This window comes from Eulemur rufifrons, chromosome 19 (assembly GCF_041146395.1).
Source record: "Eulemur rufifrons isolate Redbay chromosome 19, OSU_ERuf_1, whole genome shotgun sequence".
In the NCBI taxonomy this organism is placed as follows: Eukaryota; Metazoa; Chordata; class Mammalia; order Primates; family Lemuridae; genus Eulemur; species Eulemur rufifrons.
This window is the reverse complement of record NC_091001.1, coordinates 65612151-65734046: the sequence shown is the minus strand read 5'-3', so window position 1 is coordinate 65734046 and position 121896 is coordinate 65612151. Positions and strand designations below refer to the sequence as shown.

Sequence of the window (121896 nt, the reverse complement as noted above, 5' to 3'; positions counted from 1 at the left end):
GGCCCCCTAGCCTTTAAGAAGCAGAGTAAAATCAGATAGTTTCAGTTCCAGTCATACAGGTCCAAATGACATTACTAATTTAAGACACCAAAAAGAGTATTTTGGTGTCTTAAATTACCAGAGAATTTTGCTCTGAACTGTTTTTCTAACCATATTGATCACAATGCATTACACTATCCACACTCTCTTATCCATTTCTAGTACATATTAGGCCTTGGTGCATGTTTACGAGATTGCTGGTCAGAATAGTTTTTCTCCATAACAAATAATTGATCAAGAAAGGAGATCAAATTTTAGATTTATTAACAAAACAACTATCTCCAACTCCACTTGAAAGAGAACTAATGATCTGGAATTCCATTAAAAGCATGGCATTATCCTGTTGGCACCCATATGAGTTTGCTCAGATACAAGAGCAGAAAACAAAAAGCAAATGCTAGCATTTCAGAAACGCTGGGTTAGCTGGAAGTGAACCGTGCAAACAGAAGCACATAAAGAACACTTAGAGTTAATGTGTCCTTTCCAGCCAGGAAGACGATGTTGTCCCTGCATAATTATACCTAGCTCTCTAAGTAAAGACTTCTATCACCTTTCCACATAAAGAGAAACTTTAAAGAAATAAGGAGCACAATGGATTTTTGGGGAAATGTTTTCACTCAAGAAGGTGTGAGTTTCTTGCGTGTAAACCTTCTCTAGTAAATGCTGGGTCATGTGGTTACAGGTGTACTTACAAATCAGACCAAGGGTATTTGGAAATCCAGAAGGTTAACTGGTAGCCCAAAATGTCAGTCATAACAAGCAACAGTAATGACAAAGATCAAATTAGTATTCTCAGAGTGAAAATGTACATTTCTGCATGTCAGTTATTTTGCTCACGTCTCTCCCATTTTGCAGCACATTTCATCAGTTGCAGGGTTAATTTATCATAATGAAGGAATGCACGAAAGGGTTAGGATCAACTTTCTATCTGAATTTCCATTATAACAAAACATTTTTGCAGATCAAAAAGATGTTTAGACTAGTGTCATGGGTCAACATATAATTAAATTCCAGTACAAGCAAATAGGGACAGGTCTTTGGAATTTGCTTTTAGGGAATTTGATATGTTAGGTCCTGGCTCTATACTCTGTCCCCCATATTATACGCTTACAGAAGTGTTTCAGGTACAAATAATTTGGATTATCCTTTCCATTGGCCATTGAATGACTAAAAATTTTCTTAAACTGAAGATAACTTTATACTTCACTTAAGATGCTTTGATTTTGTTGTATTTCAAAGAGGCTACTGAGCTCCCCAGATGGAGAGGTTATAAATTTATTAGTTTAGGACCATTTGTTGTTATGAGTCTAATTCCACACATAGGACCATCACCAAAGACCTACGGAACAAAGATTAGGTAGAACTAGTATTAATTCATTGATGCCAGAGGGTTGAATTATTTTGTCCCCATAGAATAGCAGGTAATAAGATTCATGACCACAGAACCAAGGAGTTAAACATAAAAGTATGTTATAAAATTATAGGAAATGCTGGCTTCAGTATAACTGGGTCCTCTCTGAAGGGCAGACCGCTTATCTTGGTATTTTCTAACTCCTCTCACTCAGTCTCTAGTTTATTTACAATGAATAACTGCCCATTGTTACCTGCTCTGATAAAGGAACATTTAAGTACTGGTATCTGAGGCCAGACTGGATTAAAGCTTGGATTCCTGGCTTGTCTGAAGAATTCCTTGTATTTGTGAAATTCCATCCAGACAACATTTTCAATGGTCCTTTTGTATTCAAAGAGGAATTAAAACACTTTGGTAAATAAATATGGCCACATTTGAAGTCAGTAGCAATAATGAAACCATAAAAGTGCCTTCAAACAAACTCTTGATTGTTAACTCTCAAATTTAAAAAATCCTATAGCATGCACCAAAGCAGTAAAATGGTCTTTTAATGCTTCTCTGCGAAAGGCCACATCCCAAGAGTAATATCTTTGACTTTCATTTCATCATGTGACAAGTATCACCTCACAGTTTTATTACATTACCTCTGGAACAAGATACCAACTTTGCATAGTATACTTGATGCGGGATTCCTGCCATGGTTGAGTCCTTTGAATAAAATCAATGAAAAATAGAATCAACATTTGCATTTGCGTCGGATGGCTATTACAGAAATGACACTAACAAACTTGTTACAATTTACATACTCACGTGAACACTGTTTCTTTCAAACTAGTCATCTTGAGAAGCTATATTTATTCAAAAATTTGGAGCGGGTGTCTGGCGTGTGTGTGTGTGTGTGTGTGTGTGTGTGTGTGGAGAGAGAGAGGGGGAGAGAGAGAGAGAGAGAGACCACTCTCCAGAATACTGCCTGTTCTCCTCTTCCCATTCCCCACGCAGACTCAACTTTGGAAGTAATTACTTCAGGGATCCTAAAATGTTAACCAAGACTCACAGTGGGGAATTCCTCCCACTAGCCCTCCTCAGCTGCCACCTGAGTGCATTCCTGCTTTGGGAGCTGCTGGCTGTAGATAACTGACAGTCCGTGGGAACCTCTCATTCTCTTGTCCTTGTACACCTGGTCCAATTCAACTCCAGCTTCTTAATTTAGGAATCTGCCCCTTATGATTACAGATTTAGACAGCTTACGGGTGCTTGGGGTCCAGGGTACTATTGTTCAACTATACTGTGAACTGAGAAAGTTTTTTGAGTTGCTTGACAATGTAGTAATTTTAACATTTTAATGAGACATTACCATCTCTATTTCAAATAACTCATTTTCCAAAGGTCATTTGACAAAGAAGCCAATTGAAAGTGGAGTATCTGAATACACTGCGTTCCTGCAGAGATGTGGTATGCAAAACAACTGTTCTAACTTCACAGTAAATAGAAAAGTAAATTAAGAGTTTTGTCATTGAGTACTCCTATGTTTGCTGAATGATATTTAATGATTATGCAGAGTACCAAATGGCTGGTAAGTGAAACTACTGGGCAACTCTACTTTTGTCTTTCAATTCCAAACTAGGCAACCTTTTAGTTAAATGAAATCTGAAGCCAACCATCCCCTATATTTGGGAACCATTGTTCACATGAAAACAAGAATTGATATTTTCACTCTACAGACATTTATAATTTAAAAATAAAAACTTAATGCAATGTGCTTATCACAGCTTTAACAAACATAACATGGGAACATATTAATAACTGAGTCTTGGTGACTCAAGTTTATGATAATCAAGAGTATGAGGATAGACATAGCAGACCGAGGTTCTAATGCCAGATCTGTCAATCAATAATCACTTCACCTAGGCCTTCATTCCTTCACATATAACTTGATTGCCAAGATCCCCTCTAATTTATATTTTATTTTTTACTAATAGTTATACAGTAATATGATATAATACATCAGGAATATCTAAGGTAGGTAACCCTGATTTTCCCTTTCAATATTGCCTGCCTTTTGTGCCTTTCCTCACCAATAATAGGTTCTCAAAAACTTGAAAGTCTAGATTATATCCTTTCTGGCTATAACTGGTATTTCTTATCTCCAGGATACTCCTCCCTTCTGTTCTCTTCTGGCATCATCCATGGGTTTTCTTCTTGTTGCCCTGTCCACCTTTCAGTTAATGCCACTTTTTGTAGTATTTCCACCTTTTCCCTTCTTCTCTCTTTTTTAGGCAATAAAGACACATTTTCAGATCATATAAATTTGCTTCTGTAACCTGCATTCTCTTGACTCTTTTTGTGAATGTTCCTATTCAGGGTGTTTTGGTAGCTTAAAGGTTCAGAGTTCTATTTTCTCCCATCATCCAAGAAATAGTTTTTGAGCATCTACCATGTACTATGGACCATGATACTTATTTACCAACTTGCTAAAAAAATTCCTTCAATGTGTTCCCCCATTAAAATGGGGAAGCAGTCAAGTGTGGTGGCTGCGTACACACAAATTGGGTGAGACTTCCAAGTTCAAATTCTAAGTCCTCCAGTTACAAGCCATGCAAACCTTAGGCAAGTTACATTGCTGTGGCTGGTTTCCATTTTAAAGTAGAGATAATAGTTCTCACCTCATGGGGTTGTTTTAATTTTTAAATAATATCAGTAATATTCTTATTATGGTATATTTAAAACAGTTCTTGGCACATAGCAAACACTCAAATGTTAGTTAAGGGGAATTGATTTTATGCTGTGGCTTAACTTTGACACACATAGCTGGGTTTGTAATCTATTGTCAACCTAAAGAACCCAGCATTCCCATCACATCACCTGACACAACGTTTGGACATGATTCTTTATGACGATCACTTGGGAAACTTTTTTGATCTTATTTATTCCAGTTTCTGTTGACAATTATCAAATATATTTCCTTAAAGGAAACTGGATATTAAAATCTGGACTATAAAATAGGTTCAAGAATTCTGTTTTCCATAAGCACTTGAATATTAAAAAAAAAAAAACTTTAGGAACAAAACACAAGTTATACGCTGCCATTGCTAAAAAAAAAAAAAATTGAAGCAGCAAAATATTAAGATTAAAAAAACCCTGAAGACTTTTCTTTAACAAGGCAAGAGTCAAGTAAAAAGGTACATAATGGGTGAGGAGGAAGAAAAATCATATCAGAATACTTTGGCTAAAGGAAGTTACTGTAGTTGAAAACATAACTTCATTTCCTTAGCGGGCAGCCAAAGCTAGGAGAGAAACACGAGAGGCGTCCCAACTCTATTTCAATGAAAGGAAGTTCACCATTAATCAGGAGGAATACTTTTTTGTCTGTTTCTAAGTTGGCATGGGGTATATAGAAAACACTGACAGTGGTTGAGACCTTTGATAGTAGCTAGAAGTAGAAGTGGAGACATCCTAACTTTGGCAAATATCTTGTCTAGTAGGAGCCTCAGTGATTCCACCACCAGTGCACCTCTCCCCCTAAACTGCTCTCCTCATAATCTTCACTTCAATAAGTGGCCATTTCATCCTCCCAGTGGCTGAGCCTGATTGAGCTGTTATCCTTGACTCTTCCCTCTTTCATACCCCATAGCTGATCTGCCAGTAAATGCTGTCACTTCTGCCTTTAAAACATACTCAGAATCGCATCATTTTTCAAACCACCCTCACTGCCACTACCTTGATCCAAGCCACCATCATTTATCTCCAGGATTACTGCAATGGTCTCCCTGATCTCACCTTCAGTCTACTTAGATCCTATTAAAATATGTCACATCATGTCACTCCCGTGCTCAAAACCCAGTAGTGGCCCATCTCATTCAGAATAAAAGCCAAAAGTCCCAGAGGATCCTCCATAATCTAGTTTCATCCCCACCCTTCAGTTAACCTGTCACTTGACTTCTTTGACCTTACCTACTACTTTTCCCCTTTTCATATACCACTTGGCCACACTGGCCCCTTTGCTATTATAGAAATATCTCAGGCATGCTGCTGTTTCAGGGCCCTTGCAATGGCTGTTTCCCTTACCTAAGTGCTCTTCTCCTAAGTAGCCATTCCTTTCTCCTTCTGCTCCTTCAGATCTTTACTCAAATACCACCCTCCCTGTGGGGCTTTCCCTGGCTCTATTTGATATTGCAAACACTACCCCTCCTGCCTCAGCACATGACATGTGTCTCCCTTTTCTGCTTTATTTGTCCCCTCAGCATAGTTCACTATCATGTTTTATTTTTGACTTTTTCTTGCTCATTTCTCTTTCCTACTAGAACACAAACACCATGAAGACATGGATCTTTTTTTCTTCTTGTTTTGTTTCCCATCCCCCTTTTTTTTCTTTCTCTGCTACATCACCCAGTTTAGAACAGGGCTTGGTGCATGGTGGGTATACGAGAATTTGTTGTAAGAATGGGTAGATAAAATTTGAGGGCAAGGCATTAAAGAATATTTATATATAAGAGTAATTCTGAAAATGGGGGTGGGTAATAGAATAATAGAGTTCAGTTATGTAGAGTTTCACTAATCTGATTTGCTTAGCACATAAAGAGGAAAGAATGAATCATAGATCTATTAACCAGTGGTCTCTAAAGTGGGTAGCACAAGATGATCCATTGAGATGAGGGGTCAAAGTGTTAGAATTATGTTTGTCTTATAAACTTAAAGACATAATGGATGGATTTTCACTGGTGCCCTCAGTCTGTGTCAGCAGGTCACGCATCATTCATGGTTCTTGAGGTAGTCCAAGGGGAAGGTGGAGTGGGAGTACTCAAATGTTAGATGTAATTAAATATTTACATCATTATTATTTATTCCTACCCTGCTTTACAGGTACTAGAAGATTGTCATATGAGGGAAGTAAGCAATTATAGCTACAAGAGGATAATCTAGTAAAAGGCCCCTGCAACTGAGTATCTGCCTTCATAGTTTGTTTCATGACCCTAACATTCTAGATGAAAGGAAATTTAATTCCCTGTATACAAATTAAGAAACATTTAAATATAAAAATTGCTTTGATAAAAGAGTTAAGCCACTGAGATTATCTTTCTTGACAGTACATTCAGGAGACCTAAATACAACTTTTTATCTTTCTTGGTCAGACATTCCCCTAAGACAAATGAGTAAGTAAAAGTGTTCCGTTAGGCACTGACAAAATGGAAGAACCAATATTCTAAGTACTTGAATAGAAAACACCTAAGGATTTAAATTGCCTGAGTTTTCAAAACTTAGAAAATGAACCAGGTTTCCCCCCCCCGCCCCCAGCTGCTAGGAGGAAATAAAGGAAGAACATGAAACTTTTATGGTCACCAAGGCACTACATATATAGTCTACTATGCAACTCGCAAAGAGCCAACTCCCTAGCAGGGCTTAACTTAAAAAAGGCCTCAATTATTCAGCCACTAACAAAGTTCCTTTATTAATAAGTAAGAGATGCTTTCCAAACAGAACGAGAGACCTTAAAGTATCACATATGCAAACTCTTCATGTATTTCAAATGAATATTTTTGGAGTGTGGAGTAGATTTGTCTACAATTTTCACTTCTGGTTTCCCATTCTTGGTTGTGCAAAAACGAATTCACAGAGACAAATTCAAATATCTATTTTGAAAAGTATTTACTTAGTTTGAATAAATTAATTGCAAATAAAAATTAAGCTACAATATATAGCCTGAATAGAAATGACTAGAACAAATACAACACAGGACTTGATTTCCTTGCATTAGTCACAAAGCATGTGACAATCTAGAAAACTTCAAAATCAATTATATTTCTTTGATTTTGGGGTAACAGCAGTTACTGATACATCACAACTAATAAACTTATAATACAAGTTTCCTGACATGCATTTCCTGAGTGAACCCAAATGATCATTTTTAAAAACAAGGAAATTATGACAGTTGAAGTAAAATAAAACAGTTCATGGCTTCTAAGCAACAAGTTTTGCTTTTTTAAAACCAAAACAAAATTCAGAACAGCATTGTAATAGGATAAATTAAAGCTATGCTACCACATACAAAAATTTGCTACAATCAATTAAGTATTATACAACTTTTCAAACTAAAACAAAACAAATCAAAATGTGAAAAAAAAGATTCTGTTTAATCTAAAAGTGTACTGGTTTCTATAACTGTCAAAAAAGGGTCTGATGTAGTGCAACTGTCTACTTTTCTTGTGGTACATTTTAAAAAAGGGTGGGGGTAGGAGCGGAGAGGAGAAACTTGTTCTTGCTTCAGAAAGCAAAGGATTTATTGAAATTAGAGAATAAATAGACCATGCAAGTGTGTCCCTCCACTCTGCTGTCATCAGTGCTCATCTGCCAACCAGATGTTTACTGGTTCCACTGTGGTAACTGTCCTTAGGATTCAGGCCCACAGTTAAGGCTGGCCTATTAGGTTAAAAAAGAGGGGCACTACTTTCATGTAACCCTTTATATCTCTGCATTTCCTAATGTCTGGATAAAGCCAAATACAGAATGATTAATTAATTAAGCATTTCATTTTCTAAAAGCAAATCAAGTCATTCTCCTTTCTTGTTAATTTATGCTTTTTCTTATAGGAATGATTTTTTTTTTTTCTAGAAACAGTGAACAGATGAACGACAGTTTATATCCAAAAAATAAACTTGCCAAATGTTGCTGATACTAAAAACAGATTAGTTACTGTGGGAGAAAAATAGATAATCTAGATTAATTGCATATTCAAAGGAGCATATAAAATGTTTCTTAGCATTAAGTTTTTGTTATAGTACTACGCTCGAGAGAAACATTAAGGAAAAAATATTTCCTGATTATCTTCAATGTGGTTAAAAACAAACATCTCTTACACAATGGTACTTGATATGAATTTGGTTTTACAAAGTATTCTAATTTACCAAATTCCATATTTAGATGGGGGTGGGGAGGGAGGCTCTCTTGTCCTTCTTCCTAACTTTACAAATCCTTGAGCTATGTGCTCACTAAGCTACCATTCACACTAAGAGTGTGACACCATCATTACCATGCTACTCTATCAAGAACATTCTAAGATATTTTCTATAATAAAGATAAATAGAAAAAAGTTAATATACATGTTGCTGTATTTTACAATGTTTGCAACATATTGTAAACTAACATAGTTTGAACCAACAGTACCCTCAGTTGTACAAAACAATTTTTCAACACTGAGGATGGGTGATTCAAAAACACTAAAATGAAGGCATCAAATTAGACTATGTCTTTTTTTCCTCAAAATATATTTTCAAAACTCAGAATTCAGAAGACTGGTACTTTCAGAAATTCCTTTGAGCTTCCCAGATTTTTGCTCAGAAATTGCTACTATTTGTTATAAATGTTTTAAAAAATTCTTCATCTTAATGCAAATAACCAGAGCAGAAAAACTGTGACGTGGACAACAGGTTTGAAAACCCACTCACTTAGCTTATAAATTTATAATGCAGTCCTGGAGGACAACTGTCTGTTAGTCTAGAGGTCCTTGGAAAATAAGTCTGATGTAGCCTTGTTCACCAGCCAACTGATGTGCACAAAAGGGACAGGCTGCATGAAAAGTATGAGTACCATGAGGAAGTGGGATCTGGGACCAATAGGCAGTTGTCTTTTCTGAACACACATGCCCACACGGGCTGAACGCGTGGGTTGGAGGGCCGGCGTCCACATAAAATCCAGCTTCACATCCAAGCCACAGAGGAACATAGGGACCAACAGACCTACACATAGGACATTCACGATCTTTTCCATCACGTTCTTCTTTGTTTCCCCAGTTATGATAGCCGTGTACATGGCCGCAGTTTAGATACACCCATGGTTGTTTTTCGTCTACAACATCTTTCCTCTTCATACTAGGAAATGCTAGTGTGTTGAAACCTACAGGGCACTGAGGTCGTGCTGCATTGATTTCCTGTCTTAAAGCTTCTAAATGCTTCACCGTGGGAGTGTGGGAAAGGCCTTCTGCAGTACGCCACAGCAATGTTGCACCACAGAGGTCAATTAACGAGCCATCTTGTAACTGATTGGTTTCCATTTCCACCTAGAGGAGATAAGAATAAAAAAACACATTCACCACTCTGTTTTGGATGTTTATCTAAGAGTTTTGGTCTTACCTGCTCCTTATTCAAGAAATGACATTTCCTAGGATTATCACTAAATATTCAAGAAACTCTGATGGCAGCCATGAAAAATATGTGTTTGAAAATCAAGGATAAAAATATCAAATAATAACATATCTCTTTTTAGCCTTACAGTAAAGGCAACTTATGATTAAAATATCTGGCTAGGCTGGGCGCGGTGGCTCACGCCTGTAATCCTGGGAGGCCGAGGTGGGCAGATCGTTTGAGCTCAGGAGTTCGAGACCAGCCTGAGCAAGAGCGAGACCCCACCTCTACTAAAAATAGAAAGAAATTATATGGACAGCTAAAAATATATATAGAAAAAATTAGCCGGGCATGGTGGCGCATGCCTGTAGTCCCAGCTACTCGGGAGGCTGAGACAGGAGGATCGCTTGAGCTCAGGAGTTTGAGGTTGCTGTGAGCTAGGCTGACGCCACGGCACTCACTCTAGCCTGGGCAACAGAGTGAGACTCTGTCTCAAAAAAAAAAAAAAAAAAATCTGGCTAATCAATGTCTAATATTTGTAATTAGGTAGATATGTTCAAAGATATACAGATTTAAGTAGAAAGATCAGAGTGCTATTTAGGAAAGCTTAGGTTTTAAAATACATTAACATTATATGACAGAAGAATAAACTTTTAGAGTTTTCTAAATGAAACACTAAAATACTCTCCTCTAGTATAATATGGTCGTCAGTGTCTGATAGTCACACTTAGTACTCTGTGTCAGCAATAGATTAAAAAGTTTTTTTGGAATGTATATAATACATTCAGTCCAATTCATCCTATGTGTTTACTGTAGCCAAATAAGAAGCTACAATTTAGAGCTTACCATTTTTCCTCTCTGCTGAGCTGATCTGGTTTCACGCAGGCTAAATACATTTCCACACACAGATATTTCTCTCCATATTCCAGGCTTAGAGTCTTCTGTGAACCCATTGCGCGGATGCATCACAAGAACACCATTAGTGGTCAAGCCATCCATCTGCCCATCTGATGTCTTCCATTTGGCAGCCTTTTCCTAGTAGAAATAAGAGTAGTAAGGTTCCATTTATTTGTAATTTAGAAGTAGAAGCTGGTACATAAAAAAGGATCATTCAGGGAAAAAAAGCTTTTTACCCCAAGAAAGATGTTTTTTGATGAGTCGAATCCTGCAGCATAAATCCGTGCTGTAAAGGGGGGATTCCGTTCACATATGATTCTACAGGCAAATCTTGATATAGTGCTTTGTACTGACTGTGTATCAGAATTACTTTGACTTCCAGGAACTGTGTCAGTTACTACAAAATCAATGGGACTTTCAGTTGACCGACCAATCTAAGACAAAAAAAAAATACCAATAGGCTTTTTCAAAGAGCACAGTGGAAAAATCCATTCAAGAAAGGCACAATAAGGAGAAAACACTAAGCCTCTGAAATTTCTAAATCTCAAACTTATCATACTTAACTTTGGGTGCATCTATACCCTTGAAAACTAATCTGTCAGACTTTCTCTGATGTAGTAATCACTTAGAGCACAGACTTAAGTGGGAACTTAAGACGATATATGAAACTCTCAGGGAATGAGGAACTCAGGATGGGTGAGATTTCTAGATGGCTGTAGACTTTAATTTTAACCCTTTTGGATGGAAATATGTCTACCATGTATTACTCTCACTTCTTTAAGAGAATATAGTGAACATGTAAGTAAATCTTTTATGATCACTCCAGGACATTACGAATATCATCTATATGTAGCCAAAATGCAGTGATGACTTCAGCAGCTGTAAGAGGTGTACAAGACCGCTGATCATTACATTAAGGGCTTGCATAGCCTTGTTTTGAAGTCTATGTACACTTCATAGATTTTCCTGTTTCTTCTCTGTCAGATTGCCAGCTATCATTCCTTGCCTTTGGTCACACTTGTTTCCAGCAACAAGCCCCTCCTCTTACTAGCCACTCTTATTCTGCCATGGGTGGAGAAATCAAATAACCAACTTCAAAGAAGAGTATTTTAAAAGATTCTTTTTGAAAGCCTGAGGGATTCTCCAGGGAGCACAGAAAAGGAATTTCAGTGCATGGACTTTGTGGCATTTATTTTACATGCCTAGATGTCCTTTTTATTTTCTTCCTGGTTCTTGGCCATATTTCAAAGAGATAAGGTTCCCAGATAAGAGTTCTGGATGGGTGAGGTGCCAGAGAATTAAAAACATCTTCAGAGGTATTAGCTAGTAAATAAATTAATTTCATCTTGAAAGTTGAAAAAGAAAATCAGTGGAACAGATGACAAAAGTGACAAGTGTCATAGTGTTTTAAAGTAAACTTCAGAAATTATCAGTTTGTTAATTTATTTGTTATAAAGTAGTATCATGAAATTGAAGAATGTGGGTACTGACAAGAAATACTGACCCTCTACAAAGATAATAACTTTTTTTTAAGCATTAACTATGCAGAGTAAAGGATAATGACTCTTAAAAGTTACTCTTCACACAGTTGAGCCTCAAGAGTTCCTCATATCAGCACACTTTTAAATAAAACCCTTCAGTGTTTTTGTCTAATCATCAAGTATAAAGTCCTCATATTTAGTTTGGATAGTTTTAGGGGGAAATTGATTGGTTAACAAATGTAAAATTGGATGTCCCTTTTCTTTATTTTTAAGACAATGATATCCAAAGAAAATGATCTCAGACCTTTGACACTAAAAATGTTTCCAAAAATAAAAAGACCCTTTAAGAGCCAAAAGATGCAGGCCAAGGATTGGATTGAAGATTAATATCCAGAATCAAGCAGAAGCAACACTTATTTGGGAAGAGAAATTGTAACAGAAAGTTGACATTTGATCTGGGTCTTGGAGGAGATTTAAGATATCAAAGAAATACTGGTAATGACAGTGAGAAGGAAGAAAATCTTAATTATCTATAAGGAGGAAAAACCTACATGAATGTGATGAGATGCCAAAATATGACTGTATATTAAGATAAACTTTAGTAATTCTTCCTCTTTCTAACTGCTATTAGTTTAAAAAACATAGGTCTTATCATGTCATTCTCTCCCACCCCATGAGAAATTGCGATGGTTCCTAACAGCTTATCCAAACTTCTTACATTCTACTTTCCAGTAATAGTTAGAAACTGACTCAAGATTTGTCTCCCATCTCCCAGTCCAGCCTAATTTCCTGCTATTTCTGTATACAAAGTATACTGTAGCTATGAGTAGCTTATTCATCAATCTTTCACCACACTGTGTACTTCTTTTCCCAGAACGCTTTTCTACTGGTTGTTCCTTTTCAATCTGATGAAAAGATCCAGATAAAAAGACAATACTGTAAAGTCTTTTCTCCATCCTTATTCAACCCAATCAAAAGTCTACTTCTGTGGACTGCCAGTGCAGCACTTGGGCATTTAATCAACTCTTATCTCCCTTATTTACTTCAAAGTGTCAAGCAAAGCATAGAGTTGGAGTATGAGTATCTGATGGCTTGAACAATAAATGTTCAGTTTAGAGGGTAGACAATCCCAGAATGTTTATAATACAAGTTCCTCAAAGACTGACTAGTTTATTAAAGTAGTTTCTGACATGTCTCAGACTTTTGATGCAGAAATGCTTGGATTTTCCATTGAAATGTTCATAGAAAGGGTATAATCAGTTTATGATACTGGGAAAAATTCTTTATGAAAAGGAGAAAACCAAAAAGGTTGCAACTTATTTAAGGACATTCATTATTAAACAGTGAAGACACTGTTCCAGAATTCAGGATGCCTGGTTTAACCTCAGTTCTGCCCCCCAGTAATTCTATAATGTTTAACTTCTAAGATTCTAGTTAACTTCATCTACGAAAGGGGTAAACAAATAAAAATAAGGTAATTTTTGAAGCTAAAATTCTAGTCTGTGATCAAGTATCTTGGTAGCATCTTGATTTAAAAAAAGCTAAGCCCATTCATTTTAATTGCTTGTTGGTGCAATAAAATGGGAAAAATCATCCTAAAGCTTTGTGTTAGGTTTTTTCGTGAATCTAAACCTTCATCTTCATTAAGGATGTCATTTATTTATTTTTGGTAAAAGCTGGGAAGACATAAACAAATACTCACATTCTAATATTAACTAGAGAAAAAAAATTAGCAGCTCATTAAATGGGTTAGGTGGAGGGAGAGACTTCAAAGAATTATTTTGCTATTGATTAAAACTAAATATATTTATGGACCTTTTCACCTTTATAAAGAATAAAATAAAGAAAAATAGAAAAGTCACTGGGATAATCATTACAAGAACAACATTATCAGGCAATCTATGCACTACTTAAGTGTGTTTTTAAAAAGCTCAAAACTTTAGAGAGCCCAAAATTAAAGGAGAAAACAAAGGATTTTGCTTACATCTTTGGGCTTGACTATCCTAAAATCTATTGGTTTATAAAAACATCAGCCTGGATTGGTTCAGAGAATAAGAGAAAAAAAAATTCTACTGTACCAGTACCTTTGACCAAATATGTGCTGAGAAACAGGCTTGGTTTCACATGTGTGATATGAATAGTTATAAACTGTCTGAACTTTTTGTTGCCCAGCAAGGAAAGTGAGAAATAGTGGCAAAAAACGTCATACATGTGTGCAGAATATTTCTTGGTTTGTTTTTCTGGACAATAATAGCCAACACTTGCTAAGTGTTTACTAGGTGCCTGGCATAGCTCTGAGTACTTTACACGTACTAACTCATTTAAGCCTCCTAAAAGTCATGAGGAAGATTCTATTATCTGCACTTTATATAGAGGAGGAAACTGAGGCATAGAGTAGCTAAGCACTGTCTACTAGGAATTCTGATTCCAGGAGCCTTTCTTAACCATGCTACACAGATTTCTATAGATAAGGTTTAAAAATCAATATATATTTTAGTGAAATACATTATTAAAATATGATAATCCTTTATCTGACCACAGCAAAAGTCACCAACAATAGATTTTTAACTTTTTTGTTTTTTAAGAAAAAACATTTCAGATGTTACAATACCTGAAACATATCAGTGTTGCTGTCATGAGTATATTCAACCACCACTGTCTGGGCCCGAGATAAGGTATATGATATGCTATGCTGGTCCTTGTTGCTTATTGCCTAAGAATGAAAAGGTTAATAGCAAAAATTAGTAGGCAGATCAAACAAATCAGATTATCTTTTGATTAAGAAAAGAGAAATATATTTATCTCATATATTAATGTATTTCCCCCCTGAAATTTAAGGTAGAAGTTAATAACTGTTGTATAACCTCAGATGTGAAAGTAGTTTCTCAGGTTGAGTGGGGTATAAAGGAATATTTAGAAGCAGTTACAGAGTAAGAATATAATTTCACTTACCCAAAACTCTATAAAATTTGGGTCTCCCTTATAAGTATTTTAAATTGTAAAGTAATCAAAACCAAACCCCATGTAAAAACTAAAAACAAAACTCAGTACTGCTCTGGTAAAAATACACAAAATCTTGCAAGAAAAGAGGAATCCTATTTATGTCATTCGAAAAGTTATAAAGTTTACTTATTAATAAGCAGAGTTAATTGGTTTTCTAACAAATTTGTGACTCTACAGACAAAAAATGTTTGCCATATGCTGGGCTACATATAGAAAAATTCATAGAATGATTAAACATTACCAAAGGAAAGGCATATTATGCTTATGACTATACCGCTGACTTATCCCAAACTAAAAACATTGCTAAAAAGAACTTTTCAGTTTTGTTTTCAGGCATTTTCTATGCACATGAGTTGATGATAGTATCAAAGGGGGGAAAAACCTAGTCATCACACAAAGGAAGTAGAAACAGGTTGTGTAAAAGAAAAACAGATACAAAGACACAAGACAGTGATTATACACAGCAAAGCAACTAAATGAAAAAATGTTTCTTAATTAGAAGTTTGGGAGGCCGGGTACCGTGGCTCACGCCTGTAATCCTAGCACTCTGGGAGGCTGAGGCAGGTGGATCGCTTGAGGTTAGGAGTTCGAGACCAGCCTGAGCAAGAGAGAGACTCTGTCTCTACTAAAAATAGAAAGAAATTATCTGGCCAACTAAAAATATATATAGAAAAAAAATTAGCCGGGCATGGTGGTGCATGCCTGTAGTCCCAGCTGCTCGGGAGGCTGAGGCAGTAGGATCGCTCAAGCCCAGGAGTTTGAAGTTGTTGTGAGCTAGGCTGACGCCACAGCACTCTAGCCCGGGAAACAGAGTGAGACTCTGTCTCAAAAAAAAAAAAAAAAAAAGAAGTTTGGCCTTTTAAGCTTTTACTTGGTTTCAAATTGTAACTAACCTGTAATGGATAAAGCCTTAAAAATATGGCTTTAAGATTAAGTTTGTGAAATTTTCAAATATACAAAGAGAATATACAAATACCCAGGTAGTAATTACTCAGCTTTATCAAAGCTTAACAATGCCACTTTTGCTTCTGATTCTTTTTTTTTTTAAGAAATTAAATTACAGATACAATTGAGGCTGCCTACATGTCCCTTCCTATTGCCTTTTCTCCACAGAGGTATCTCACCTCAAGAATGCAATGTAGATCATTTACCTGCATGTTGTTAATATTTTTTCCTATGCACCTATCTATTCATAAACATTATATAATTGTTTTACAGGTTTTAAAACCTACAATTTAACTATAACTTAACTCAGCATTAAACAACTTATTTTTCTTTCTTTCTTTCTTTGTTCTTTTTTTTTTTTAACTTCTTTTTAGAGCCCCGGTCTCACTGTGTTGCCCAGGATGGACGGCAGTGTCTATTCACAGGCACAATCACAGCACATTATAGCTTCAAACTCCTGGGCTGAAGTGATCCTTCTGCCTCAGGCTCCTGAGTAGCTGGCACTATAGGCACCTGCCACCACAGCTGGACAAACTGCCTTTTCAATCAAACAATTACTTAGTATTTTGAAAATCAATTCCTAATGGCTAAACGAATTAAAAACCTATGGTTTTGTGTGCTTTGAGATTGTAATCTTTGTTTTTTAGCTACTAAACCTACTCTTAGATCGAGAATAAGAACTATGTCAAGTTAAGTTTGAGTCTCACTGGACTGGAAGGCAGGATTTTAACCATGCGTCCCGGATGACTGCCAGACTAAACACTTAGTTTTCTTCATGACCTCACTAATATATTCTTTAAAAATTTAAAGAGGAGTCAATCTTTGATCCTTAGGATTCTTGTTGCCTGGTAAAGATGAAAAGGAGATGACAATGAAAACATGAGGGGAATGACACAGTAAAAATGGGAAAAAAGTACAGAATAATATATTATAGAGGTATGGATTAGAAACATTTTCCTGATAGTAGTTTTCAACCAAAGGCAGTACTAACTGTTTAGGGGGCATCTGAAAAAATTTAAGTGCATTGTTTTGGCTTACAAAGACTTGAGGGCTCAAATGGTATTTAGTGGGTAGGAGACTAACATTCTTGGATGTTAAATGTCCTATAATATGTGGGATAGTCCTGCATATTGAAGAATAGGCACACCCAAAGTGCCAGGAGCACTCCTGCGGGGAAATATTGTAAGAAGCTCCTCAGATTGGATCAATAAGCATTCACTTCTACCACTGGCTTACCACATCCATTCTCTGCAAAGGAGCAAAAGAAAACAGCTACAAAGAAACTGTCCCTTTTCTACATTTACTGGCTCCCAAATACTAATAGAAGAGTCCTAGTCAAGGCTTGAGGACTCTGTTTTACACACCAAATTGGATATAAAACAAAGCTGAAAACCCAATTAACTTCAGAGACTAAAGCTGTGACCTAAAACAGGCCATCATATTTTATTATCTCTTGTTTATTTAACTTACAAAGATATACCTCAGATAGTATAATATTAATGTACATCGTAGGGCTACTTAAAGATACAGATATTTCCAGAAGTCAGAGAACTTCTTGTAATTTTCTTATTTGCTCATAACAGTATCAAATTCAGTCTGCTATAATATAAAATTGGAAGCAGAGGAATTCACAGAAAATGCAAAGATCTGAAATTCCCCCTACTTGTCTATCACTCTAGGAAAAGACCGAATGTCTTGAAATGATGGTCCAGTTCTGGAGATTTTGTTATGAAAAGAAAAAGGGGCTAGGCCGGGCGCGGTGGCTCACGCCTGTAATCCTAGCACTCTGGGAGGCCGAGGTGGGCGGATCGTTTGAGCTCAGGAGTTCGAGACCAGCCTGAGCAAGAGCGAGACCCCATCTCTACTAAAAATAGAAAGAAATTATATGGACAGCTAAAAATATATATACAAAAAAAAAATTAGCCGGGCATGGTGGTGCATGCCTGTAGTCCCAGCTACTCGGGAGGCTGAGATAGGAGGATCGCTTGAGCTCAGGAGTTTGAGGTTGCTGTGAGCTAGGCTGATGCCACGGCACTCACTCTAGCCTGGGCAACAGAGTGAGATTCTGTCTCAAAAAAAAAAAAAAGAAAAAGGGGCTAGAAGCACTAAGTAGGCCAGAAGGTTGAAAAGTTATATTGTAGATGCAGCTGGGCATTTGCTTTCATACCTTTGATTCAATTTAATAATTATTGAGGTCTACTTTGTACAAGGCATTATGCTAAAAGCTATGAGAGTCATGAAACAAAAACAAAGACAAGAGAATCCACAGAATCTTGGGTAAAGACCCTTAGTTAAAAAATTACTTCATCCAAACATGTTTCTAATACCCGAATACACATATTATACATCACAATCCTCACCCAGCCCAGGTGAGGCCCCTCTAGTAATAGAGTGGGAACTCCCTACCTCTTAGGGTACACAACTGCACAATTCTGAGTAGTATTTAATAGATAAAGCTCTGGCCCCATCCCCACCTCTTTTAATAAGGAAAGGGAATGTTTCCTTTTAATTTCCACCCACTGATCCTGGTTTGTCATTAAAAAAAAGTCCAATTCCCCTTCCACATGGCTGCCCTTCAAATACCATGTCTTCAAAGTCTCTTCTCCAATCCAAACAAAAGGAAATTTGTGAACAAAAATGTGAAGGGAATGCTAGAATATAAACAACACATAAAAGCATAAAGGTCTTTCAATTTCTCCAAGTTAATTTATTTAGCTTTTTTTTTTTTTTTTTTACCTTTGCAGCCTGAGGAGTACAAGCAATATGCACAGTGCTGGGCTTCACCCCATTTGCCTTAGGTCTTTTAAACAAAGCAAATCTACTTTTCCTCCTTCCTCTATCGCCATTTGGGAGAGACCCATTATACCTGTTGGAGGAAAAAAAAAGTTTAGGTGATCTCCTGTAAGAACCACACAATTATGAAACAAATGTTTTACTTTGCCTTGCAGAATCAATCTCCAATTAATTATCTATTAGCACATTATAATTATCTCAAATTCCTTTTAGCAATTGCTTATCTCCAGACCAGCTGGCTGGGTATAAATAACATGAGATTCTTTCTGGCTATGCCCTAAGTCACAAAGAAGTATCTTTTGGATTATACATAGATTTATCTATATTTTTTTCTTTCCTCTTTTATTGAAAATAATATAGAGATGATTAATGGCATATCTGACTCCTTATGAACTCATTCTATTTTTTTAAGGTGAATGTTTTCAAGTGCTAATACAACCTTTAAAAAGTACAGTATGTATTGTTTAAAACAGAATCTCCTTTAATTATAAACCAAACATTTTAAATAGCTGAACTTTTGAAATAACAGAATTCTTAGACTTGTTTGCTAAGTGTGAATACATGTGCACACTTTCATATTATGTTAGCAGAACCTGTCCAACTGACATGTCTGCTAAGCAGTAGTTAAATATATTTTGTTCAGATTTTATGACATTTCTCCATGATAACGTGTGTGTGTGTGTGTGTGTGTGTGTGTCTTATCAAGCAAGGATTGAACCAATAGGAAAAAAGTAAAAAAAAAAAAAAAAAAAAAAATCTGGGTGTTTACTATATACCAGGCACTATGGGTTTTATCCCATACATCACCTCACTTAATCTATCCTCACAAAAACTCTGCAAGATTGGTATCATTGTCCCCATTTTTACAAACAGGCTCAAAGAAATTATTTTCTGAAGGTCACAAGTGTGACACCGGCAAAGCCAGTATTTGAACCAAGTCTGTTTGTCATGCTATATTATGTCATTCTTTACTGCTTCACTGAGGCATAAACGGTAGTTTAATGATAATCTTTCCTCATTCATTGCCCACACCCCTGACAAAATCTTTGATGATCTCCCATATATAGTTAGTTGGTCAATCTGGGGGGAAATGAGGCAGGGAATAGGAACAATTTTGAGGTTGAAGAGAAAGTGATTATAAAATGGCCTGCAATAGTGGCTGACAAGGAAGAATCATGTTTTAAAGCTGACAGGAGAGTTTACTCAATGTCTGCCATTTGTAGATAGAAATTACAGTGACCCTTTATAAAAAATAAAATACTTTGTATTGGAGAAAGCCCTTGCTAATCTTGCTAGTCTTGCTATAAATACAAAGTACAGCCCCTCAGCTAATACATTAATTTTGCTATTCTAGGCTATGTGTTGCTAACAGGACCACTGTGGATTTCTCATTTCTTTTCACTACTGTCCTCTGAGTTGCATAACTCATCCCTCTTCCAGATTTATGCTCTTTCAGTCCCACATTGTGTTCCTGTAGTTCAAAGGTCTTTTCTGAGTAGCAAAAGCATGAAACTGAGTGAAGTGAAGAGGGTTGGGAAGAAGCATTATTTGCATTTTAAGACAGAAGTGCCAGATACAGAGACAACTGCTGCTGCTAATGATTAACTGAAAAACTTCTAGGCTAAGAGAATTTTAAAACCATATACTAAGTTTTAAACTCTATTCTTCAAATGATTGCCAAATTTCCTGCTAGAAGAATTTAATTTGGAATAATTTTTGGTAGTTAAAAGTTGTTTGTCATTAATACCATTAAAATCCATGTGATTTAAAGTTGTAATATTGTAGTTACTATATTAAGTTTATGATCAAATTTAAGTTTTTGAGAAAAAAAATTTTAAGTCTCAAAGGGCCTTAGATGATCTTATGTAACTGTCATTTTACTGGAGAAAGAAACTAAGGCCTAGAATGGTTAAGTGACTTGCCCAGGGTCATACTTCTAACAGTGTTGGAATAAGCACTGGACTCTAGGATTCCTGACTTCCAGTCAAGCCTGATAACTCCATATTATCTCCCCAGTTTCTCTTACTCTCTGCATCTGAAACAACACATTCTCACTTAAACAAGAACTATACCAACCGGATTCCCAAACATTGCAATTTCTAGAGCTGCTTTTTAGGCAGATGGGGAGAAACAGCAACGGGAAAGCAAATTTTACAATTTCTAGTTTCTGAGATCTCTAGTTAACAAAGGCTAACACTGGCCTCTGTTAGTGTCTCCATTTTGATAGTTATGGCAAGTTTAAATTGAATAAATTGGAATAATGATGGAATTATCTATTCCTCAATCTTCAGATTATGTTTCTGGGAGTTACATGGATAAGATTACTTTTGAAGCAAGCAAGTTGCTAAGTCCTGGGCTTCAGAGTTATTATGCTGCAGCCATATGCCTATATAACTCTTTAAATCAAGAAGTACAACACAAAGCAGTAACTACCTCAAAGGGGACAAAAGAATAAATAAATACTAGCCTGCATGAAATGACCTAAAGCAGAAGGGAAAGGGAATTTTTGGTAAAGTCAATGGAGGCAAATTTTTGTAAAAGATGGGATACAGAAGACAGATGGAATGACTATGTGACATTAGACAAATACAATTTTCATCTCATCTTTAAGAAACTTTGCCCTTTCTGTGGGTGAGGGTCAGACAAAATTTATACAGTGTTTGAGTACTTATAAAAGATGGCATAAATCTGAGAATTAAAAGAGTTTGATTTGGTAACATTACCTTGTAACTTTAAATTCTTTTTGGAAGTAGGTAATATAAATTCTAAAAAATGTACTTTTAACCTACATGCCAAAGTTGGTATATATTATTCAATTTTTATAACTCATCAGATGGAGAAACCTTACCCTAAGACAATGAGTTCACCATATTTTACTGGTGCTTTAGATGGATGATTTTCTTGATCAGGAGAAAACATGAGCTTGGCTGTCTTTCTCAAATCTTTGTTCACTGGTCAGGAGCCTTGGGACACCTTTTGCATTATTTCCTAAAAGAGAAAAGTTTTCATTAATAACGTGAACAATGAATTTCAGTTTCAATAAAGATGTTATTTTCCAGCAGTCCTCCTGAGTACAATATTATACAAAGCATCACACGGTTAACAATGTGTATGACATTTTGCCCAATAACGGTTATACGTTAAAATATATCAAAAATGTAAATTTGGGTACTTTCACTTACAGGAAGATGGAGTAGATATACTTTTCCCTATTATTTCTGCTAAGTACAACTAAAAACTCTGGATATTATATGTAAAACATAAGAAGACTATGCAAAGTGGAGAAAAGGCAGACTAGGTAACAGACCTCAGAATCCAAGGAACAACATGGTGGTATGAGTTCTCTGGGTTTTCTTCTTGCCTAATATAACTCAGACTTGGAGCTAAAGAAGTCAGTAATCTGGAAATGTCAACTGGAACAGACAAAAAAAAAAAAAAGCCACAACAAAAGCTTGCCTCTCTAGCCAAAGCAACAAGAAAGGGACAACCTAGTAAGACAGAACACTTCTGACAATAACATCTCTAAAACCACAGAAAACACTGTGGCCCCACAACCTCCCACACCAACAAGAGCTAAGTGAGAAAACTCAACTTCCACCTTAAAAACCATAATGAGGAGGTCCAATGCCCAACTAGGGTAGTGTCAGGGTAGGCCAAGTAGGGAGCCAGGACTTGCATCCTGATGCCCAGGCATGCCCCCACATCTACCCCAGTGGTATCAGTGGAGACTATGTGGGGAACCTGGACTTTCACTCCCATCCAGCAGTAACAAGAAGAATCCTCTTCCCTCAGTTGTCAATGGAAGCTGAGTAGGGAACATGGACTTCAACATCCACCTGACAGTAACGAGGTGGCAACCCCTATTACCCTGCCAAAGACACATCAGAAAAAGCAAGTGGAAACAGAAGGTTTAGATAATATCCAGAGTTTCTGAATATAATAAGAAAATGTCTAGGTTTTAATAGAAAATCACTCATCATAACAAGAACTAGAAAGAGTTTTTAAAAATGTAAAAAGACAGTCAACAGATGCCAAAACTGAGATGATAGAGATGTTAGAATTACCTGACAAAGTTTTAAAAGTAGCCATAAAAATGCTTCAATAACCAATTACAAAATACACTTGGGACAAGTGAAAAAAATAGCAAAAAAAAAATAGAAGATATAAAGAAGCAGCAAATGACAAAATTAGAACTAAAAACTACATTAACCAAAATAAACCGTTCACTAGATAGGCTCAACAGCAGAATGCAGGAGATACAGTAAAGAATCAATGACCTAGAAGACAGAATAGTAGAAATCACCCAATCTGAACATCAGAGACAAAATAGGGGGAAAAAAACTGAGCCTCATGGACCTGTGGAACTATAGAAAAGATCTAACATTTATGTCACTGGAAACCAAAAAGAGAGAAGAGCAGAGCTGAAAAAGTACTCAAAAAATAATGACTGAAAACCCATCAAATTTGGAAAGACAAATAAAATTATAGATTCAAGAAGCTGAACAAATCCCACAAAGAAAAAACCAAAACAAATCTACACCAAGATACATCATAATTAAACTTCTAAAAAGTAAAGGCAAAGAAAATATCTTGAAAGCAGAGAGAAACACCACCTTATCTATAGGAGGAAAACAATTAAAGTCGACAGCGGATTTCTTACCAGAAACCATGGAAGCCAGAAGACAGCAGCATAGTATTTTTTAGGTGGACAGGAAAACTGGACAGGAAATCAAGACATTCTCACATAAGGGAAAATTAAGAGAATTTGTCACCAGCAGACCTACCATAAAAGAACGGCTAGAGGAAATTCTCTAAATAGAAAAGAAATGATAAAAGAAAAGAACCTTGACATATCAGAAAAGAAGTAAAAACATGACAGTGAAAATATGGGTAAATACAATAAGCTTTCTTTTTCTTGAATGTTCTAAATTATGTCTGATGTCCAAAGTGGAAATTATAACACTGTCTTATATGGCTCTAACATACGAAAAGGAAATATTTAAGACAATTATATTGCACTTCTGAGCATTTATTTCAGGAAAATGACTTATATTCACATAAAAATCTATACACAAATGTTTACAGCAGCTTATTTATAATAAACAAAAACTAGAAACAAGCCAGGTGTTCTTATCAAGTGAATAATTAAACTGGTACATCCATACCATGGAATACTACTCAGCAATAAAAAGAAACAAACTATTGATAAATGTAACCCAGATAAATCTCCACAGAATTATACTGAGTTAAAAAAAAACTAATCTCAAAAAGTTCCACAAATGATTCCATTTATATGACATTCCTGAAATGACAAAATTATAAAACAGAAAGCAGATTAGTGGGTGCCAGGAGTTAAGGAGGGTGTGGGAGTAGGAGGAAAGTAGGTTTGGCTACAAAAGGGCAACAGAAGGGGCCCCTGTGGTGATGAAAATGTTCTGTATCTTTATCAATGTCAATATCCTGTTGTGATATTTTACTACAGTTTTGCAAGATGTTACTACTGGGGGAAACTGGATAAAGGGTATGTGCAATCTATGCATTATTTCTTAAAATTGCATGTGAATGTATAATTACCTCAAAATAAAACTTTAATTTTGCTGGGCATGGTGGCTCATGCCTGTAATCCTACTACTTTTGGAGGCTGAGGCAGGAGGATCACTTGAGGTCAGGAGTTCAAGACCAGCCTGAGCAAGAGCAAGACCCTGTCTCTACAGAAAAACAGAAAAATTAGCCAGACGTGATGGTGCTTGCCTGTAGTCCCAGCTACTTGAGAGGCTGAAGCAGGAGGATTGTTTAAGCCCAGGAATTTCAGTGAGCTATGATGACACCACTAGCCTGGGCAACCAACAGAGCAAGACCCTGTCGCCCTCCCCCCACCTCCACTCCCCCCAAAAAAGTTTAATTAAAAATTATAAATTTTACACAAGTATAAAAAATAAGACTAACACTTCTAATAAGCCAGAAAAATCACTGCAATAAATAATTCCCCATACTATCATGTCTATTTCATCAGTAATTTTCTACATCTATTTCTTTTCCCTGACCTGTTACGAAGGCTTCAGAGCAAAATTCTTACTAGCTAACCCATAAAAGTCTCCTGGTTTTATACCTCCACCAGTAGGTTTCATAGGAAACTCATGAATAAAAAATGTCTAATTGTCTTTTTCTACAGTACAGTGAAATATAACCTATATAGTGTAATTTTTGGAGAGAAGGCAACACAGAATATTTGTAGTCAAATGAATAAGAATAAATTGAAGGAGAAGGCTTGCCATTCTGACCCTATTTAATCTCTTGGAAGTGACATACATATTCAGACTGGCAATTCAGACAAATATGCTAACGTCTATTGTCAGTAAATTCAAAAATAATTAAAGAAATAAAAAGTGCTTCAGAAATATTTCAAGAAAAACATTTCTTCCATTCAAATACACTAAAAATAACCTCTCATCTCCTTAGATAAACTTAAAAGATTACAAAAACCAATACATTGGTATTTTATGCCAATGTACATTGTAATTGTGAGACATTAGAATTATGATGAAATGTTTTACTAAGTAAAAATATACTGATCAAATTCCCTATTTGGGAAAAGACACATGCTAAGCTAACTAAAACCTTCAATGTAAAAATTTAAGAGTTTCAAGAAAAGTTAATCAAAGAACAATATGGGTTCCATGTAACAAGACCTTCTGACATATATGAAATCACACTTTAGCATATGAACATGTATTCATACCCTCTCATATACCCCCTAAGAAGCATTCCATTTAAAAAAGTTATACAGAAGATTAACTAGAGGCTTTAGTTGTGCTTTTCTTTTTAGAGAAAGTACTACCATCAAACATGAAAACACTGCTTCGACACATTTCTGACCAAGAACAGCAACAATTAAATTTTTAATAACATTAACTGATTAAAATTAAATTAATTTTAAATTCAATTAAATTTTAATAACATTGCTTTGCTTTGATTTGGATTCTTGTTTAGAATTACTTTCTATTTAAAGGATATGAGGGCTTTCCATTTATAGTAGCAAAACATTTCCTTTAAACAATAAGGTTATTTAAAGAAGTCAATTTAAATAGTATTAGTAAGTACATGGATATGGCAAAAATCTGAAAGTGTTATGTGACTGCCCATATTTGGCTGACATTAGTATATCACATGGCTAGCAAGTATTAATCTGCGTTCTAGTTCTGGCTCTCTGAACAAAGCAATCTGTTTCCTCATCTCTAAAAATGAAGAGACTAAAGTAGAATGAAGAGAATTTTGGAGTTGGAAAAAATATAAGCCACCATCTGGTCCTGACATAAGAATTTACAAGTAACGTCCATAGAGCATTATAGGTTTAATTTGATTGCCTCTATAGCAGAAGGAACAATTTCTAGCTCAGACAAGGAATTAAAGAATAAGAGTAGGGTTGGCATATACTCTCCATGTACTTTCTAGAACCCTTGGCCAAATTAGCCAAGAAAAACAATATATTTCCAAGCAGACATATTTTTACTCTGCATAGGTCCCTTAGAAAGCCTGATCTTGGGATATTTTACCAGTGACATTAAAGTTTCAATCACAGGACACACTCAAACTTGGCTTCTATTTCTGTATCTAATAATCTAAAACCTAAAGTAAAATACTTCAGTAGTACCAGTTATTTATATACTTAAATGACTCAAAATAAATAGTTTTCTTAAATTTAAAATGGTATGTAATCATCAACATATAACTGGCATTATTAAACTGCAAATAATGTTTTTATTATTGTTTATTAAGCTGCAAATAATGACAGCTATTTTTCATGGAACTCTTCATTGCAATTCTAATGCATGGTGATAGGTGATTGTCGTAAAGAAGTTGTTGGAGTCTTTGTGCGCTCTGAAGAAAGATTCATGATCTTCACAATGGTTTAGAGTCCTTAACAAAGCCTAGTAGCTAGAAAGTGCTTTTGCATTTACTCTCTTTATATATTCTATGTTTTAAAACTGAATAAAATAGAGAATGCTGCATAACGAATTCCTGAAGTTATGCACTTGAGAATTGGAAATGGATATGTAAACAAAGAATATCCTAATGTCTCACTTACTGCTCCACTTGTTGGTCTTCAATTAAGTTAGCTGGTCTGACCCCTGTATTTAGCCCTACCCCAATGTGATCTAGCACCAAGAATATGAAATAGCATCATTAATTTTATCCAAGACTGAAAAAAATGACACAGAAAATCTTTCTAAGCTAATAAGGCTGTTTTCTATAGTATCTATCACTTTGAAACTTACTTGATCCTTGAAAATTAAGCATGCTGATCTCATTGGCAAGAACTAAGCTTACCAAGTTAAAAAAAATTTTAAAAATAAATATATTCTGGAATAGTGTTATTTTTTGTATGGGTTGGGAAAACATGAAAAGTTATAAAATCTGTATTTTTTAGAAATAGTAGTATTAATTTGACTGATAAACATTGTAATCATTTGTTCTTTAGTCCAGTGAAATACAATTATTTTCATATCAAGTCTTCTCACAGGAAGACTTTCTGTAACATGTAACTGTCAGTTTCACCTAAAGAAGAAAAACTGGGAAATCAATCTTTGTCCCTCAACATAACAAAAGTTTTATTGTTTACATTGCACACAGCCTCTTGCTTACTACCTACTAAACACAAGTACAAAATTCCTGCCCTGAAAAATAAAAAGCAAAATACTAAGAGACAAAACATATCCTATGCAGATTGTTTACACAATCTTTTGAGCACTTCTATATTGGTGGGCAAGTGGGTAGGCATAAAGGGGTGCTGAGGGGAAAAAAAGGAAAATGTTTTAAAACACGAAAATGTTATAATGCTTCTTTATGATGAAAAACATAATATGCATTGCATATATTATCTCTGATGAAACAGATTTCCATCTACACCGAGTTCCCCTGTGGTTGATTTCAAAAGGATCACTGAAACAGAAAGACCTGCTTTGGTGTATTTGTGTTGGAACCATTTTATCAAACCAATTCAGCTGATGATTGAATGAAGATAAATTGATAGCAGTTTTCTGATGACAGTTTTCTGATAAGAGTGAAATTTTAATCACCTTCTCCCTTCTTTCACAATCAGCGGGAGTAACAAGCAGCATTTTTACATAAAAAGAGAAACACAATGGTGTCAGCAGTAGTAGTTGGAGTTTACTAACTTTCTGTTAGGATCTTTTAGCTTCTCAACGCAACAGTGAAAGAAGTGAAGTCCATGTTCCCCTTCCCAAGGTAAAGGGCAACACCTGCACACTCAGCCTCTCCTCCTAAGAGCCTAAGAGTAGCCAAATGACATGCTGATGGTCTAACATAGTGATAACTTATTTTCATCCTGATGGGAAAGCAATTAATGTCTTTGCCAAGGACAGTACTTGTTCCTCTAAACTGGGGTTTCTCAACTTGGGCGCTACTCACATTTTGACATTGTGGGGTGCTGGCCTGTGCACTCTAGGGGGTTCAGCAGCATCCCTGGCCTTTATACTCCCTAGATGCCAGCAGCATAGCCTAGTTGTGATAATCAAAAACATCTCACCTTGGTCCCCTATCCCCCACCCCCAACCCTGTGAGAACCACTGTTTTAATCTTGAATTGGGGATAAAAGAATTTGTTTTTAGGAGGGAAATTTCCTCTGTTTTTGGCATACTGCTTGGCACATAGTAAGGTACTTAATAAAAGTCTGCTTACTAACATGATAGTGATACTGATACCTTAAAAGTTTATTTATACTAAGCCTTGTGTCAGTAAAGGCAATAGTTTTGAAGGTAGCTGTAGTTTCAGTATTTTACTAGTATTGATAAAAGTGGCCAAGAGTGAGAATGGGAGAAAATTATCTTGCCTTGGTGGTAATTAATTATTAATGTTTCCGTGCATTTAAAATATTTTAATATTGTAGCTACCTCTCTCAAATGGTTAAAGGAAAGGGACTAGTGCTGGGGTGGTCACAGAAGTGGCTATTAGGCTAACGCTAGGTAGCCTGATGTTTAAAGAAAGGTTAATCTTAGGAGGCCACATAAGCAGCTTCTGAACCTAAGGAGTCTATACCTAGAAAAACTAAAAGCAAGCTTTGGAAAACATGGTGGACTCCTTTTAAGTCAAAAGAGGTGTCAATTTGAATCAATCTTGGGTTAAGGTTTATCTTGTACTTGCATAAAATGTTAATTAGCAAAATGCTTTCCCATAAGATTACTTTATTTGACCCTCACAACAGCCCTGTGAATTGGTAGGAAAGTCTTAAGTCCATTTTCCAGATAAGGGAACTAAGTAGGTCAGAAAGGCCAAGTACCTGGTTCAAGGCCAAAAAGTCCTAGCAGAGCTAGGACAGATCCACGTATTAACTCAACATACATTCACCCATTTAATTTCTATCACAACTATATCAAGTACAATATTTATCCCCATTTTATAAATTGGGAAACTGAGACTATCAGAAGAGAAGGTTTTCTGAGACCACTAATCCACAACCCAGACGAGGCTGAATGGGGCTAATTCCTAAATAGAATAAAAGACCCTATTATGGGACCATTGTAAAATAAAGCCTTAAACAAGTTACACGTCAGCATAGATTAGTAACAACTATGTGACTATGACTAGTGCTTTTTGAGATTATTTCAACCTTTGTCACTTCCTCAGTGCTCATTATGTTTGTCAATCATGTTTCCTGGTAGTGATCAACAATAAAAATGTCAGTAAATGGAGTGGACTTCGAATGCTTGTTTAAAAAATGAGGAGGGGAAGAAAAAGGAACCCAAGGGGGAAAAGCAGGGTATTGCACAAAGGCAAATTCCTGGTACCATCAGGAAGAAAAACATATATTAATACGTTAGAAGTGAGTCCAGGCTGGGAATAATGGCTCACACCTACAATTCTAGCACTGTGGGAGGCCGAGGCAGGAGGATTGCTTGAGCCCAGGAGTTTGAGGTTGCAGTAAGCGATGATGATGCCACTGCACTCTAGCCCAGGCAACAGAGTGAGACCTTGTCTTAAAAAAAAAGAAGATGAGTCTAGACATCTGAGGACAGAAGGCTTCATGTGATCCCTGAATGTGACAGCTAGCAGAAAAAACTACAGGGCAGGGCCGGGCGCGGTGGCTCACGCCTGTAATCCTAGCACTCTGGGAGGCCGAGGTGGGCGGATCGTTTCAGCTCAGGAGTTCGAGACCAGCCTGAGCAAGAGCGAGACCCCATCTCTACTAAAAATAGAAAGAAATTATATGGACAGCTAAAAATATATATAGAAAAAATTAGCCGGGCATGGTGGCGCATGCCTGTAGTCCCAGCTACTCGGGAGGCTGAGACAGGAGGATTGCTTGAGCTCAGGAGTTTGAGGTTGCTGTGAGCTAGGCTGACGCCACGGCACTCACTCTAGCCTGGGCAACAGAGTGAGACTCTGTCTCAAAAAAAAAAAAAAAAACAAAAAAAAAACCACAGGGCAGAATTCCTGATTGGGGAAGGGGGAGTTGTTTAAATACAGTCTTGCCACCCTACCCCAAAATAATCACTTAATTCTTCACACCTAGAAAATGTATTTTAAATGATACCACTAAAAACTCATTTATTATCCCTGCCCATTCTTGGCCTGTATTCAACAATTTTAGATTACCAAAGTTCCTAAAGTGATAATATGCTTCTCAGAAAGCAAGACTAGAAATCCCCTATGGTTTAACCATTGAAATCCCAAATAAAATTCTGCATACAGCAGCAAATTCAGTGGGATTCGACAGTTATTTGGAACAAAAACAGGATAAAGGTATATTCATGGGAAATTCTATCATTTTCTAAAGTCAGCAACCAACACTGGTAGTCCCTTTTGATAATGGCTAACACCAGGTCTGTCTCAGTGCCAAGCACTATTCTCAGTCAGCACTTTACATGTATTAACTGATTTAATCCCAGAACAACCTTATGAGATAGGAACTATTATAACCCTCATTTTATAGATAAGAAAACTAAGATTAAAACTCAAACTCTAACACTCTGAAACTGCTGAAATGATTCAGTTTTAAAGTACAGCCATATTCCATTTTATTGTGCTTTGCTTTATTGTGCTTTGCAGATACTGTGTTTTTTACAAATTGAAGGTTTGTGGCAACCCTGCATCGACAACTTTATCAGTGCCATTTTTCCAATAGCATATGTTCACTTAGTATTTCTGTGTCACATTTTAGTAATTCTCACAGTATTTCAAACTTTTTCATTATTATTTTATATGTTATAGTGATCTGTGATCAGTGATCTATAATGTTACTATTGTAATTGTTTTGAGGCACCACAAACAAACCACAAACAATGCTCACATAAGACAGTGAACTTAATGGATAAGTGTTGTATGTGTTCTGACTGCTCCACCGACTGGCTATTTTCCTCATCTCTCTACCTCTCTTCAGGCTTCGCTATTCCCTGAGATATAATACTATCGAAATTAAGCCAATTAATAACCCTACATTGGCCCCTAAGTGTTCAAGGGAGAGGAAGAGTTGCAAGTCTCTCCCTTTAAATAAAAAGCTAGAAATGATTAAGCTTAGTGAGGAAGGCATGTCACAAGCCAAGATAGGCCAAAAGCTAGGCCTCTTGTGCCACAGTTAGCCCAGTTGTGAATTTTAAGGAAAAATTCTTAAAGAAAATTAAGTGCTACTTCAGTGAACACACATGATAAGAAAGCAAAACAGCATTACTACTGACATGGAGAAAATGTTAGTGGTCGGGATAGAATATCAAACCAGCCATGACATTCCCTTAAGCCAAAACCTAATCCAGAGCAAGGCCCTTTCTTTAATTCTATGGGTGAGAGAAGAAAGCTGCCAAAGAAAAGTTTGAAGCTAGCAGAGGTTGGCTCATGAAGTTTAAGGAAAGAAGCTGTCTCCATAACATAAAAGTGCAAGGTGAAGGAGTACAAGCTTCTGTACTGATACAGAAGCTGTAGCAAGTGATCCAGAAGATCTAGCTAAGATTGATCATTGATGGAGAAGGCTATGCTAAACAACAGATTTCCAATGCAGATGAAATTGCTTTCTATTGGAAGAAGATGCCATGTAGGACTTTCACATAGAGAGGAGAAGTCAATGCCTGGCTTCAAAGCTTCAAAGGACAGGCTGACACTCTTCTTAGGGGCGAATGCAGCTGATGACTTTAAATTCAAGATCTCAGGGCCCTTAAGAGCTCTGATGGAAATGTACAAAGAGATTAATGTTGTTTTCATGCCTGCTAACACACATCCATTCTATAGCCTATGGGTCAAGTAGTAATTTTCACTTTCAAGTCTCATTATTTAAGAAATAATACATTTTGTAAGGCTATAGCTGCCATAGACAGTGATTCCTCAGATGAATCTGGGCAAAGAAAATGGAAAACCTTTTGAAAAGTATTCACCATTCTAGACGCTATTAAGAACATTAGTGATTCATAGGAGGAGGTCAAAATATCAGCCTTAACAGGAGTTTGGAAGAAGTTGATTCTAACTCTCAAGGATGCCTTTGAGGAGTTCAAGACTTCAGTAAAGAAAGTAACTGCAGGTGTAATGAAAATAGCAAGAAAACCAGAGGTGGAGTCTGAAGATGTCACTGAATTGCTACAATCTTATAATCAAACTCAAACGAATAAGGAGTTGCTTCTTCTGGATGAGCAAAGAAAGTGGTTTATAGAGGTGCAATCTACTCCTGATGAAGATGCTGTGAACGTTGTTGAAATGACAACAAAAGATTTAGAACATTACATCAACTTAGTTGATAAAGCAGTGGCAGGGTTTGAGAAGACTCCAATTTTGAAATAAGCCCTACTGTGATTAAATGCTATCAAACAGCATCACATGCACACTACAGAAAAATCATGAAAAGAAGAAACTGATACAGCAAACTTTACTGTTGTCTTCTTTTAAGAAATTGCCACAGCCACCCCAACTTTCAGGAACCACCACCCTGATCAGTCAGCAGCCATCAACATGAAGGCAAGATCCTATACCAGCGGAAAGATGACAACTTGCTGAAGGCTCGGATGATTGTTAGCATTTTTTTAGCAGTAAAGTATTTTTAAATTAAGGTATGTACATTTTTAGACGTAATACTATTGCACACTTAATGGACTACAGTACAGTTATAACTTATATATATATACAGTGGAAAATCAAAAAATTTGTGTGACTTGCTTTACTGCAATATTTGCTTTATTGCAATAGTCTAGAACTGAACCTGCAATGTCTCCAAGATATGCCTCCATGTGTGTGTGTGTGTGGTGGGGTGGGGTGGGGGATGGAAAACAAAACTATATTGGGAAACTAAATTAAATAACAAACAAAAAAACCCCCAACTCCTTTCCTACTTTAAGATACTACAAAGTGAGAGCTTACATAATTGATGCTATTGTCCTAATGGGCTATTCTATTAACAATGATTAACTATTTTGATTTTCTCAGTAATTCTATCAGTTGTTTAACGCTGAGTTTAAAAGGGTTTTGGATAAAATTTAAACTTGGAAAAAAATGAATAAAATGGATTTTCCCCAACCACTTTACACCAATACCAACCTATGAAATAAAAAATGATCATTGTTTGTTTCCAGGAGTATATGATATTAATTTTATGTAGGTTATGAGCTCTCCCCCCAAAAGTATTGTTTAGTGATTATTTTGGACCATTAAATTACTTCTAGAAATAGAATAATCTGAGTTTTCTCTAGTTCTTACTTTTATTAAAATTCTGACCAAGTTACATGAATTTGTAAAAAAAAAGGCAACAATAGTCAAAGTATTAATATCTCCTCCAAGATATTTATTAATTGTACAGGGGAAAATAGTAACTTCACAGTGCAAGAAACCTGGAATACATTATCTTAACCAACTGATTAAGGTTAACATTGTTTATAATAAGACATTTTGATATCATGTATCCCTGATAATGCACTGAAGACATCTAACTTCTGTGGTACCCTGCCAAAAAACGTATGACTTCTAACTAATCACAAGAAAACACTAGACAAAGCCAAACTGATAGACATTCCACAAAGTAGCTATCAGTATTCATTAAAAGTGCCAAGGTCATGAAAGACAAGGAAAGACTAAGAAACTATCACAGATTGGAGATTATGAAGATGCAACAACTAGATGCAACATGGGGATCATGAATTGGATCCTGGAATGGAAAAAGGACATTGTGGAAAAACTGGTGAAATTTGAGTATGGCCTACAGTTAAATTAATAGTATCGTACCGTACCAATGTTAATTTCCTGAGTGTGATAAATATACTCTGGTTATATAAATTAACATTAGAGAAAGCTGAGTAAAAGGTGTATATAATCTTACTGCTTTAGTTTTCCAATTTTTCTGTAAGGCTAACATTATTTCAAAGTAAAAAGTTAAAAAAAAAAGATAAATATAGAAACAAAAAAAGCCCTTTAAATTTAATGCAAGGCATTAAAAAGAAATAAATTCAAGATTCACAGTTTGCCTCCTTTCAGCCTTCTCACAACTTAAAGGAGTCAGAGTTCCATGTTATATTGGGCCTGTCAAGTCACAGTGCCTGTCAGGTCTCATGTCCTTTCTCTGACGTGAAACTGCCCTGTCCATATAGCCCCTGGTCAGGGAAAGTTGTTACTGCACAAGTGTGGCCACTTATTGGACTGAGTGATACCTGAACCAAAGTGACCCATCTCACACTGACCAGAATTTGACAGAACCATGTTTCCCAGTTTCTTCCTAAAAAAAGTTATGACATTTGCTGTTGTTGATGTAGGGGAAAAAGAAAAAAGTTATGACATACGAGGGCAATTGAATTATTATTGAAAGCTCTTGGTGGTTTTATTAAGAAACACTTTGTCAATGCAATTATATCACAGCTTCTGAATTAATTATGTATATCAAAATCTTTAACATTATTTGAACTTATTTCAGTTCTGCCACCTATTCACATGATTCCTTCCTACTCTTAAAAGTTTGTGAAAGGGAATAGAATTGAGGGCTGGGAGGAAGAAGAGTAAAGAACAAGAAGCAGCCCTAGGTAATTTTGATACATTTCATTAAAAAATGCTTTAAAAATATAAATCTTGAAAAGCCAGAAGGTCAGGTATTTTCTTGAATTATCATTAATTATTTCATTATGATAGTGTGTTCTTTAAACTAGAAGAGACACTTGTGAAGGACCAAGCCATGACTGTACTCAAGGCCAACTCTGAGAACTTGGTCCTTTGATAGTCATGAGGGTCCTTCATGAATTCTCAAATTTGCAAACCAGCTCTGTAACACATGATTTTCTCATCCTATAAAATGATGACAATATTTCTTATATCTCATAGGATTTGTTGTGAGGACTGAATAAGAACAACAAAGCTGCACTGAGATTTGGGTGTTGGGCCATCTGCTTGGTTCACTCACTAAATACATTATTTCTTTTATAAACCAATCTCATAGTACACAACTCAAAACTTGTGCCTCAGTAAAATTATGAATGACTACAAGCCATAGACTTTTGAGTATCTTAACATTACTCAAATTGTGAGAGTTAAAGCACTAATTTCTAAGGATCTAATGTAATGTTAAAAAAAAAAAACCCAACAAGCATTTGTTAAATACCAACTATGTCTTAAATATTTTAGTTAGGCATACAAAGTAGGTCTTAATAAACACTTGGTTGATTTATGGTGACGATGCCCCTTAAGATCTAATTATTTTCTCAGAGATTCATCTTTATTTCTCATGTTACAAATGTCTATCATCTGTTCTTTGCAGATAAGTTTGATACCACGTAGAAAGTTCTAGTTTTCTACTGCTCTTAATACATAACAGACCCTGAAATATAATCAAAGACCTCAAAAACCATTGCAATTAAATACAAGGTTGAATGCTGTCTAAATGTTTGATTCTCAGTAGGAGGAAAACAGTTTATCTAAATCAAATGAGATAGAACATATATTTCCTGCTCTTTTAGAGAAGTTAACTTTAAGTCTTTCCGTTTCAAAATTCCACTATATGTTGCATTCAAAAGGAATGGGGAAAAATGTAGCTGAAAATTCAAATCATAAATAAATTTCCAATATTGTTTCTAACAGAAAAGTCAGTTATCAATAGAGAGAAATCATTATTAAAAGATGACAATTATTACTACTCTCACTAATGAACAAAAGTTTCATCTTACGAGAGTTAAATTTTCCCTTTGGTTCATGAAAAGTTCTTAAAAGTAGCAGCTGATCTTTCTTTGACCAAATCATAATGTTTTCCCCATAAATTTTTACAGCAATAATTTAGAGACATTGTGTGTGGGAGGCTAAGAACATTTTTTTTTAAGCAGAGTGAACATTTTAAATCACTCAGTGTGGTATTCCTATTTAACCCTTTTCATAAGGAAAATGATAAATATATAAATACATATAGCTGGGATATTTCTACAAATTTCCTCTTTCTCCACTCTATTATTACATTATCACATTAGTAATATGCCAATTTGACAAATTATTATAATCAATTTTCCCCCGACTTGCAACTTTTCGCTTGTCACTGACTTAACATCCATTTTATAAATACAGAAGAAAATAAATACTTCCTCACAAATAGATTAGAAAATTGGATTCAAAACAATTATACATTACTGGGCAGCATGTTAGTATTCTATAAATCAGAATAAGCTTTTCATGAATTTTCTATATAAAGAAAAAAATTTCAATTATACTTTCGGTGAAAATAAAATGCTTCAGAAAAGAACACTGCTGGGAAACTTATAACTGTTCACTTTTTAGCAGAAAGAGTCTAATGAATCATCAGATCTAAAATTCTTAAATCTCTTCCAACCATATCTGAGGAAGAAAAAACAAATAGATAGAAATATTACTTAAAATCCCTGTAAAGCATGACTGTCAATATTTTAAAAAATTCTTTATAAATTTTCCCCACCTTATAGTAATGTTTAAACACTAAATTATAGTTGTTTCAAAGGCTCAGATCTCTTTCTTGAGAGACTCTTGGGAGAAGATTTATGGCTGAAAAACTAAGATTCTCAATAAGCTGTCAACAGCTAACTAATGTTAAATGACAGCACCATCATTCTGGCTACCAAACAGTTTCCTTTGGAGAACAACATAATTCTCAAATCTGTAATTGAAAAGAAACCAATGGACAACATTAAATTCTAAAACATATTTTAAAAAACCTAAGTTGTGTAGCTTGGATTGAAAAAGTATTAAAAATGAACAGCTTTCAGTTTTCTGTTGACCAATAATTAACAGGCAATAAATACCTGTAGTTATATTTCCTAGGCTTTCTTTAAGACTGATAAAAGATGAGATTAACAGTATAAATCCTCCCTAAGAACACAGAAACCTTGGAGCTTGAGATGTATTCACCCCCTTCCCTAAATTGGAAGGAAATTTAATTCATAGAACATAATCCCTAAAGCTTTATGAAAAAATGTGAAAAATTTAATATATACAATCTGATGAATTCTGCTTCAAATCATTGCTTTTACAAGCTTACTTTAATCTAAAGCATGACAATGTGACACTTAAAATGAAGCCACAGAAAACCTACCTCTCTATTCCATCGCTATCACCACAAGCTACACAGACAACCTTCTCATCAGAGAATAAAATCCAGATAGTACTAAAGCATCTGCCAGTTACACTTGGAAGCACACGCTGAATAGCTAGCTGTCTCCCACTGTTCTTTCACTTAAGCACTTCATAATGTATGTGGGTGGGCCTATGTTACGCACAATAGGTAAACACTACATAATTCTAGATTCTATTGGCTTACTGTGAAAATTCACTTCTCCCTCATCTCCTCCCTAAGGAAGTCTGTGGCCCAAAAGGGAAGAAACGGAAGTTAAGAGGAAGTACAGCAATTTTTAACACAGGCAATATTAAGTTATGGAATAAGGTACTTGAATAGAATAGAAATAGAAAAGTATTCCATTTCTTAAAAAGCTAACTGAATTAACTATATAAATGCTCTATAAAATGTCAGAAGTATGACTAAGATACTGACCTACGTACGTTTTAATGACAGTAAAATAGCCTATTTTAACAGATTTAGTATAATAATCATTAAGCAACACTCCATTTAAAAAAACAGATCAATAACATTCATAAGTAAAGAAAGGGTGCCCTTTTAGCACAATTAAATGAACCTTATTTTATTGGTCTGGTTAAAAAATACTATATTACCCCCGGCATGAAAACAGGTTCAATCACATTTTCAATTGGTCACATCTGTTTATTTCCAGTTTTATACTTTACACTTTAAAATAAATTAGATTCATTTGATGTTCATGAACATGGAGAAACAGCAGCAGTATCCACAGATAAGCTGGGATTGGAAAAACTTCATCAAATAGTTACTGAAGGCATCTACTTAATGACTTTTGCTGTTCTCATATTATCCCACTTATAAATTCCATTCCAGGAGGTACTTACTGCCTGCTACTCCAAATTTCCCCGTACACTTTCTCACGAAAAGAAATGTGTTTTCTTATGGTGAATGGTTGTGCATGGAGCTAGTCTAGTCCTCCACACAGCCACAGGCAAACTTGCTTTATGCTTAATTACATTTAAGATTGTTTAAAAGAATGCTAAAATTAAGTCACAAGAGTAAATGCTGCTCATACTTGTTCAATAAGCTGCATGTGCAAATCATCTACTCTCCACCTATTAAACTGAAGTTCAACTTGAATACAGGTGCCCAATATTCTCTTATTAAAAGTTCTTCAGTAGCCCTTGAGTGTTCAACCCTCTTACAAAAAGTAATCGCCACTATATCAGAGCTCTAAAATTGGTATTGTTATCCATAGTTCACAGCCACCTAAGTAAATGACTATCTAGACAACTTGAGACTGAATTCAATTACACCATACTGAATAGTACATTGCTAATAGTATATGACTGGAAAGTCCATAAGTGATCTTAATTGGAATCATTTAAAGTCCTACCTATAAGTACATTGTGTCTTTTTTTAAAAAAGTTATCTATAAAAATACTTTTGGTGGCCCTAACTTTACCTTCTCCTAACATGTCCACAGGACAACCGCTCTGGTTCACAGTACGGCTATCGTTTTTTAAGAGAACATCACCATGATGATACCTTGCCACTTAATGCCTTGGCACAAAACAAACCATCCTCTATCTTATAGCTGCAAGTTTACATCTGTTGCTTCCCATCATTCCATAATTATGTCACATTCCCTGAAGCTGTTCTTCAGTAAATCTGCATAACATTTCTTTTGCTCATCGTACTGGCAGCAGGCCCATTTAGATTGCTGCGAAATAAGTCTGCTCAGGTATCCTGCTCATGTCCAATGCAGACACATGTTCAGTCCAGGAAACATACCTGCAAAGATGATTTGGGAATATTTTAAGACTTTGCTATTTGGTGATTCTGCCTTGTCACATGATTCTAGACTGATGAAATTACTCAAGAAGCCGGACATGACAGGTTCGATACTCATACCAAATAGAATGTAGTTGTAGTTGACTCCCTTAAGCCTGATTCCATAACAAAACCTGAGGACCTGCCATCATTTGGACCAATATATCAACTCTCTTAACTTTGGAAGTGTATTTCTTGCTCAACCCAAAGGAAACAGAGACATCAACAGTTCATATATCATCATTATTACCTTAAGAGTATAAAAATTTCCTGTGTATTTCAAGTTCTGTGTTTACATCAAATAATCTCCTGAGGAAATATAGGTTTTCTTAAAGAGCTCTAAGAAGACTTTAAAGACAAAATCTCCATATTTTTTAATTGGTTATGATGAGCTATTTTTATAATGGGACAAAGACCTATATCCAAAAGGAAGAAAAGTGTTCGAATTAAATTTCTAAGCTTTTTTTCCTCCAGTCTGAATTCTGACTAGTTACTTTATTTTTTAAAAAAAGAACCTTTTTTTTGCTTCTCACATGTGCTTTGTTTATGATGATGGTTGATTAGTAACATCATGGAGGCTAGTCAAATACAAAAACAAAACCTAACCAGAACTTTAAGTAGCTTTTGGTGGGAATCAAAGTTACCAAACTTTGCCAAATAGATCTGAATCTCAATGACCTTTCCCTTACTCTTCCATATCCTGCTTGGCTCACAGATGTCAAACTTCCTTATCTTCCTCTATGATGTCTGAAACTCTGGCAAATATCTCAGTTGAGCTCAAGGACCAATGATAAACTTTCAGTACCCCGAAGCTTTAAAAAATCACTCCAGGGGAAAACAAAAACAAAAACAAAAACAAACTAAACAAAATGTAGTGTACTTACCTAGGCCTTTTCAGATGTTTCTTTTCTCATGGTCCTATTTTTCTTCTTATTAGTTGTAGTTTAGGTTTTGGTTTCACCTTTAGACACAACTGACCTCTGAGAGCTTGCTGCTTCTTTAATGATCTCTGAATACTTCCAAGGAAGCAATCAAGGACTCATTCCTCATAGTCCCTTTATCTCTAGCCACACCCTCAGCAGGTGCATAAATTATTTCTTCCTTTAGTTCCACCTCACTGGTGACTCTTAGGTCATGTTCCTCTATCCCACAGTGTAAATTCACACAGATGGCATTTGCTATTCTATAGTAAGTCTTCACTGAATATCTACATGTGCCCAGGTTTTTACTTGTCAAATCCATCTAACTCCAATCCTTTTGAGAAATTGTACATCAGGCCTAAGATTTTTCAACAAGGTGTAACTCTTTCTTGTTAAAGAGCAGGAAGAAGAAAAATAAAATCACTTGTGTTACTGTATTATAAAACCACATTTTAAAGCTGGAAAGAACCTTAAACAATATATTTACTGTTCAATCAGTTCAATTCTCCTATCAATTTTTTCATTTCATAGATGAGAAAAATCTATATCCAGAGAGGATAAGTTATTTGAGAAAGGTCATAGGGCTAAGTAGTGGAGCTAGCTAACAGATCTTTTGACTCCTATATTAAAGTTTGTTTCATTAGTTTTGGAGGCAATACCACAAACACTAAAAAACAGAGCAGTCAGCCAACAAGTAAGTCATATCCTGTACTTGTATGGGTATTACTACATGAGATGGCCAAGTGTTCAACTTCAGCTCCACTCTTTCTTGTATGTTGTTATAACTTTATACAATAAAGCAATAGCTGAAAATAAGACAAATAAAAGTTTGATGATGGGCATATCATGGAGAGTTGTTTGTTTTTGCTCACAGATAGAGCCTGCCTCCCTAACATGGCTGTTCACACTTCCATTTTGTGGGTTTTGATCACCCAGAAGTCTCCTTAAACAAAACAAAATCCAAGTATCAAAAGTAATGCCATAGATAATCCACAGAATGGGAAAAAGTATTTGCAAATCATATATCTGATAAGGGACTTGTATTTGGAATATATAAAGAACTCTCACAGCTCAACAAAATATAAGTAACCCAATTAAAAATTGGTAAAGGATCCAAATATTTATTTCTCTAAAGAATATATACAAATAGCCAATAAATACATGAAAAGATGCTCATAGCCATCAGGGAAATACAATTTAAATGCACAATGAACTACCGCTTCACACCCACTAGGATGGCTATAACCAAAAAATCAGATAATGATAAATATTGGTAGGGATGTGGAAATGTTGGATACCTTAATCACTGCTATTGGGAAAGTAAAATGGTGCAGTCACTTTGGAAAACAGTCTGACAGTTCCTCAAGATTAAACACTAAGGCCAGGCGCGGTGGCTCACGCCTGTAATCCTAGCACTCTGGGAGGCCGAGGCAGGTGGATTGCTTGAGGTCAGGAGTTCGAGACCAGCCTGAGCAAGAGCGAGACCCCCATCTCCACTAAAAATAGAAAGAAATTATCTGGCCAACTAAAATATATATAGAAAAAATTAGCTGGGCATGGTGGCACATGCCTGTAGTCCCAGCTACTCAGGAGGCTGAGGCAGTAGGATCGCTTAAGCCCAGGAGTTTGAGGTTGCTGTGAGTTAGGCTGATGCCACGGCACTCACTCTAGCCAGGGCAACAAAGCGACACTCTGTGTCAAAAAAAAAAAAAAAAAAAAAGATTAAACATTAAGTTATCATATGACCCAGAAATTCAATTCCTATGTATATACTAAAGAAAATGAACACCTATGTCCACACAAAGATTATGCAAGAATGTTCACTGCAGCATTATTCTTAACTGCCAAAAAGTGGAAACAACCCAAATGTCCATCAAATGATGAATGGATAAAAAATATCCATACAATGGAATATTATTTTGCAATAAAAAGGAATGAAGTACTGATACTGATACTGATAAACCTTGAAAACATTTTGCTAAGTGAAAGAAGTCAGTCGTAAAGGACATATTGTATGATTCCATTTATATGAAATGCCCCAAACAGGCAAATCTAGAAGCAGAAAGTAGATTAGTGGTTGCCTAGGGAGGGGGAATATACTAAAGGATTGGGGAATGATGGCTATAGGGTATGGGGTTTCTTTTTGGGGTAATAAGAATGTTCTAAAACTGATTGTAATGATGGCTGTACAACTGAGACTAAACTAAAAAACACTGAAGTGTACACAGTGTACACTTTAAGTGGGTAAACTGTATGGTATGTAAATTATATCTCAATAAAGCTGTTAGAATAAAGAAGCAAGTAAATAAATAAAGTACAAGCACATTAAAAAAAAAAACAAACACCCTGCTATAGACTCAAGGATCACTGGATGCTGGCACACATCTGGAATCCAAATACAGTACTGATCTTATACAACTTTATAACTTACATAAACTTTAAAAATTTCTAGATACTGTAACTCCTACTTCTTGAGCCAAAGAAACTGAGGGGAACTAATCATGTGAACATTCTAAAAGATAGCAAGGTTTCACAAACAGAGCAAAAGACCTTCCCAAACCAACTGCTTTTTGTACCCCAAATCATGAAATTCACAATCAGGCTTGGAATTTTAAACTTCATATTCTGTTAGTAGTAGACATGGGTGTTTTTGTTTTTGCCAGCATCTTATATCATCTTCAGTTAATGCAGCTGAGCAGTGTTCTCTCTGACATCAACCAGTTTTCCAATTCTCTGACACCAACTGGTCATCCAATAATTCAATTAAATTCTGACACTATCTACCTGGAGTTAGTTTCAGATCCCAGGAATTAAAGGGCTCAGTCCCACAAGACTCCTCCCAGTTCAGAAGCCAATCAAAAGTCTCAAGCCACCTATACTTCTGATCAACTAGCTAAAAATTGAGCGTTCCCACAATCCCCTCCTCAGGTTCCATAATTTATTAGTATAGCTCACAGAACAACACAAGAAAACACTTCATTTATGTCTACCAGTATTTTACAAAGAATACAACTCAAGAACAGCCAAATGGAAGTGATGTCTAGGGCAAGGTATTTGGGGGTAGGGTTGGGGGCTGCAGTGGAGCTTCCATGCCCTCTACAGGCTGTGCCACCCTTCCAGTACCTTGATGTGTTCCCAATCCAAAAACCCAATCTCCAGGCCTCTGCCCCTTTCCCAGAGGTCAGTGAGTGAAGCAAGTTTCAACCTTCTAATTTCTTGGTCCTTCTGGTGACTGGCCCCATCCTGAGGCTATCTGGGGGCCTTATCCTGAGTTACTTCATTAGCATACTCAGTTATGATTGGAAAGGGACTTGGTTAGGAGTAACGAAAGACATTCCTATCATTCAAACATTCCAAGGAATTTAGGAACCTGACATGGTACAAAGATCAAATAGATTTTCATATTAAAACATACTAACAATATCAAATTAAGTTGAATATTCAAACAGCTCAATATAAACCCATGGCCAATATAATTTCACTGATTCCTATGACAACAAAGATATTACCAAACCCAACAGATTTGGTATTTAATACAAATACCTAATCTCTTACTTAACTAATCACCTAGTATGCCTATCTACCTAGCTAATAGTCCTACTTGGCTAAATAGCTAAAAATCAAAATCCTCCAATAACATATATTTCTAGGTTACCACATGATAATATCCCTCTACCACAGGAGTATAAAGAGCCTTCTAGATTAGTACAGGTTGAGCAACCCTAATCCAAAAACCTGAAATGCTGTAAAAGCAAACTTTTTGAATGCTTACATGACACCACAAGTGGAAAATTTTACACATAAGTACTTCACATAAACTTTGTTTCATGCACAAACTTATTAAAAATATTGTATAAAACTATCTTCAGGCATAAGGTGTATATGAAATATAAATGAATTTTGTGTTTAGAGTTGGGTCCCATTCCCAAGAAACCTCATCATATATATGCAAATATTTCAAAATCCAAAAAAATCTGAAATATGAAACGCTTCTGGTCCCAAACATGTTGGGTAAGGGATACTCAACCTATTCTTTTTTGGAGACAGAGTCTCACTCTGTTGCCCAGGCTAGAGTGCCATGGCCTCAGCCTAGCTCACAGCAACCTAAAACTCCTGGGCTCGAGCAATCCTTCTGCCTCAGCCTCCTGAGTAGCTGGGACTACAGGCACGTGCCACCATGCCCGGCTAATTTTATTCTATATATTTTTAGTTGTCCAGATAATTTCTTTCTATTTTTTTAGTAGAGATGGAGTCTCGCTCTTGCTAAGGCTGGTCTCGAACTCCTGAGCTCAAACGATCCGCCGATCCGCCCGCCTGGGCCTCCCAAGTATCAATCTATTCTTTCCCTAAAATGCTAATTAAAGGCTTCTTCTATTAAGAACAATTGCGGGCTTCCCTTGCAGTTTAATTAACTTAGATGCTGGAGTTTCAAACCAAGGGCTGTGGTCTCCCTCCTTTTAATTTTGTGCATCTAGAATCACCAACAATACAATTACTAACCCCACAATTATTGAGCATTCACTATAACGTCAGAAATTACGGGAGTATTCAAACTAATGCAAAAGGTACGATTTCCTATACCAACATTTGTTTATGTTTCTGAGAAAAAAAGGTGTAAAACAATAGTCCAATGCAAGTACTGTAAGACTTCAAAGAAATGTGTTCCCACATAGGGGGAAGAGGACCCAGGGAAAGCTACATAGAAGAAGAGGTATTTGAATTGGATCTTGGAAGACAGACTAGATTTTGATAAGTGGAGAAAAGACATTTCACGTGGAAGAAACAACTACATCAAGATAAAAAAGGAAAGGAGAGAAAATCATATTGTTTGCTCAGGAAAGGATAAGTCAGTGGGGTCCCTGGAATAAAAAGTTTGGTTAGGAGACCAAAAGAGTAAGTTTATGGAAATCAAGGACCAGGTCTTTGTACACTCACTGTATACTGGGCAAGTGCCGAATCAATGTTTAATAGCTGAATGAGATGCAGCTGGAAAGGTAAAGAAGCACCCGATATAATGGGCCTTTAAGAATCAGGGTAAAGAGACTGAACTTCACCCTAGAGTTAATTAAAAGCCTTTAAATTGAGGTTTCAGAAATGGGAAGAAAACAAACATGTATACAGCAGGCACTAAGAACTTTATGTATGTTAACCTCAATCTTTACAACTACCCTATGACAGATGAGGAAATTAGACTAAATGATTTGTTCAAGGTAATTTAGAAACTAAGCGGTAAAAGTGGAGCTCTGAATTTAAGCATGTGTTCTACTATTCTACATTGCATGTATAAATAAACTAACCAACCAGCCAGGTCCAGAAAAAGTCTGGTGACAATGTCTAGGACAAACATAATGTATTATATCAAATTTAAATTTTTAGTCGATTTATGACTGCATTATGGTAACTTGGTCTGTTGAGAAATTTGAGAATACTGAAACAGTCTGATACAATATAGGCTGTATAGCATAAAACTCCTTTTGGGATTATTGGGAAGTCATTTCAAACAAAGTTACCTTTCAGAAGAGATTAAACTGATATATGAGAAGTTAATCTAAAGACATACATTAAGATGAGATGGATGATTTAAGCCATAAATTGAAAGCCACAGAAGACGCACGCAGCATGGCCCTCTTTCTAGTTACTGATTCTCCTCACATATCTTGGTATTTTTTATTTATGAAAATCTACATTGATGAATAAGAAGGCTTCTATGGGTACCCTTACCATTAGTATATATTATTCAATTTCTCCCAGGAGGAAGGCTCTTTCCCAAAGGAAGGCAGGAGACCCTTGGGATCCTCAGACAGGGATGGGTTCGTATCCCTCCTTTTTCTCAGGGTGAATGGATCAAGAACAGATCAGTAATGTGGCTCTTTCCTCAAGTAAGATGGGTTGCACAGACATTTCTGAATGCAAATATGTTAAATAAATAAAATACTGTATATAAGGCTAGACGATGCTTATTAAACTATGTAAAACCAGCCAGGCCAAAACTGACCAGAAGGAATCTCTGTAGATGTTGGATATGGTCTTTCTATTTTTAGGTATTGAGAACAAGGACAAATTAGATCAAGTATGAGTTTACTTATAGATAGGGATGGGGAGTGGAGTAGTGTAGAGTGAAACAAAACTAAAGAAATTACTCATCAATTATGATTTTTAATATTTGTACACCAAAATATAAAACCAACTTGAAGAATCCAGTTCAGTGCAAACAAAAAGTATAACAATTATTGATTCCCTTTTATATCTTGACAATAGAGAAAATCTCTTTATACTTTTATAATGATGTACAGACTATCAAGTGCAGAAAAAACATTTCCTTAAAGCATTAATTTGCAAAAGCCCAGATTGTTACATAACATTTTTGCTAATATTAAACAACAATAACAAAACAAAAGACAATAAAAGCACAACACATCAAATTCCAAGCCATTAAGAATTTATTTGAAAACATTTCAAAGAGGCATGACTTGGTATGAAACTTGTTGGGCCACTATGCTTTAAAATCACAGTAATGTTTTCTAAACAATGTTAAGTGAGTGAGGTTTTTAACATTGATGAGAATGGATTGAATTGGAAGTGGATGTCTTCTGGGAACTCTGTTGTGTTAAAAATATATTCATTTAACACATTGACTGCCACAGTAGAAAAAAATTTTTTTCCTTGGGGCCACAGTGTTTTGTTATGAAAACAGAATAAAAACTTCAAAAACAAACCAACCCTTTCTAATTTAATGAAAAATTTAATGAAAAACAAAATTTATTGACTTCTATTCATTTAATCCACTTTTTAAGAAATTGCCAATATTAATTGTAACAATAAGACCATCAACATGTAAGATTTTCATGAACCAACTGCAGGGTTTTGCCCAGTTTTTGCTTCACAAGGCTGCAGGCTCAAAACTAGCACTGAGTTAAATACAACTCATGTGGCAGTTAATGTGAGAAGACTGTTTTAACTTTCTATCCAACTTATTTCCAATGAGACCTTGACTGTGACAACTGCAATTTTGCTAACTATAGTTCTTTTCCTTGTTGTCAATGGATTACTGTACTTGAAATTGGAAAACTTAGAAAATCTAGGTTGTTGCCTTAGTTAACATTTGAAAGTTGAAATTTAGCTTCCCTCTAATTACACTGTTAGGACTGACCACTAGATAGGAATATCTATTCCTTTTTTCAAACCAGCTCTCCACCTCAGTTTATCTATTTTTTTCCAAGCAATCATCTCAGAGAAAAACAGATACCTCGCATTTATATAAGTTAGAATCTATATTCTAGACTCTACATACCTGGAAAAAAGGAATTGTTAAATCAAGTTTCCTTTCAAGTAATTTCAGCTTAGGCCAAGATTTGGTAGATAAAAAATATCAACCAGTTTTCTTCACACTCAAAACTAAGAACACATCTGTATCAAAATTGGGATACAGATGAGTGGAGGGTAGGGAGTAGGGGAGGGGTTTAGTTTTAAAGCCAAGAAAAATAGTATTGCCTTACCCTGAAATTTCTAAAATTCAGGTTAGTTCAGCAAACATTTATAGAGTGCCTACTATGGGTCAAGTACTGTGCTAGAAGACTAATGAGAAATGTTCTGATCTTAAAGGAGCTACTAAAATTAGAAAAAAAAAACCACTTTTGCCCCCTAGAATTTTTCAAGATTTCCTATTTTTAATCATATAATAATAACAGTATTAAAAGTAAATAAAGTTATACATGATACATTTCTCTTCTTTAAGTAATCAGATTTGCAAATATATCCTTTACAAAGTATTGTATACATTTTAACTGCCACCAACATTTCTTTCTCCCCACATCCTACCCTCAAAGAAAAAAAATTTTTTTTGTTTTACAGAACCTCAAAAATTTCTGAAAATTTTACATTTCTAACCAAAGTTACAGACTGAGTTGGACTAATGTGACATCTGAGTTTTTTTTTTTTAATTCTTACTTTGCTTTCTATTGTTATCTGTAATTATTTGTCTTAATTATGCTTCCTGCCTTTATTGGTGTTTTACTGTAGCGTATATGATACTATGTTTAAATTTCTACACCTATCTTTGGATTTCATACAGCTTACAATTCTCAGCAAGGATCTCTTCTATTAATATTTCCACATATTAATATTTGTCAAATCATTGGGTTTTATGTAAGTTAACATGATTATTTTTCATAACAGAAATACAAACAAGATCCTAATTAACATATCACCCTTTCTCTTTGAAGATCTTGACACAGACACAAAATTGCTGAAATTTGATCTGTAAGTTTTATGGGGTTTTTCTTGTTGTTTTTATCTTTCACCATTGAATATTTGGTCTATCACCATCACTGTGTTTACTGAACCAAGTATCTACAAGGACAAATAGCAAAGCTTCTTATTCATTCCAGCTAAATCAATTAGGTTATTCACACATTTACTGAACATTTGCCAAAGCCCCTCACTTTTGTTATAAACAAAAAGCAATCTTATAATAAAAGCTTATTTTGTTTTGAAAAAAACTCAGGGTTCTCAAATTCACTGTATTTCTTTGCAACTCTTGCTTTCCTTGCCTTCAACATTGTGTGGGTGGAGCAAAGAAACCAAGATATTCAGAACAAAATGTGAAGTCAAGGGAAATTTTTAGAAGCAATAAATTGTGAAAATCACTTAAACTTACTGTCAGAACACTCTTTTGTAGAGAAACATAAATGGAGGCAATTTAATATACTCCTGGCATCCAATGAAAAAATACTAGGCTCAGAATACCATAAATTCAGAGATCTTATTTGTTTAAACTAATTGGACTCTTTTTCATATAACTCAATAAACTGCAATTAAAACCATATTTGATTCTAATCTTCAGTGTGGGGACCAAAAAAAACCCAAAACCGTATTCGAATACATTTTGTCTAATTGCTCTTATTTATAGCTTTTAAAAAAGACAACATTATTTAAGGACTTAAATTCTTAACTCATGAAATATATTATTCTCTTTCTTGTGATAATGAAATATTCTTCAGTAAATATTGATGTTTATAAATTTTCCAAGACGATTAAATTTAAATTTATATTGTATCTTGAAAAGCCCATTTTAAATGAACCATCTATATTTCCAAAACACACTAAGACCTACATAAACACCAAACAAATAAATACACTGCCGATTCCAGAATATGTAGAATACAGTCTACAATTGCTAGTATTGCTGATCCACATATAGTCACAGGAATTCCTTAAAGGATAGAAGATTAAACTAGCACCTTTTAAGGCAGTATATGTACTATGAAGTTTTCACACAAATCATTATCTCCCCAGAGACACAATGTAATTTTTGTTAGAAATTATTCTCAACTCTATTATATACCACGAAGAATTATTGTGGTGGCTGAAGTAGAAAGCTCCTCAATGATGTATCCCAATAAGCTCTATTACTTTTAATTTTAAAGTTTTAAACCATGTGTCTTTTGGATATACCATGGTTCAAATTCTTCCCAACTTCTCCCCCCTAATTTAAAGTGACATGGCTGTCCTTTTCTACATCACATACATCAGACAATTTTTTTTTTTGAGGTGAGGTTTTGCTAAGTTGCCCAGGCTAGTCTTGAACTCCTGACCTCAAGTGATCCTCCCACCTCAGCCACCCAAGTACCTGGGACTACAAGCACACACCACCACACCCAGCTCATATATCAGACATTGTTGACAAAAATGAAACTGAATATATAATAAATGCTCAGCAAACAACTGTTGTTAATGTTATCACTACTCACCTGTAAAATATTCTGATATTTCAAGACCTATTTAATACAACTTTTCCAACCAGAAAGTCTTCCCTTATCCCCTAAACTGAGTATCATCTCTTTTGAGCTCCCATAGTTTATCTGCAATTCTTTTATATTACAGTTACATATGACCTTATGTTACCTCCTATTAAAGCTGAACACTACTCCAAGGGAAAAATCTTGCTCATTTTGCAGCACTTAATATTGAAGGAATAAAGGAAAAGAAGACATTTTTAAAATATTTGTTAAATTAGATCTTATAGAGTCTTCATTTTAATTTGATGGATAAAAAAGCATAAATATTTCTATGGTATCAAGAGATATAGAAGAAAAAAAGAAATTTCTTAAAGACTGTAGAATGTTAAAGCCTTTTGAGAATAGATTTACTTACTCATATACACATTCATATAACGTAAGAAATAGGAGCTATCTAAATGATTGTATTAGAGACTGTAATGTATTGTTTTCTACTTCATTTCAAAATTTTGGTGTTAACAAGAAAGAGTAACCGCACAATGGGTATCTTATTTTTCTTTTTGGTAAGAATTGAGTTTTCATTTTCAGACTAAAATCAGTTATAGAAATCAACATGTAAAGCCTCTGCTAATGTCCTCCCCATCACCCCTTATTACCACTCTCTTTCTCCCCAAGGCCCTGAGTGTCTAGCAGAGGATCTTAGTTTTTGTGGTTCTTTATCAATTTCTTGGGCTAAAAGTCTAACCTGCTTAAGACATTAAAGAACTAGCTATCAACAAATCTGATTACTAAAGCTAATAACTGGTAACATGGTATTTGTTAAAGTAGCAACAAGTTTTAAATTTTGATACATTCTCAAAGTTCTTTGAGGTTGAAAAGTCCTAGCAATTCCCATTTATATATTGCTTTAAAACACTAATGTGGAAGTTAATTCATACAAACCTCAAATTAGCACTAAATACTAAATAAGAAAACAAAGAAACAAAAAAACTGGCCTTCCCTAGTTGAGTGCTAACTCTTCAAGTGGAAAAGGTACTATCAAGCATTATGAACATCTATTTTTTGCTGCCCAACAAACATTCACCCTTCCTGGTATAAGAGTATCTTCATTTCCTTTTTGGAGGAAACCCTCTTTTACTCTCAGTTTATGTGGACTTGACTACACTCTCAAACTTAATGGCTGGACATATGGTTCAGTCTCAAAAATCAGAGCTCGACATTTTGAGATGCATGCATTGAGACTTTTGCTGGGGTTACTGGGAAAAAGATGGTTACTCCAGCTACACATGACATTGTGAGGATTTAGGGGCTAAGGGGATTGAAGTCATCTATGCTCATATAGGGATGAATTACACAGCCAACAGTGCTAAGAAATGTACAGAAATTGAATCTTGATAACATTATTTGAGCCTTGGGTGGAGCCATTTTTGAAGCTACACCTATCCTGGACCTATTTACACAAACCAATACATTTCCTTTTCCCCTTTAAGCTTGTTTCAGTTGAGTTTCTGTCACAACAGAAAGAGTCTTAACTGATAAAACAACTATTTCAAGTGTGTTTGTTCCACCAAGAGTAAATACACTACATCACAGAATTCAGTTCCAAAAACAAGGTAAAACCAGATCCACTCACAAATGATTCTGGCTTTTCAAAGTCTGCCCTCCTCTCAAAGACTACATATTGCCTTCATATTGCATTAATACAAAGAAAATTCTTTTGCCACAAAGGAATAAAAAACTATTAATAACAATGAAAAAAAGAAAACACCAACAAGTAATGGGGAACGAGGTGGGGGGAGAACAAATTATCTACAGAAGTTTTAAACAGCAACTAGATGTGCTTTTTATTTTTACTAAAGGCCTAAATTACTGTCAGAGACTAAAGTTTATAAAATTAAGAAGATTTAACCATACACAGAACCTAATACAAAGGCATTGAAATACTAAAATCAAAGTTTCTATTCAAAATGCAGCCGATAAAAATTAAAATTCACAAAAAAACTTTTTGGGAGATTAAAATGTCTTGGACTTTTAAAAATAGGCAAATAACTACATAATTTCAAAAGAGGTGATAGTTAATAATATTCACAAAAATTCTTGATTTTAAGCATACTATATAGTTATGACACGCCATTAAGTCCCCAAGTAATTCTGAAAATGTTTACCAAAAGAAGATTTAACAGAATAAGTAAATCACAACTAAAGTCACTATAAGGGTAATGTAAAACTATTAATAGTACTTCCACTTTCTAGGGATTTTGGTGACTTAACTGCTAACAAGAAAGGGAGAAAAACAACACACATAGAATAAAGTAGATGTATAATTAAGATGTATATTCTTATGCTTCCAAGATCATATTAAAGTGAGTTTTTACTTATATATTTTAGAGCTCCTAAATTTTAAGTACCAGGTATGAGTGCTAGAATGAATTAGAATACTCTTAAGATCACAATGAGACCATTAATATGGAGTCTGTATGCAAAAGGATGAGATAAATTATTATCTCATAATAAGAGTGGTTAAGGGAGTTCTGGAGTCAAACTGTCTATGTCTGACTCCTGGCACTATCATTTAACAGCTGTGGGACTCGAACCAACTTCACTGAGGCTCAATCTCCTTACCTGTAAGTCTAAGATGATAAATAACAATAATAACTAACACATATGCAGTGCTTATCATAAATGCTAGGCATTTTTCAAAGAGCTTTACATATTAATTCTTTAACTCCTAATAATGTTCTTAGGAGACAAATAACATTATCATTTCTATTTTATATGGGAGGAAACTGAGACCCAGATCAGTTCAGTAAATTGCCTGAGGTCACACAACTAATAGGTGGGGCTGACATCTGGGATGGGAACCTGAGAAGTCTTGGTTAAGAGGCTATACTTGAAATCATTATACCCTATTATCTTTCAATATAATATTACCTACCTCAAAGGACTGTTATGAATGAGACATTAAACAAATGTCTAATACACAGTAGTGGCTCAATACAGGTACATTGTTGGAGTTCTTCTGATAGTCAATTTCTCTTCACCTGAATATTTATATTATCAATTATTTAGAAATGATTACTTTAGTATGGAAACTATCTCCTGCTAAAGAGAATTTTATGGGAAGAGGACAATGCTGGAAATTCATTTTTCTTAAATGAATTTTGTTGTTATGTCTAGTACTCTTGAGGCTCCCATGAGTTGGAACCTGGGCATGGGAATTTGAGATACTTTTGAGACATCTAGGGGAGAGTTAGAAACAAATATATATAGTTTTCCCTCAGTATCCACAGGGGTTTGGTTCCAAGACTCCCCCCATACCAAAATCTGCAGATGCTTAAGTCTCTTATCTAAAGTGGTGTGGTATTTGCATATAACCTACCTACATTCTCTTGTATACTTTAAATCATCTCTAGATTACTTATATTACCTCATGCAATATAAATGCTATACAAAATAGTTGTTATACTGTATTTTAAATGTATATTATTTTTATTGTTATATCTTTATTTTTATCCTGTTTTTTTCCTAATATTTTCCATGCAAGGTTGGTTGAATACTCAGATGCAGAGCCCACAGATACAGAGGGCCGCCCATACTTGAGAAACCAAGGCAGAAACGACGTGTTTCTGACTGGCGTGTAGACAATGAAACATTAACCTGCGTGAGGACTGAAGGAGGCAGAACAGATATGTAAAGAAAAATAGAGGTCTTTTTGACTATGGTAAGTTTGAAGAATTTGAGTTAGTATGTCTAATAAGCAGTAGAAAATCTAAGTGTGGCACACAGGAGAAGGTCCTGAGCTGGGGACAGATCTTGACCTCTCCTTTTTCTCTTTCTACCAAACCAAGTTAGGATGCCAATAAGAATAATAAAAATAGCTCACCATTTTTGAGTGCCTGCTTTATGCTTGACATTGTGCTGAGGGCTTTATATATTATCTGTTTCCTTGAAAAACCTTACTAGGAAGGTACAGGTTGAGCATCCTCTAATCCAAAAATCCAAAATTCAAAATGCTACAAAATCTAAAACTTTTAGAGCGCTGACATCATGCTCAAAGAAAATGCTCATTGGAGTACAATGCAAATATTCCAAAATTCAAAAAAAATCCAAAATCTGAAACACTTTTGGTCCTAAGCTTTTTGGATAAGGGATACTCAACTTGTACACAGAGCCTTGAGAGGTTAAGTAACTTAATCAACTGCCCAAGGCAACAGAGCTGCTAATACAATTTTCTTCTAATCAAAGCCTCTTTCTATTATACTACCATACCTCTAACTTGAATGACAGCCTACATCAAATTCATTCTGGAAAGGGAAAAACAGCAAAACTAAAAGAGCTCTCAGACTGAGAAAGTAGGGAATAAATCTAGGAATGAGAGGTTTCAAAGAGAACAAGTTTAATGGTGATGTGAAAGAGTTGGAGAGAAAGAAGTTAAGATTTAAAGACCTTCCTGAGGGAAATCACCTAGTACTTTCGTAAGTAAAGTGTGGTCCATGGCCCACAGCAGCAGCACATCTAGGAATTTGTTAAAAATGAAGAATCTCAATCCCAACCCAGATTTACTAAATCAGAATATGCTTTTTAGTATGACACTCAGATAATTCGTAAATTAATGTTTGAGAAGCAATGGTCTAATAATACCGTTACATAAATGAAGACATTAACCAGATTAAAAAACAGTTTGCAGAGCTAGAACTGAGCCTTCTTATCTCTCAGTCTAGCATTTGTTCTGCTTCAATATGTGCCCTCCAGACAAACACATCACTTTGAACTTCAGTAACCTGAGATTTGTGCCATAGAACATTTAGAACTTGAAATGAGTTTAAATCAAATTAGCACTAATCATTTTGATTTGCTTTCATTCCATTTGGAATTTTAAGTGCCCCCATGAATTTTCTTCAATCATTTGTTTTTAAAATCACTACATGAAGCATAAGCATGCTATCCCTAACTGCAAAGATTTTTTTCTTAAATTCGTACAGTAAGTTTCAACTCTGAATACTCAATGTGAAGAGACAGTATAGACTAAGAAAGTACAGAAAGACTTTCCACAGGCAAATTATTTAAAGTAATGGAATCGTGGAGTTGGAAGAGACCTTATATGGTTGAGATGATAAATATTACATATTTCATTGAGAATGCCAATTATATATATAGATTCTGACAGTGCTGTATCAAAAATCAGTCTGAAGCTGGTTTGGGATCAGCCAGTAGCTATATGTGCCATGCAGTGGTTACAAAGAAGGCATGAGTTGCTGACCTTGTAAAGATAAATTAAGGCCTAGAGAGGTTAAATGAAATATATGAGGTCACATACTGAATAAATAACCAGAACTCTAGGTCCCCTAACTTCTGCTAGAGTGGTTGTTATCTTGTATCATACTGTCTCTCTTTTCTGATACACTTAATCAATAAAAAATGTAAAATCCTTTTCACATAAAAGACAATAAAAAATCAAACCAATTGAAAATTAGCTGGGAACAAACACCTCAGAAGGTTTTATTAGGTATCATAGGATTTGCAATCTTTAATAAGGACATATATATTAGTACATTCAAAGATTTAAATGAGACCCACAATCTCTAGGTTATACCACTGTGATTAGTGAATGACCTCTGACTCAGATTGTTTTCTGACAATTTCACTTCATGGTGAGTTTTTCCATATGACAATTCTTCTTTAGAGTTGAGCCATGATGACTCAGGGCACCTTAGATGCTATGAAGGAGCTTTCAATTTAAGGGGTAGGAGGAAAATGAGGAGGCCTACTGAATCATTAGCAGCCTACTCAGTTCTGAAACTTAGCGAGTCCTTTTTGGAAGCCATTTTAAAATCAGCTTTAGGAGACGAATTTTGGCTAAAGCCTTAAAAGAGTAGTCCTTAAGAGTGGAACTATATCAAATAAACTGACATTCCATTTCTAAAAGAGACAACCAAGAGACTTTTTTAGCAAAATGTGATTTTCTTTTTGTTGAATAAATGTCAGTGATGAATTAAAAAATAAAGTCTTATATCACTGAAGTCACAGATATATCTGCTCTATGTTCAAAAGTTTAAAAGCCTACCTCCTTTGGTGAACTAGATAGGACTAGTTCAGATCCTGAATCAGCCTATTTTAAATGAAAATTACAGTAATGCAATAAGTACATTCAAAAAGCTTTCTGATACATTAAGTTGCCTATAGGATTGGTTTCCAACTAGAAGCAGCCATTACTTTACAAAAGACAAATGTATAACACATTCTCACTAATGATAAACTTACCTAGTTTTGTAATTTGGATGTTTTGGTCCTTTGATGGTAAATTTAAAAAATAGTAGTGAAAAACAATTCAAAGAGAAATCCATCGTGTTAACTGTGGGCTAAAATTAAAGAAAATCAGCTTTTAGTGCTTCTAGGACATGCAGTCATTAAATCTGGCATAAGCCCAGAGAAACAAGAAGTACTATGGATAGTATCTGCCAAGAACCAAGAATACAACCTTAAGGCTTTGAAGAACAAACAAAGCACCTTCAACTGTTTTCACTTATTGCTAAAAAATAAAATTAAACTTAATTGTGCCTTCTAAAGATTAAGTTTAATGCTATATAGAGCACTACAATGAGTAACTAGCAAAAAATTAGGGCCTATCGCTTCATAATTCATTCTTGTAGAAAGAAGTTATAAACTTTTTACATTACTGATTTTTTAATCTTTTCCTCTTGATGGTCAAAAAGAACCTCAACAGAAGTCCAGACAGTTTTCCCCTAAGGCCATGTATGATTAACTATTATTGCAGTAATCATGAAGTCCCCGATTGCTTGACATTTTTGGAAAAGACAACAACAAACACCAAGAACTCTAAACAGCTTTTGTAATTCCACTAGACTATTAATTTTACTATCAAACTTTGCTAATTTAGGTATATAGGTTCTGGATAGATGCAGGATTAACTCATAAAGCTTTCAAATTAATGAATCTATTATCGTTTCCTATATCACTGAGTTAAAAAAAAAAAGTATTATATCCTACAGGTCACACAGTTATCTCTTAGTGTCTAGCTAATAGAATGTACCATCTCCACCAGAACACACAACAAAAACAGGCAAGGAAAGTTTAAAAAGAAGATTAAGCAAGGTACCAAGGTATGACTAGAAAAAGTATATTATACTTACCATCCACATGTTATTTCTTTGGGCCCTTAATTTATTCCAATTCTACTTTATAAGTATAAAAATGGGCCGGGCGCGGTGGCTCACGCCTGTAATCCTAGCACTCTGGGAGGCCGAGGCGGGTGGATTGCTCAAGGTCAGGAGTTCGAGACCAGCCTGAGCGAGACCCCGTCTCTACTAAAAATAGAAAGACATTATATGGACAACTAAAAATCTATATAGAAAAAATTAGCCGGGCATAGTGGCGCATGCCTGTAGTCCCAGCTACTCGGGAGGCTGAGGCAGTAGGATCGCTTAAGCCCAGGAGTCTGAGGTTGCTGTGAGCTAAGCTGACGCCACGGCACTCACTCTAGCCTGGGCAACAAAGTGAGACTCTGTCTCAACAACAAAAAAAAAATAATAAAAAATAAAAATGGCAGACAAACATAGAAAACACTGTGGAAGAGCAATGGACATGACCAAAGCTGGTGAAGTATGAGTGGCAGAGACTTCATCTCTACAAAGAATAGAAAAACTAGCCAGGAGGTGTGGTGGTGTTCACCTGTAGTCTCAGCTACTCAGGAGGTTAAGGCAGGAAAATTGCTTGAGCCCAGGAGTTTGAAGTTGCACTGAGCTATGAACACGCCACTGCACTCTAGCCTAGGTAACAGACTGAGACCCTGTCTCAAAAAAACAAAACAAAACAAAACTACAAATTTTAAGTAAAATAGACTGAAATTTTCAAATAATTCTTAATTATTGTTAATCATTATTATTATTTCCAAAATTAAGTATAGGTTTTACTGTGGTCATAATGTTTAAGTCAACAGGAAATATAAAATGTCCCTTTTGCAAAGCAATTTCTTTTCTTTAAATGGAAATTGTACTATTCTATTCTCTACTTAATTTATACATTTGGGTCTTATGGTCATGTTTACTATCGTGTTAGAATCAATTTTTTTCCTTTCCTTCTTTCTTTCTCTTGTTTCTTTTCCCCCCTTTCTCTTCTATTGTAAGTTATTTATTTCACAAAAATGGAAATGAAAAACAGTTCATAATCCTACCACTAAATCAACAGACTGAAAGCTATTTCTAAAATAAGCCCCATTTCAGTATGGTCACATCACAGAATTTCAAAGTCCTTTATGAAAAACTACTGCCATTTTTATTTTACAGATGAATCAAAGACAGTTTCTAAAAGACTTACAGAGTTAACGGAAAGCCGAGAAATTAAACATAGGCTCTGTGTTCCATGCTAATACACATAAATATTCCATTGCAGTAGCTCACTTCTGATAGTTTGTGCAGTATATGAAGAAAGCTATCTATCTATACATACACATGCATATATATATACACACACACACACACACACCCCAAAGGGATAAAAAATTGAGTGAATTAAAGAACTAGATTCCTAACAATTTACTGACAACTGCTTAAAATAGTAAGCCTTATTAAAGTATTCCTTAACCAGTTATATACTTATACTCTTAATGGTGACTACATAGTTTACTACATAATAAAAGTTCATAAATTCTACTTAATAGCATTAAATTCTAAATATTTTTGTTTAAAAATACACATGAAAACTTCATGCTTCCCCACAATTACACATAACTAGAAAAACAATGGTCTTCTTTATTCAAAATTATCAATAAACATCATTGAAATAAGTTTAGTTTTTCAGGGTAGAAAAAGTATCCCTATAAAAAAATGAAGTAGCATAATTGTTCAAAACTAGTAAGCCTACAAGCATATTGCCCTGTAAGTAGACTTTTAAAAAATCCATATTTATCGAGGATTTTTTGGCATTTAAACATTTGGATGAGATCCAATTTTTTCTATACTTTTAATAACAAAGATTAAAAAGAAGTTCTGTATAGTAAATCAGCACGTTTTCAAAACAACTACTAATCTGAGAAATGAAGCAGGAATACAAGAAGACTTGAGAGCCAGATTCATCTCTTAACACTAAATGTGTGTTAGTCTTTTAGTTCCTCAAGTGTATGCCATAGCAACAAGAAAGTTATACAATTTCAGCACATTTTTAAATGTCATCCCTTTAGTTTTGAATGCATGATATACATGAAACTTACCTGCAGTGACTGTTTTGAGTACTCAAGTATTAAGAAATGGACATGGTCTTGTGTGTGTATGTGTGTGTTTTAATGTATTAGACAGACCTTAAATATCCAAATGAGTGTAGTGCCTTCCATACTAGTCACTCCAAGGTTGTCCCAAATTGGGACTCATTGTCCCAAATGATGCTACAATTGTCCACATTACTAAAACTCCATTTTAGTCTATCGGTGGATATGACTTTTAGAAACAATAATTGCCTTCTCATAATAGATCTGATTTTTAGAAACAGCCTCAAGTTATTTCCTATTTTCTGTCAAAATCCTTTCTGAGTCATATCTGATAAACAAAATGAAATATGTGGCTAATAACCCTTTTCCTTAAAAATAGGGAGCAAATACAAAGTAATGAGTTATTTCCATGTGTGGTTCTTAAACTGGTTTAGAAGGCAATTTTAAAAAAAAGTAGTTCTAAAAATATTGAGTAATGCTAGTGTTGTTGAATACTTGTGTAGCTTCCATGGTGACTACTCTAAAGCAGAAAACTTATTTTAGATAAGTATATAAAATATTTTTACTTTAAAGCAAAGATGGACAAATGACCCTATACCAACTAGTCTCCTCTACTCTTACTTTGCCATTCTGACTTTATCTCCTGCTTGCTCTGGCTCTGATCCAGCCATCTAGTATTCTTGTATTAACAGTTTCTTGTAGTCTAGGCAGGCTCCCACCTCAGGGCTACCATACGTGCTGTTCCCTCTGTCTGTAATATCTTGCTCCAAGATTACCTGCAAGGCTTGCTCCCTCATCTCCTTTAGGTCTTTATTCAAATATTCATCGCCTTCTCAATGAGGTCTTTTCTGACTATCCTTTAAAACTACATCCTCCTCCCACCCCATACTCCTAACCCATATATTCCCTCTTCCCCTTTCGTGCTGTGTGTGTAAAACTGTTTATTATGGAAACTTTCAAACATATACAAAAATAGACAGAATCTAAGAAATCTCATGTATCCATATGGCATCTACCTTCAACACTTTTCAATATATGGCCAATTTTGTTTCATCTATGTTCTTCTCCCTGCCAAATTAAAGAAAAAATCTAGACATCATATTTTAATTTGTAAATACTTTATTCTATATCTCTAAAAGGTAAGGACTTTTTTTTAAAAAAGTACATTATCACACATAAAAAACCTGACAAATCCCTTTCATTAAATATCCAGTGTCCAAATTTCCCCAATTTTGCATAAACGTCTCTTTACAGTAGGTTTGCTCAAAGCAGGATCTAACTAAGGTTCACACATTGCATTTAGCAGATAAGCCTCTTAAGTCTCTTTTAATCTTATAGTTCTCCCCCTCCCTCTCTTATTTCTTGCTATTTATTTTTTGACGAAACCAGGTCATTTTATTTTAAAACACAAAATATTTTACTTATTTATTTTATTGTCTGTGTCATGTTATTAGAATGTAAATACCATGAAGGCAGAGATTTTAGTCTGTGAGATATCAGCAACTAGACCTGACATATAAAAGGCATCCAAGAAACACTGAACGAATGAATATTTGGCATCCGGGCCAAAAGTTGACTGCCCACCCAATAGCAGAAACTGCTAATCACAGCACTCCTTCTTGCTAAGCCTGAACCAGGACTCCCAGTTTCCTAAACATAGCACTCCAGGCAGCCACCACCAAGCAATCAGATTTGGTACCCAAGGTGAAATCTCTATGCTATCCCTGCTTTAGCCCACTCCAGAAATGTGCTTCTATCTCTAAAACAGATTTCAATGTACCTTGTACATTGAAATTTAGCATGATAAATTACTAACTATATTTCCCGTCAAATATGTTTAACATTTGTTAGCTTATTTTAGACAGTTTAGGGGAAAAAGCAAACTGTAGCCAAAAAAATAATAGAAAAAGAAACCGCAGAAGATGGTGGGAAACTGGGGGTACTACATATTTTTAGAATTAGCAACATCCCAAGAGGTTCATTATAAAATAAAAATCAGCAACAAAGTCTTTAAAAAGGAAGTAAATTACATGTGATTGAATTAATTTTTTAAAAGACTACATGAATGGTCAAGATTAACTGGAAGATGATGACAGATGTCAGGATTTTCTCATTTATAGATATCAGCACCACATTCTATTTTTCTGTAAATGGTAGTTAGAGGTGTAAAAGTATTACAGAGGTGATGCAAGAGTACTATATAGAAACTCATTTCTTTGAAATGGAATTTATTACAGTAAAAAGAATCTAAAACATCTTGTACAACATTCTGAAAAAAATCATCAGTTCTTAGAATCATTACATTTCTCCTTAATTACTAGATGAAACTCTTTTTCTCTAAGTTTATTTCCAAAGGTAGCTATGCTAAATTTAAAGGCTCCAATCAGATGTTTATGTTTTGATTACTTCTTTCCTACTAAAAAAGAAAGAAAATGAGAAATTCCCTGACACTCAAGAAATGTTGTACTTTCTCTTTATTACTTGTAAATTCATTAAGCAACAACAATTATTTAGGACCTACTGAGTATACTATGTTAAGCAGTTATTTTCAATCTTTGAAGGAAAAAAATAGAATGATCTATTCAAGATAATGTGAAAAAAAAAGCTAGTGGCAGAACTCGAAATCATATCCAGATTTTTCATTGACCAATATTTCTTGTCTTGAGGTTCCCACCACACATTAGACCCGGGGGGGGGGGGGGGGGGGGGAGCTTTCTCTGGCAGAGGTCAAAAATTAACTAAGAAAACATCAATAAACTCCCAACTACCACAAGTGTAAAAAACATCTTTAACAACCCAAATCCCTTGAAAGAATTATTTCTATTTACTTTTCCTGTGTAATATATTCAGAGGGAATCTGGAAAAGATGGCTAGAAATCTATAAACAGAAAGTGCTAAGTGGAATTCACTGTTTATAGACTTCAACTAGAATTGTGTGCTTTATACATAAATGCTGCCACGAATCTTTAATATTGCACTTTAAAAACATCTTCATCAGGTTTTCTTCCTTCTTTCTTTCCTGGCTCTTAAATCTGCTTTATTTTCCTCAGTTAAAATACATAAACGTAACTTTAAGAATAACATATTTTTTTCCCCAAAAACTCCTAAAACTACCTCAGTGACATCATTTATTGGTCATTCTGAAATTTTAATATATACAGTTAAACGTATTCATAAAATAATCCATATAAGCCTTTTTGACTTAACAAATACTAGGACAGGTCTACAATGATGTACCATGGTAAAATGTATGTGTATATAAAATAGTTTTCACTTCTAAGTCTTTTGGCTTAAAACCTTTATCAGCTACAGAAGCTTCTGTCTAAAAACATTAGCTGTTCACAAAGTGTAACTACTATAGTACCTATCACCTGACCTACTGGACAACCACAATAAGGCATATTCTGAAATGACAGAACTCTTAAAATACAACTGACGTTATAACAACCTGAAAGGAAGCTGAAACTAAGTCAAACGGAAACATCCTTAGGCTTCCCCTTGAAACATGCCTCAGTAGCATTCAGCAATATTAGACTCAGTTTCCTCCCCCGTACTTTTCTGTCATTTCCTTAAGGGGTCTTGAAGAAATTAAGAAACTTGCAAAGCCAGACTTTGCCAGTCAACACTGACTTCTGCCTTTGGACTCCAGTGATTGAAGGAAGACAATGTTAGCAGCTTCCTGAAAGTACAAATGACTCAGGTAAATCTGCTTTGCAAACACTATAGAAAAAGTTCAACTTAACCAACCTTAACCAAGTAAGGATACTTAAATGCCAATTTTAAGGAAAGCCTGAATCCTTCCCCCTCCCCAAAATCTGCCATTGAGGCAAATTTCCAGCTTATTTTTTTCAAGTCAATAAATACTACTATTATATTACAGCATTTCTACCATGTTAATAAAAACCTAGGTGATAGTTTCCTCTATAAAAGCCATAAATTTACTAGATGAAGCAAATATAACCACTTCACTATACGCAACTTTCCACACACTTAACTGTTTTATTTTCCAACTGTTTGTTTTAAATTGAAAATTTCTATTAGCATACTACAGAAAGGGGACAAGTTGGAGGCTTGGGGAAAAATAACAAACATCTCACTTTCATTTTCTGATGCAACCACCAGAATCTAAAATCTGGGAGGGGGCAACTACACAATAAAAAATTAAAGAGAATTTAGGATAAGTGGAAGTATTCACTGTTACTACAGCTCTGATCGTTATTCACCTTAGGAAAGAACTAGGAGTGATGCTTAATTTAAAATTTGGTACCAAATAAATAAAATGGTCCTCAGAGTTAAGTATTTCTCTCAGGTAGAGGTTGTCTGTGTAAATAAAAAACATTAACGAATTCATATGCTGTATTTGTACAATAAAGACAATGTTTGGGACATGTAAATCTGATCATTCTGAGGAAATATTTTCTATTAGCCATAAAGAAAATGTCATCATAAATTGCAACACAACTAAAGAAACTAAGTCTTCTCCACAATTCAAAAATTTAAATGCATCCTACTTTGCAAACTAATGATAAATTCATTTCTCCTCAAGTATAAGAGTAATACATATTCAGTGTAGGGAAAGACAATGCCATTTCTGAAACAAAAGATCACTTGCTATGAAAACAAAATAACATTTTGCAGAGTAAGAACAAGTTAAGCAGCCTTTGAACCGAAACAAATACACTTAAAGCTTCAGTTCTTAGCACAACCAGCACCTTATGGATAAAGTGCTCAATAATATTTGTTGATGCACTGTTTGATGACTAACAGATTGTTCGTGCTGTTAAAAGGAAGACTCGTTTCCTTGTGTGTAGTGATTAAAATCTGTTAAATGCACATTAAAAAAAACCTATGCCCTCTGTCCCTATCATTGCTCTCTTGCCTTCTAAGATAGCTGCACGTATAAAAATAAAAGTAGATGATGAGATGAGTTTATGATTTATAGTATTTTCCCTACTCAGAGTATTTCTCAATAAGTCTTTTGAGGTTTTCTAAGATTCAAACACTGTAAGAAGAATTATTGTTTGAACTACGTAACAATTCCCCAGACTTCTTTTAGACTTCAGTTAACCTGTAAGTAAAATGAGCATCTTTAACTTTTCCACGGGGCACTGGAGAACGAGTTCTTACTCATAAATGCTTTCAGATCCAGGCGCGGCAGAAGATCAAGCATATCCATCAATTAGAGAGCGTTTTCGTACCTCAGTTTACCCACTTACGGAAAAGGGCGTATTAACTTGCTTCGTAGGGGCCCCAGAGGTGAAATTAGTGTTTTTAAAATGCCCTGGGATCCAAAGATGAAAGGAAATGTGAGAGACACCCAGAGGTGATGACAATAATCATAACAATAAAAAGAATGACTAACTTGGAAGTCTGCGTTATGTAAGGAGGGAGAAAGAAGTTATCAGATTCGCACAAACAAAAGAAAAACCCACCGCCCCCTTTGTTTCTCTTTCATTTCCCTCTCCCTCCCCGCCACCCGCAACGCTTCCCTAGCCGAGCCGGAGAGCGCGGCCCGCCAGGCGGCCGGGCGCGGGGCGCGGGGCGCGGGGAGTGGGGCTCGGAGTTGGCCGCCGCGCGCCCGGCTCCCAGGCGGCGGGGGAGGCCGCGACGGGCCGGCTCCTGACAAAGGCGCTTCCTCCGGCGAGGGCGCGGGATGGAGGCGCCGCAAACTCCGCTCCCCACCGCCTCCCGGCGCGGCGCGGGGGCGCGCAGGCGGGCGGGGAGAGCCGGCTGGCTGGCCGCCGGGGGAAGCCGCCGAGGAAGTTGCGCGCCCGCCTTCCCCGCACCCCTCGCCGCCCCCGCCGCGATCCCTCCCGCGGCGCACCGCGGCCACACTCACCGGACAATTGCTGGTGGCCGGGATCCCAGCACAGCCCCCGAAACCCGGAGCGAGAGGGTGAAGTGTGTGCGCGGGGAGCGCGAGCAGACAGCCCAGCGTGCTGCCGCCGCCTTCCTCGCCAGCCGGCCAAACCCGGCGAAGGGAAGTTGACCGAGGAGCCGAGCGCTGAGGAGCCGCGGACGGAGGGAGAGGCGCGGGGCCCGCTTTGTGGTACGCTCCCGGAGGGCTCGAGACAAATTCGATCGCGCCGCACGGCTGGTGCTGCTGCTGGTGGAGGCGGCGGCGGCGGCGCCCCCCGACGGTCCCTCCGCCTCACACCGCCTCTGGGTCACTGACACACACTCGGAGGCAGGGGAGGGGACTGGCAGGAGGGCGGGGCCTGAGGGAGGGGACGGGGAAGGGCCACAGAGGGAGGCGGTACCGCGGTACGAGAGGGCTCTTGGGAATTGTAGTTCTCCGACGGAAGAAAAAAGGGATACATTGTTGTGGAGAACCTGGCCACGCTCGCTCTGCACTGCGCATGCTCGGATGAGAGGTTCTTGACCCTCCCCCCGAAGCCTCCACCAATACCATGGTCACCGATACCCTAAGCAAGCGTGTTCAGTGCTGCTGTTGAAGGAACAAGGGCGGTCTTGTATAATATTGCGGCTGGGGATCGGCCCTCAGCCTGTCCTTCCTACTTCGCTCCGCCCCCCAACTCCTAGCCTCACCACTCGCAAGTGCCCAGTGAAATCTGACTTCCTCCCAGTATTTCAGCCTTTCCTGAGGTTTAATTTATCTTCCGCAAATCCTAAATTACAAATGCCCCTTTCCCTCGCTTCCGTTGAGTCCTCTCTGTCTAAATTCAAATATCTTTACCTAAGACTTACTGAAATGTAGTTGCTTCCAGTAATTTAACAATTAAGTTATAAAACTGTTAGGAACATCACCACTATCAAAATCCATAATTAATTTCTTTGCTCAGTCACATCTAACTTTAAGACTGCGAAAGTAAAGTTCAGGATCCCTATATTTTACAGAATCAGTGTAAAATAATCCAGATTTGTTCATTTTGAGGCCTATAATTGTTAAGATATACACATTTCCTAAAGTTCCTATGAGTTCAAAACATAAGTGGAAAGTGGAAAATTGTTCACCATATATATTGGTCAACTTTCATTTGGCAATAAGAGAAGTCTGAACCAAGGTCTGAGTATGTTGTTGGGCTAGTCAGCTAAGTCTACACCCATACTGGGCAACCAGGTGGTGGCGAGGAGGGTGGGGAAATGCAAGACACATTACTGGCTCTCCAGAGGGCTAAAGGCAGCCTGGCCCAAGCTCTTTTGTTTTCCTTCTCTGCCTACCTAGAACCCTACACCCTGGAAGAAAAAGATTAATGCTTAGGAATCAGACACACATTTAGAACAAGGAAAGTCAAGGTTTTCAAATGGAGTTTCAAGATCAGAAATCCTTAAGTCTGCAGACCACATAATGATACACTCATTCAAAAAATACTTACTGTCTGCTATGTGCCAGGCACTGCATTAGGTCCCAGAAATAGAGATATAAGCATGTAAAAGAGACATACCTTGTTTTCAAAGTGCTTACTGTGCAAAGAAGGAGACAGGTAAATAGACTTCTTAGTGTGGTAAGTATTACATTGGGAAAGTACACAGCTACCTTAGACTCAGGCAAGGTCAGGAAATGCTTCAAAGATCACTTGAACTGGAGAAGACTAGAAGTTAGTGTGTTTGTGTATTTTGGTGGGGGGTGGAGGAAGAGAAGTGGGTGAGAATGTTGGGGTGGGGGTAGGGAGAGCAGCAAGTACAAAGACCTAGAGACATGAGACCAAAGTGTATTTTGGTTCAGCATAGGTCAGCATTGCTAGTGGTAGAATGGCATTGAGGGGAGTGGCAAGTGTAGACACAGAAAAGGTAAGGGAGACAGCTTAAATCATGAAAAATTTTGTACAATATGCTAAGGAGCATGGACTTTTTTTTCTGGAAGCAATGGGAAGTCACACCAGGATTGTAAGCAGATGAAATTTTGATAAGATGTGCATTTTAGAAAGATCACTCTGTGGAGTGCAGAATGTATGGGGCCTATTACAGTATTACTAAAAAAAAAAAAAAAAAAAAAAAGATGAGAGACTGAACTAAGTCACTGGCAGTAGCAGGAGACAAAACTGATAGTAATCAGATAGTAGTTAGGGGATAGAATTAATAGAACCTAGTGATTAATTGCCTATGTCTGGGTGTGAGGGTGAAGGAAAATTATGAATTATGATGCTTTGGGTTACAAGCAACAGAAAACCTAACTCTAACTAGCTTAACCAATAAAGGAGATTTATTGACCCATCTAGCTAGGAAGTTCTGGAAAAAGGCAAGCTACAGGGATGATTGATTCAATAACTCAGCGATGTCATTAAAGACATGTTTTTTTCCCCTTGTTTTCATTGCTTTTTCTTCCTTGGTACTAGCTTTATGATCAAATGACAGTTGCTAACAACTGGGGCTGTAAGTTTCACCATCTAGATCCAAGAAGAGATAAGAAGAGCCACTTTTGGAAGCTCTTTTGTAAAGAGAAAACTCCTTTTCCAGAAGCCTCAATAATTGAGTCATATGTCCATAAATACAGTAAAAATGGTGGCTAGGAGAAGGCATACAGCTAATTATCTTAGGATGAAGACATATACCTGCCACTAGGGCCACAGGAGTTAGCTTCCCCCAAAGCTGTGATGAAGAAGTATGGATCCCAATGAAAATCGTGTTGATTACCCAGCAAAAGAAGAATGGAGGCTGAGAAGGAGACCACAATATCTACCACAAGGAAGAAGGCAAGGATGTCTCCCAGGTTTCTGGCTTGTGTGATTATGGGCTAGTGATGCCATTCACTGAATTAGGGAATCCAGGAGATTGAACAGCTTTTGAAGGGTAATTTGATTACTTCACTTTGGATATGTTGAGTTTGAGATGACTTTGGGATATCTAGATGGAGAAGTGGGCAATTATATATATATATGACTCTTGGGCTCTGGAGAGAAATCAGGGCAGCCAAAGATATAATTGGAATATACTATCATATAAATGGTTGTTGGAATTACAGGAGTGGATGACATCACCCAGGGAGAGTATGCACAGCAGAAAAGGATAGTCAATAATAGCACCTTGGAGAACACCAGCACTTAAGCAGCAGGCAGGAAGATCATGAAAATGCCTGGGAAGTAGCAAGAGAACTAGGACACACAAAGAAGCAGGAAAATGTAATCTATAACCAGGAGAAAAGTCAGTCAACATAAAGCCACAAAAGACAGAGGTGATAGAATTAACAGTCAGCAACATTAAAACAATTATGATAAATACACTCTATATGCTGAAAAAGAGAAATTAAAGATATAAAAAATGGAATTTCTAGAAATTAAAGTTATAACTTCTGAAATAAAAATTTTACTAGATGAGATTAACACTCAGAGGCAGATTAGACACTGAACAAATTAGATACTCAGAAGAAACTATTGGTATACTTTAAGATATAACAGTAGAATTTAGCCAAAATAAAGCACACAAAGAAAAAAAGTCCCCAAAACCCCCTAAAATCAGAGCCTCAGTGATCTGTAGGATAATACCACGTGTTCTAGTGTTTGTGTAATTGGGGTTCTAGATGGGAGAAGGGTCAGAGGGGGTGGCAGAAGAATTATTTGAAGTAATACAGCTGAAAATATTTTCATATTTGATGAAAATTATAACCCACAGATGCAAGAAGCTCAACGAGGCCTAGCAGGGTAGATGCACACACTCAAAAAAACCACTGCAAGAGATACCATCATCAAATTGTTGAAAACCAAAGATAAGAAGAAAATATTAAAAGCAGCCAGAGGAAAAAGGCAATTATACATGGAGTAACAAACACAAAAATTCAGTAGACTTTTAATCAGAAACTCTACAAGTCAGAAGACTATGAAATTTCATTTTTAAAGTGCTGAAAGAAAACCTGTCACACAGAATCCTATATGTAGCAAAAATATCTTTCAAAAATGAAGTCTAAAGAAAACACAAGCTGAGAGAATGTCACCAGCAGAACTGCACTGTAAGAAATGTTAAAGCAACTTATTCAGCATAAGAAAAGCAATATCATATGGAAACTTGAATTTGTATTAAAGAATGAAGAGTGCCAGAAATGGTAAATATGTGAGTAAATATAAAGGACTTTCCCCCTCATTTAAAAATATTTTTGAAAAAGATAAATGACTTTAAAGCAAAAATAACAACACTGTATTATGAGGTTCATAATTAAAGATTTCTGGCAGCATTTAAATATACGGGACAAAATTCTAGTTGAAGTCTATAAACATGTAAAATATTTGACAACAATAGCTCAATGGATGGAAGGGAGAAATGGAATTATATAGAAAGATCTTACATTATACATGAAGTATTACATATTATTTGCATTATTTTAAAACCTTTTTATTATATTATAGAAACATTCAAAATATACACAGTCTAATGATTTCCAGGTACCTATCATCTGCTTCAATAGTTTCAACTCTTGGTCAATCTTATTTTATCTCAATCACACACACTGTTTAGTTCAAAACAAATCCCAGATACCCCATAATTTCTTTTGTATTTCCTTATGTGACTCTTAGAAAGAGAGGGTATCTTTTCTTAAACATAAGCACAATAACATTATCACACCCAAATATAAAAATCCCAAATATTTTCTTAATATCATCAAATATCCAGATAGTTATTTTGAATTGAGATCCAAATTAGGAATATGCATGCCATTGGTTGATGTATCTCTTACATCTCTCTCTTTTAAAAAAAACTTAGTATTTTGGAAAATTTCAAACATAAACCAAGTAAGCAGAATTATATAATATATGTAGTCTACACCTAGCTTCAACAATGATCAACACTGTCATTCTTTTATCATCTATACCTTCACCCACGCCCCAATTCTATTATTATTTTTTAACAGTTTTTGAGGTAATGTGTGCAGACATTGAAATATATAAATAAATTTTAGCTGTACAATTTTGACAAATGGATATACCAATGTTACCCACACCCCTATCATGACACAGGACATTTTCATCTCCTCAGAAGCTTTCCTTGTGCCTCTTACCCTTTCAGAGGCAACCAGTGTTTTGATTTTTAAAACTTTTAGATTAGTGCCTGTTCTACAGCTTACCCTCTTTTATGTCCAGCTGCTTCTCAGTATAATGTCTGTGAGATTCATTCTTTTCCAAATTCCAACAGATTATTCAACTGGAGGATTAGACTGGGCTAGAGGTTGCAAACTATTATTAGGTGATACTTAATAAAATCAGAACCTGACAAATTACTTTGGAGACAGATCCCCGTGTAAAGCTTTGAAAGGTAACCAAGGGCCAGATTAGTGATTGTGTGTAATGTTAAATTTAGAGTCAGATCTAAGATTTGGGAATGGTCTTCAGCTGGCAGTCATTGTTGCATCTCACCTTTCCCCTTGGAAAAATGTCTGCTATGTTGCAATCACTGAGCAAATGCCAAATGCCTTCTGGGATGTTCTGATCCTGCCAAGAATACCCCCACCCCCAAAGCTCTGATCCACTCTGTGGGAAAGTTTTTGAATTTCCAGTCTCTAGCATGCCACACCTACATCCTGGCCAACCAACCCTAACAAGTGTGTGGCTCAAGTGGTCCCTTAGATTGCTTGGATAACCAAAAATGTCCAGGGCACAGAAGAGAATTAGAGCAGGAGTGATAATGCGTATTCAAAGCTGTATGTGTCACTCTTGGCACAAACAGAGTGAAGAAATTGACATTAGAATTGGACTGATGTCAGGATCAATAGTCATTATGTCTTGATAAATAAGCATAAAAAGAAACACAGTAAAAACCTTGTTCTAGAAGTATAGAACAGTGCGATTGATACAAAATAAGAAAATAAGCCCTTTCATAACTTGAGGTTCAGTTAAAACTTTTGTTTATTCAATTTCTAGATTTAACTGTTCAATTAGAACCATGAATATACACCACTTATGAGATTATTTTGCTATCTTAAACATTTGTTGCTATTCACTACTCAGCAATAGCTATCTATCCTCATTTTTAACTCTCCATTTCCAAATTCCAACAGATTATGCAACTGGAGGATTAGGCTGGGCTAGGGGTTGAAAACAAACAGGTGATACTTAAACACAAAGAAATGGAATACATGATGTAAATATTTGACAGTTTTATTTGATTATGAAATGAGTTAGATGTTAAAATTTATAAAAATAGCTGCTGTGGATTTTTACTGATAACATGGTGAATTGTGGACTTGGCTATTGATATGATTGGATGCATATGAATAAAAGGCAGACGTTTGTGCGTGAAAACACAGGCAAACTGGTTGGCTTAGAAGAAAACTGCAAATCTATCTTTATAAGTGGAACAGAGAAATGGAGTCAAGTCACATAGTAAGAAAAAAAGAAAAAGGCGTGAGCCACTGCCTGTAATCCTAGCACTCTGGGAGGCCGAGGTGGATCGTTTGAACTCAGGTGTTCGAGACCAACCTGAGCAAGAGTGAGACCCCATCTCTATTAAAAAAAAAAAAAAAAAAAAACCAGAAAGAAATTAGTTGGACAACTAAAAATATATAGAAAAAATTAGCTGGCTATGGTGACGCATGCCTGTAATCCCAGGTACTCGGGAGGCTGAGGCAGGAGGATCACTTGAGCCCAGGAGTCTGAGGTTGCTGTGAGCTAGGCTGACGCCACAGCACTCTAGCCTGGACAATAGAGTGAGACTCTGTCTCGAAGAAAAAAAAGAAAAAGTTTATCTCACAATTCTATATGATAAAAATCCCAACTACCTTGAGATCATTTATACAGTAATCAAAACAGGACTCACTAACCCAGAAGTAAAACTGAAACCTCTGAGCTGCTTAAAAGAAAAAAAGAAGGAAGAAAAAAAGGAAAAGATTTAAAAAATTATATACTAAAGTTCTCAAACTTTATTATTAATAATAAATTTCTTATATTTTAAACTGATTTAAATAAATTTGATTATTTCCTTCCTCAGGCCACAGAAGATTAGAAGCAATAAGAAATTTTTTCCAGCCATCACAGATCCTACTCTCTATTGTTTGTTAACTATGTATGAGGGATAATTACATAAATCGCTTATTTAATCCTCTGAGGTATTATGATTCCCCTTATTTCACAAACAAGGAAACTGAGGTGGAGAGAGGTTGATTGATTTGCCCAAGACCATACAGTACAAAGTGGTAGTCAGGATTTGAACACAAGTGTTTTACCACAGCCCACACTTTGAGGTTTTACACTTGGTCTTAGCCAAAAGGCGGAGAAGTGATGCTCTTTCAGGTTTTAGCAGCAAACACCAGGGGCTGTGGATACAATGATGAACAGGTCAGGGGAGGCTCCTGTTTTCACAGTCTAGAAGCCACAGGGAACAGTAAGAAGCATAAACTGGCAGAAGAAAGAAATGGCAGAACAACAGGGAAAGGAGCTGAAGGTTGGGGATCATCAGACCCTGTACAGTTGCTGTTTCATTTACTCTTTCCAACCATTCTGCAAGTTACCATCATCATTTTTTAGAGGAAGAAACTGAGGCTTTAAAAAGTTCAATAAATTTCCCCAAATTGCACTAAATTAGTAAATAGTAGGCCTGGGGTTTGAATCCAGGTCTGTTTGATCCCAAAGCTTGATTTTTCTCCCCTACACCTCACTGCTCTAGCAAAAGACTGCAAACACAGAAGCTTAAAAAGCGATTAGTCTGAGCCACCTGTATAGAAGTGAACACACTAGTCCCTAAGGGCTTTGTTGAATGCATCAATGGGTTGAGTGTAAAAATGGCATAATAATGAATCTGTAAAATTAAGACCCTAATAATTAAGGAACAGTTACATTACATTGATTATTCTCTGTTTAAGAAAACAGGACAATGTATAGCATATTTTATAAAGCCTAAAAATAGATATGGTTAAAATAAAACTATTAATAATTTCTGGATTTAAAGGGATGAGATTCAAGTACCTAGAAATGCTCCTAGGTGGAGTACCTCTTTTCTAATGATATCAGATAAACAAAGTTTTCTATATCAGGAAATAGTACAAATAGACAAATTCAATAAAGGTTAACACTATTTTGTGTCACAGGGGCCCAGCAAAAATAGTTTCAACCCTTTAATACCAACTTAGATTATGTGTTAATAATGAATCATACAGTATTTTTAAAAATGTTTCTATAAATTATAAGCAATTATAATTTATCAGGAATTCCAACTATCAGAAAGGTAAAATGATTGGATTTTCTCCCGTACTATAGTTTTATGAGAAAGAAAGGACACCAGATGTTCTTGAAAAAACCCTATGAACTTAAAATTCAGGTATTCACCCAAGTAAACAAAGGGTTTACTTAAAAGAACAACGTACAGAATGGGAGAAAATATTTGCACACTATACATGATAAAGGCTGATAACTAGAATCTATATGGAACTCAAGGAAATCAGCAAGAAAAAAATCAACTCCATTAACAAGTGGGCAAAGGAAATGAATAGAAACTTCAAAAGAAGATAGACTAATGACCAACAAACATGAAAAAATGCTCAACATCTCATCAGGGAAATGCAAATCAAAATCACAATGAGATATCACTTAACGCCAATGAGAATGGTTTTTATCAAAAAGTCCCAAAACAACAAATGTTGGCATGAATGTAGAAAGATAGTAACACTCATACACTGTTGGTGGGACTGCAAACTAGTACAACCACTATGGAAAGTAGTATGGAGATACCTCAAAGAACTAAAAGTAGAACTACCATTTTATTCAGCAATCCCACTACTGGGTATTTACCCAAAGGAAAAAAAGACATTCTATAAAAAAGACATCCGTACTCGCATGTTTATAGCAGCACATTTCACAATTGCAAAGATGTAAAAATAACCCAATTGCCCATCCATATATGAGTGGATTAATGAAATGTGGTATATGTAAACCATGGAGTACTACTCAGCTATAAAAAAATGGTGAACTACCTCTTATATTATCCTGGATGGAGCTGGAGCCCATTCTTCTAAGCAAAATATCACAAGAATGGAAAAACAAACACCACATGTACTCACCATTAAATTAATACTGATCGATCAACACTTATGTGCACATATGGAATAACATTCTCAGACAGGTGGGAGGAGGGAGGAAGGGTTGGGTAAATTCACACCTAACAGGTGCAGTGTGCGCTGTCTGGAGGATGGGCATGCTTTTAGCTCTGACTCGGGTGGTGCAAAAGCAATTTTTGTAATAAGTGTTTGTACCCCCATAATATTCTGAAAAAAAAAAAAACAAAACAATGTGTATGCTATGTCAAACACATGTTCAACTCCATTTCCTATGCTTTCTCCATATATAGTGTTGTATTGATGGCTGGTTTCATAATGATAATCATGATCCATAATCTGACTTCTGAACCATAAAAAGACAAAAACGTTAAATTACATTTCATGCAATTTGAGAGTTAAATATTTTATATCTATCTTTTAAAAATTAGTTAACTTGCTTATCTGGTAGCTTTCAGATAACTCAAATATTAATTAGAAAATGTCATTCTACAGTGTATTCATGGATACTTTTGAAAAAAATTTATGGACAGTATTCCTAGAAGTATGAGAAAATTATATTTTCATCTATTTTATGTTACTTTTATTGATTTACATGTTCTTTTAAAGTCCCGTGTCCTGCTTACAAGTTTGATGTATTTTTAATGATAAATTTTAATAATTTAAAAATAGATGATAACTTTTTTTAACTGGTTAATGATCATAGACAACATTCAAACAAACAAAAAATACCATCTGATACTAAAAAGTCTTGACATTTCAATTGTGTTGCAAGAAAACTTTGTGTAGGAGATAACTACTTTAGACCTGTATATATGTGCACTGGAAAGTTGTATTTTATGTCAATGACAAAAACATAATTAGGTGTATGGTTTAGTTTTAGTCAAGCTCATTTGCTAATTGTGGGGATTAAAAAAAAAAATCAAAGAAAATGATGTAGTTTAAAGTACAAGAGAAAGATCGCTTGAGACCAGGAGTTTGAGACCAGCCTAGCCAACATAATGAGACCCTATCTCTATAAAAATTTTAAAAATTAGCCAAGTGTGGTGGCACGTGCCTATAGTCCTAGCTACTTGGGAAGTTGAGGTAGGTGGATCACTTGAGGCCAGGAGTTCTAGACTGTAGTGAGCCATGATTGTGCCATTGTACTCCAGCCTGGGCAACAGAGTGAGACCTGTCTCAAATGGAAAAGAAAATAAAAAAACAAAAACAAAAACAGAAAGAAAGAAAGGAAAAAGTACAAAAGAAAGGAAAACATTATTTTCTTCCTAGGCATTTATATGGCAGATGGAGAATGTATAACTACAACTACTTTTTCTAGATTTCTCAAGACAGATTAAATTTTAATATTCCATTTTGAAACCATGTTAAACCATTCACTTTCACTTTTGTTTCAAAATGTTTAGACATCATAGAGGGTAACAGTCTGACATTTTAAGGAAAATCTTACTTTTACAACGATGCCAAATATAATATCGGAGTTTCCAAAGATGGGTTCCATGATCATTAAAAACTTAGAGCATTTAATGAATGAAGAGTAGTTGTTTTTGAACAAGCTTTCTGACTGGCTTCAGAAATGTTATGAAATATGAGGTCTGGGCTTATAACACCATAGAGAAATCTATTTATGAAGCTTTATTGTGCTAGAACTACTCTAAAAGTTCTTTGTTTGCAACTTAGGTCTTCATATAGCATATATATACTGATTAATATGTAAGTAGAAAAAGTCCATCATCTATTACTAGGACAGCATTTCAACTATGTAAGAGTATATATTTCTCCTTTTAAAAATATTATATTTTCTAAGAAATTGTTTAAATATTGAATCAATATGACAGGCCTTGTCAAAGCAACAATTGAATAATTGGCCTAGAATGGTATTTTGCACACCTAAATGAAGCTCACATATTAGACTCATTGAAAGAATATAATGTCTTGTTTTCTTTAAAGAAAAGAAGCATTTTAGCAGTACCAATGTAGCAACAGGACATACCTATTTCTTGCTTATTAAAGAAAATGTTGAAAGGGGACCTTATCTTCACTTGCTTGACATCTTCTCAGAAAAGATCAATCTTTTAATTTCCTTTCCTTGTTCTCCTTCAACTTTTAATTGGTCCACATGTTCCAGACCTCAAGGGACAATGCCATCTTTCATTTTTAATGTGTTCTATCCTCAATTTGTCCTAATATGTTTACTTCTCTTCCTTCATTTTCATCCCCATCTAACATATTCTCTACTGGCTGCCAGAATGATCTTTCTACAAAGTAAATCCAATTATGTCACAAGAGTCTTACTGCCTTCAGGAAAGAATCCAGACTCCTCAGCATAGTGTGCCATGTTCTGGCCTCTACTCACCCCTTCAGCCTCAGCACTTGCTACTTTCCTTTGTGCATTATTCATTCCTGTGTGTGATAAACCTCCTTGAACACACTCTCTTCGGGCCCGCCATGTTTTTGTGCCATTCTCCCAGATAACACCTCCTGGTCCTTTAGCTCCAGGGTCATCTTACCTGGGAAATCTTCCTTGAAGGTGAGTGTGGTGGATGCTATGGTGTGCTGCTTGGGTCAGGACTGAAGCACTCATTCTCCTAATTGTTGAGAGTGTTGGTAACTGATACATCCCAGCTACATTTCATTCTGGAGCTCGACTTTGCTTGAAGAGAACTTAAGGTCATGCTTGCTTAAGGTCACGATTTCCTCCCTAGAGGCAGTCTGTAAACAATGACTAGTTGATACAGAAGTATGAAAACCTGGTCCCATTGCCTCAGTTGGGACAACTCTGCAGGCCATCCTAGCTACATAATTCCCCATGGAAAGGCTGAGGGCTTTATGGCAACTGTATCACAGCCCAACTTCTCCTTGTGCCCAATTCAGCTTTTGTCACTTCATCCTATAGGTGCTGATTCTGAAGGCAAGCCTCCTGCACACAAATTTCCCTCTGAGTCTGTTTCCCAGGGAACTGAATAACAACACTGGATTAGGACCCTCAATACCACTTGCTTACTCCTATTACAGATCTTATCCCTCTATATCATAATTTTCCGTTTACTCATGGGTCTGTGCCTAAATACAGTGAGCAAACTTGAGAACAGGGATTTCAATCTTGTCTCTGTCCTTATTTCCTTTTTATCCTGACTTATTAAATCTTTTTGAATAAGTGAATCCGTCAATGAATGCGTGAGAGATTACCATCTTCAAAAGCCTTGAGGACTTTCCTAAAATCAATTTAGTCCTTCCTAAGCCTATTTCTTTTGGCATAACCCCAGAAAATTTATGTTGTCTCTCCTAGGATGTATTTTAGGTTTGCTGGTTTTCATGCTTCATGAAATTATGAGAAGCATGGATGTGGAGGTCTGGATTTAGAAGCCTGGGTTGAATTTTCATAGCACCAGGTACTAGTTGTGTGATTTTGGGCAAATCATATAACCTCTTCATGTCTCAGTTTAATCAACTGGAAAATAGTACTATCTAGCCCATAGATACTGTTTGGTGGTAAATAAATGAAATAATGCTGTGCAAAGTGATGGCACATAGTAGACACTCAGTAAATTTTAGCTTCCCTCCCTCCTTTTTTTTCTTTTTAGATTGAATTTACCCTTTTATAATAATGTGCAAAGAAATAAATTATAGTAGTTTGGTCCTACTGAAATGATCTCACTAGTTCTCATTATCTTTTTCTCCCCACATGGCAGAAATCCATCATTCTCCACTACTAGTCTTATTTTAGAAGGAAAAAAGGGTAGCTGAAAGCATCTGCTCAACAATGCAAGTCCCTGCTTGCTATAAGTTTTATTTATCATGAGGCATCAAATTTGCTAGTTGCAAAAGGTGTGGCTAGGTGTGTCTGAGAGTGAATCAAAGGTGAGTAAATGACATGAATGTAACACTACCTAATGGGTTTCAGTGATGCGTAAGAGGCGTCACATAAGGCCCCAGTGAAAGGTTAAAGGGATGTTAGCAAGATATCCCACATTTAGTTACCTGATTCACTCATATTTCCAGTTTTCTTCTTCTTAGTACTTGGAAAATCACATTTCTCAGGTCCCTTGCAATTGGGTGGATCACGTGAGAAGCTCTGGCCAATTGGCTGGGAGTGGAAATAATATATCACACGCAGGAAGAAGTATTTAAGAGCCAGTGATCAGTTCTCAGCTAGAAACAGTCTGCAATATTGAAGGGCATATGCCCTGGACAGTCTCCTGGACCTGGAGCAGATTCTGCAAAAATGAAATGTCCTTTTGTTGTGTTAAACTCTGAAATATTCATGTTACTTATCACCACTGTAAAACTTCGCCATTCCTAACTGATTCATTGGGGCTCAGGAGAGCTAAGGATAATCTGAATAAATAACACATCTCAGGAAAAACAGAAACCATAGCCAGCTTTTTCAGAAAATAGAACTGGAAGGTTGTTTAGGATCTTTGTTGTTGATCTCTACTGCTCCACCATTGAAGTAACAGCTTCTCCCTCTAAATCTGCTCCTTTTTGCTTCTGCTCCCGCTTTCAATTGCCAGTTGTATTTCTACATCTCTGTGTTGTTCATCTTGCAAAGGAGATAGAACCCAATTAGTCTGATTTGGATACCCATCAGAAAGTACTCTAGAAACAGGCTACATCATAGGCTACTGAGGAGCCTAAAATGGACTTTCTTTCAATCCAGTTGCTAATTGAACCCTCCCCTGGTCCAATTAGCAACAACCATGGGGTTGGGTCATAAGATACAAAACATGGCCACTCATGCTTAAGGAAAAGCTTGGGGACTCTTTCTCCTGTCAGGACCTGCAATTGGAGTCTGGTTAGATAGAGGCTTTCAATATGGTTGGCATCACTTTGGCCTGTTCAGCAAACTGGAATACAGACTCTTCAGGTCAGTATTCCTGAAGAGGCTATTATCCCATTGCTGCACCCACTGGGCATTTAACTGATTATACAAATGTCTTGGTATTGACCTGGAAATTGACCAGTGGCTTTTAGGTTGGGACAAAATTTTTGTTTAGCTGACAAGTCTTCCTAGGTGAGACAGGAAAACTATACCCAGTGACCCAGGGTCAAATGTAGGCGATGTCTGGCCTCTTAGATACTTTTTGATCATGAACTAGAGTCAACTTTGAGAATGTTTTCGGTTAATAATATGTACAAAAGGCAATTGTTGCTTCAGGGCAGTGTAATAATCAGTGCCTTAAAAATTGTTAAAAATTGTTTTGATGTTAAAATATAAATTATGGACTATTTCACTTCACCTTAGGCATTTGGTTAACTTACTTATAAATGTGAAATAAGAGCTTCCCTTTGCTCTTAACATCACCATCCTACTGTCCATGTCTCTTATGAATAATCTTTTTAGTATATGGCAGCCTGTATTGGGTATATTAATTTACCTTCTTCTTAAAATGATTACTTTCATTTTAAACTCCACTCTTTAACCCAGGTCTTTCTTGTTTAACCTTTCCCTAAGACACCTTTTTATCTTTCCCATAGTACCCCACTGCCCTCTCAAATGGCTTCAACACCCTAATCACTCTCCACCTAACTCCCAGTCAAAACCCCCATTTCCTCCAAAGTGATCTCAGTTAGAGTTTAAAAGGAAATAAACCAATTAAACTACTAATAAACTAAGCTACAGATTTCTGGTAGTTATCTGACAAAAACAATGCAGAAAGTTTTTTTCAATCAGAGATGTCATCCTACTGTTCTTTAAATTATCACAGATAATGAACACTTACAGGTATAGTGGGAAAAAAAAAGAAATAAAAAATAAATTATGTCAAATTGTTCCAGCTTCCTTTTGACCTACAAACAGAAGGGGAGGTCTCCAACACTAGCTCTTGATGTCAGAAGTAATGATATAGGATAGAGATGGTAGATTTAATATTTTTTGAGAAACCATTACCATATTTCATTTAATTTAAGATGCTAACATTTATAAAACTCATCCTTATTTCAGGGATATTAAGCTGTGAAAAAAGCGTACCAAAAATTCTACTGAAACATGGTACAGTTGTGCACCGTGTAACAATGTTTTGGTCATCAAAGAACTGGGTATATGATGGTGTATATAATATTATAAGATTATAAGATTACATTTTTACTATACTTTTCTATGTTTAGATATGTTTAGATACGTGAATACTTACCATTGCATCACAATTGCATACAGTATTCAGTACAGTAGCATGCTGTACAGGTTTGTGGCCTAGGGGCAATAGGCTATACTGTATAGCCTAGGTGTGCAGTAGGATACACCATCTAGGTTTCTGTAAGTATACTGTATCATGTTCACACAATGACAAAATTGCCTAATGATACATTTCTCAGAAGTATTCCCATCGTTAAGTGATGAGTGACAGTCTATGGGTTGGTGCACTCTGTGGAAGGAGCAATGAGGGAGTGGAATGAGCCCTGGGCTTTATCGAGACCAGGTTTGACTTTAATCCTGCCCCTTATTAGCTGTGCAACCTTGGGTGAAACACTTAATCTCTTTGAGCCTAAGTGTTCTCATCTGAAAAGTGGAGATAATAATAGCTATGAAGTTATTAGATATTTTACATAAGCTATTGTACATGAAAGCTCCTGACACATAGCAGGTGCTCAGTGGGTGTTAGCTGAATTTGAATCTTCCTCCTTTTAAGTGCCCGTTAGACTTGGGGAAGGAGACTCCTGTCCTATTAAGGGGATTGATAGAGGACTAGAAAGAACTCTCTGGTTGGGAGAGAAAAGACCTTAGCTTGGCATGCCCAACCTCCTTCCTACTGTTGTTGACTTGATAATAATTTGCTTGATATTCCTTCCTTCCTTCATTCCTTCACTGAATCATTAAAGTTCAAGTCCCTACTTTTTGCCAGGTCCTGGGGATAAAAAGATGGATAAGACGTGGTGGTCTCCGTGGATCACAGAGTCAAATAGGGAAAGAAAGACATGGAAGCAAATAAGTAAGAAACATTAAACTATCTGCTTTTCAAAAATTTGCAAACCTTTCCATTAAAGAAAAAAATTTTAAAAACGGTAGATCCCCAATATCTTCAATGATTTGTAAAATGTTGCAGAAGCATAGGTGATTTAAAATAAACTCTATTGCAAAGAAAATTGCCATCTTCAACTTTTCCCTCCTGTTAGAGTTAATTTTGACTTTGGCATCAGGACACATTTTGTTTTTCTTCTGCTCACACTGTGCATCTGTTACCTTCTCTGTCAGGCAAGTATAGAAAGTAAATCGTCAGGCATGAAACAATAAGCACAGATCTAAAATCTGGAACAAAATTGGCTGGCATAATTTTAGCTCTACCTGCATATGGAATAATGTATCTATAGAACTCTCAGTTTTTCTGGTGAGAGAACATGGCACAGTGGGGAAGGCATAGGCTGAGGAGTCAGAATAAATTTAAAATTTGGCTTTACTAGTTTTGTGGGCAAGTCACTTAACCTCACTGAGCCTCAGTTTCCTCCTTTGTAAAAATGAGTGATAATAATACTTATGGGATTACAGTAACAAACATATGCCTATACACAGTAGGCCTTTAATAAATGTTATTATTATTTTAATCCTAGAACACAAAAGAAAATTATTTCTCGGTCCTCAGATAATTGTATAAAATACTCAAATGCCTCAATATAAATTAAGTGTATATTAGGCACAGAATTTGACTTGATCATATTAAGCAGGAAAATAGTTATTAAAATTGTTTTAACTTGGGATAGGTACTGGGACAAAGTCATTACAAGCAACAAATGCTTCGCTAGAGTGGTAAACTCTGAAAACCAGGATGGGCACGGGTTGGAGCTTCACGGAGTACGGAATGCCAAAACCTGACCCGTAATATAAAATTGGAGTCTGCAGTGCTTTAGGATTAGACATTGGGCCAAAAAGGAGATTTCATGTCTGATTAGAGGTATATAACAGTTTTGTTTTTAGTGTGCAATGTATGAACCCCTTTCTGTTTTGGGAAATTCCCTTAATTGGTAGATGTAGGCACAAATCCAGTGACTCAGTTTCCATATTCCTAGCAATAAGGAATCACTGTGTGATCCAGGCCACTAAGGACTCTAGACTGGAGAAGCAAGTCCAAGAAATAATTCATTTTGGTAGAAGTGACAATGGTAGCAGCATCTAGTGTCCAGTGACAGCAGTGTCCAAGGGGCTCCCAGTGTCATTTCCATGTCCTGTGCACGTAGGGGAGATCACAGCCCAGTGTACCCTAACTAGACATGTGGATTTGGCTGTTCTGGGTCTCTCTTGGTTCTGGCTCATTTCCCGAGCCTAGTTCTTCAGGCTTTCCATCAATTCCAGGAGGTACTTATCAGTCTGCCAATAAATTCCTTATCTGCTTAAGACGAAGTCCATTTCAGTTGTTTGCATCCAAGAAACTTGGCTACTCCAGGGCAAAGGGAAAAACCACAGTGTGTAGGCAAATCTGAGGTCAAAACTGTCAGGGATTTGACAAGGAGACAAAAGAGGGGAGCTCAGTGAATATGTTGTCAGTCCAGATGAAAATGTATGGATAATGTCCATTTGTGACTGGGGCCACTTCTTGTCCTGAAGATACACTCCTGAAATCCAGCTTCTCACAAAAACCAAGATCTCAGCTGGTGGTGAAGGTTTGAACCACAGTAAGAAGTCTGGTTCCAACAAAAGGTAGAACATTTCCTTAGGGAATAATCTAAGGCAGCTAAACTACCCAGACCCACTGCTATGGTGAGCAGTAATGCACCCACATAAACAATGACAGATTATTCCCCAGAAAGACTAACTTCCTGGGAGTTAGTCTTTTAAAATAACTGCATTTGAAATAATATATTGAGTCAAGCCTGTCCTTCCCAACCCCATCTTGGAACAGAAAGAGGGCAATTGGTTGTAAAAGCAAGTTTTAAGTCCCTTTACTCCTTTATAGCCTGACCCCTTGATTAGGGACTGTGGCATCATGAAGGAGAGACAGGGCCTTAAGGAGAGAAGGGATGGTTTGGGGCAAGATTTTCTATTATGTCCTCTCATAAAACCCGTTCTCCTGTCACACTCTTGCCAAAAGTGTACTGACCAATGCTTAAAATGCAAGTCAAGAGCAGTGCATGGGCAGCCATGCAAGATGATGGTGGGGGTGAAATGATTCGTCCTTAAAGTCAAGCACAATGTCCTCTCGCCTCCATGCACATCAGGATATTTGAGGAGTACTTTCTGTACCCTAGGAAGAATATTTTTAAAGTCTTAGCTGCCTCAAAGTAGAAAATAAAACTCAACGCGATTTTTAACTTGTTTTTAATTTCTATGTCTCCTTGGCAGCTGTAATATTATACATAGTAAATATCTAGGGTAAACCAAATAGTCACATGGGAAAATGATATTTCACACTTCTATTTTGGAATTATGTGCAAAATCTGTCACATCCCTCATCTTGAATATCACATAGTTAAATTAATAATCACCCCAGTTAAACATGATGATCTGTAATTAAATTATTAGTCATTGTTCTGTTGCATAAAAATATTTGATTTCTCAACTCACAGATAAAATCTATAGTAAAGATTGCTGCCAAGTCAATATTTACCACTGAGTTATGCAAGGTTGTGAAATGTATATTAACAATGGCTAAAAAAAAAAAAAAGAGTTCATGATTAGAGAAATTATTAGGTCCTCTGTTAAACAAACAACCAAGAACTTTTACGAAAATCTAAATTCAGTTTCTAACAGAAGAGTAAAACCAGAAGGGCATTTTCTTCCTCAGCAGTTGAGCGCTAGAGCTCTGTGGTCCTCTGGCATATTAGCCATGCTTAATATCCCTCCTTTGTAGGTTTTAGCAATGGCAGAGCAAGCAGAGCTGGGAGTGCGCTATCCTCACCCCTTTGTCTCTTATTCCTCTTCCCTCTTCTTTGTCCTTCCCATTGCATATCTCTAGTCCTGCCTGCTGCCTTCTTCCTCCTTCTTGCCTTTTTAGTCTTCTGTTTCCTCCCTCTTTATTAATAATCTGCAAGCTTTAACTCTTTTCTTTCTTCCCTGTCTCCTTCTTCCTATCTTTCTCTTTGAGGCAATGCTGCCTACTGGTTGTCAAGAGCATGGGCTCTGGAAGCCGGTTAAGGCTTCCAATGCAGGCTCCACCGTCACTAACTGAATGACCTTGGGTAAGCTACCTCATCTCACCATGGATCAGGCAGGGTTCGGCCAGGGAAACAGAACTGTGGGAGGCACTGGGGAAGTGAAGGTCTGAAGGGGGAGTTGGAAGGTCAGAGGGGCCACCCATCAGTCCATCTGAGAAGGCAGGCATGTCTAGCTGCCAAAATGGGACTGCAAATAGGGAGCTGGTAGAGAAAGCTATGGGGAGCTGTTGCCTCAGAAAGTTCCTATTCAAGCATCGGGTGACACTGGAATTGTTCAGCAGGGCCAGAGTCCCCCCCACCCCCCAAAGGAGCAGGACGTGAAGTGGAGGAGAGCAGACATATGGAACCTGCTGGCACCTTTACGTCTGCACATTGTTGTATCAACCCATGATGATCTTCCGAGAGTAATGGCTGCTGCTTTGCTTCTGTCTTCTAAATCTCATACAGATTCTACTTTTGGCCAAATCGAACCCAGACTCATACAGTGAAGAGGATTCTGCAGAACCTAGGTCTAACTTAACTAGGTTGAAGGAGTACAAATTGCCATGTGAGTCAGTTTCAAAATGCAGTTATTAGGAGTTCATAGCTCATGGAGATGTTGTGAAAAGTAAATGAGATTTACTACATGTAAAGAAAATACTTATCACAAAGTCTGACACACAGTAAGCTTCCAATAAATGTTAATTGTCATTTCCACTTTGCTTTCAATCCATTTCCTCTCATGTATAGTCTTCTACGTAAGCACCATTACCAAATTTCTTAATGTCATTGCCATTGTATCATGAATGTTCAGGATAATTAGTAGATGACTATAGGAAGTACAACAATAAAATAGATATTTACTAGGTGACATACACTGTACTTTTATATGCATCAACATACATGATGCTTATAACAACCTTATGACCATCATCATTCACATTAAAAGATGAAGAAATTGCACAGGATTTGCCAGTTTACACCAGAGTGATATAAGCCCAATCATTTTAAATATTGCTGTTTCCATTAAGAGTGGGAGTACCTCCGGTAGGAAGATTATCTTCAAAAATACAACACCTTCAAAACTTAAAATGGATCTCAGAGGTCCTTTTTTGTTGTTATTGTTTCACACAAAATTTGGGCAAGTTATAAATCTGCCCTTCACAGTTTGTGATAATAGCAGTGGTCAGAAAGAACTTGGTACTAGCCAGGCATGTTAGACAAATTAGCCTTAATCAAGCCAACAGAAAGTTGAGGTGTTTGGGAAGGGAGCTGGAGAAAAGTTGAAGAAAGGTTAAAGTTGGCTCATAATTAGGTATAATTTTACAACCTAAAACATGAAAAACTTGTTCCACATGGACTGCCTGGCCCCTTTTAAAGCATGGCCTTGTGATTTTTACTGGAACAAAAAGTTCCTTAAGTTATTCCAGCCAGGAACTCTCTCACCTCTGCCCTAAACTCCAGCTGTCTCCTAAAGCAGAAACTCTAAATTTGCAGCTCCACAGATTGTACACAGTGGGCTTGTGCAGTCTTTTAAACACTTTTTTAAAAATCTATGAGTGTTTTCAGATGGGGCTGATCACAGTTTCCAATCATCTCTCCTTATATCTCTCCCAGCCTTTCGTCACTCATTGATGTTACATGCCTCAATCTAGAAGCCATTTGAGCTTCCAACTCCTACAAAGTAATGATCTCTAGGACAGATTTCAAAGAGGTTGGCTGGTTCTGGATTTCTACATGGAAATCAACAGAGAAAAGGGGCATGAACCTTGCCAATTCTCCTATTTTCTGCTCATCTGACCCCTCCCTGCCCAGCCCATTCCTTTAAGTTCTTTATGGATAAAATTGCTGTGTGACATTCTGACAACCCTTAGTTTGCCTTCTAAGAGGCAAGACCTGAATTGCTCCAAAAGCCAAGTGGTGGAACCATGCAATTTCACTTTTGTCAAATGTGACATGCATTTTGTAAACAAAAAATCCTGAGACACAAAGGCTGACTAAGCACTGAAAGAGTGAAGGAGAATATTTAAGATTTGCTCATAAGTAGGCACAAGTGTCATCCCTGCAAAGGCACCTGAAAGAGGGTTAATTGTGTACTTCTTAATTTGTAGGGCTTAAAGTTTTTAAGTGTGCTGTTAGGGAAATATTTGGTTTCCTATAGTTTGGAACACATGTGATACGAAAACTTGAAGGTACTAGAATATGATAAATGATAATGTTTTAGCTATGTTGACAAGCGTTTTTGTCATTGAGGTGGTTACCTGTCAAAAGTAGTGCTGGTATTTGTTGCTTTTTATTAACTATTACCGAAACCTGAGAAATTTAAATGATAGTGTGATAAAATGATTTGTTTCAAAAGCTAGATTTGGTATGTTATGATAAAGGTTGACAAAAATTTGTGGCATAAAATTTAAAACATATGGGTACAGTTAATGTAACCATAGATTCACTGAATACAATCTTCCCTTTTTTATGGAGATAAATGTGATTATAAAGTCTAACTTGCTAAAAGGAGACATAGAGCCTTTCTCTTTATAAGAGGAGCCTGGTAGGGATTTGCAATTGCAAATTTCTCCTGGTGTGCTCTGTCTCCTGGTTTGTATACCTGAATCTGGGCATCTGCCCTATTTCTTCCTATCACCTTTACCATTCTCTTATCCTCTTTCTAACACTTAAATCACTAAAGATGCTTTTGCTTGTATGGGTGTTTAAATCAAATAATTACTTTTAATTAAGTATAAATGTTATAATTTTGTTCTCCTAAGCCTTGGCAACTTTCTAATCTCTGCTCTCACAAACAAAATATTTGTTTATTGTTTGTAGAATAAGATGACTGTAACTAGTCTTCAATTTTAAAAAATGCTTAATTGTTGAAATAAAAGGATCTCACCAACACATTGAACGTTATTCATTTGGAAGGATATACCAGTTTAAGACATAATTACAATTTCAGAATGTTTGCAATCATGATTTAACATAATTAAGAAAATTAATACAAACCCCAATTCCTCATACACTAATGATGACTTCTAGAGCATATAATATCTTTTCCATTTTTATCCAAGGCATAGTGCATAGAGACCTGGCCTATGTACTAAATGCATTTTTAGAAAAGTGCATATTCCTAATTTCAAGGATTCTTCTCAATGCTCAGGAAAGTATATAGAAGTATATATCTAAGTTCTTGGACTCTTACAAATCAAAGTAACCAAATGATTTGTCATACATTTTGAAAGAAAAAGAGGTGAAATATTTGGGTTAATCATTGAGGGAGAATAGTTTTATAGGAAAGGGGTTTAAGTTGCACAGTTAATTTTAACAATGGCTGCAATAATAATGATCTAATTGATCTTGGAAAAACAATACTCTCCTTGGTCCAGAATTTTAGAATTATTCAAGTTGTGCTGTCTAATAGAACTTTCTACAATGATAGAAATGCTCTATAATCTGCAATGTCAAATATGGTAGCCACTAGCCATGGGTGACCATTGAGCATTTGAAATGTGGCTGACCGAGGAACTGCATTTTTAATTTTATCCATTTTAATTCCTTTAAGGTTAAATTTAAATAGCCACATGTGACTAGTGGCTACTGTATTGAGCAGTGCAGTTCTAAGGTGTTACTGATAAAGCCTCTTTGAGAAATATCTTTAAGTCACTCATTTATTCATGCACACATTTATATATATTTTTACATTCATTTATTAATTCCACAAATATTTATTGAGTGCCTTCTTTGTTCTAGGCACTCAGAATATAATGGTGAGCAAAATAGACTGAGCCCCTATCCTCAAGGAATTTATAGTCTCATGGAATAGACAGACACCAATCAAATAATCACACAGCTGGTGGGAATTAGGAGAACTGAAGGTTTTAATATTATCCCGCGTGGCTGAGTTCTGTGAGGAAATCCAGGCTTCACAACCTCTTTAAAGTCTCCTGATTTCCTCCAAGGAAATGACCTCTAACCTGGGATCTGAAAGATGTTTTGCCCCATAAAACGGATGGATTTTATCAGTTGACACTGCAGAGATCAAACAGGGTTGGTGGAAACAAATTTAGATGATTATCATACTGACAACATATGTAAACAAAACAACTGTTTCTCTTTAGAAAGAAGATGATCAGGAGCCTGATGGCTTAGAATCAATAAAGCTGCCAAAACCGAAAGTAGAGCAGTTGATCACAGTATATCCAGGGAGTTTCCAAGTCATTTTGACTCATAGTGTATAAGGCAGAAACTCCCTTAAGAACTTCTTTTCGTTATTGAAATAAGGTATAGAGAACACACATGCACACGTGTGCACACACACGCACCTGGGTATAATTAAGAGGAAAGAGATCAGGTGAATTATATTTCCTTAAAGAAATATTTTGAGGTGTTCTTGGAAAAATATATCCCCACTGAATATTAGCTGGGTTTCTGACATAGACATACTATGTCTCTTGCAAACATGCCATAAAAAACAGTGCTGATCTCTTTCATTTACATATTTTCCAGTACTTTAGGATGGTTATATGGGAAATAGTCAATTTGAGGGTTCAGGAAACAAAACTGTCCAAAAGGATCATAAATTGGGATTGGAATCTAGTTTACATTTAGAATTCCAATCTCCCTGGAAGTTCCAGCTGATATTAACTTAATTTATTAATTTCACTGTGAAATGATATACAATAATTTAAAAATAATTATGCTCTCTTAAATGGGAAGCCACTGAAGTATGGCAGCACAGAATTAAAGTAGCATATGACACTCTTTAATTTTGCTTGCTGTAATTTTAATTTGGGTTTGGAGTTAGGGTGGCACACCTCTTAAAAATCCTTATCCTAGTAAAATTTCCAGACAGAATGTCTAAGAGAGATACACTCGCATCCTCAAACAGAGTGCAAAAAGTGTATCTAGCACCTCCACAGTACAGTATTTCATGAATCTGCCCGGTTTTATGGAATGCTGCCAGTTGGCTGAGGTCTGTCCTTCACCCTTTCCTCTCTTTTCTTGGTATACCTGAGAGTATCTGAATTAAGCAACATGCATAACTTCAGCAAAATTGTATTGTGTTTAACAGAAATCACTACATAATACACCTGAACATTCTGGGGGGCAGGGGGTGCTACCTAGGGCCAGTGAGAATTCTTGGGTCAATGCAGTGCTGAATGCTTTTGTTTCACTCACAAATATTGACACAGTGTCATTCCCTGGGTCTATGTGTAAAATCTCCACAAGTGATGGGAGTGACAAGATGCTGCTCTGTGATTCAAGTCCACAGACCCTGAAGCCTCTGAACTGAATTGATTGTACTGAGTTCAATTTTCTGTAAAATCCACACGGATTGTTTTCATCTGGATACGTGCTCAGTGGGGGCCCAGCTATAGGCACTGCTACTAAGGGAAACCCTGGGTTATTGCCTTATGCTCACCCTTCATAACCTGTGGTTTTACATTAAAGAAATCTTGTCAGTTAGGCTTGTGTGTGTCCAGGGACAGGCAGGGAGGAGAATTCAGTTCATTTTGCTGGTGATCACTAAAATGGTCCCCCGACAGCCCAGACCATTATATATTCTGTAGACATTTACATGTAGTTTACTATTCAAGTAAATTACCTTGTAGAATATTTTAATTTTTTTATATTGTAAAATTTCAAACAGATCCTAAAGCAGACACACTACGGTAATGAAGTTCTATGTACTTCCATCACTCAGCTTCCACATCAACTCACAGCCAGTCTTATTGCATTTACACCCCTACCTACTCCCCCCTTTCTATATTACAGTAAGTCCTCACTTAACGTTGTCCACAGGTCCTTGGAAACTGCGACTTTAAGAGAAATAATGTATAATGAAACCAATTTTACTATAGGCTGATTAATATAAACAAGAGTTAAATTCCTAAAGTATATTCCTGGTCACAAAAAAAATCACTAAACTTATAACTAAAGACCTAAAACAATTCTAATATTAAACACTGAAATAAATGTGAGCTATCCATACATCTAACAAAGATTAATAGAAACTAGTAAGACAAAATTTACCCAATTTTTGGTGAATCATTGAGTGATGGTGGTGGTCGGTTAAATCAAAGAATAAATGTTTGCAAAGTGCAAATTGTAAGGAGCACCTCCTACCATCACAAAGTTCAAAAACGAACAATCACAAATCTGATGGGTTGGCTAAGTGGTTTCGTACTTCATCATTCATTGTCGTGGATTTGTATGATTATTGTAGATTTTATGAATTTTTAGTTTATACCAATTTATATTCATTCATTCATTCTCCAACCTGCTTATTCCAGGTGAATGCTGAACTTGGCCAAAGTCTATCCTGGCAGCTCATGGTGCCAAGTGGGACCCAACTCTGGGCAGGACAGCATCTCATCACATGGCACCCTCATGCACACACCTGCAGTAACTCAGACTGGGACCAAGTAGACACGCCAACTCACTTCACTTGAACACCTTTGGGATGTGGGAGGAACCCAGACCACCTGGAGAAAACTCACACAGACATGGGGAGAATGCAGACTTCACACAGACAGGGGCTTCAGCCAGGAATTGATTTTTTTCTCATGAACACTATAATGACGTTATTCAAGGACCTGCTGTATTTTGAAGCAAATTCATAAACAGTTTGCAACTGGATGCAGCAGTTAATAGAGCAGGCCACTTTTCCCTTAAAACCTTCTTTTATCCTTCTCTCCTGAGTAGGAAGTAACTGCTAGAGTCCCTAGCAGTTTATCTCTACTTTTCTTTTAGCACCTACCATATCTTGCCTGGAACTATAGGTCCTTTTATATATCTTCTCTTTCTTGTTGAAGCCTAAGTTCCTTGAAGGCAGAATTTATGACTAATTCATCCAGCATCCAATAAATATTTGTTGAATGAAAGAAGGAATGTATAAAGATGGGTTACAATGATTAAAATCCAAACTTAGGTCAAGATGGATCCACACCCAGCACTGGGAATCTCTTTACTCTGTGATTTGATCTGGCTTCTGTTTATATTAATAGATCTTAAGTACAGACTTTGGGTTTCTTCCAAATGTCAACAAAACCTTTAGGCAAAATATAGTCATCTTGAATTGAATGATGAAGGAATTAAATATGGTGGAAAATATATTTGTTATTTATGATAATGTAAAATAAAAGAAGCTCTGTATTAAAAGCTATGTATTAAATACTACTAACTTGAAAATGGCAATCCACATTTTGCATGAAATAAGAAAAGAAATTTGGAAAGGGTAAGCTTCCATGTGAAAATGAACTTTGGAGTCAGGCAGACCTGGCTGCAAATCCCAGCCTTGCCACTTGTTTGCTATATTACCTGGAGGAAGTTACTTAGCTTCTCTGACCCTTACATTCCTAATCCATAAAAATGGGAAGAATTTTCCCTTACTTCACAGGATTAAATGAAATAGTGCATGTGAGATCTCCCAGCACTGCCTGTCAGGTAGCCAGTACTCCCGTGTGTTGGTAGTAACACTAGCAACCACTTATTCAAAGTTTACTATATGTTGGGACTGGATTAAGCTGGATATGAGTATTATTTTAATTAATCATCACAGTAACTTTGAGGACAGTGTTAATATTTTCATTTTGCTGATGAGGAAACCAAGGTCTAGAAAATTATTTGCTCAAGGTCAAACAGGTAGTTACAGCTAGAGCTGGGATTTGAAGATTTGATCCTGGGTCCTTCTGACTCTAACGAGGGATTCTTTGTCACTACTGTGCCGGTTAACTTTCTGTCATTGTGATTTCTTTGAAACTTTGCATAGAAAAGAACTTTTCATAAAATTTAAGGAAAATGTCTTTTCTTTCAGTCACTTATTGTTGTTCTAGTCATATATAACAGAGCCTGAGAAATATACAGCTTTGAATAATGTAGAATTTTTGAAAGTGGGAGTTATTAACAGAAGGATGAACATTTGAAGATCATATTTTTTTTTGTTTTAAACACTTATAAGAGTAGTGATCTGATAGAAAATTAATATATTTATCCAAGGTATGCAGAATATGCAGAGACTTTTTTATGACACTAATATCAGTGATACGGCAGGAAAATATTCCTAAAGGCACAACTTCTATAAGGTGCCTATAGAAATAGCAGCATCAAAAATATATTAAAAAAATTTGGAAAATTTTCTAAAGAAGATCTTAAGTAAAAAGGTTAACATCAGTGAAGTTTTTAGAACATAATAAACATGGAATAGATGTTTGCTGGGTAACATGAAGGAAAAGGCACAAAATACCCAAAGTCACTCAGAATCTGAGGCAATGTCTAGCGCTGAATTAGGAGTTCTGGCATATCCTAAATCTATTAGTCCCATTAGTTATCCCAATACAATAGCCTAGAAAAACTTCCACTAAAATATTCAGGTTGATTATTGAAGGTTGTCATTACTGTTCTCTTTGAATAAAAATATTTAGAGGATTTGTTCTTCCAGAAAATGCAATCCAGCCTGGGATGCTGTCTTTAAGGTTGGGCTAGCATGGCTAGTCCCTACAAACTTCCATGTTCTGAATACAAATTTACTGTAGTAAAGAAAAATCTGAGTCAAGTGTCTGAGGAACAGGGTGTGATTCAGCTAAAATTGCCAATTTTGTTATAGCATGTTTAGAAAAGTTGCCCCCGAACCGGCTGTCATGGGTATTTCTTAAATTAAAATAATTCCCACTGAATCTTTTGAAAGTAAATAGCTGATGTCCAAGAATCTCCTAAATAAGCCATTGTAAAGTCTCATGAGGACAGGAGACTTTATCTGTGGCTTTCACCTCTGTAGGCTCGGGGCAGGCACTATAAATCTGTGTTGACTGTGGAATGAGAGAGAAATTATTTATGCCACATTTCAACCATACCAGGACACTGGCTTTGTGTTTATTCTTTTGGTTAAAAGCTTTCCCTTAACAAGCTCCCAAATTCCTGGATGTTATATGAGACATTCCTCAAATAAGTTTTGGATAATAACCTCTACATGGTCCAAGTCATATGTGGCAAATATAAACCTGCTCCAGTATTGTTGCATCTAAAAACCTCCCCATGAATTTGGACTCTGGCAGAGATAAAGCAGACCCCATGATGGTCTGGACTAGACAAATGTTGAATAGAACAATTGCTGCCTCCAGTTGCTCTTGAGACAAGTATTTGGTGGGGTGGGGAGGAAGGAGGACAGTGTGTTTGCCATTCATGGACAGGCTCTTTTCTTTTTTATTCTGCAGACTTTGGAAGCTAATGATAATTGGTTAACATTGCAGGGTCCTCAAGACAGGGCACATGAGTCAGGTGCCCTGTACCTGGACTTCCCATCATTTCAGGTAAGGGGGAAGAGGAAGGAGCATTAGCCACCTGCCTTTAATCGAAATGTTGCTTGGTGTTCTGGTAGTGCTCTGCCAGTCTGCTTTGGCTTGGGTCTGGGGTAGGCAACTCCTCTCCAAGAGGTTCTCAGAGAGAGAAAGTCTTGAGAGGAGGGGCAGGGTGACAGATGAGCCATCAGGTTGAAACAAGTCCAAATATGTTCATCCTTGCTCTCATCTTTAATGTAAGCAGTTGAGAAACTAAGTTGCTCCTGCCATGTTAGATTGCCTCAGCTTCCCCGAGTTTAGCTATGGACAGAGATGGACAGAGAGCACATTTATACCCTCCGAGCTGCGGCTTGCAGCAGGAGATAATGCTCTAGCACGCATCTCTAAGCACACTGTGAAATTAGTCCCCAAGGGGAGGAGGCGTGACCAATGAGTGTCAGATGTTCAGGCTTTCTGTGTGACTCCAGCCAGGGGCTAGGATGTGGCTAGGGAAGAGAGAGTTCAGGAAAAACAAAGGAGTTTGAAGGCAGCCAGGGCTCCAACTTAACTAACCCCACGGTACAAAATGCATAGGGAGGGGTGAGAAGGAGGGTGAGTAGGAGGCAGTGGGATAAAGGAGTTGGGGAGAGGGAGATCTTTCTAAGCCATATGTGAGAACTCTTATTAAGTGGCCTGACCACTCACCAGCAATGTGACTTTGGGCAAGTTACTTAACTATTCTGGGCCTCATTTTCCTCATTTGTGAAATGGGGATCATAAAAGTACCTAGGTCATTATGTTGTTATGAAGTCCAAATGAATATATGAATATACTTAAAACATTTAGATTTGCACCTGTCAAACAGTAAGTGCTCAATAAACATTAGCCCTCAGTATCTGTGGCTCAGGCTTGCTTTTATGATGTCAATTGATTAGTTTAGCCACAGTTTGTACCAACAGAGGGCTGTTTTGGAACACAGAGGCTAGCTGGCTATCCCTTCATAGTTTGAATAAAATGTATGCTTGTGCAGGGAAAGCTTGGGGATCCTTAAGAAATGTCTTTAAGAAGGATTACACCTGCCACTTGGTGTGAATTATTTAGCTAATTCAGTGTTACAAATAACAGAAAGAATTGGGGAAAAAAAGACTTTCCTTAAATCTGTACTCATTTGATATTATAAGAGGACAATTAGTGTCTCACTCTCTCATCTATTCAAAAAGAGGCAATTAAAGAACTTCACAAAATATTCACTTGCAAAAAAATTAAAAAAAAAAAAAATGATGAGGCCGTGCATGTCTCCAGAGTAGTTCCTTTCTTCCACAGGAATACCTTCTCATGCGATCTCAGGTCAGCCTGCGTCTAGGACTAGGGAGAGAGAGTGTTGGCTTGAGGAAGACCTCTGTACAAATCTACAAAGAAATCTGATTAAAAAGCCCACGAGAAGGAGAAAGATGCTATAAGCTTCCAAATTACTGCATGGTCAAGAACTCATAGAACCTGAAATTTGACATGTGATCAAGGCCAGCACAGGCTTTTAAGAAACACAGGGGGAAGTTATTGTAAATGTAACATATTAACCAGTCCAGTAAGACAAAGGGGAGTCAATAATGTTTTTAAAAAGTGTGGGTTTTTTTTTTTTTGATTATTTAAATCATAAGGGAGTAGGAGACTCAACAACCTTTAAGGTTACCTTAGCTACCTCCTTACTGGAGTAGTTAAAATACTTGATGCAAGGTCATTTTAGATATAATCCAGGAATAACATGGAGGCACAATTATTACATCCAAAATATAAATCACAGCAAACAAATTTTTTCTAATGACTCGGCTACAGTTTTGCTCAGGAAAAGAATCCTTGGTATTTTCCCTGGAGTCCTTCTTCATAGTGTAACCTAGGGGAGGTAGTACTGATGTTACTGGAAAGTCATCATTATATAATGTTTCTTCTGTAAATAGTCTATCACTAATACATCTCTGTGAGAAATTAACTCTGAGAAAAGCATTGTAGAGAACCTAGGTTTTAATCCAGGGTTTTGTAAATTCATATACTTGGCAGCACCTAAAGCACAGACCAGATTATTTTCATTCAACCTTAGTTTTCTTCTAATTAAAAAGATAATATGTTTTCAGGACAAATAATTGTTAATGCTTCATAAAAAGAAAAAATTAAAGTTATAAATCAAAATGCCATAGTTCATAAGGAAGGAGAGAAAGAAAGAAAGAAAAGTTGAACTTGATCATTTTTTGAAAGTTTAGGGTCAGAACCTTGGAGTTTGGATCCTGTCTGTCAGTGATAGTGTGATCCTGAATAGATAAGTTAGTCTCCATATGCAGGGAATTGAGTAAATAACAATCTTTCTGGGATAGATTAGGAATATTTTATGTACATTTCGACCATGTCTACGCAGCACAAAATAAAGTGGGTTGCTGATTATTTGATTTATTTGCTGATTATTCATCAGGGAAGGTGACAGAACCAGCCAAGACAAGTGTAAGATTTATTGTCCTTGACTTGTCTGCCTTGATTACTTACATGGCTTTAATTAGTCAACTTATTGTAGACTTCCTTCCACTTTGTGCTCAGCAAATTTGACTGCAGAGTTGTTTTCATCCCTGGTGAAAATGAGCAATGTTTATATTACTAATGTCTAGAAAAAAATTTTAAAAGATGATTAAAAACTAGATAGTGGAAAATTTTCATTTACTGAGCCTCCACTTCCTTCCTCCTTCTACCTCCCAAAGGTTGGTGCCTCATTTTCTTGGGTCACCTGCCTCTAGGCCAATGGCTTTCAAACTAGAGGGAGCATCAGACTCCCCTAGAGGCTGGACCCCAACCCCAGACTTCCTGATTCAGGTCTTTGGTGGGATTTGAGAATTTGCATTTCTGACAAGTTCCCAGTGACACCAACACTGATGGTCCAGGGACCACAGTTTGAGACCCACAGAGGGAATTGGCCTCCTGCCAGCTTCTTCTCTGCTATGGGCTTCTGCTCTCACCACTGCCTGTCTCCACTTGGACCTCAGGCCTCTTGCTACACTCTCTGGGTGGCCCCAGCTGGGAGCTAATGTGAAAGAGGACTAACTTCCCCACACACCCTCTAATATAACACTTGTGGGTTTTTTTAACGAACAGATATAGATAACAAGAGGGAATTAACAAACAGGATAATGTGAAACTGAAGCTAACTATGGTTGTTCCAGTACGCAATTCCTAAACCTTTTGTTCATTGTCATCCTCCCTCCCAAAAAAACTCTTTAGAGATTTTTTTTCCCTAATTGTTCTCCAACCTGACACTCACCCCTGCCCATGAAATTTAAACACCACAGATACACTGTATATTTGCTTATGTGCCCTCCAAAAGGGCCACAAACCATTATAATATCCAAGGATTTTTCATCCACCAAGAGCCAATTTTTTCCCCTGTGGGGCTGATATCATCACCATTGACAAATGCATATTGTAGTAGAACAAGGTAAAATTATTAAAACAATTTAAACTGTTCATGGGTTCTCCTGCAGTCACACTTCTGTTTTTAACCTTGCTCCAGTGTTATGAAGACTTCCCTTCTCTCCTCTCTCTGACAGTGGCCCATTCTTCACCCTTCTTAGTGCTTATATCTTGCTCTTCCCTGCCACTCCCCCTTTTAGGAAAACCTCTTCCCATTCTTTTCCCCTCCAGTCTAGAAGATCGAGAAAGAAAAAGGAACAATAAAGCCACCTAAGAGATCTCTAACTCTCTGCTTTTCTTTCTTAGTTCCTTACCAACTGGCCTCAGGGACAAAACTCTCTCCCAAAGAAGAAAATTGTATTAAAATCAGTATCAGATGCTTCCTTTTGTCTGACCAAGTAGTCTAATGATACCACAACAGCATTTCCCAAGGTCTGAGTTATTCTATCAAGAATAGCCCCACTGAGATTTTAGTAGGACAGTCAATAGCAAGCTCTAACCCTCCAGGAAAGATCCCCTCCAAGGTTTCTTCACTGCTGAGATGTGCAGAAGTTTCTCATTCTCCCTGCAAGCTTTGGGTGGGTGACTACAGGAACATCTCTCCTTCACCTCCCACCCCCATCCCCACAGTGCACACACACATACACACACACACACGCCCCCCAAACATATACACATGCAAGCATGCACAAAGAAATAGCAACAATTCTCAGAGATTGAATAGTCTAAATAAAGGACAAGAAACCTTTTTCCTCCCTAACTACAACACATCTGCCCAAATTTCTGTGCCCACAAGGGAGGTAGACTTTTACATTTTTTATGCAGAACACTTTCAGTTTCTTTCTCATGTTGCCAGATAATGCCCTAACTCCTACTGTGAGAAGCCCATTAGAACATCTTGCCAAACAACAGAACTCTCTACTCCAACTAGAGCTTAGAAACTAAAGCTTTTTCTTTACTTGGGGCCATTATTTCCTCTACTGATCCCTAAAGCAGAGGAGAGGAAGCTTAGGCCTTGTTGTCCTCCTGTCCGCAGTAACACCTGGAGAGATAACATTAGTGGTGGTGCTGGGAATGTATTGTTCTACAGTCACATTTTTTAAAAAATGGAAATCTGTTTTATTAGGATGGAAGATGTACTTTTGTGCCTCTTCTAAATGAAAAATGGAAGATATATCACTTAATTCACTGGATAAGATTTTATATCTAGCCCCAGTGATGGATTGGCAGCCCAGACTCAGAAAGACAGATGATATATGCTTGGATTGAAAATTATATCTCTAGCAGACTGGAAATGGTGGCTTCATTGTAATGGTGTCACCTGCCATGTTAGTGACTCTTATTTCCGGGTGTGGGAAAGATGCTAGGCGTATCCTAATTGAGCCTGCTCATTCTGTACTGAGGAGTGAGACCCAGAGAGGTAACCTGGTTTGTCCAGGGTCAGCCAGGTGAAAAGAAAAAGATCCAGAGCTCAAATCTAATGTCCTCTGAATCCTGCCTGGATGGGTCGTTCTTCCATACCATGGTACTTCCTTCAATCCCTGCCTCTTCCTTTGTTGTAAAGTCAAGATTCTGGTTTCTTCACAGATATGACTGACATATCTTAAGTCTCACAATAGAGAAATCTGAAAGGTCTGTCTGGGTTTAGGCTCCAGTTTTCTGAAGGAGCGAGATGACCTTTATGGCTTGTGAATGTGAGTGGGGTTAGGAGAGACCACACAGAGGAGGCCTGGAGGTTTAGGAGAGCATCCCTACATCTTCAAGAGCCTCAGAGTGAGAACTCCAAAATATCCTGCTATGACTGCTACGTGACCAAAGTGGAAACCAAGAAAGGAAAAAAGGAAGGTAAGGGTGGTAACAGGACAAAGATTTCCCTTTCCTTCTCGAGTTCCCCTTCTAGCATGTGAAGCTGTAGATGCAAGATTAAATGACATCAGCATCTTTGGTGAAAAGAAAGAAGTAAAATGAATTAGCAGCCTTGATGTGCATGACCCAACAAATACAACATGGGCATCCTACAGCTTACTCAGTGGACGCTCCATCTGAATATGGCTTTAGTTGCGGGGTTTGGGCCCAGATCCATCTATAACTTGACCTAATTCAAATCAAGAAATAAATAGCTTTGATTATGTGCCAGGTAAGTGTTGTGGAATATAGAAAGATGAATATGACATAGATTTTGATTTCAAGGGGTATATTATCTAGAACTGCTGTCCCCAACCCTGAGGCCGTGGCCTGGTACCAGTCCGTGGCCTGTTAGGAAACAGGCTGCGCATCACAGCCTGAGCTGATCACTGCCTCTCACTGCCTACATCACTGCCGGGGCTCCGCACCACCAGGCCCCCCCCTCCCCCGCCGCGCCACAACACCCCACCCTGAACCCCGGGCTATGGAAAAATTGTCTTCCATGAAACCCGTCCCTGGTGCCAAAAAGGCTGAGATCACTGATCTAGAAGGGGAGAGAGGGCTGCATAGAAACTACTAAGGTGCAAGAGAGAGTGTGACTGTGCTACTAAAGAGGTTAAAAACAAAGCTCTCTGGGAGCCTGAGGCTATGGCTGCAAATGAGCTTTTGGCCAATGTTGTGCATCTGGACCACCATCAGAAGGTTTTAGAGAAGGCAGAAATGAAGGGCCCAAGCTAGGGAGAGGTTGGAAGTTAGCTGGGGAATTTAGTGATAGAAAAGTTATCAGCTGATTGCAGAAGCAGCTACTTCTAACTAGTCATTTGTGATAGTTGAGGTCAATTTTCAATTTCAGTTTATATATTTGCATTCCTAATTTTGGTGAAGTCCCTCTTCCTACTCACAAATCTGTGCTTGTAAATGACCAATTGTTCTTTTCACTTGGGTAGTTAAGCAACTAAATGATTGCATGTGTAAATTCAGGGGTTTGGAGACAAACACAACTGTGTCTGTGGTTGCGTAACCCCAAACTGGAAATGGAAAAATTAATAGGCAACCTGTGAAAATCATTACTAATGTTTTCCTTCTGAACAATCAAGAAATAAAATTACATATTTGGTCTTTGGAACATGATAGATGAGGTAGAAAATTTTCTTAGATAAGGAACATGGCAATTTTCTAAGTAGTTGATGCCTTGTTATTTGAGTTGGTAGGATTTATATGAAAAACAAAACAATACAACAACAAAAAACCCAAATCACAAGATCCTGAATATTTTTTTGGCCTTTCTGCTTCCATATAAATGGGTTTAGAAATAAAGCCTAAGAGCATCTGGGATAGCAAGTTTGAAATTTTGTATGGCAGAAATGGCCAGTAGATCACCAAAAATTTACCCTCCTCTTTCCATAGTGGAGTTGTTGCTGGGAGGTGGCTTCCATGGCAGAGGCTACATTTTTCAGCATAGTGTTCTACGTCCCTGATTCCTTGCATAATGATGGTCTTCAATAAAATGTGACCAAAGGAATATATGTTTCTTCTGGGCCCAGACTTTCAGGAAGTGAGTGGGGCTTCTTCATTTTCTCTTCCCCATGTGCTGGCTGAATATAGTTGGTGAAACCACAGGATGGAAATGGCCTGGATCCTTAAATGATCATGAGGAGGAAAGCTGCCTACAAACCAGGGACACTTGCATTGAACTATTACATGAGTGAGACAAAGTTTGGTAGTGAGACACTGTTTGGTAGATTGTATTGGTGTTTCCAACTGTCTGCTGCCTGTAGAGCTACCAGGGCCTTCTGTGGTGGGCTCCCCTGGAAGAATAGTATACTTTCTGTCTGTTGACATTGGGCTTGGCCATACGACTTGCTTTGGCTAGTGGAATGAGAGCAGAAGTGGCATAGACCTCATTTAAGCAGAAGCTTCAAGAGCTATTGCATGACTCCACCATTATTCTTTTTCCTGTTTTGAGAACAGCATGTTTCAGACAGAAGCTGCTTCTTCAGTCTAAGGACAATTCAGCCTGGATCCCAGTTGAAGACAATGCTTGGAGCAGAGGTGCAGCTGACACACAGCCAACGCATATCGTGAATGAAAGATAAACCTTTGCTATTGGTATGGGGATTGCTTGTCCCCATAGCAGCAAAGCTGACCAACATATTATGCTAAATCATTGACATTTTGATAATTGTCTAGGATAGGTTTTGGTGCTACCCTAACTAATATACTCTGAAACTAGAAGAATTAAGTGTGTGGTAAACTGGAGAATGGGGAACGGTGAACAAGATATCATAAAACATTTTTGTTTTGAAGTATAGTTAAACACAAATATACTCTAATGGAATTAAAAGTCTTATTAAATATTGACAAATTGCAACCCGATGAAACTACAAACCAATATTTCATTTTCAAACACGAATTAGATAACAAATCATTAAGCTAGTGGACCACCCTCTGGCTCCACTGAGCTATCTGACTCCTCTCCTCTTGCCAATCAAGAGTTCTTGGCAGACTCTGAGGTGGTAAGTTGATGCCTGAAGATGGAGATGATCCTATAAAGATTCCTCTGTTCCTGCAACCCCAGAACAATGTGACTCTGCCTGCCCCCTCCTTCATGGAATGTCAAGGGAGAGGGATATCAGAAGGGTACAGACAGGCCAACAACAAAGATGCATTTCAACTTCTTATTTTTGCATGAGACTGGGCTCTTCACAGGGACCAGTTACTGAAGAAAGGGGTAGGGTCATTTTCAAACTCCAGGATCCCTGGAGATAGTATGCCTGGTGGGTGTCTGGAGATGGGCCATGGGAAGGGGTGAAAAGGAAAGCTTGTGATGGCACCAAAGTGATACAGGTGCCCAGAGTTCCTGACCAGCTAGCACTTGGGCACCTTGCACAGCTTACTCTTATCTCCCACTTGCTCAATAGGATGATTGTGAGCAAGAAATGAATGAGTCATTTTAAAAAATAAAATAAATATTTTCATAAGAAATAATGAAAATATGCTTTATTGGGTTGGAAAAAATCTGTCATATTTTTTAATCTTATTATGACCAGGGAATTTATTTCCACAAACAAAGATAACAGCATTTTTTTTGTTTTTGTTTTTGTCTCAAACACACACACGACACACACATTTAGTTCCTCCCCAGTCAGTGAAGCCATCTTGACTGTCCTATCTGCAAGGCCCCAGGATCTTCAATCTTTCCTCCACTGAGGAGGACTTCAGAGCCACCTGGGAGATGTCTGGGAGGTTCCCATAACTACAGAAGTGGGTACCACTTTATATGTGTCCATTATTTGCAGACCAATGTAGGACAGTATCAGCACCATGTTCAGCTTCTCAAACATCTCTCCAAGACAATGCCATGAGTCTTGAGAAAGCTTCTGAGGCTGTGCCCTGGCTTCGTGGGAAACTGTGCTGAGAACCATTATTGCGGTCTGCCATGGGCATGGGATGGAGACATATAATGTCAGTTTGCTCATTGTTAGCAATGTTAAATTTGATCACTAAGGTGGTCTGCCAGATTTCTCCATTGTACAGATATTTTTCTTCTTCCATAATTAAGAAGTACTCTGTGGGGTGATATTTTGAGGCCATGTGAATTTGCTGTTCTCTAACAACATTTTAATGCCAAAGAACTTGCCCAAGTTCATAGCTAGTAAGTCACAGAACTGTGACTGTGACAAGAAGCTATTTCTCCTACTCTCAGTCCCACGTACTTCCACCCCACCATGCTTGTTCCATTCCTTAGCACATGGACATTTCAGGAGGGATTTGAAGAAATCAAGGTGCTAAGAAAATCCAGGTGTTACTTAGAACTTTATAGCTTACTAAATGCATTGGATCATAAAAGTCTCATTAGAAATTCCTATTTTGTGGTAAATAATTATATTTCCCTTGATTTGGCTAAGGGATAAATGGTAATACCGCTAGATAAATAAATTATTGCTATTACTACTCAAAAGAAACAGACAGATGTTATGGCCGTTTCCTGCCCCAAAATATTCTTAAACAAGTTTGGATCCTGTTTCCTTTGCCCTTCATTACTTTGAACGCCAGTGTAGATTTGTTGGACAGAAAACTTGTGTTAGGCATGAGTAACAATATCTTTCCTTAGAATCATTAACCATAACCCTAAATCAGATGGATTAATGTTCAATTTTATATTTTGAAACCACATTGTGGTGGCTTTTATATATGAATCAAACCCTTTTTACTGAGTCTTTCTAAACATCAGAAGCTGTCCCAAAGACTTCCTGTGGCAATGTAGTTCATAAGGTAATTGTATTAGGATAATAGGGCTGAAACATTTTATAATTTAATGAGTTTGTAGATTTCTTATTCCCAAAATTTAAAAAGAACCTCTGTGAATGTCAAATTCAGTAATTATCAAACTGAACAGAATTTGGCTCTATTTAACTAACTGGCACACTTTGTAGATAACATGATTTGATATTTATAAAGAGCCTATTTCCCCCACGCCCACCCTTAGGCACCAGAAATTCATTAAATATAAAGCCTTTCATAATTCTGTAAATAAACACACTTCTCTGGAACTTTCCTAGCCTCTAAATTAGATGTTAAAGAAGAGATATCATTCTTTTGGTACAGGCCTTCAGCTTTCCCTAAAATGTAGTGGCTAGTTATGACCCAAGATGCAAACTGGCTTGAATTTGATGGAATTTAATGAATAATAATAACACTAATAATAAAACACGAAGTCTCCTTAGTGTGAGAGTAATAAGCAATTGAATTCTGGAGAGAGAGATGAAAATAGGATCTAGTCCATAAGTGGGCTAAAGCCTAGCAGATTCCTTCTGGCATTAGGTATACACATTTGGGTTGATTTGGATTAGAAATATGAAAGCAGAATTTTTGTCTTTAATTACGATTTTTTTCCCCAGTAGTATGCTTGCCAATGTCCAAAGAAATATAGAGCTAGACGACAATAATAGCTAGACGACATAATCACATTTATGTTGTAGGTGTTTTACATGAATATCATTTTACTCTCACAAACAACCCCAGAAGGGGTACAATTATTTTCCCTCTTTAAAAGATGAAGAAACTGGAGCCCACAGAAGTTAGGAAATATTCTGTAGAATAATCTGGCTGCAAACCCAAACAAACAGCCTGGCTGTAGTCTGAGATAATAAAGACAGGTAGTATCATCTCCCAAACTCTGCTGCCTTTCCACTGAGGAGTAGGGAGATTTATAGCACTTTTCACAGGAGGATTGCTTCACTTGAATATAATGATAAGTTCCCATAACAATCCTTTGATGTAGCGTTTAAACCAAGAACTGCAGGCCCATTAAATGGGAAAATGACTTTTGTAAGGCATTCTCTGCAAAACTGGCAGATCCGGGCAGAAAGGGAAGAGGCATTTACCTTCACTCCTGGGATTTCACTGATGCTAGTACTCTTCTCCACTCCACATCATAAAAGACAAACATTCTTCCTAGTCAGAGTGTACTCATTCCTTACTTGTTCTGCATCTCTCCCAGGGGCCAACATTCCTGGCAAAGAAAAATGAAACCAGGATCATAACCATTGCAGAGATTATAAAATTGCTTCCTATCTGAATTCTTATTCTAACCCTTCTTTAGTGCTTTCATAAACCATCCCAGACTGATAGAATTATCTTTTTTATGATTCATGGATACATTTTACTTTTCCATTTTTATCCTCTTTACTTCTAGGGAGAGGTAAAGATGATGAAGAAGGAAGATTCACCCTGCAGTGCTATATGAGATTTTATTTTCCCCGGGCATGTGGACTATGAACCTAAAAAAAGAAGTATGTTCAGCTTAGTATTATGTATAAAAATACTTTAAAAAGTTTTATAAAAACACAATATGATGAGTAAATTTATTAATTTAACAAGCATTTATTGACTTCTTTCTAGGTGTCACGTACTTCAGAAGGTGCTGAGGATACAAAAATAAATAAAACATCACCCCTGCCCTCAAGACACTTATACTCTTATGTGTAAAATTGTGTGACCATTAGTCTGGGCCTGCCTGGGACAGTTTTGGTTTACATCTGTTTTCCCAATGTAATTATAAATAACACTCCGTTTCACTCTCAAGTGTCCCTGTTTAGATGGTAAATTATATATACTCTAGTAATAATATTTCCCACTAGATGATGTTTTTAAAATACTTGTAATTCTTGGATATAAATAAAAAGTACAAACAGCAAAGGTCCAAAAATGTACTGACACTGTCTTCATTTTGGAATCACTATTTCTGTCACTGAGTGTTGGTTTAAGTAAGTTCATCGGGAAAGCATGACACTTGGCTTTACATTTTTAAAAAATGCAACTACCATTCCATCTCTCTGGGTGGATGAAATGAACTGGTTGGAAAAGTTAAGAAAATAAGAGAATACTGCAATAAGTGGAGTTCATAGTATGTATTATACACTCAACTCCAATTTTGGCAAGAGTCAAAGGTGAATAGCACACAGAGGTCCTTGGGGGCAAGAGAAGTGTCAGAGAGAGCAGCCAAAGCAGTGGCTGGAGGCACTTGGTGTCAAGGCCCTGGGATCTTAGAATTCAAGGTGATATCTGCCTCTCCCTCTCTTGGACTCTTTGGTTTCTTCTCCATTTATAAAGGCCCTGCACTCATTGATTTTTAAAGTTACCTATGATGTGCTTATGTGAAAGGTTGGTGTCTGCAGAACTTAATTACATATCATTTTGTGTACTGTTGTCTGAATATGTATATGTATGTATTTTGATATTGAAGACAAGCTATTTTTAGTTTCCTTTGGGGTATGTTTGGAGAAACTCCTAACTGTTGCTATGCTACTATGGAAACAGTATCCACGTAGACTGACATGTTTACAATTGCTTAAAACACTATAAACTTTCCAGGGCAAAGGCAAACAGATTACTTCTATCAAAGTTGCTCTATGCTCTCTTTTTCTTTTTAAATTTATTTATTACTCTCAGATCCATGTTAGAATCTGTTTCATCTGTGCCTACATTAAAGGGCTGGTTTTTTGCTGACATGCATCTTTACTTAATTGATTTCATATTCATAACTACAGTGGCACTGAGAGCAGATGAAAACTTTCCCCTTAAATCAGAAATATTCCTTGGTCTTGTTAGGAATTAAGAACTGAATACCTCCTAGGGTCCCAGGTGAAAAATGGAAGTAATACCTCTTGAGTGTATGTTGACAATTTATCTAGAATTTTCAAGTGTAGACGACTTTGTTAGTAGTTTAAACCTAACTATTGTAATGATTTTGCATCTACAAAATCAATTTAAGGACTAGTCTAATTGCTAGGAAACATGAAAAAGGAGTTTTCTGGCTTTTTAAGCATAGGAAAAAGTAGGTGGCTAAGAATCTTTACATTTTTTGGAAAAAAAGTATCTTAACAAAGCCACAGGAATCGAAGTGAACAAGAACCATGTTTGTTTGACATCAGAAAAGTGGCTTTGCCAGGGCTATTTTCTAGGAGTCAAAAAATACTTGAAAGTTGAATCTATAATTGTGAATCATACAACAGTGGGTCCTGACTACATAAAAGGACACAAATATTCTAATGGAGCATAATTTTTATAGGACTTTAAACTCAGAGTATTTTCTCCTTTAACAACGCTTTTCCAAAATTTGATACCTATTTTGTCTAAACATACCGTAAAAGAAATTTAAGCAGTCACGAAGAAGTCTACTTTCCTCCTTCTTATACTCAAATCTCATTTTTGTTATTTCCCTGAAATAGTCACTTTAAGTCACTCATAAAAACAAAACAAAACAAAACACCAAATATTACTAGAAGTTCTAAGGGAGTGGGAACGATTCACGGAGAACTGGTGGCAGCAGTGACAAGGTCTCATTTGCATCTGGAGGTCAGGGATCCATAGGGCTCTTCCTAGCTGTGTTTATGCCCTTTCTCTGCTACAGCTCATCTGCAGATATTCCATTCTAAGCCCTGCACAGGACAAGGTTTATGTGATTTTTTTTTTTTTTCTTCCTCATGGGAAAGATTCCTCCCTGCCTCTTGGAGCTTAGCAGCAGCTAAGAAATGTGACCCCAAGGTCACATGTAGATTAAAACCCGGTAAACCTGATGGGCTTGCTACAGGATGACTGTGAGGGAAACTCACAGTGTGACAACTGTGGCTTGCTGTTTCCCCACGGGGGACGAGTCACAGGAGGTCCTAACGAGAAATGAATCCGTGCCAAGAGGCTAGGCGTTGTGGCACTAATTCCCGGGGTTGGGAGCCTGGGCAGAGCGGGTGTCAAGAGGCTCTGGCTACGGGGTCCCTTCGGGGCTCCCCTCAGGATCAGGATGGAAAGGGGGAAGCAGGCAGGAGCAGCAGCAGGCTTGACACACAGCGCTCCGCTCCGCAGGCAGCCACTCACTGGCTGGCTCGGTCCGGTTTCTCTCAAGAAGCAGCTTTCCGTTTCTGTTCTGCTGCCTCTGAGGGGATTTCCCAAACGAACCTTCTCCGAGCTTTCCTCAGGGACTGTTTCTGAGGGCCGGTGGGGGAATTTCCCCCTTTTGACCGAACTGTTGCCTGAAGAGATTTACTGCTGATCTTCGTGTGGGGATTTTCTCACTGGCATTTTGCTACTTCCTGTTTCCCAAGAGGCCGTGCTGTCTGGGAACTGAAGTCATCAAGAGATGGGCACAAACATCCTTTGGGAGAAGGGAGCGTGGGTGTACTTAACACAGCGGTGCTTTTCTTCCCCTCCTCTGGTTCTTTGTTACAGTGATACTGGGTTTGAAGATCTGGCCCAGGGATCTTGCTGAGAGCTTCAGATTGATTACACTAAACATTCCATAGGAATTTGAGTTGTACAGCGTCATTACAAATCACATAACGATTGATGTATTAGACTCTCTCTCCTGTATTGGGATGGATAGAAACTCCTATACTGAAAGAAACCACTGAAGAAATCATTACTCCCTTTATGTAACGATAATGCGCTACCATTTACTGAGTGGTTCCTGTGTGGCAGGCATGGTGCTGGGGCTTTGCACACATTTCTCGTCTGATGCCAGGAACACCCTGGAAAAGTAGGCCTTATGAAGACCCATTTAACAGATGAGGAAACCAAGGCTCTAAGGGGCTCTGAGAGGTTAGTTTACAGCCAAATTTTCCCTGCTGGTATTAGTCGGAGCTCCAATTCTATGGGATCCCAAAGCCTATGCTCATATTTACTCAGCTGTAAATTTATATCAAATTTGGGATTTGTTTTATGAGTCTTTTAGGTGCTATTACCAGCAAAGTAATGGGAAAGACTGTAGAAAGAAGCAGGGTCTTCTTCCCCCACCCCCCAAACCAGGGGTGAAAATATTTTAGGGAGCAGTATTGACAGTCCTTAGCTTAGCCCTGTGCACTGCCAGCCCTTTTACTGTGTCACCTGGAAAAAGTTGCTGACCTGGGAAGTGATAGGAGTGAATATATAAAAGAAACTTCAATCAAACCAATTCAATAGTTCTTACAGAACCCTTCCATCATTTAACGACTGTTACCACCTTACTACTTCCTACACTAGCTTTGCACATTTTATCAAAGTTCTTTAAAAGAATCCCCCTGGGGACCGGTCCCAGGATCTCTCTGGCCCTGCTCTGTGGCAGTTTACATCCAGGGAAAATAATGTCCTAGCATTGCCCTACCTCCTTAACTCTTGATTGCTCTTAAATTGGATTAGTGTTTGTGTCTGCATATGTGTGTATGCGTGTATGTGTGTTCTTGTGGTATGAGGTTCTCACGGGGATAGATTGTTAACCACAATTGACCTTTGCAAAGTTCTCCAAGTATTTTCGGTTCCACCAGAGAAGTACTCAGCATGCATGAGGATGCTGCAGGCAGCACTGGGAGGCGTGTGGCCCCTCCTGGGACCTCCTGAGGAAAGGGAGCTGTGCCAGCAGCATTGACACCCCCTTCCCCACTGCACGCTTTTTGGCAGCTCTTCCTCCCAGGGTCTGTCTGGGAGGGCTCCTGACTGTATCCTCTTCATCCAGATAGTGAATTCTGATAGCCACCAACTGTTGAGAGTTTACTAGTTGCCAAATGATTTTCCTGCATTAACCCACTAGATCTCCACCTGTGAAGGCAGGCAACTGAGTCCTATTGTTTGTTTTTATACCAGTGATGAAACCAAGGCCCTGGAGGGTTAATAATGGCTCAAGGCCACCTAGGGAGTAAGTCAAGGGGCAGGGATTCAAATATCAGTCTGATTCCTAGTTGTGGCTTTATTGGGAGTGAAGTGGGTGGGTGAAGTAAACCTTATTTATTTTTTAATCACTAGGAAAATATATCAAAGACTTGAAGTAGCAAACATACAGGCTGTGTTATTTCAAGTAATCAGATGGTAGAAAAAGAGCAAGATGCTGATCTGCACAATGCCTGTGCCGAGTGAGGAATATGGTATGGCTCAGAGGCTCCTGGCTTAACCAAAAGTGGTATTTGATAAAGGGGGCTGGCCCTCCATTGTGCTAAATGGGACATAGCTTCCTTATCTTCACTGTTGCCAGGGCATCTTCTTAGTGGGGTCTGTAACTTCAGGGGGCTAAGTACTCAATGACAGATTTAGGCTCTCATCCCATTTTGCTCAAGAAAAAAAAAAACAAGTCTTCCCACATCCAGTACTTTACAACTCCTCCTAATTAAGCAGCCAAGAATCCATCTTTCTGTGCTCATTCCCAGACACTGGTACAAGTTATAATCAAAGTCCCTTTTCCCTTCACTGCCCTTCCCACCATTCTCCTGCAGAAGGGCAGGGAGGTGGCACTGGGAGCTATGATGTCAGGCCATTAGAGGGAAATGTCTAATATGGTTCAGGCAGAAAGATGTGATGTGTAAGAACCTCAAGAAAGGCATAGCTGTGTCTTTGTGGTAAGAAAGGCACATCCACCAGGCACCTCTAAAAGTTCTAATCCTGACCCTTCTCTCCCAGCTCCATTTCTTTCTTCCTTCTTTTCTTCCTTCCTTCTTTCTTTCCTTCCTTCCTTTCTTCCTTTCTCTCTTTCTTTCTTTTTCTTTCTTTCTCTCTGTTTCCTTCCTTCCTTCCTTTCTTCGAGGTCTATGTTTCTCAGGCTGGTCTCAAACCTCTGGCCTCAAGCAGTCCTCCCACCTCCGCCTCCCAAAGTGCTGGGATTATAGGCTGGCCACTGTGCCCAGCCCGGCTCTACATCTTCATCAGTTTCAAGCCCTTGATTATTGTCTTTGTCCATGTTGTGCTGCTATAACAGAATACCTGAGACTTGGTAATCTTATAAAGAACAGATTTATTTCTTACAGTTCTGGAGGCTGGGAGTCCAAGGTCAAAGGGACTGCATTTGGTGAGGTCCTGCTGGCTATATTATCCCATGGGGGTTGGGAAGGGATCTAACTTAATCTTTTTTCAGAAACCTACTCCAGTGATAGCTAACCAACTCCAGTAACAACAGCATTAATCCATTCACCTCTTAAAGCTCCCTCTTCTTAACACTGTTGCATTGGGGATGAAGTTTCCAACACATGAACTTTGAGGGACACATTCACACTGTAGCAAATATTAAAAGCAAACCAAACAAAAATATGCCCAAAATATTTTTTCTCTTCAAATTACAAACGACCTCATGGCTATTTCTTCATGGCCTGTGGAGAATGGTGTAGTGGCGCATCTGCTATACGGGAGGCTGGCAACAAACAGAATTACCCCTCTTCAAATTTCACCAGACCACAGGCAGATTAGGGGAACCTGCCAGTCTGTTGCTACTTGTGTACCATGAACAACTGGTACTTCTGAGGGCTTTGGCTTGGTAGGACAAGGGAGATCCATACTGCTAAAATCAGCTCTCACTGCATGCAGTCTGGGCTCTAGAAAAACCTAGTGCTACCCCGACCCAAAATTTAGCATCACTTTCTTCCATTTCTGTTGCTATGGATTAAAATGTAAGATGGAGCCAAGTGTCTAGTGGCAAGTTAACACATTACTTGAACTTGATGCAATGCTTGATTTCTTCATTCCTTAATTTTGCTTAAAAGATGAAACATCCCATTCTTTTAATACAGCGGTTCCCAACCTTTTTGGAACCAGGAACCGTTTTCATGGAAAACAATTTTTCCACAGACCAGGGTGGCTGGGAGATGGTCTCAGGATGATTCAAGTGCATTACATTTATTGTGCACTTTATGTCTATTGTTATTACATTGTAATATATAATGAAATAATTATACAACTCACCATAGATTGGGGACCCCTTCTTTAAAAGACAAAACATCTCATAGAGGTATATAGATTCTTGCTCCCATCCCTGGTGGCTATTATCAAAGATTCTTATTTGCCAGTGGATGAGAGAGAAGACCCCTTTATATTTTTGATCATCGAAGTGATGTGGTTTATGTGCTCATCCACATACTTGCTCCCTGCATCCATCAAATCTTTGGCTTTGTTGTTGCAGGTGTATTGGGCTGGCTGGTCCTGGAACTTCTCCTACTTGCAGGTTGCCAGGGCCTGAGCATATGGCTCTCCACGTACTGCTGCTTCTGCTGCACGGAGGCCTGGTTGCCCCACAGTAGCTGGCGCCGTGTGTGAGCATGAGGCCCCGCATCCTCCTGACGTTCTGTCTTTCCAGACCCTTCTTCGTGAGGGCTGCCACCTCCTGGACACCACCCTTTGCTGTGCCTGCCCCCATAGTGCCCAGATGGACCCAAAAGGGTGAGCCCACCCCTTCATTGGCATTTCCTGGGTCATCACAGTCTTCGCTGGTCCCAAAGCTAGTGCTCTTGATCATTCTGCTGTACACAGTTGGAAAGTTGCTCGGACAGCAGTGAGTTTTCTTCATAGTATTTTAATCTTATGGATAATTATAATTCTGAAAATTAGTAGTTATTTGTAGTTTTTAAAAATGCCAGTAGCGGTAAATTCTCTGTGGTATATTAAATATGATTTCAACATTTATTCTCACAGAATGAAACTATAATACTTACTTTTATAGCTAGGTGAGGAATGATCTGTGTCAGTAAAAAGATAGAAGATAAAACATATTCCTTTTACTTGGAAACTTATGATTGTGGATGCAATAAATATTATCTCTTTTTGAGGATGTTTTTAAACTGTTTAAATTAAATCAGATTGTTAAAATGTGAGTTTCAGAATATCAGCAGTGACTTAGATGTCATGATGTAGCTTATATATATAGTTTGAATGTGATAAAGAGCAGAATAGCAAAAATTCCTGCTCTTTCTACTCCTTAAAGAGAAAGAAAGTCCTAAAAACAAACACACATGCCTTTGGGTTTGAAGTTAGCTTTAGTTATTAAAAGAAAAACCAATATTATAATCAAAATTGGTCACTGGAGTTAGATCTGACTTCTGAGACACAATTCTCTGTCCCCATCTTCCCCACACCCACGGGACCCGCACAGCAATGCACACTCCCTTTCCCCTCGCACAGTGTTACTGGAGGTAAGACATTGGATGCTGAGAGGTGCAAGGTCCTGGGTATGAGTAGCAAAGCTTGCTGAACTTAGGCTTCACTACGGTGTTCCTTTTGAGATGAATGGCACATTTTGAGAAGGATAGGAGCGAGAAACCCAAAATATATATCCATTTGAGAAGGCCTCTTTTGCATAAAGGAGCTTTTATAATCTCTGAAATTACCTTATACAGAAAACAGTATCTGTAGTTTGTTAACTAATTCCATAGTAAATAATCAATTTTCTAGCAATTACATGGTGTTTACTAGACATATATTAGACTTGAAAAATAGAGCATTCATTTGGCAGTTATAAATTTTTCACATTAATACATAACAGAAACATTTAAGAAAAATGGGGCTACAGCTCCTTTTCTTTATTATCCCTTTTTTAAAGCAAAATTTTCTAAAGGATTATTTGCATTTGCTGCCTCTACCTTCCCAATTTCTCTCTTTTTATTGCCCCTTAAACTCTCTCCAAAGAGGTGTTTCCCCTGAACACTCTCAAGACTGGCCTTTTCCAAGCCATCGATGACCTACACTTTTCTAAGTCCATTGGTCAGACCTCAGGCCACATCTTAGGTGTCAGTAGCATTTGACGCAGCTGTTTACTCCCTTTTCTCTGAAACAGTTTCTTTACCCGGCTTCCAGGACATACCCTTTCTCCCTTTCCTCCTCCTCACTGAGCATCAGACGCCTCTGCTGGTCCCTCCTCTTCTCCCTGATCTTATAATCTTGGAGGGCCCCCAGGCTCTGTCCTCGGGCCTCTGGTCTTCCTTACTTACTCTTTTGATGATCTTACCCAGTTTCATGGCCTTAAATGCCATCTAGAAGCTGCCAAATGTATACCTCCAGCTCAGACTTCTCTCCTGAACTCCAGACCTTTATCCAACTGTCTACTTGACATATCAAACTTAACAAGTCCAAACTTGGACTCCTGTTCTTCCTTTTGAAGCCTGCTCCACTCACAGCCTACACCCCCTCAGGTGACGGTGACTCTATCCAAAACCTTTAGAGTTCTTCTTGACTCTTCTCTCTTTTTCTCTTTTCTCACATCCAAATCCTGTTGGCTCCTCCTTCAAAATGCATCCCGAATTTGACCACTTCTCACCATCTCCATTGCTACTACTCTGTTCTGAGCCACCGCGGTCTCTCTCTTGGAGTATCACAATCATTCCTACCAGGTCTCCCCGACTTCTACCTTGCCACACTGCATGAATTCAGTCAGAGTGATACTTCAAATGTGTAAGTCACTCCTCTGTTAAAAATTCACAATGGCACCCTCTATCATCCAGAGTAAAATACAGGACCTCACAAAGGCCTCCGTAACCCAGACAACCTGCTCCCCATCACCTCTTTGGCTTCAACTCTTGCTAAGCTCACCTTCCCTCATGCCACTCCAGCCGTGCTGGTCTCCCTGCTGTTCCTTGGACACCCCAGACATGTGTGTTCTCTCAGCCTGGGATGCTTCCCCGTGAGCACATGGCCCACTGCCCGACCTTCGTCACATGTTCGCTCAGTTCTCACCTTCTCGGAGAGGCCACCTTTCTAGAACTGGACTTGCCTTCCCTCTCCATACTCAGCACTCCTGTCCCTTACCCAGGTCTAATATTTCCTTTTCCCATAGCATTTATCACATGTAATTCCTATTGAAGTGACTTACTGTGGTTATAGTTTATTTTCTGTCTTCCACCTAGACTGTAACCTCCATAAGGACAGAGACCTTTGCTGGTTTAGTTCACTAAGCACTAGATCTGTGTCTGACACATGTTAGGAAATTAATAAATACATTTGAATGAATGAAAGTTCAAAACTTCAGAGGCATTAATGCCAGAAATGAGAAAAGTCTGTAAAAACTGTATCTCTGTTGATTCAGTGATTTTAAAGGGGATTTTTATCTCTTACTTCCTGCTGACAGACATGAGCATATGACTTTGTAAACTCAGAGATTAAAAGCACCCACAACAGTTTGTTCACCTCCATTGTTACTTTTGAAGAACTTGATAAGCATCTCTTCTTTCCATCCCATTTTTTTTTTTTTTTTGTAAGCCTCCTTTTGAATACTCATACTGCTCTGAAGGCATTTAGCTAAAGGATAGAATTAGTCAGGTTTCATGGTGAAAACTATATTATACTATACTATCTTTGAAGGGTAGTACTCATAAACCCCATCAGGACAGTGTTCGTAGTACTCACAGCACTGTCAGGGGCCTTGAATTCATGGCTCTGTTTTTTCAGCTGCAAGTGGGTGGACTCCTAACAGTAATTTGGTTTGTGGGTAAAACCGTTGACTACTGTTGGTCCACGTCTGACAACCACTATAGCTGTTACATGTTTACATCAATACTTCTCTTCTTTGAGACATTTCAAGAAGTGCTTTTGTCAGTATTATGAGACAGACTACATGCACTAATGACGCAATTTCGGAGGCTGCTCAAGTGTTTCCTGGTAAGTTTAGCCACTATGTTGTAGGTGCGTAGTAAATGACATCATGGTTTGTATAGAGGTTAAAAAGGGTCATTTCTCTCACTGTCCTCACTGGAAGGCCTAAAATAGCATAAGCTATTTTATTCTCTGGTTTTTACTCATGACCTTTTTCCCTCCTCCCAGGAAGCCTTAAGTGGATTTGCCATAATAACTGTATTATGCATATGATAGATAGAATCTGCATTATGATTGTATCTTTTTAAAAAGCAACTGTTGCCCCCTGGCAATGAGCAAAGACACCTCATTGGTGGTGTTGCTATTACATCAGTCAGGGGCAGAGCAGATGGACAGTCCTTTGTTTATCCTAGCTTGTTGCCTAGGTTGGTAGCCAAAGCTGTTTCATGCCTGGGGCACATCAAATAAAAAAGAAAAAAAAAAAAAGAAAAAGAAAAAAAGAAAAGAAAAAGGAAAAAAGGCAACTGTCTGTTATTTATAATGGACTACTACTTAAAGTAGCTTTATTTGAAGAAATCAAAATTCATCACTCAATTTTTAACACTAGGACTTGAGATTACTGGTTTTTTTTAAAAAAATCAAAAACATTAAGGGAATATAATTACAGGAATAAAATAACACTATTGGAAGTTCAGAAAATTAAAAAAATTACCCACAATTCCATCTAAACATTATGATAATTTGTACATATTTCCTGTCGATCACTTCCTATATGCATGCTGATTCTTTCTATAATTGAAACTAGTACCACCATCACTGGGTGGTAAGTTTTTTGAGAATGGTGACCTTTTCTGATCATTCTGTATATACTCATAGTTTAGCACAGAGCCCAGTACCGATAAGTGCTTGAAAAATTATTGCCAAAAGAATGACGTAATGAGTGGATTTGCTGAAGATCTAAAACTTAAGTATAATCAAGGTTGGATTGACTATTCTATTGGTTCACAGGGAAAGGCTAAAGTCCTAACAGTCAACAAACATCAGCCATTCTGTGACTTTCTCTTCTGCCCAGACTTCTTGGGGCAGACAGGAGGGGAAGGTGACAGTCAAATGGTGACATAGTTACTCTTCTGCTTTGCTTGGAAACAATAGCACTAATTCCTTTTATTTCTCCATTCCTTGTCTGCAGATTACCTGGACCTAGAATGGCCTTACATCTCTGAGATCCAGATTGCACGCTAATAAATGTGTTGCTGATTCTAAAATAAACTTGCAAATCAGGTTTGGAGTTTGATGGAAAAGACTGAGAGGCACAGGTTTGTTGCTCATTTAGATTACAAATGTCATCAAAAATAGAAACCAAAAAGGTTAGGTAATTTCTAAATTAAACACTCTTTCTTAGAATAATTACCATGTTACAGCATCTGTGTACTTTGGTAGAATTTGAATAACACTTTATTGCTCAGAATAATGTTCTATTCTTGTCACCAAATAATACTTGACGTACGTGCTCTTGTACTCCCTAACTGCAGGAAAGGCGTTGCCCGGAACAGCTGGCACACCCTTGGCAATGAGGCTTAGTTTTGCTGGAACTTTTCAGGTACTAAAAAAATCTCTTTCTCTACTCCCCATTCATTCACAGGCATAAGACCTGAGCTTTATTATTTTTTTCTAAATCTAAATTGACTGAGTCAGGCTTGTGGTAGTCACTATTAAGAACAGACCACAGTAGCATGGAGAATATTATTTGAATCTTCTTTCCATAGGAAACTAGCTATGAAAAGAGTAGGCCCATTAATCATAATTTGAAAGGCAAGTTACAAACCCTTTGATGGAGCCTTTACAAGCTATCATTGCAGTAAGTAGAACTGGACCACTTTTTTTTAGTTGAGCAAATGCACCTGGTCATTCTGAATATTTCCATTTTGATAACCTAGTCAGTGGGAGAAGGTTCCCAGGCTTAAATAATAGCTTTTCAGCATTTTATGTTTCTAAAAGGGAGTGTGAATTTAAGGAATGCTAATATGTCTCCTTTTATACCACAACACCTACAGAATTACACAGAATTTTGTCTAAAGTGATGAACTGATTGTTACAGTCTGGCAGATAATTCCTCAGGAGGATACAGCATCGCCTTTATTCAAAGGCCAAACATGACATAAGTAAACAATGTCTGTGTTTTGTAAATTTTTCTGTTACTGTACTGTTGCTTTTAACTTAAATTTCAATTTCAACTATGAGGGTACAAGACAAGAGTGCTATTTTAAAACTCTCCTTTATGTTCCTTAAGGAAGACTACTTTTTTTCCCTTCTGAGTTAAAAAGAAATTCTTTTAACTGTGGTCACCATGCAGTGCGATGTATTGTACATTTCAAAATTGCTAAAAGAATAAATTTTTAATGTCCTTACCACAAAAAAGTGATAAGTTGGTGAGGTGATGGATACGTTAATTAGCTTGATTGAATCTTTCTACAATGTATACATAGATTGTACCCCATAACATCACATTGAACCCCATAAAGATACACAATTGTTAGTCAATTAAAAATAAATTAATAAAAAGAAACTCTTTTAGCTTAAGAGTCTTATGTATTCTAAAAATGAAAAAATCAGTATTGGTCATTTAATGTACTTTCTCTTCTTCCACAGTAATAGATTTCCAAACTTTTAAGCTGGGCATGTAGCTGTCCAGTAAAACAACAACAACAAAAAGAAGCTATTTCTCAGTTTCCCTTGCCAAGGACTAACTGGAAGTATTATATGGCAACTTCTGGGATTTTCTTTATATGAGAGATGGTGTGTATCTCTTGCCCTTTTTTTGTCCCTTTCTCTGTCCCGCTGCCTACAGTTGTGGACATGCAAGCAGGATCTCTGGCTTCCATCTTGGGCCATGAAGACGAGCGTAGCACTGCAGATGAGTGGGCAGAAATGTCACACCAGCTTGCCTACTTCTGCAGCTTGATATGAAGTATAAACTATCTTGTTTAAATAACTGTTCTTTTATGTCTGTGTTTCTCAAAATGAAAAATAATCCTAATGCACACGATCACTTATAATGGAAAATATTGAGCTATTTAATCTGACATGAAGAAATTAACATACCGTAGCAAACACCTATTAGCCTATTTGCCCCCGACACACTTTTCCAGAATTAACCCACTCTCTACTGTTACTACAATCCACATGGTATAGCGAGAGTTTCCAAACTCAATACCATAACTCCACTTTGGGTTGAAGGATGATCCTGACCCTGTCTGGACCAATCAAAATCTTTCCCCAAGAATTTGAAAATAAGATGGAGAAAAAGAGAGATCTGTCTCTTTGAGCTATTAGACTATAATAGTAAGTATCTAAGGTATCGAAAGTTGTATTTTCCATTGTGTGTTGGGAGAAGCAAAAGAAATCAGATTGTGATAAGAAAGAACAACGAATTAGAGCCAAAGAGGGAACCAGAGATTTAGAGAGGGAAAAAGGAGAAGATTTCTAGTTCCCATAGTCCTCTAGTGCCCAGTTGTCCTGGAACTGTTTCTCACTTACTTAGCATTCACTCTCCATTTCTTAATGCTGATATTGCTCTGGGTCCATCCATCCCCAGAGGTGGTTGCGGATTGGTCTAAGACAGTATGTGCAGGGCAATCTCTTGGCAACTGTATTGATCCAGGGATGGGGACATGCTATAAATTGGCCCAATCTGATTGAAGATTTATATTCCATGCCCTGGGGAAAAATACTCTTCTGCTGGACATGAACAAGGAGGCACATAGTTCTGATGACCAGTGTCAGCTCTCTTGCCACCATGAAGGTGACCACCCCGGGAGAAGGGCACCACTGAAGATGGCAGCAAGAAGAATTCTAAAAAGCGTGGGCCTTTGATGGCATTTTTGAGTGCACTTTGGCACTTGATAAAATATATAAGATAATAAATGACCTTTATAGAAGCCAAGGGTCACCAAACTTTATCTTAAAGGGCCAAATAGTAAATATTTTAAGATTGCAGACTGTAAGCCCTTCATTACAACTAACCAAGGCTGCTGTTGTAGCTCAAAAGTAGCCCTGGACAATACATACACGAATGGACATAAATGTGTTCAAGTACAACAGGTGGCCAACATACAGGCTGTCACTTGCCAATCCCTGCTATGATGAGCCAGCTTGAGTCTGAGATTTCTGTTGCTTGTTGCCAAAACTGGCCTATCTGACATTATAGGTTCTCATCCATTTTGGGGTCCAGCTACATCTAGCCATTGTAGTTTATGAGGAACTCTAGTATCCAGGGCTGATGGCCAAAATATTTAACAAAGGGTACAGCATGAACACCAGCCAACCATAAACATGTAGGATAACCATATTGGAGTGAACTGGCTGACTATCACTTCATTGTTACTTGTTCAACAAATCTTCTTGGTTACTTAAACTATCCAGAGTTTGTTTCTGTTATCTGTAAACAAAGGCATCCTTACCATTCTTTTTAGATTTTCTTTTTCGGTAGGACTTTAATTGTTTTACTCCTTTTTTGGTTATGATGTTGATCAGTTTTATGTCATTTTTTCTTTTTGGCTCTCCATTTCTTTAGTTTAGTATTTCAGTGCCAGGATTGTAATATTAATTCTTTTAAAAAAATGGGTAGATGAAAACTTTTCCTGATGATGAATTCCTGCAGGCCTTATGATCAATAACACACAATCTAGCACTTGACACATGAGGTGTGACTATAACATATCAGAAAGATTTTAGCACACATGCTGTAGCTCAGACATCCAATGTATTTTGTTAAATGCAGTTGCAACTGGGAGTTATATTCCAATAAGGCTGCCATTTCTCAAAGTATCTTTGAAATACTGCCAATCTCCTCACTTTATTTTAACATCTGATATTGATGGAGATATATCACATTGTCACCAGTCTTGGCTCTGAATGGATTTCTGCTATTTGTAAAAAGTAGATCCATTTTAATATTTGCAATCATTGAGTGTTTGCCTTTCCCTCTTCCTTCCTTTTTCATATAATTATTAGGCACCTAGCTATGCCAGTCACTCTCCTAGGTGCTGGTGAGATAAAGTCCCTATCCTCAATGTGTACATAGTTTAATAAGGGAGGAAATAAGTAAGTAACTTATAATGTACCCAAATTTGCCCAGGTTTAAACAGTCCATAAGTACAAATATGGTCCTCATAAGAGAAATAACCCAGATTTTGCAGCCTCGCCCCACTTGCACATGTGGAAACAGCCTCCTCCTAGGGCTTTCACTTGGATTCCCCTACTGGACACGTTGCTTTCCCAGTCCAGCTCTCCCTGTTCATAGCTGCTGCTTTGAAGCCTCCAGGAGGCCGGGTGCCTGGTGCTTCTTATTTATTTGTTTATTTTAACTTTCAAAACTTTTATTTAATGGTGGAGGAAGACAACACTACCTTTTTATACTAGTTTAAAGCTTTTCCCATTGTTTTCAAAAAACTCTAGGAGATGTTTTAATAGGGGGAAAATCTCTGTAATAGGCAGTCTGACTGGCAGCCAGTGTTTCTAGAACAGCTCAGAGTAGAGAATTCTTATTGTTTTCCAAACTGATCTGCTCTAAAAAGGAAAAGCCTAGATTATCCCAGTAAGCAAATGTACAGCTAAAAGACAGGAAGAAAATGGGGCCACAGAATTAGCCATTTCCTTCTCAAGATCAGCTAGTTGCCCTTTTGGAGGGGAGGGTGGGGAGAGAGGTTTAACAGAACATAAATACTCTGCTGTAGAGAGTGCCTCCTGGTCATCACATACCAGCAATAAGCTCCACGAAGGTGGGAGCTTTGTCCATTTTCTTCAGTGTTGTGTATTCATCAGGCCTAGAAAAGTGCTGGACACTTACTATTAATAGCTGCTCAATACACATGTGAATGTTCAATGAACAAATGTCAATAGAGGGTTAGTCCTTCAATCCACATCCTCACTGCCATCCAGTTATCCTCCATGCAGAAATGGGGAGAATGACCCTACCCTTGCTCACTGCAACACTGTCTTCTGGGTCCTAGTGCAGAGGTATCTGGGCCTCTTCTCCTCTAAAGTCCTTGATGATCGCAGCTTTTTTCAAATTCTGCTTCAGCTCCTTTCTATAAGAACAGTCCTGGTCCTTGAGTCATTGCTGGAAAACAGACATACTTGAACCCCAGCTATGGCCTAGGCTCAAACTTAATTTCCTGACTTAATTACAAATAAGGTGATAAAAGCTACACTAGATGCACATACAATATGGGGACATGGAAAACAAGTAAAGAAACTGAAGACAGTAGTACATCAGAGGGAGAGGAACTGATGGTATCGAAAAATGATGGATACAACTCTGCCTTCTCCCTCTTACCATCTTTTACTTCCACATCCCCCCGGTCTTGTCATCCTAAACTGATTGGAACTTCCTTCTCCTAGTTTTATAATTTCATTTTTCCAAGTACACAATAGGTGCTAGTTAAATATTTGTTGACTGATTGACAAAGAGAACTAAGACCTTAGTGGAGTCCCATTGTTTTTCTCCTAAAATTTGCTTTTCCATATTGATTGTTCTTTGGTCAAACTGGGCTATGAGCTCCTTGATAATGAGAACTTAATAAGCCCTCATTTGCTCAAATCAATCAATACTTATGGACTGCCCACAAGGTGCTAAGCATTGTTCTAGATGGAAAGCCACAAAGATTAATAAGGAGTAGCTTTAAAGAAGCAAGCAGGCTGGGCGCGGTGGCTCACGCCTATAATCCTAACCCTCTGGGAGGCCGAGGCGGATGGATCATTTGAGCTCAGGAGTTCGAGACCAGCCTGAGCAAGAGTGAGATCCCATCTCTACTAAAAATAGAAAGAAATTATATGGACGACTAAAAATATATATAGAAAAAATTAGCCAGGCATGGTGGTGCATGCCTGTAGTCCCAGCTACTCGAGAGCCTGAGGCAGTAGGATCACTTGAGCCCAGGAGTTTGAGGTTGCTGTGAGCATCAGCCAGGAGTTTGAGGTTGCTGTGAGCTAGGCTGATGCCACGGCACTCTAGCCCAGGCAACAGAGTCAGACTCTGTCTCAGAAAAAAAAAAGCAGCAAGCAGTGTAGCAATAGAGATAAAGCATGTCAAATAACTATACTGTAAGGAAGAAAGAATTCCATGATGTTCTAGAAGATCACATAACTTACTATGGGAACACAGAAGGAGCAAGAGAACTCTAGTTTGTGGGCTCTGAGAAGGTTCCACAGAGGAGCTCCACGAAAAATAAGTAGGATTTTAACTGGTGGAGAGGGGTGAGGGAAGTATGTTTTTTAGAGTTTGCACTGAAGGAAAGGGTTTCCTTGAACAGTGCTGCTGGCAGTATTTTAAAAGAAAGATTAAAGTACCACACTGCATGTGAATCTGTCTGTCTAATTCTGTATGCAAAGCAGATGGCTGTTAAACGTTTGTTCCATCTCTGGTATTGTCTGCCTTATAAATGCTAAAGAGGAGTTGAAATGGAGAATTTTATCATGGTTAAAGAAATTTTTGCCTATAATTTGTTTATAACATATTCTTGACTAAGGGGCAAGCTCCCTGCTCCCTGGGGCTATGCTCTAAGTGCACACACAAAGAATGATTAGCCTTTTCCCTGTTGCTGCTAAGAGCCCTAAAAGCCTG

At 37.2% G+C, this 121896-nt stretch overlaps 1 protein-coding gene and 1 pseudogene across 1 annotated transcript; one reads left to right on the top strand and one right to left on the bottom strand.

The window, feature by feature from the left end:
* Positions 1–6808: 6808 nt before the first annotated feature.
* Positions 6809–65022, bottom strand: PELI1 (pellino E3 ubiquitin protein ligase 1). Its single transcript, XM_069494190.1, has 7 exons — positions 64690–65022; positions 21472–21611; positions 18567–18696; positions 14494–14595; positions 10638–10835; positions 10351–10539; positions 6809–9440 (listed from the first exon to the last, which is right to left on the bottom strand). Exons 2-7 carry the CDS (start codon positions 21540–21542, stop codon positions 8874–8876), a joined length of 1257 nt encoding a protein of 418 aa, XP_069350291.1. The 5' UTR covers positions 21543–21611; positions 64690–65022; the 3' UTR covers positions 6809–8873.
* A 49569-nt stretch (positions 65023–114591) lies between these two features.
* On the top strand, positions 114592–114735 carry LOC138400448 (small nucleolar RNA SNORA48; annotated as a pseudogene).
* The last annotated feature ends 7161 nt before the right edge of the window (positions 114736–121896 follow it).

Bases quoted from the DNA above. Each gene is read 5' to 3' on its own strand.
- PELI1 (XM_069494190.1), bottom strand. From the start codon at position 21,542: ATGTTTTCTCCTGATCAAGAAAATCATCCATCTAAAGCACCAGTAAAA. The intron at 14,596-18,566 runs GTAAAAAAAAAA...TTTCATTCTTAG, and splicing joins GTACTCCTCAGGCTGCAAAG to GCAATAAGCAACAAGGACCA. The intron at 10,540-10,637 runs GTAAAAAGCTTT...TATTTCTACTAG, and splicing joins CAAAAAACATCTTTCTTGGG to GAAAAGGCTGCCAAATGGAA.